Here is a 125693-nt window from a genome sequence, read left to right on the forward strand (position 1 = left end):
TGACTCACAACACCGGACACAGCGAGCAGATAAGACCCCGAGAAAAAAGAACCACGTCGCTTCCTTTTGGACCTACAATAACGACACAAAAATGGCGTGATTTCTTTCTTTATATATATATTTTATATAAAGACGGGACTTTTGTGTGTGTGTGTTAACTGGGGGAAAAGAAAAGCAGCTCTTGTGTGTGTTTCAGCTTTTCCACGACGGATACTAGCTTCTTTTTTTTTTTTTTTTTTTTTTTTAATGAGGATTTGCAAGTGGCTGATGACAGCTACCCCTAACAAGGACAGAAAAAAAGCGACGTCCCCTTTAAGATTAGCAGGGGCATATATATATTTTTGTATTTCTCTCTCTTCTTCTTCTTTTTTTTAGTTTAAACACATAAATATGTCTGCTTTTTAAAAAACCAAGAAAAAAAAACCCTTTTTTGTGTCGTCCCTTTTGTCGTTTATATATATATATATATTTAAAAAAATCAGCGTGTTTACCTGAAGCTATGCTAGAAAATGAGCTGACGTCTGAGGTAATTTATTTAATCGAGATAAGGAAGTAGAGGAGGAGAAAAAAAATGTTGTTAGCCAAAGGCTAAAGGCGACAATAGGTGATTAAAGGTGGCGTTATAAAAAAAAGGAGGTCATAGCTGGATGTGCTTAATAATAATCTTTATGTTGGGAGATATTTGATAGATGTGTCGAAAAAGGGGGGGGGGGGGCCAAAAGGCTCTGCAACAGCAGCCAACATTCCTGCGGATCCTAAAACCCTTTGTTTTGTGCGCAGGGAGCTGGACTCGACTATTAAAAACGATTAACTATGCAGTAAAATAGGCACGAAATGATGGCCCCGGTATGATTTTCTGTTTAATGAGATTATAAGGCCCTTTGTTGTTGTCGATAGAAAACTAGGTGAGAGGAGAGGAGGAGAAAAAAAGCCGAGGCCTTGTGTACAGATATGCGAGCTGTGCCACATAGCAGGCGTTATTCATCAAATTTATCACATTAGAAATAAAAAAAAAGGGCTTCTGGAGGTAGCTGGGGTTTATAATCTGACCTGTAAGACAGCTTTTTTTTTCTCCTCTGTGTCTACTGCCAAAACCGTCGCTGCTTGTGTTGTATGTATAATTAAATTGCAGGTGGAGGCAGCTCGGATATACTTATTTATGATTCAGCGGACAAAAGCATTGCGCTGCTGCGTTGTGATTATTTGAAGAAGGGATTCAAGCGTCCTTGAGGTCCTGATAAAAACAGATTCAGGTTTGTGTGTGTGTGCGTGTATGTGTGTGTGTGAATCAGGGTGTGGACTGGAGCTGGTCCTTTCTCATGGTTTTTCATGGTCTAAATTGGTCCGACATTGAAGTGGAGGAAGCTCTCAAGGTATAAAAAAAAAAGAAGGAGAGAGAGAGTGAGAGGGGGGGTTAGGCCTGGCTGAGCAGGAGGTTTTTCATGTGCTATACAGAGATTGATTCACCTCCATGATCATGTGAGTTATTGTGCCTTGTTTGCATTTCATGGTTTACCTGTGGCTGACAGGCTTTTTTAAGCTTCCTGTAGGGCCTATAAACACACAGAAGCTATGTAAAAAGCTAGGCCGGCTGTATGTGTGTGAATTTAGAGGAAAGGAAAGCACCGTTTACTGTAATCTGTATAACGTCAGCCCCTGCTGTGTGTGTTGAAATCACCAAGGTGTTGTCATCCTCGCCTGAAGCCTTCTCTGGTCAATTTTCTGGAATTTGCCTTCATGCTGCAGCAGCAATAAGCAATACTCATCGTCTTGTCAGGGAGACTCGTCTAATTTGGTCACAAGGGTTTAGATATACAGGCTGATCTTTCAGGACGACGTCGGGGTCTGTTTTTATCTTTTTTCTTTTTTTTCTTTTTTTTGCTCCTCATCGTGAAAGTGTCAGGTTTCTTTGCGAGGACAGAGAGGCCTTGAGGTCTGGTTGGAAGTGGAAACTAGTTAGTGTATGCCTGCCCGCACCACTATGATGGCCTCTGACATGGCTGAGACGTGGAGGAACTGTTTTGAGGAGGAGCTCATCTGCCCCATCTGCCTGCACGTGTTCTCAGATCCCATCCAGCTGCCCTGCAAGCACAACTTCTGCCGGGGCTGCATCAGTGAGGCCTGGGCCAAAGACTCCTCGCTGGCCCGCTGCCCTGAATGCAATCATGCTTACACGCAGAAGCCCAGTCTGGAGAAGAACCACAAACTGTCCAACATAGTCGAGAAGTACAACGCCCTGAGCGTGGAGAAAGCCTCCACGCCAGCGCTGCAGTGCATCCTGTGCCGCCGAGGTCCACCACTCCCCGCAGTGAAAGTCTGCCTGCGTTGCAACGCCCCGTGTTGCCAGTCCCACGTCCAGACGCACCTGCAGCAGCCGTGCTCAGCCCTTGGGCACCTGTTGGTGGAGGCCGAGGCGGTGAAGGCTTGGACCTGCCTGCAGCACGACGAGTATAGGCTGTACCACTGCGAGGCCGAGCAGACGGCGGTGTGTCAGTACTGCTGCTTCGCCCGCTGCCATCCAAGCCACGGCCATGCGGTCACTGACGTGGAGCTGCGACGCAACGACATCAGAGTAAGGAGATTACAAACCGCACACATACATTAAACACTTCTTACCGTCTGCTCAGGGTGTTGTGACAGAAACTAGATTATAGTTCGACTTTAACAGTGGTTTGTCGTGGAACTAGATATATTCCAGATAGAGCTGCAACGATTGACACAAGATTAATCTGCAAGTATTCTAATGAGAGAAGAAAATTCACTGGTTCCAGCTTCTCAAATGTGAATAAGAATAATGCCTACTCAGGTACAAAATGTAGCTTTGTGCATTCATAATGACACTCATGACCAAAGCAAACATGACCAGAACAAAGGGCATATTTAAATGTCATCATTACATCAAATAAGATTAAGATTAAATGGACATTTTTGGGTACAAAGCCCTCAGTCGTTCACGTATTTACCCAATCACTTCACTCAATCAAAACCAGAATTCCCCATGTTAAGAAACAATCGCTTTTTTTTTAGCACCCTTGTGAGAGTCTTGTGCATTTTTCAGTTGTGATCCACTCCAGCCTCCGTTCTCATCTGTTGGAATGACAAACAATGCAGTCGAGGGTGGAACAATGAGGGGCCCTCAGAGGGCCTTATCTCCCCAGCACAGGTGCATCCTAGCTCAGGGATCGCCAGTTGTGTGAGAGAGGGTGGAGGGGGGTGGGGGAGTGGAGACAAGGGGAAGGGGGATTAAAGTGATTTGTCACTTGATTCTGCGGTCTACTTGGTTTTTTTTATTAACCTCTTCCCTTCCTGGGGGTTTGGTGCCCGCTGTCATCAGTCCGAGACGAGGTCGGGTTGGTTTTCTTTTCCTTTTTTTTTGTGACGGAGGGGGTGACGGAGCAGTTTAGTCATTAGGAGAACCATGAAGGCTTCACTGTCTTTCTGACTCATATAGTTCACCCTACACCCTGTTTAGGTGTCAACTGTTTGGGTGTATTTCCTGCTGGTAATGCTATGACTCAGCTTTATGTATAGTTAATCAGTCGCCTGGGGCGCAGGACGGGCCGTCCAGGGTGGGACTGGTTTCCAAAATCCTTCACATTTACAGCTTTGCCTGCATTATCCATAATGAGGCTGGGCGATAAGTAGAGCCAGGTTAATTCTGGTTTTGACCCAGATATCAGTATTTATCTTTTTCCTGAAAATAAATTCCTTTTTTTTTTAGCTTAAAGACATCAAAATAAACTAACATTTGTTCATAAAGATCCCTTTTAAATATAGAAATAAAAGAATCATAAGCAAGATGTGTTGAGTGGGATTTAAAAAATAAACTCCGGCTGCAGCAGGGATACATCAGCGGATATTAGCTTATTACATAAAAATGTTGGCTGATAAATACCATGAAGATGAACTACATAATTGCACAGATATGTTTGACGTGTAGGAATGGGGTCATCACTACAGGGTAGGGCTGCATGCTGACATGCTGATGTCAAACCCTCCTGTAGTGTAGTGTGGTGTAGTGTAGTGTAGTGTAGTGTAGTGTAGTGTAGTGTGTTAGCATGAAGCAGCAACATCTGTGGCTGTGAAGTGAAGCCAACAAACCTGCAGTTCCTCAAACGGCCACTCGTGGCTGGCTACAGAAGAGTCAGTCTCCATAAGCCTCCATGTTTAAATGATCAACTTCACAGCAGAAATAAACATGTTTACAGCCAGTTTTGGTTTCTATAACTATAGAGGGTGAATTTTTATATAACTCACCTGTACAAATTATATTAAGGTTTTAAAATGATGCATAATTAACAGCGTGGCCGCTTTGATTGACAGTTTGGCGACGTTACAAATGGTTTGTTTGAGCAACAAGGCATCATTCAGCTCGCCTCAGGTCCACTGATGATCCACGTCTCTGCTTAGATTTTAAACATACGCTGTCCGTTCATTATACAGTCATTGATGTTAACCCATCAATACATCTCAGAAGCTGGAATCAGCATATTGACACATTTTAACTAATCGTTGCAGCTCTAATCAAAGTCTTTGTGTTATGTTATGTGGTTTTATCTTTTAATCTGCAAATGGTCTTATTCTTATTTGTTCTATATTTACCGAAATAGTACATAGATATATCCTTTGGAGCTATGCTATAGTTGAGGCCATTGTCAACAAGATGTGTCAGGATAGCCGTTGCTGAATGACTTCCCGGAGGAGCCGCGTATGTAGAAATCAGAAACGACATTGATTTTAGCCACATCAACCCTAATCCATAATCAGTTGTTAAGCACGTGTCCTCACGGTAGTGGTTACAAAGACATCCTCCATGTTGAATGAAATCAAGGAATGCAGAGTAGACCCCCTCCCTCCCTCACACACACACACACCCTTGCTCTTCACGTCCGTCAGCCCCCCACTAAATCCACCTCACCCACACCAGCTACCAGCCACTCCAGGCGAGGGGCGACCTTCCCTCTGGTCCTGCTGTCCTGCTCTGGTGGCTCTGATGGAGAAGACACTGCGGTGAAATGACAGCTAAAGAGCAGCCCTCCCTCTCTTTCACCCCTCCTCTGTCCCCACTGTCTGTCTCCCCTCCCTCCACCTCAAAGGTATCCCATACATTTAGTTGTCCACCCCCCTCTTCCCTCTCTCCCTCCCTCTCTCTCTCTCTCTCTCTCTCTCTCTCTCTCTCTCTCTGGGAGGCTTCGGCTCCTTCGACCCTGTTTTCCCCCTGGCTTCTGCTCGGAGCCTAACTCAATCAATCAGCACAACCAGGTCACAGTCCTGGATCTAACCATGCCAACTGTGTGTGTGTGTGTGTGTGTGTGTGTGCAAGATATGTAGGGCAGTGGTTCCCAACCATGTGCCACAGAGGCCCAAGAGTATGCAGGTTTTCATTCCAAGCTCTACAGCAGCTGATCACTAATGATAAAATCAGCTGCTGTTTAGTTGGAATGATTGAATCGTGATGATGATGATGATGATGGTATGTGAACAGACCATCAGCATGTGAAAAACAAACAGATTATTGACTCGTGGGATTAATTACAGATTCAATCCTCTTTTGTAACCACGTCGGTTCAGAGAATGAAAATGAATTAAAACGTCTCGCGCTGCGGAAATGTGACGATTTGCTGCTTTTGTTTGTCATATGTGATGAAGAAGAAAATATCTTTGGACCGTTAGTGTGTCGAAAGAAACATTTGGAGCTCTGGGAAATTATAAGAGAGGCTTTTTTCAAATTTTTATAGACTAAAAAACAAAAAAAATAATCATTTAATTGAAAAATTAATTGACAGATTAATCTTTAATAAAAAATATTGGTTGTCACTAGCCTTGCATAGCGCCCAGCTGTCTTGCTACTTTGCTGTATGGCTAAATACTCAGCTCTACTTTGTTGTTTATTGAGCAGAATTATACTTCATACCACATACACAAAGATGAAGGATTGATACAATATTGATACTGATAAGGCATGACATGAAAAGATCAATTGTTTCCTGTTATTACATTAAGTTTTCATTAAATATCGTCTGTCAGCTGTTCATGTATCTTATATTCAGTCATTCAGCTGACACTTTTATCTAAAGCGACTTACAGAAAAGGGATACAATCATGTTACAGTGCAACGAGGGCATGTTAGTGCAGCAATAAGCGCTTTGACATTTGTAGAGGGGGGGTGGATTTAGCATGTCCACTGAAGAGCTGGAGGTCTTCAGGAGGTTTTTGAAGATAGACGGGGAGGCCCTCGATCAACCGGGAACAACAGACGAGAAAGGTTTGGATTGACCCGGGAGTACTGGTTGAAGAGCCAGGCGATGTTCATATCTACCGGTTTTATCGATATTTCAGCACTGCTCCATCAGTGATCAGTTTTAGTACCAGTTCTTGATATCCAGCATTTTGCTCAAAGCACTGCTGTTGTAAAACACAGTCCCACAAAGCTCCACCATAAACCCCAAGTTCTGTTTATCCGAGTCACATCGGCACCATCTTATCAACAAGCTTCTCATTCATTAAATGTTGATTGAGGATTATTCATATCCCTCATTAAATATTGATAACATGAAGGCAAATCTGTGTCAATGACATTCCAGGGAGCGACACAAAGGATCGTCGATCTCGTACAGAACTGTTCATTTTGCTCAGCCAGCGTCTGGGTCTGCTGTTGTTCACATGCAATCATCATCCTAGAAATAATAAGAAGTGTTGTTTGTTGCCACAACATTGCCATAACTCACCGAACAGCTTCGACTGCCTGAATGCATGTGCATCTTTTTAAAAGGTAAGCACCGAGTGGAGGTGCACCAAGGGGGGGAACAGAAAGAGGAGAGCTGCTGGAGCTTTTTCTGCCTCCCTGTGCCTGTGTATTAATCTCCGCTCACTGCCCCCAGCTCCCAGCTCCCCCAACATTAGTCCTCTCTCACTAATGCAAACACAAAATAGCTGTTGGTTGCTATGACAGCACACCCTCCCTCCTCCCCCACAGGGATTGTGTGTTGGATGGAGACTAAATTAGCCGGCTCCCGGATTCTAATATCTCAGGCATGGGGAGGGGATGCTAGCAGCTAACTGAGGTCACAACTTCCCAAAAGCTCAAGCTCTTTTCTGTGTCTCTTTCCTCGTCTCGCAGCAAAGCCTGTTGAGACAGCAGGAGCGCGTGGAGGAACGAGTGCAGGAGATCGAGGAGCAGCTCTGCAAACTCGACTCGGACAAGTGTGTGGTGGAGGTATGTTTTTTTTGTTTGTTTGTTTTATGCTCTGTTACGGGGGCGTAAACGCAGCTACACACATTTACAGAGCGTCTACACGGCGTTGTATAATTCCCTCAAAAAATGTGGATTGATGTTTGCTTCTCTACAGGACAGGGTGTGCGAGCTGAAAGAGGAGGTGCGCCTGCAGTATCAGCGGATGCACCAGCTCCTGGAGGAGGATCTAGGTCGGACACTGGAGGCTCTGGACCGAGCACAAGCTCGGTTCTGCCAGGAGAACGCTGCACAGGTTTTGGTTCTTGGAGAGCAGCGTCACGAGGCCCAGAAGCTGCTGAGCTCCATTCACACAGCCTTCAGTAAGGCAGAGGAGCTGAGCTTCATGAAAAACACCAAGCCTGTTAAAATCCTCACGGACAGGTGAGAGAAAAGTGTTCAAAGTTTGCTTCTTTTTTTTTTTTTTTTGCTCCGGGCATGACGTCTTATCTTTAAACCCGTCTCTTGGCACTTATTGCAGGTCTCAGGCATGTGTGGGCAGCAGTCTCCCTCCTTATAAAGTGGGGAATCTAAACTCTAAGCTGTTCCTCTCTGAAATCTCCAAAAGAGAGAAGAGCTTGAAGAGAACGCTGGAAGGTATGATCTCAAACACGTTTGTCATGTTTTAATCCAGACTGTCAGGAGAGTGTTATTATTTTAATTACCACTTTAATTCCCATATTTCTCACCTTTTTCTCCCTCTCTCGCTCTTCTCTCAGCTCCCCTCACCCCACCTTCGACCTTCCTGCAGTCTGTTCCTGCGTATCCCAGCGGTCAGAGCTCTGGCTCTGGAGCAGAGAAACGGAAACATTCCACTGCCTTCCCGGAGGGAAACAGCAACGTTGGAAAAAACGCTGCTCCGGGTTTCAAGGACTCCTCCTCCTCCTCGTCTTCTTCTTCATCTTCTTCTTCATCGTTAGCCAAACAGCCCTACCTGGGCTCAGGCTCTGCCTCCGGAGAAGGCCAGTCTACCAATCAGCAGCCTCTCGGTCCCTGTGGCCCGCCTCACATCAGCGAGAGCGGCGGGACGGGAAGCGGAAGCGGCTCTCTGACCAACCACCACTCGGGATCCGTGTTCGGATCCTCGCACTTTCCTCCTGGAGGCAGCAGCTCCTCACACTCCTCCCAGCAGGCCGTGCTGCCTCAATACGGCGGCCGTAAGATCCTGGTGTGTACGATGGATAACTGCTACTGCTCCGGAGTGCCCTCGGTGTCGGGCCATCGCAGCCATCCACCGTACCCACGCTCTGGCTCTTTCCCCTGGGTCAGCGCCCAAGACTACCCCCCTCCTCCCGGCCTGGCCTCTGGAGGTCCGTCCATGCAGGGCTTGGCAGTGAGGGACTGGATAGACGCCTCACAGACACACAGACATGCAGATTTTTACGGGCTGTATGGACAGCCCTCTACAAAGCACTATGTCACCAGTTAACAGAGTAGACACACACACACACACACACACACACTTCGATATAGAGACAGGCACCAAAATAGCACACCTTTCCCAGCTTATTAACAGGAAAAAAACACAATGCAGTTATACTATACACACATTCAAATATTAAAATTTATATACACACACACACACACACACATGCACACACAGATCTAGAAGATGTATACACATTCGGGGGCAGGGTTGATCTCTTTGTGTTTTTATGTTCTTATTTCTTTATTTTCAGTGTTTCATGTAGTGTATTATACGTAAACGGCCGCTCACTCTGGCACAACTTAGCTCAGCATTTTACACAAGAAACGAGAGAGAGAAAGAGAGAGAGAGAGAGGTCTAAGACGATGGTATGACGTGTATCTTTTTATTCATAAGGCAGGAGATGGATTGATTAGAATATGAACTTTTACTTAGGACATGCCTCTTCACGACTTCTCACCGACGCTAAAGGGAAAAGAGATAATACAGAGCAGTGTTGACCTTTCCAGTTTAGCGCCTCATGTTTCTCTATTATAATCACCCCTCCGGTTGTATTGAGGTCAATTTGCCTTACGTTATTAGCATCATATTTTTCTCTGCCCAGCTCACTTTGTTTGATACATCCTTTTTAAAGAGGGTCCCCCTCGTGTCTCTTGATTTTTTTATCGTCATGGCACCTCTTCCTTTCTTTGCCGAGTTCAGGGATGGATCGTACGGCTTGAACACACAAAATGCTCTTCCATGGAACACCCACAACGCACTTGTGGACGCCTTGTTACGCCTGGACTACAGACCCACAGAGGGACACTAGAGGTGCATCTGAAAGGGCCGGTAGACCCTGGAGTTTTGGGAATGTGGCTCTCGCACTCCCTTCCTGCTACCAGGCTTCCCAACAGGACAGAAAATCTTCTAACAAAGACTGTTTCCATTTAGTAATTACTGACTTTGTGTTATTTGGTACATCTGTAGGTTTCATGCTTGTCTAGAGAGACTCTTTGATTTTAGAGAAACAGGCAAGACTGGAAAGACCAAACCAATCAAGCATCTGGAGGATCTGATGATGCTGTAATTGTACTTCCTGCAGGGCAAAGATGTCACTTCCTCTCAATAAGCACACGAGCTCTTGGCTTCCTGTTTGCAGCTAAAAGCATGCAAGGAAGAGTTTTTTAAAGCACTCAAAAGAAGAACAATGGGGGGGAGAAAAAAAATGTATGCAGTTTTAAATTGAGTGTATGAAAGAAAAGAAGTGTGGGAGGAGTTTTTTTCATGAACTTTTTCTAAAGAACATGACTGGACTGCGAGATGTAAGCAATTGTCATCATCCTAAAAAGGATCTGTTTCGACAGTCAACATAAAGAGAGAAAAAAAAAGGAAAAAAAACAACAACATAAAAGTATCTTTTTTTGTAAATATTTTGTGAAATGGAAAAATTACAGACGTGATTTGGAGAAGGGTTCCAAATAAACGAACAAATTTAAACCGTCTCTGCTGTGAAATCTGTATCCTGTTTCCTTGTGTTCATTTAGGATTAAAAGGGTGATAATTTATATTTTTGTTACTGTCAATAAATCCCATAAAAAGGTAAAAACCATGAGAGTTATTATCTAATAGCTACTCTTTCCCAGTGTCCCACTGGTTCCTGTTCCTACTAAAGATGTGCTGAAAATCCTCAAATCTGGTGACGAATACTGTATTAGTGAGGGACTATTCTCAGCAGCGGATTCATACGCATTTAGTGTAAACTAGTGAGTTTTTAAGGCACCAGGACAGTGTTGATTCACACTGGTGTGAATGAACTGATGTGTTTTTAGCGCTGACAGTATAGAGAATGGACAGCATATGTGCGACGTCACCCACAGGTTTCTAAAGAGCCGCTTTGTGACCTCGTGCCTAATCCAAAAATTGGATAGATGTGCATCATTAGTGGACCTGAGACAGGCTAAATGACACTTGGGTGCTCAAACAAGCCACCTGTAATGGCACCCAGCTGTCAATCAAAAGGTCCAGTCTGTAAATTATGCATAACTTTAAGTCTTAATATAATTTGAACAGGTGAGTTAAAAAAAAAAATCACCTTCAGTACAGTTGTCATGAACGGGGAAATTAGCTATAGAGACCAAAACTCTCTTTTGGTACCAGGCTGTAAACATGTTTATTTCTGCTGTGAAGTTGGACATTTTAACACGGGGACTTATGGAGATTGACTCATTCTGTAGCCGGCCTCAAGTGGCTGTTTGAGGAACTGCAGTTTTTGGCATTTCAGCATTGGCTTGGTTGCTACTTGGGCTTCCCAGATGGCGGCGTTGGTCACCACTGGTCCAGACTGAAATATCTCAACTGTTGGCTGTTTTTTTCATGAGGTTTTGTACCCATCAGAATGAATTATAATAACACTGTTCATCCCTCAACTTTCATTTATTAAAGTTTGCACCGTTTAGCAAAGGTTAGTATGAACACCATTAACAGAAAATGGAAAATTAATTAATGTCCTTATGTGTTAGTATGTTATTTTTACTACATTACCACAGCACCAGTCAAGAAACTAGTGACATCACATCCTTTTTCTGGAATGAGTGTGAGACATAAATGCTTTTTTCAATGCATTTATGTTACATTAGAGTTTTGTAATTATGAGTTTCCAACTTGTAAATAGTTTTCATGTCAACATCAAACTCATCATTACATCTGGGGAGCTCTGTTAAAGCTCTATAATATCTAACTTAGAAACACGGGTACCACATGTCAACCCAAGTCCAGTGATATAGCGTTATATCGACAATATATAAATTAATAGAGTCTTATGCAACTTGTTACTTGAATCAATTAACTATTGGTCTTTTAATGGGATTTATTTAGCATGAAATATATAATCTCATGTCTTATGTCTCATGTCTAATATTTCTCAGCGTGGTGTCAAAACGAAATCTCAGCATTTGTTTTTGTCTTTGTTGTTTTCCGGTCCATACAGTCATCTGCTTACTCTCATATGAATTTAAAAAAATATATATCCTCCCACACGTCCCTAAACATCACACAATGTTCTTTTCTCTATCAGGCCAATAATCTGGCTGCCTTTGTTTCTGTTTGACAGTTCGTCTATTAATGTATTTATTGATCTTAAAAGACACATTAACAGAAGGACAAATCTATTCAAACAAAACTTTAAACACCTCTGCGCCCACCCAGCGCAAACAGAGCTCATGAGTATGTGTGGGTGGAGGCCTGCAGAGAGAAAACAGGATGGAGAGAACGAGTCTCGAGATCCCCTCAGCCTGATTAAGCTTTTGCATTACTGCTCTACCCTGCCCAGAGCTTTGAGCCTCAATCAACCCAGACCACATGGGTGATCCAATTGTGTGTATATTGAGTGAGTGAACAGGGAGTGTAACTAAAATTATATTTTAGGAGAAAAGGTTAATGTTTGTCGATGGAATATGCTGATAAAGTGAAGGTATTTAATTCACGAAGGCCATGTGTTACGATCAAAAGCTCCAGAACAGTCATTAAGGCAATAGGATTTTCGGAAATACGCTTATTTATTTATTTACCAAGAGTTAGATTAGATAACACTCTTGTGTCTGTCTGGACAATATTAAGTTACAGCCAGCAGCTTATTAGCTTAGCTTAGCACAATGACTGGAAACAGGGGGAAACACCTAGCCTGGAAACAAGTGCTGTGCTTCCATACTTACACTTGCTATTCTGACCACATATCTACATCACTGGACACTTCTTGACTTTAGTGGTCACCATTATAGCTATGCAGCAGAAGAGGTGGAACGACCGGCATTGTGAAAATGGCCGTAGAGGAAGCTGCCGTAGCTTAAGCGGTTGCAGTGAATACCTCATTATACAAATAGAAGTTGTATATGTTTTTTATATTTATAGTTTGGCTGTTGGATGTTAATGCTAATGCTATGCTGAGAAAGAAGAAGTGGAAAAATGTTGCAATCGTCATTTCCATTAAGTACACAACTACTCAAATTGAGATAACAACACCAGGAAGTACATAGTGTACACAGTGTACTACGTAGAAGTGTACAAACAGGAGTATCCGAAGTGAGACAAAGCAATGGAAACAAAATCCACTCAATAGCACCTCCAGCACATAACTTTTCACAAAACCAAAAGAAACAACGAAAGTTGTCCCCTTTAGATGAAATGCCAGTTTTTAACTCTAAATTTTTCCCCGGTGGTCTAGTGGTTAGGATTCGGCGCTCTCACCATCGCTGCTTGGTTCGAATCCCGGTCAGGGAACTCATCTTTACTATTACCATCATCCACTACATGCCACTGCACCTTATCTATTATCTTTTTTTCTACCTCAGTATTTTATTCTATTGTATTTTTATTGTATTTAAATATACCAGACTGCTATGACATCCTAATTTCCCTCCCGGGATTAATAAAGTCTATCTATTCTAAAGTCTATATCTATCTATCTATCTATCTATCTATCTATCTATCTATCTATCTAGACAGAGCTGGGCTAGCAACCCCCCCACCCCAACTTCAAGTCTTTATAAGTATTAAATACTAAGCTGAGCTAACATCATCATCAATTTATCAACTTTTGGCAAGACAGCGAATATTTCCCAAAAAGTCAAACTATTAATGAGACTTTTAATGAGGTTTGTAGTGAGATTGTGTGTGTGTGTTTTTTTTTTTTTTTTAATTAACTTTCGGACTCAACCATAAAGACTTAGTGGATGAAAAGTCCTTTAAGTGCTCAGAAAAACAGAACATCTGCTACTCTATTACAACTCCATCTGCTGAAGAACATCATGCGATACAACTTATAGCTCCAGAACAGTTGCTTAATGAACCTCGTGGTGCAAGATTCTTTTGTGAGCTACTGTTTCCAAAGTCATGGGTGAACTTTAAAACATAAAGTCTCAGTGTCAGTTTGAGTTTCTGAACGCCATGTGTTTCCTCCTGACACCAATCAGTGGTTAATGTACACGTAAAAACAAACATTTTAATCATAATGCTTCTTCTTGCTCCACCCTCGTCCTACTCCCACCTCTTTCCTCTCTCGAGTTGGTGGAAGCAGAGGTCTGATGTGTTTTTTTCTCACGTCAGCAAACCTCAGCAGAGACACAGTCAGCCAAGAACTGTGGGGTCGGAGGTGCAGCATAAATTACAGTGTTGCTTTTCTATCTTTCACTCTGACACACACACACACACTAACAAACACTCCCCCTCTCACTCTCTTTCTCTTGACACACACTTTTTCTCACCCTTGCACACAGCTGCTGCACAGCTGTCTGATTCATGAGTAGAGAGAAAGGCAGTAATTTGGTCGCCTACATCTCTGATATGTATCTTTGACACACACACACACACGTCTGACTCCTTTAAATTGCCCTTCAAGGGGAAAAGCTTTTATTCACTAATGAAACGACCACAGAACTTTCTGTACTCTCATTTACAAGTAAAAGAAACTACTAAAAAGAAAATTGACTCTTTGGAGACACAAAAAATCATTATAGGAACAGTTAAATTGGGGGGAAATATGCTCTTTACTGCTGAGAGTGTGATGATAAAGTTGATACCACTCTCATGTCGGCACAGTAAATATAAGGCTGCAGCAGCCTGGCTGAGTTTACCCCTTAAAAGAGCAAATTGACAGTTTTAAACTTTTTGAATTTATTAAACAAACACGCTATAATGAGTCAATTAGTGAGTTTTAGAGGTGCTGGTAGGAGTTAAATGAGAGGATTGACAGTAAATATAAAGCTACAGCAGCTGGTTAAGTTGTAACCTTTGGGCAGAGCTAGGCTAGCTGTTTCCCCCAGTTTTCAGTCTTTATGCTAAGCTAACTGGCTGTAGCCTTGTATTTAATGGACAGATATGAGAATGGTGTCTTCTTTAATGATGCTCATAGTGAGATTGTAAGGGTAGAGCAGCTGGTTAGTTTTGCTTAGCTTAGTTTAGCTTAACATAAAGACTGGAAACAGTGGTAAACAGCTAGCCTTGTTGTGCCTACAAAATCTGCCTGAAAGCACCTCTAAAGATGTCATCTTTAATCTGTAAAAACAACAACAACAGAAATAAAAACACCCCCTAAAGGTGACTAATTAAGTGATAGCGTTAGCCAATTTGCCAGGCAACCAGTGAAGACTCCAGGACGTAACTGCTCCCAGTCCGATGCTGTAAAACAGCAAACTGAAGCTTTTAAACTTTGTTTTTTGATGTATGTATTGTGTCAATTAGGGACTCTTAGAGGTGCTGGTAGGAGTTACATGAGAGGTTTGACAGTAAATATAAGGCTACAGCAGCTGGTTAGCTTAGTTTAGCTTAATTTAGCTTAGTTCTGCCTATAAAATCTGCCTAAAAGCACCTCTAAAGATTAGAATTTTGTGTTCATATGTACAAAAACACCTCTTAATATTACTTATTAAGTGATAGTTTATTAATCTGTAAAGAAAAAAAGTTTACAATTGTCAGTTAGCCATTTTATGTGGGACTGTGCAGTTGCCAGGCAACTAGTGGAGACTCTAGGAAGTAACTGCTCCCAGACAGAAAATAGTCCACACAACCCCATAAAACAGCAAATACAGTAGCTATATCATGTCAATTAGGGAGTCTTAGAGGTGCTGGTAGGAGTTAGATGAGAGGTTTGACAGTAAATATAAGGCTACAGCAGCTGGTTAGCTTAATTTAGCTTAGTTTAGCTTTACTTGGTTCTGCCTACAAAATCTGCCTAAAAGCACCCCTAAAGATGACAATTTTTTGTTCATATGTACAAAAACTTAAACCTCTTAAGATGACTAATTAAGTGATAGCTTGTTTATCTGTAAAGAAAAAAAGTTTACAATCGTCAGTTAGCCATTTCATGAGGGACTGTGCAGTTGCCAGGCAACCAGTGAAGACTCCAGGACCTAACTGCTCCAGGTTATGAAATAGTCCGACACTGTAAAACAGCAAACTGACGCTTTTAAACTTTGTTTTTTGATGTATGTATTGTGTCAATTAGGGAGTCTTAGAGGTGCTGGTAGGAATTAGATGAGAGGTTTGACAGTAAATATAAGGCTACAGCAGCTGGTTAGCTTAGTTTAGCTTAATTTAGCTTAACTTAGTTTAGCTTAACTTAGTTCTGCCTACAAAATCTGCCTAAAAGCACCTCTAAAGATTACAATTTTGTGTTCATATGTACAAAAACACCTTTTAAGATTACTAATTAAGTGATAGTTTATTCATCTGTAAAAAAAAAAAAAAAAGGTTTACAATCCATTTTATGTGGGACTGTGCAGTTGCCAGGCAACTAGTGGAGACTCTAGGAAGTAACTGCTCCCAGCCAGAAAATAGTTCGCACAACCCCATAAAACAACAAATACAGTAGCTATATCGTGTCAATTAGGGAGTCTTAGAGGTGCTGGTAGGAGTTAGATGAGATGATTGATGCCACTCTTATGTTTGTACATTAAATATAAGGCTACAGCAGCTGGTTAGCTTAGCTTAGCTTAGCATAGAGACTGGAAACGAGGGCGAACAATCTGCCTACCAGTACCTTTAAAGATGGCTAATTAAGTTATGGATTTAGATGTGCCTGTGGGAGTTAGATGAGAGGACTTTCATGTTGTGCACAGTAAATTTGAATCTACCCTAAATTAGCATACCTAGAAATGGGGCAGCACCTAGCCTGGCTCTGTCCAAAGCAAGGCAAACAAAAATCAGCCTATACCAGCAAATCTAAAGCTCACAAATTTACATGTTTTATCTTTTTCCACTCCATACCAGTAACCCAGTATCCTCACACTAGTAACTTGGCAACACGCCCCAGTCAGGCTCATAAAGACATCTGATAAAAGGTTTTGTTTTTAGTCAGATTAACAAGTTATAACATGTTATCAGTCAGCTTTAGAGATGGTAGCATTGAACAGAGAAAGACTAGCTGTTTCCAGTCTTTATCCTAAGCTATGCTAACTTCATATTTAGTGTACCAACATGAGAGTGGTATTTATCTTCTCATCAAACTCTCTGCCAGAAAGCAAACAAGCATATTTCCCAAAACGTCTTCCTCGTAGGGTGTATCATAATGTATTTTCCATGGAGCTTTGTGAGAATTTAAGAGCCAGAAATGAGAAACAATGCTAGTACATTCTGTCTGTGTGAGAGGAGAGGGAGACTGGACAATGAGAATCTTTGTGAGAGAAGAAGAAGAGGCTGTTTGCAAGTCTCTGAGGCCCTGAATCACATCACGTACAATATTACGCAAAGTAAAACACACAACGTACTGTTCCTACAGCAGGAACACACTGATAAACATATTACACAGGTCTTCTGGGTAATTATTGATGACCCGAATGTAGTTTGGAGGTAAGTCATAAGAATGACACTTATTTAAACATGCTGTTCTTCTTTCAGCCATAACACAAAGGAATACAGGACATAACAAATAACACTGAAAGGCCCAAGCCAATGGTTAATTTATTCAACTAACATGCATGGCCTGTACATTAACAGTCTGATGCAATATACTGTTGAGTCTACAGCTATGCAAGCTGCATGTGTGTTTGAGACATGATAGCAGCTTTGTGAAGCTCTGTGCTTTGAGCTATATGATGTTTAGGAGGTATGAATTTTATTTTAAAAAGACATTTCACTCAAATCCACCTCCTCATGGTGGCGCTTACAGGAAAAGTCAGAGGATCACCAAAGTCTTTAGGATTTATCCTCTGGGGACCATGAATGTTTCTACAGAATATTATGGTAATCCATATAATAATTGTTTGTTTGAGTATCGAAACAAATGAGTATTTTTTGCAATTTAGTGCAATACCACTGTCGTAAATATGGACAGTTGTACACGTGTATTTGTTCCACTGTCGTAAATATGGACAGTTGTACACGTGTATTTGTTATGATTATATTACTTACGACCAAAAACTAGTGAAACAACTTTGCTAACAGCCAACAACACAAGACATCAGAGGGAAAAGTAGAAAGAATTTTCTCCATAAAATATGATCCAATTTCACTAAAAGTGAAAGTCGTGAGTTGTCAGTTGTCAGTGAAATAGTTGGTGATTGTCGACTTAGTGTCATAAAGTGTTATTTACTTTTCATGGGTGATCGTACCCGGAGCATAAAGTTAACATACTGCAGAAACAGAGGTATGAATGAATGACAGAGACGCCATTCACCTGATTACAAGTCAGTGTATCATCAAAATAAATTAATTTAATTGAATTTTTATGGTAAAAGGATTACACAATGATGGATCAAAATGGTGGACTGAGACCAACACTGCCATCCTTAGAGCCACACTGCTAGCTTGGAAAGAAATCTTCTGAATCAGCTTCCTGATTCACAAAGACTGTTGTAGTTTTCCAGATTGAACCTGTACTTGCAGGAAGGATTGGAATGACTGCTCATGCTCTGGTTCAGAAGAAATAGCACAAAGCTCCTGTTCAGCACCTTTATGTAGAAAATGCAGGTCATGTGGTTCCTGTTGAACAAACAGAGAACAATAACTACAGAGATACATTTGGGTGAGTATTTCTATTTTTTTTAATTTTTGGCAAAAACCAGAGGAAAAAGGATAGGGGATGTGATCTGCTCCCAGCTTTGCCTGAATAAGCAATAAATGGATCCAAGCCAGCTCCTGACTGGGCAGGAAGGTGATCAGACCACTGCTCACGAGGGGCTCTCACTGTCCAACCACACGAACCTGTGATAAAAAGCCAAAAGCATTACAGATCTCAATCCAGGCAGAGCTGGATGCTGACCTGAATTAGTCAAACAATTAGACATTATATTTCAGGGAATGACTGTAAAGATACAAGTGAAGCATTGTTACATTATGGAGCTCACAAGGTCTTCAGGATCTCTCCTCTGTTGTTGCAAGACAAGTTACAACTTTAACATTAATATTGCTGAGCTCAAGTACCTACAAGAAGACGACCACAATCCCTCACACCCATCTAACATGCAGACAACACAAAGTTTCGCATGTACCTGCAGCCCTGGAGCTGAATTAGGTTTGTGCATTCCAGTTCAGTTGGGAGAGACAATCCAAGCTGCACAGCTTCTTCTGCTCAGCCTCAAGGCCATGAGGCACTTCTTACACAAGCAGGTGGATACAGCACCACCTGCCTGAAGCTCCAAACCAAATTTAATTTAACAGAATTAGTATTTTGCAGCTGTTATTCTGTTACAACCCACACAAAATACTATTCAGAATCAGAGTATGGTTTGTTGCCAAGTAGGTTTTTACACACAAGGAATTTATCTTGGTGTTTTTGGTACATAACAAACATTAATATAAGAAATGAAGTACTAAAAGATAGAAATATACCGGTATGTACCGTTTGTGAGAGTTCACAGTGTGCAGAATATTTAAAATGTGAAAGATATTTATCAAAACATAGTCATCCAAAAGGATGTTCAATAAAAGGTGGGTGTTAATGTAACGTGTAGGTCTTCGTGGGTGGAGGGTGAGAGTCCTGGGCCGTGTTCATGAGGCCAGTGGCAGTCAGGAAAAAGCAGTTTTTGTTTGTGGTGTGAGGTTTTGATCCTGATGCACCGCAGACTCCTGTCAGAGGGGAGTGACTCAAAAAGTTTGTGTCCGGGTTGGGAAAGGTCAGCTACAATAATTCCTGCACCCTCCAGGTCCTGGAGAGATGGAAGATTAAACCCAATCACCTTCTCAGCAGACCGAATGACACGCTGCAGTCTGCCCTTGTTCTTGGCAGTGGTAGCAGCGTATACCAGATGGTGATGGAAGAGGAGGATGGACCTAGCGATGGAGGTGTAGAAGTGCACCATCATTGTCTTTGGCAGGTTCTTCAGCTGCCACAGGAAGACCATCCTTTGTTTTGCTTTCTTGATGAGAAAGCTGATGTTCAGCTCCCACTTGAGTTGAGATCATTCCCAGGAAGGAGAAAGGCTGGCTCCTTTCTGAGGTCTACAACCATAACCATCATATTTAGGTGTAATGACTCAAAGGTAAACATGCTATCAATCATCGAGTTATCCATAATTTTGGAGGTTGTTCTGCAAAGAATAGAAAAAACACTTTTCGACTGCACAGGTCAGTGATTTCCAAACGTGGATCACAGCATCCTCCTGTCGCAGCCTAAAAAGTTATAAGCAATTTTCCCTTCTCTGTTTGAATCATTGTAAGTGCCTGAAGAGGGAAAACTGTACAGTATATCGAGTCTGAAGATTCATTATTGCCCTCAAAGACAGTAAAATTTAACTTAGAAGGTCACTATCACTAGAAAAAAAGCAAATATTGGAGTTTTGTCTCATTTATTAACCTGGAAACCACCTTACAACCCATTATATTCAACCACAGGTATAGGTGAATATTTCTGTCATTTATATGCAGAAAAAAGTCCTAAGTTAAGTTTTAGGAGTTTGTTAAGACAATGTGGTCTTCACTTTGGGCCTCTGTCACTGATTTAGAGAGAAATTATTTGGTAGAGTTGGTGTATTTGAGTTAATGTGTTGAAATATTCAGTCTACATGCCATACTGGTCCTTAGCTAGTCAGATATCAAGTTTCTTTTCCCATCACGGTACGATCTGATCATGAATTTAATGCTCAGTTTAATTCAATAGAGCTGCTGTCTCCCACAGAGGCCTCTCCACACAGACTCGGTTGTTGTCACGAACAGCTGACTCCACCTGCTACTGGGTGTGTGACCACTCGAGTCTGCTAAGATTGACAAAAACAAAATGTCCCCACATGAGCTGAGCAAAGTAAAGTCTATGGGCGCAGGAAGCAACTTAATTCAATCATTTTTCTGATCTTTTTATTCACATACAGTACCTTCAGTTCTGGACAGATTACATTCAAGAATATCAAAACAGAAAAAAGAAAAAAAAAGCCAAAAGAGTGAATTCCCTCACTAACCCAAAGAGCACAAAGAAATGCAGTGGGACGTACAGTTCATATACCTCTGTTAAAAATCTGCCAGCATATATTAGATATGCAAACATTATAGACTACAAAGTACAGCATCGTAACTTATACTCTATAACATGCACATAACGTAACATATGAACACAGGGCTATTTACATTTGATCAAAAAAATGCAGTTCCTCTTAACCATTTTAATTCTCTTTTTTAATTCTTTTTTTTATACATATTAACATGTACAGTATTATTCTTTAATGGGGAGAGAGTCAGAACGTTTTCTCTAACATCCTTGAAATCACACACGTCACACCGGTTGTTGTTTGAAAGCACTCTACACTCTACTTCACCATAAATAAAACAATTACAAAAATATACCTCACTTCAAACAGAGCCATAGCAGGAAAAGCGCTTACAGCCATCGTGGAATGATAAAAAACAAAACGAAAACAACATCACCACATATGAGATGGAGGAAAAGATGTAGTGAAAGAGCGTTTACGAACGCGCTGAGAGACGATGGTTTAATGGGAATGTTTGAGGTTGTGATGGTGGGTGACGTTGGTAGTCTGGGTGGAGATGGGGGTTGATTTCCTGGCATGGGTTCCTTTTGAAGTCAAGCCTCCGTCCTCCTTTGTAGAGGCTAACGTAGGAAGATGCGTTGAGATTAGTAAACGTCAGCGATACAGGGATGCAGCGGGTTAAAAACTCCAAGTCCAGGTTGGATTAGTAGTGTGTTTACATTCACAGGTATATCCCATCGTACTAAGGCTCAGGAGGGTGCAATGTGTGTCAGTGTATGTGTGTGTGCTGCTGCCATTCCTCCTGAGTAGTAGAAGACTAGAAGCGAAGCTATTTTTTCTTGGAGTTGACGCTCTTGCAGACCCAATTCATGCCCTCCTGAAAGTGAATTTAAGAGACACAGCAGCACGGTGAGAGGACAAGAAAAACAAGGTCAAAAAAAAGAAAACAAATGGCTCAGATCGTGCACTCACCTGAATCCCCTCACCAGTGAGGGCGGAGCAGGACTGGATCTGCCACATGCGATCCCGGATGGTGTGCAGATTGAGCCCCTCTGCGATTTCGGAGGCCGGGGCAGCTGTCAGCAGATCCTGCTTATTTGCAAAGAGCAGCACAGGAACGCCGCTCAACTTCTCTTCATCCAACAACTCAGCCAGCTCCTGCAACACACACAAACATCTGTTTATTATACTGAAACACACACACACACACACACACACACACACACACACACACACACACACACACACACACACACACTGTCACAGAAGAAGAAGAGACTCCAGAGATTCATGTTAATAAAAAACTGAGCTGTAGACTTGAAACTCTTCTGTTTTCTTTTCATTCCTGTGAGACGTGCTAAAACCATAACAAAGAACACAAAGGCAGTGACAGGCATTATCACAAATGTTTATTATATTATTATATATTTATTTAATTATTAGGCCTCTGCATTGAAAGGACTTTATCTTCATTATGTAAAATAAAACATTTAAAAAGCCTTTATATTCAAATGTTGTCCATCTCATTTAATAGTGAGTAACCTAGCGACAACCTCCGTGGCTGTGGAGTGAAGCCAACGCAGAAGTGCGAAAAACTGCAGTTCCTCAACCGTCCACTTGAGGCTGGCTACAGAACGAGTCAGTCTTCATAAGCCCCCATGTTAAAATGTCCAACTTGACAGCAGAAATAAACATGTTTACAGCCTGGTACAAAAAAAAACAGCTTTCCCCATGCATGAAAACTGTACTAAGGGTGATTTTTTATTTAACTAACCCATTCAAATCATATTAAAGCTTAAAGTTATGCATAATTAACAGTGTGGCTGCTTTAAATATTTTCAGTCAGTCAAACAAAACAGGAAATTCAAAAGGAAGTCTGACAAAATGTGATCACTATTTTGTGACATTTTGTAGACAAACTGATCAAATCAATTAATTAATGAGAAAATAACAGACAGTACATGCACAGAGCAGACACTGGCACAAACTAATACATATTGTACATACCTGACCCGTTTCCTCGAATCTCTTTCTGTCAGCGCTGTCGATGACATAAATCTGAAACAAAATCCTTGTCAGCATGTGCATGAGTTTAAATGATAATTTACAGATGAAAGCTGTATATTTTGGTGCACCAAGCTCCACTCACCAGCACATCTGTGTTTTCAAAGTAGTTTCTCCAGTAAGGCCTGATCTTCCTCTGGCCTCCGATGTCCCAAACATTCAGTTTAAAACCCTGAGACTGGACGCTCTTAATGTTGAATCCCTGGAGTGGCACACACAAAACCTCAAGTGAGTTAAATAGAGGGATGGCGATGCTTGTTGTATTATGTCTGTTTGGTGGTACGTGTATGAAACTTTCCTCCAGACCTGAGTGGGGGTGATGTGGCTGATGTCCTCAGATGCCAGCTGTTTTAGCAGGGTGGTCTTCCCGCCGTTGTCCAGACCCAGCAGCAGTATCCTCACCTCCTGGTCTGGTGTGCTCTTTAGCTTCCGCAGGATGGACAGCAATCCCTGCAATAATGAGCAACAACAGCCTGGTGGTGTTTACTTTGCCTTGCACTGTTGCAGCTAACCACCATGATGCATCCCTTCCTCTTCATCCAGCCTCCTCACTTACAGGCCGTGCACGATGAGGAAGACTGTCGGTACCCATACATGAGGACAATAACAACAACAGCGACTCCTGTGAGCAGTTTGCAACATCATGTTTGATTATCTTGAGCTTTTGCGGGTTAGTTTGTTTCAACGCGTGGGCTAGTTGACGGCACGCAAAATTGGAGCTAAACGCAGCTAACGTGCTAAGCTAATCTCCCTTGATAACGTTAAGTGAACGAAGAAGCAACAGGGCAGCTTTAGCATTTTAATGTTTTTTTTTAACGGAAACTCACGAACAGCGGCGGCAGTTAAACACAACTACAACCAAGCGAGAGCCACCCGAGGCGAAGAAACAGACATTTTCAGCTTTAACTTGGCAATTAAAGGGCTAATTATTGCGATAAATTAAACTCACCATCTTGTTGCCTTCTCTCCTGGAGACGCCGCCGAGGGTTACTAAGGGGCGTGACGTCAGACGCACGGCTTACGCACACCCGAGGGTTACTAGGGGGAGTGACGTCAGACGCACAGCTTACGCACACTCTGGAGCTCAGTTAGTTAGCGTTAGCCGCCTGCGAAATGTGTCAAACATAAGGCTGAGGATAGACGCGCATGTTTCATATTGTGCACGGCCCTCACTCAGAGATGTGTGCATAAGTCACTGCGTGCGCATGTGTTTGTTTTTACACGCTACACGCAGAGAAAACACGTTATTTTCGGCAGTTAGCTCGTTAGCATAGCTTAGTTAGGTTGAGTTATAAATGAGCTCTAAACTCAAATTCAGCTCACATCTTGACTGTTTTCATTGTTTAGTCTGTATTAAAGTAATAAAAACGCACAGTTTGATTTTCACCGGTTTTCACGTAGGGTGCTGCCCCAGCTTGTGATTGGATGACGACATGCCACGTGTCTTTACTATGCCACACGAGCACATTTGATTACCTGACAGGTTGCTCATTTGGGCGCTGGAGGAGTCTCACTAAGGTATGTTTTTCCTGTGTCTTTCTCTATAAATGTGTGTCGACCTGCTTCAGCTTTCACTGTGTGCGCTTGTTCCTTGTTTCTGCGGCTCTTTGCAGAAGTCAGACTCGAGCTGGTAACTCGAGTAATCAGTTGCATCACTCTTGAGCTCTGACATGTCTTCACTCTTTTATGGTCGGTAGACTGAGCACAAGACCTCACAGATCAAGATTCAGTTTCGTGTTAGAGCACCTGTCCATGTGATTAAAACACATGCTGTGCACGCACAAGCTTTACAACTTGATTGTTAACTGATTTTGGTGGTGCTTATCCAGATGCCTGCTGTGCTCAGGCCTGCAGATCCAGTTTGTCAAGCCTTTTGTGAAGCTTCTGCTAGTACCTCCAGTGTGCAGCATACAGCATATAGTTCATGTGTTTTAAAAACCAGTGTCAATTTACCTTCCCCTACAGCGTAGGGCTGCAACTCCTATTTTCATGATAAGTTAGTCGGGTCAAACATGTCACAAATTAATAAAAGCTGTTGTTGATTTGTTTCCTCCTGGAGCTCAGTTTGGTGTCTTTAAGTTGCTTGTTTTGTTTGACCAACAATCCACAACGTAAAGAGACTGAACTGACTATTAAGTGGAAGAAAACCAGAAAATCCACATATGTAAGAAGCAAGAATCAGAAAATCTGATAATCTAAATAGTTGCAGGTTAACTTCTTGTTGATCGACTGATCGTTGCAGCTTGAGATATTCAGTTTGCTGACATGGAAGAAGAAGAAATGCACATTTTGGAACCTGTAACGTTTTTATGGGATTTCATGCATTAATTATCAACATAGATGCAGGTTAATTTTCTCTTGGTTAATTGAATAATCATTTAATCTCTAGTGTGATGGCTCTCAGCTCAGACCTCATTCCTGTGTTTATGAATACATACATTTCTTCATACAATTTAAAAAAAACCCAAAAACATCAGTTTGTAGGATTTAGTGGCGTCTAGCGGTGTAGTTACTGATTGAAAGCACCTCGCGTAACATCTCCTTTATTAGGGGTCTTCTTGGGGGTGTGCTGTATGTAACTGCTGTGAAACAATCAGGAAATAACATTTTATTTCTCTGATTAACAGACTTTTTCGATGCCGGTGCTCGCTCACTCTCATTCACTGTCTACGTCTCTCGACCAATGCTCGCTTTCTCTCTCAAACCTTCAGACAAATTACACTTCTTTGTGTCACTATTTTGCAGCATAAATTGTGAGCCAGACAAAGATTTAGATGCAATAAACAGATTCAGAACACAACAGGTAGAGCATTAGAGGTTAGTCCATGAATCCACCTGGATACTTTTAGTTTCAGAGACGTGATTGGCGGCGGCAGTGTGACGTCAGGCTGTGTTTTTCCAAAAGTTGGATCCAGTTCGACTTCTCCTACGCAGGTTGCCACGTTTTTTTGGCGCACACTCCTGCGGCCCAGACAGCTGCAGCCAAAACACACTACCTGACTCAAATGAATGGAAAAACCTGCGTTTTTGCTGCAGTGCCGGATTCTGTCTGAGTGCACCTTTAGCGTGAAGGATGAACTACCTTGGCCGTGAAACGGGTGTGAAACACGAAAGGTTCTGTTCAGAGCTAGTGTTTAGTTTGTCCGTTTTGAGCCACTGTAGAAACATGGCAGACTTGGTTGAAGAGGACCTGCAGTGTCTGTAGGTGTAAGATTCTGTGGTAACAAAAACAAAACAATTCTTAATTCAGGTAATTATACGCTAATGAAACTATACTTATGAATATTATACTCCATTTCTGTCATATTCCTTAAATAGAGCCCTCTAAATCTGAAACAGCGGATCTTTAAATTGCAAATCTGTGAATCAGAAAGCATCTGCAAACTGTCAGTGAAGATACTTCAGCTGTGTTCATTTCAGTTTCCTCACCAGGAACAGCAGTTTCATCCTATAAAGCCAGCGCCAGTGTTTTTTTTTATTATACATTCTTACATGTGATTTATGACTCTATAAGTCATAAGTCACGTGTGCCCCATGAGGTTCAGCAGGCCTTCACCCTACTTTCTAATCAGACGGCTCCAGAAACAATCCAGTTCCAACCAGTCTGAGCCTACAGAGATTACTAATATATCCCTGTCCTCATATGCCCTTTATTTACAAAAGATTAAACCACATAGGGCAGGTTTATGTTGTGAGATTTCACAGAATGCCTACAGTAAATAATTACAAACATAATGATGAAGATGCACTGTGGGATGTTTGGATGGTTTGGGCTGTGGTCAGCAGGTTCTGGTTCCTCTGGTTGGGTAATAGGAAGCAGAGTGCTGAAGCTGCAGAAACCCAAAATGACAACCTGTGGAACCATTTACCAGGATGTGGTCAATGATTTCTAGAGGAAGTTTAGCCCTTGAGAATATATGGGGAGGAACAAGAGTTTGTGTTTGTTCAGGGTTGTGTTGGGTCTGAATCCAAGGGCACACATTAGCAAACAGCAAGTCCAGCAGCTGTGGAGAGAGCTGAACAGATACAACTCGGTGTGGTACATAGAACAGCAGTATGCCGAAGACCACTGGGTCACAGGGTTGAGTGAACTCATGCCCACCAGCCTCACCAAGGTTCAGTGTGAACATGGGTACTTTAGGGATAGAACTAGTGATTTTAGTCAAGTTTAGTCTACAGAACCCAGTACTCACTTTTAAGAGGCAGAAAAAAAGAGATTGTTTGGCATCTCTGCTTTAAAAATGCCTAAAACAATTAATATTCCATCCATCCATCCATTTTCTTCTGCTTATCCGGGGTCAGGTCATGGTAGCCTCCCAGTTGGTCATGACCTGAAGACCTCCAAAGGAAGGCATCCAGAGGGCATCCTAATTAGATGCCTGAACCACCTCATCCGTCTCCTTTCGACACAAAGGAGCAGCGGCTCTCCGAACCCTATCTCTTATTAATATTCTTATTGTTTTGATTGACTAATCGTTTAATCATACATGCACAATTAAAAATATGAAGAATAACATTAAAAAAGTCACTGGACTTGTTGAAGTTCGATCAGCTAAGCGATTCATTGACTGTTGCAGCTCTGGTTGCCTTTGCATATTACACAAACTACAAGTACTGTAGCCACCACAATTTTAGAAAAATAAACTTCTCATGGTTGGTTTAAAAAGCCCAAGATGACGAATTCAGATGTCTTTTTTTTGTCTGATCGACCATCTAAAACCCAAAGAAAGGTAGAAAATCCTGACATTTGAACAGCTGGGGGCATCTGACAAATACAAATGACAACTACTCAAACGATTAATCGACTATCAGGATAATTTGAGTTTCTGTTGAGTGATGATTAAAAACACACACACCTGTGGGGGTTCAAAGGTAAAGCCGTCTGACCTCTGTGACCCACAGAGAGTCTAAAAAATCTTTTAAACCTACATCAGCTCAAACCAGACCTGGCTGGTTTGACAACAAACATAAACCAGGTTGTGATAAACCGACAAGAAACATGCATGTAATTCATTAATTATTAGTATGTGTATCAGTACAGCCAGGTCAGTCTTTTAACATTTCTTTATTCTTTTATTATTTTTCTGTTTTCTCCAGGTTTCAGCTGCAGCTGCTGATTAACCTTTGACACTTTGAACTTTTTAATGCATCAAGTTGGGACGGCTTTTTAACAACAATGGCTTTGAGCTCGTTCGACATTGACGCACCACGATGGGATCAGTCCACGTTTATGGGCCGACTCAAACACTTCTTCAACATCACAGACTGGCGAACGGCGCTCTTACCTGACTCACGTCTGGATGAGGCCAAAGCTTTAGTAGAAAGCTGCAGGTAAGAAGACAGAAATACAGAGGCTGTAACTGTCTTGTGTAACTGTGGATAGTTTGGCAACCTAAAACATAATGTCATCTTCATTTCTGATAATATCAGAATCTATCAAATTCTAAAGGTTATAAAAGTCTTAAGTGTGTGAGATACATTTTTAGGTGCATTTTCCATTTTCTGCCTCATACCCTGGGGTCATCTGCAAGTTTCAACATGAAAAACTTATGCATGTAGTTGATGGTTTGAAAATACTGTGTGTTCAATATGAGTGTTTCTGCTGCTCTGTAGGGCCGGTACCACCCCTCCCGGCACCACAGAGGAGCAGCTCCACTATGCTAAAAAGCTGTACGACTCAGCCTTCCACCCAGACACGGGAGACCGTATGAACCTCATCGGCCGGATGTCATTCCAGGTGCCTGGAGGCATGGCCATCACCGGCTTCATGTTGCAGTTCTACAGGTAATGAAGGGGAGCAGGACAAGCTGCTTTATGACCATATCCTTCAGTTTCACAGAGGAAGCTTTTAGAGGTTTCATAACTTGTCTGTTTCTAGGACAGTTCCTGCTGTGGTGTTCTGGCAGTGGGTGAATCAGTCGTTCAACGCTCTGGTCAACTACACAAACCGTAATGCTGCCTCCCCCATCACTCCCAAGTAAGAATCCATAATGTCCATAATCCTGCTGTATTGTGACTCACCTCTTTAAGACCTGCACCTCACTGCGTAGATCTGACAGCAACATTTTGTCTGAATAAGTTCCAACACAAGTCTGAATGTAATATTAGATTAACATAAAGACAGTAGCACCAGGTTAAATACACAGAGAGAGGTTAAATATGCATATTGTTCGCCTATTAAGAACACTATAAATTTACACTTACTAGTCCAACAGCAGGAAGACCAGCACAGCGTCTGTTTTTCAGCCGTTTATTTCATAAAGCTCTCACCAACAACTAAAGGTCAGTCCCAGATTTACTCTTGTCTGGCAGCTTATAGCTCAGTCATTCCCTCTTTTTCTCTTCTTAGCTTCTTCCGTTGACGTCCCCTTCAGTCTTTTCACCATAGAGCCTGGTCACCTTGCCTGCTTGCCCAGCTCCAGTTCTGGCACCACACCGTCATTAACTAACATTAGCTAACAGCAGCTACAGTTTACAACAGTTTACTTTACTGTCCTTAAGGAAACTGTGCAAATCCCAGAGAGGTTCAGGTCAACCAGAAAACATTTTCTCCATAAAATATGATCCAGTTTTACCAAAATCAGCTAAATCGTTCGTGTTGTGTGACTTCTTGTGGGTGATCATACACCATTTACCTGTTTATAAACACAGTTAATAAGCCAGTTTTAAGAAATGTGGGACTAAACAAGGGTCACAATTTAACATCTTATCATTCACCATGAGAAAAAGAGTCCAAAATCCATCACTATTGCAGCCTGTGAGAGGAAGAAAACACTCTTCTTCATTCACGTCATTAAACTTTTTCACTTTCTGCTGAATGAAGCCATGAGGGTCATTCAAGTCTCCTCAGTCTGAATGACAGAAAGCCATCACTTTAACAGATCGAAGTCATCAATGTTGCACATTTCTTGTCTGAAAAAGGTTTTATTGTCTCTCTCAGCCAGATTGGAGTCGCCTACTTTACAGCAACCAGCACAGCATTGGCAACAGCGGTCGGACTCAACCTCTACACAAAGGTATAGACACGCACAGACTCTTATTCACACGACACTGACCGGTTACTGTACCTGCACAAGGTTTTTAATGAGTGCAAACTCATCTGGATAATTGGAGACACTGAATGACTCGGGTGTGTTTCCTGTCTCATGTTCGCAGCAGCAGTAGCGCTGCTTTTTAAAACATTTTTATTATTGTGGGTATTGACTACAATAGTTCTTTTTCTAGGGATGTTTACAGGGGTTGTAATCTACTAGATGATATAAACTGATGTAATGTATGCATGGTAATCTCATAATAAACTAGACCAGGATAAAACTAGTAAGTAGACCTTGAATTAAGTTTTGGTTCGTCAAAATACTGGGTCCTGATTCTGTCTCAGTGGGATGTAGCTGTTATTAAAGAGGTGCTGGACACTTAGACATGTTTTTTGAGCTGTAAACTAAATTAGATGACTGCACTGTGATAAAACACATCAGAGCTGGTGTTAATATTGACATCCATGACTGTTTTAAATCATCCTGAACCTTGCAAGGTCGGTGCTGACGTAGAGTCAGCTGTTTGGGTCTTGTTTACGTCATGACATTTCAGAAAAGAAAAGATTGTTAACACCCTTCGGAACAGAGGTGGAGGCCCTCCTCCCCCTGCCTCTGTCCTTGAGTGGGAATCTGTCAAACTGGTGGCATGGTGGTGTGGTAGTTAGCACTGTTGCCTCACATCAAGACGGTTCCTGGTTAAAACCAAGGCTGGGGCCTTTCTCTGTGGAGTTTGCATGTTCTCTCGGGGTACTCCGGCTTCCTCCCACAGTCCAAAGACATGCAGGTTGGAGTTGGTGTCTCTAAATGACCTGTAGGTGGGAATGTAAGCAGTTTATCTTTTTACTTAGAGATAAAGACACATTATTCACAAGAATTTACACTATTTTTCTGCAAATCCTCCACTGGGTTATAAAAACCACTGGGCTGCAGTCTTTCCCTTGATGATGATCTTGTGATAAACAGCAGGCCACGGCTACATACTAACACTCCCACACAGACACTGGAAAGCCTCTCAGCTTACAACACCGGGTACCACAATAAACTTTTACAAAGGGCGGTGAATGTGCTCTTAGTGCTGGCTAAATCACCAGCAGACAATGTTTCCAGCACAAAACGCGGAGGCTGATGACTGTTTGCTCTGACTACCAGCTGTCTCCTTACTACCTCTGTCACACAGTATGTAGCCATGAGGCCACACTTTGTGCAGAGGCTGTCCTGTTCATGCTGGAAAAAGTGTATTTGTAAATTAGAATGATGAAATTTAAATCAAGGATTGCATCTTTTAACACCTGATTTTTGTTTCTGTCTCAACGTTCTCCTGCAGAAAGCTCCTCCTCTCGTGGCTCGCTGGGTCCCTTTTGCAGCGGTGGCGGCAGCTAACTGTGTTAACATTCCTATGATGAGGCAACAGTGAGTCCTGCTGTGTTACTGTTTGAACTCCTAGGAAATGTATGTGAAGGCAGTGAGGTTGTATTGTGCATATTTATAATGGCGAGGAAGTGTCAGAGCCTGAAAGATCCTAATAGAGGGGTAAGACGTCTATTAGCAAGTCAAAACTGTCGGTCAGGGCTGTAATCATGTTGGTGGAGGCCAAATTTAAATATAATGTCTCAAAAAAGGAATTACAAAAAAATATATATACATCTAACTTTATTTTAGCTGTGCTAGCAGTACGGCACTAGAGATAACAATGTCAATATCTGAAATATCTCAATAGCTATTTGATAGATTGCCATAAAAATCTGTACATTCATGGTTCCCAGAGGATGAATCCTAACGTATCTACCTCTAGCGGCACCAAACATAACCAGTGTACAGACTGGTAGGATTGTAGGAGCTACCACAGCTGCCAAAAAAAACAAACACCTTACCTGACTGTACACCACAATTTGCTGCTATCCTCCAACCCTCCAGTACAAAGTCGGCACACAGCCAAACTGAGGAAATGGTCAGCAATATAGCACTATTAATATAGCAAATTAAGTTAACTAACTAATAACCTAAATCTTGTTTATTATCAGACTACAGCTGTTCTTTTTTTGACGGACACCGTGACCGGCTGCATCAAGCAGCAGAGATCAGATCGAGCTTAGCTGGCCAGAAGTGAGATACAGAAACGGCACAGAGAATGTGGTCGATTTTTCAAAATAAAACACCCCGTGCAAACTTGCAAAAACAAAAAAAAAAGGAAAACAATTTAACTACGTATCATGTTTACTCATGGTAGAAGGACATAAATCAAGGACAAATGACCAAATCTGAGCAAATGAATGAAGTCTTGCAGGCAAAATGCTCTAAAATGCTCCTGGTGGGATATGAAGCCATGTGGAGGACAGACCAAAACAGCGTCACAGAGTCTTGTTTAAATCTTGTTCTGTATGTTTTCTGTAACACTCTTCACAGTAATCGACCTCGTGGAGGTTTTACCAATGTCCTTTTTACTTTAATTAAAAGGTCCAGTGTGTAGGACCTAGTGGCAGCTAGCAGTGAAGTTGTGGATTGCAACCAACTGAATACTCTCCCACGCATCACCCTCGCCTTCCAAGCATGTAGAAAAAAAACCCTTGCTGCAAAATTCACATCAAAAGCAAAAGTCCATATCTAGATCAGTGTTTGGTTTGTCTGTTATGGGCTACTGTAGAAAAATGGTGGACCCGGAAGAGGACCCGCTCTCACTGTAGATATAAAGGTCTAATCGTGAGACAAAAACACAACGATTCATATATTCAGGTTATTATACACTTCAATTCCTGCAAAAAAAAATACACACTCAACCTTTAAACTTCTTTTAGTTTTGTGTTGAACACACCCTGGAGCCTCTGTGTACTTTTACAATGAAGTCAAACAGATTGTTTAGATTAGATTATACTTTATTTATCCCACTGGGAAATTCACTTGTTACAGCAGCAGAAAGTGTAATATACACTTTACAGCTAACTAAGAAAATTAAAAATAGAGTTATATACTGTAAAAGCGTATAACACAGTGTACTTACATACGTGGTTTCTTTTAATTTCAGGGAAATTTTGAATGGCATCGCTGTGACGGATGAAAATGGCAACAAGCTGGGTCACTCTACGGTCAGCACTTTCATTTATTTTTGAAACATGAGCACACTAATTTTCCTTTTACAGGTCATGAACTCTCTTTTAAATCTTGTTTTATCTGTCCTGTAGAAAGCTGCAGTAAAAGGCATCACCCAGGTGGTCGTCTCTCGGGTCACCATGGCCGCACCAGGAATGAGTATGTAAAAATTATAATGTATATATTATATTGTGTGCTTCCAATTTATCCTTTTAATTTCTTGACTTTAAAAAAAAAATCCTTTTCTGTCAGTTATCCTCCCCATCATCATGCAGAGGCTGGAAAAATACAAGTTCATGCAGGTCAGACCTTTACCTTCATTATCTGTTAAAGTCTCCGATGTGGCTCTGACATGAATCTTTGTCTTCACAGAGAATCACGTTTCTCCATGGACCAATTCAAGTGATGATGGTGGGAGTGTTGTAAGTACAGAGGGTCGCGGGGATTTCAGTGTTCTCAGGAGCTTCTCACGGTGGAATAAAAAAACTAACTTTTGTTCTTTTTTCTTTTTAAAGTTTGATCTTCATGGTGCCTGCTGCCTGCTCTCTGTTCCCTCAGAGATGGTAATGAACCTGTTTCTGTCCTTTCACCTGCTGACACATGCAGCTTGTAAGGGATAATGTACAGGGAGCGGAGGGGTCTTGAATCACCCCGTGTCACAACAATGACACACTTGCTGTACATTGTCTCACTTACTACACATTACTTACCAAAGATTTAAAGCAACATTGGGTAGAAATTGGCGTTTTTGCGATTAAGCGTCCCCAGTTTCAGAGTGTAATATCACCCGTATTTATGTATTTGTTATGATTATATTACTTATGATCAAAAACTAGTGAGTTGACAACTTTGCTAACAGCCAAACACCAAGCAAGTTTAACAATACAAGACATAGCAGCCAGATAATATTACTAGTACAGCAGCAAGAAACCCAGCTTGGTGTCTTTCAGCCTTTTATTTCATGAAGCTCTCGCCAACGACTAAAACCCGGTCCCATATTTTCTCTTGTCCGGCAGCTGCTTCCGTCACTTTCTCTTCTCAACTTCCTCCGTAAACATCCTCTTTGGTCTTTTCTCCTCTGTCATTGCGTCCATAGAGGCTGCTGATCACAGTTACATTACCCGCTTGCGCAGCTCCGCTCCCTGGCCGGAGCTAACATTAGCTAACAGCAGCTACAGTTGGCAGCAGTTTACTGTTCATCAGAAAACTCTGTAAATCACAGAGGGTTGAGGTGGAGCCATAAAATAAATATATAAACCATAAAACATGATCCAGTTTCACCAAAATCAAGGAAATAGTTGGTAGTGAGACACCATTCACCTGATTACATGTCAGTGTAGCAGGAAAATGATTTAATGATTCTGGTATTTTATGGTAGAAAAGTTACACAATGTTGCTTTAAATAAAATAATATTATGGCCTCTGCTGAACCATGTCCACTGTATGCTGTAACTGACCAATCAGAATGGAGTATTGAACAAAGCCTTATAATAAACACAGAGTTAGAATAGCATTGTTGACATGATGGACAGTTTAAAAAATATATCAAAATCGATGCAGCATAACCAGAGATAGTGTTTATTCCAAACCTTGTGCCTACATTACCCACAATGCAACTTTACCACTGACAAAAGTATATATTATATGAAAGATTGTAGGAAAGGTTAAGGACCACAGTATGTTGTGCATAATTAGTATCTTTCCTTCCCAGTTATATTTGTAGATTTAGTTGTTGTTTTACCGACACAGTTGTGGTCTCTGCGACTCATTAGTAAAGTTTCCCACAATTTGTTTAGTCTGAGTCTTTCAGCATGAGCAAACAAACCAGCAATTTGCTTGTTTAATCAAACAAAGTACATTCTAACCATGTTTCTCTTCTTGTCCTTCTCTTTCACTGTACCAGCTCGATGGCGGTGTCCAAGCTGGAGCCCGAGCTGAGAGACTCGATCAGGTCTCAGTATGGAGACGCTGTACAACATGTCTACTTCAACAAAGGCCTCTGAGGCTGAGAGGGATGATTAGCATTAACCGTTACGACACGCAAGACCGGATACATGCGTGTTTATGTCATTTGTCTTTATTTTCTGATCATAGTCGTCTTCTAATCAGTGTTTAATGGTGGGAATTTTTTTAGTCAATCATGTCACTTTTCCTGTTTTGCTGCATACACTATGTACTCCTGTTGAGAAACCAAATGATCTCCTCTCAGGAACAACACATTTCTTTGTCAGATTCTTGTTGGTTTGTCCTTCATGGTGTGACTCGTCTGTAGTTTTTAGTGTCTTAATATCGGAAAACGCTCTCAAACGGTGTCTGCCGAGCTTCCTTTCAAACGGTGCCTTCTACAAAGCAGCAGGAGCAACAACACTGCTGGATTTTCTTTTTCAAACCAATATCGAATTTACTGTGAAACCAGAGAAGTACTTCTATGCATGAGGTGAAACGGTCCTTCAGTGCAGTGTGGATGTTGTGAGATAAAGGTGGAGGACACTGCCCTCTTCTGCCAGAATGGAGGTAGATGTATTACGACTTATTGGCACAATTTATCTGAAATGTTTGCCGGTCGAATCACCTCACTGTGTAAACTCAGTTTTGTGCCACAATTCTCCATATAAGCTGGAATTAAACCACAAATATTTGAAATTCAATATCCTGTCATGTTGTTTAATGTGATAAAATGTAGGGAAAAGAGGTTGTTGGGTCGAGTTGAGCTTTGTTGGTGGAAGAAGTGATAATACAACAATGTAAAATACTACATTTAAACTAAAAGTGTGTAAAATAACATTTAAAATGTAAAATAAAAGATAACCTAAGATTATCAGCCAAATGTACTTAAAGTATGAAAGCTTAAACACTTGTTCTGCTTAGAAATGGCTGCTGTGAAGCAGCATTTTACTAGTTTTAACTACTATCTATCTATCTATCTATCTATCTATCTATCTATCTAGTTTGGACAATTTAGGGTAATGACAAAAAGACTTGTATGAAATGTTGGATTATTTTACCTCTTTAGGTTCTTGAACAGTTACTCATTAAACTCTAAGAAGTGTAGTTGGACAGACAAATGTAGTACAATATTATCTTCTGAAATGTAGTGTAGAGTCAAGTCTAGTGCTATGACAGTATTAAGAATGAACAGCATATGCACAGGTTTCTGAAGAGGCATGTTGAAGCTGCTCAACGCTCCTGAGAACACTGAAACCATCACTTGAATTGGTCCATGGAGAAACGTGATTCTCTGTGAAGAGAAAGATTCACCCACCTGTCAATCAAAGCAACCAAGCTGTTAATTCTGCATAATTGTAAGCCTTAATATCATTTGTACGGGTGAGTACAGTTGTCATGAACCAGGGAAATTAGCTATAGCTCCACTCTTTCTGCATTGGGTTTTTTTTTCCCAGCCACAGAGGTTACAGCTTGGTCAAGTGGTGTAGTGGCCATTTTACCACAACCTCCAAGTGCCTAGGCCACTTAGTCTGCTGTGGTGTATCTTATTTGTCCATGAACGTCTTGTGAAAGTACAATCCTAATGCAATGAGGAAGGAAAACTTGAACAATGATTAATTTCAATATTAACAACTTACAGCGTTATTAAAGGTGATCCAAAATTATTCATAAATCTCAAGCCGGTCCATTATTGACTTGATACTTCACTTTGTTCACAGGGTCAAAACATGTCAGTCCATAACTCAGCTGACTTAGCGTACTTCATCATCATGTGTAATGGAAATGTTCCTCATGAATTTACTCAATTATCATTTCTACTGTTCTCCTTTATCGTCTGTATCTAGGCGCCAATCATCTATGAGACATATCCTCTGTTCACTTTTGTGCTAGCTTTGCCACTATTTTTCTGTCAGGTCAACACTTTTTTAAACCACTTTTTTAGTTCCATGTAGACTGTGTGTCTCATACTCATCTGTACCTTACTTTGTCCTTTCACTCTGCAGACTGCTGACCTTCTTTACAAAGAACAAAACTATTCAAAGACAGCTTGGTTCTCAAGTCTTTATCTCACAACTGTATCACAATGATATCACCCACTATTCAACATATACACTGACTTTACACATAAATAATAGCAGAGCATAAGTAAGTCGTGTACCTAACTTAAGTGTCTCTTACAGGTAGGTTTTATTGTAATTTTAACCATATACACTAAGAAAATCTAGTTCTTGATAAGTGCGAGGAGAAGTTTCAGAACAAAGTAAGTTTAAGTCACTTCTTTTTCTACTTTTATAGGTTTTTTAGAGTACGGGATACAGGTTCTTTGCTGGTTCTGTGACCTGATTTAGGTAAAAACAACAACAAAGGGACAGTTTGAACAGTTTTCTGTGAACCTGAAGTACGTCTGGCTTCAACTCATGACTGCTATATGCCTAACTGACTGACTAACTTGTGTCTGTGTGTAGAAATTATTGTTGTGGTGCCATTTCTAATTGTAAAGAGTAATATTCCATAACTACTTTTAGAGAGAGAAATTAGTAATGTGATGATAAATAAAGTGTTTAGTATTTAGTATAACTCTACTGCATTACTGTTTTTAAAGTAAGTTGGTAAAAGGTTCCTTGCAGATCTAAAAGAGGTTTCCCTTTCACCATGAAGAACCGCTTTAGGTTCTGACTCAAACCTTTATTTTTAAGGGTTACAGTACACAGTGAAATGAGACAGCATTTCACTAAGACCATGGTGCATGAAACACAAAACATAGTGCAGACAGGACTACATTAAAATGTACACACATGACAACAGAAAATACAATAAGGGCTACATAAGGTGGTGTGACTTGGAGGTGTATGCACATATGCTACGTGCAAAGTCTGCGTGCATGTTATGTGCAGTGTCAGATTGTTTTTTATGTTTGCTACTGTTGTTAACAAGGAAGTATAAATCAGCATTAAGTGGAAATACTCAAATGAAACACACAATGAGGAAGAGCAAAGTTGATCATCAGTGACAGATTCACGAGTCAGACGAGACTGGATGTCTCAAAAAACAGAAATTTTCCAAGATGAAACTGACTTCCTGTTTCTACACACAGGTTGTTTGTGAACAAATGAACTGTTGCATTAGTCGAAAAACAATGGTTGAGGAAGTATTCTGATTTATTTATTTAAGTAAAAGTACTCCTGTATTCAGAAAAGTATGTAAGTACAATCAGCTAATTTTAGTAAACTTTTAAGTATCAAAAGTAAAAGAATTTGCAGTAAAATGAGTGTTTTAAGATTATATATGATGTTTTTGAATTTATATTACTGCTGCAGTAATATGTGTGCATTAAAGTTTTCTTTACTTTATTTACTGTTGGGTAGTTTAATCTACAACAATGCATCATATTCTGTTATCATTGTTGTCACTGTGCTGTGAGACTCACATATCTTTAAAAATAAATTCTGATTTCAGCTTTATGACTCTGCATTTTCCAGCTAATCCAAGAGGATTTTAAAATAGTTTATTTATTGTAAGAAGTAGGAGGATTTCCTTACCTAGATTTTTTTTTCATACAGATACATGAGTTTTCAATTGTCAGGAAGAATATGAATATGAATAGGATATGATAAGGATATGAGTAATCTGAAGAGTAACTAGTAACTAAAACTGTCAGACAAATGCAGTGGAGTAAAAAGGACCTTCTGAGATGTAGTGGACTGGAAGTGTACAGCATCAGTCATAATTAATAATTTAACAGACTGAATATTGAAGTCCCTAAATGGATAATAAGGATGTATGTTTATCAGTCTACGTTAGTATAGTTTTTAATCCAACCCTGTCATGATATTAGGCCCTGGTCATAATCATTATATCATTATTATGAAGTTGCATAAACTAGAGATACTCAAAAGTATTTAAGTAGAGTATTAGAGTAAATGTACTTGGTTACATCTTAGCGTTCATTGAGACCTCACTGTGGCGCAGCAGCTCCGGTTGATCCAGACGGACGCTGTAGCGCCTCCTGCCGGTCCAGCCGCTGCGGGGGGGAGGAGCCGCTCGGTCAGCTTTATAAAACCGCCTCGATCCTGGAAACGAAAACACTCCTTTAAAGACAGACACCAGCCGAGACACCTCCGAGGTGGAGGAGTCCACCGAGCGCGCACACGCACAGTGAATCCTCACCTTTCTACCGGAGCTCTGCGCTCAGTCCGCCCCGGGCTGTCGACGTCGTTGGTCGGTAAAAAAAAAAAAACAGCAAACCGCGGAGGAGGCTGGACGCTGCTGCTGCTGCTGCTGCTGCTGCTGGATCTACACTGCAACGCATCTGCGCAGCAAAACATCAACGAAGAGGGTTGAAATAAACACGCACGGTACCGCATCTGTGTTTTAATAAAAATGCCGTTTTCCGTTAACGGCATCCTTTGCACGCTTGCGCTGCTGGTCCTGTGGCGGGTGGAGGAGCTCGCGGAAGCATGCAGCTGCGCCCCGGTACATCCGCAACAGGCGTTCTGCAACGCCGATGTAGGTGAGTACAGCACCGGGTGGAGGGGACCACTGTTGTTGTTGTTGTTGTTGTTTACCTACCTCATGCTGCACCAGCCTGCTGGAGCTCACAGCGGGGGGGCTCCCAGCCGCTCTATCCGCCTCTGGTGCGTTCTTATTGGGGTCACAGAGGCTTCTGGAAAAGCCTGGAGGTGGAGGGTGTTGCTCCTCAAGGCCATGGCAAACACACGCAGATTCAATTGTGATATTTTTGTCACGTCATGGTGCCCCCCCCCCCTCTCTTTTTTTTTTTAAATTATTTTTTTTATTTATTTATAGGAAGCATAGCAATAAAAAATGGTGTTGTTTATGTGTCATGGAGGCATGCTTTGAAGGGACACACACACCCACAAACATACTCACTGTGAAGGAAAATTCATTCTAACATCACAACATGGAGGTTAAAGTGCACCTGATGGGTTAATAATGACCTTATTGAACTTTATCTCCTCTGATTTCATTGTAAGAGCCACAATAAGAGGACTATACTGTTTGTATGTGAGGGGTGTAAGTGCACGGGGAAGCAGTCTGGGATCATCACTGTACATAACGTCTCAGCTCTGGAGCAGAGTTGCGTGTGTTTACCAGGCTTCACCCCCTCAGCAGCTCCGGGACGAAGCAGCGTCGCCTGGCTTCTGCAGGGCAACGTGGCACAAAAAGAGGAAAAGAGACAAGAGGAGGGAAAAAGCAAAGAGGAGGACAAGGGATGGAGAATGTGAAGAGAAATTTTGGGGAGGGGTGGAGAGGGGGGTTAAATCTCAACCGCAGAATATGTCACACCACGAGCTTTCCTCTCCTTTTTTTTTTTAATTTCCATTCCTGCCCTGTTTCTTCCTGTGAGGGGTGGTGCTGGGAGGAATTACAGGAATGCTGCTGGGGTTTTCCCAACTTTTGCTCCGGTGTAATGCAGACACACACACACACACACACACACACACACAACTATAGGCCTGCTGCCATGCATGGTGGAGTCTCGCACACACTCACACACTCGTGCACACACATACTCTGGCTTCAGATGACATCTGGCTGTCAGTCCAGGGTGTGTTTTAGGGGAAAAAGCAATAAAAGTCACGGTCAAAGTTAAAATATGCATGGTATCCTTGAGAACAAGAAACTTCAAGACCGCACTACTTTGGCTCCATCTTTTCTTCCTTCTTTTGACTTTTTATTCACACACTTCCACATGCATGGGTATTTGGATAAGATGCACATGATTATAATACTTATGATCCAAAACTAGCAAGTTGACAACTTTGCTTAGCAAGTGCATCAACACAAGACATAGCAATCAGCTCATATGACTTATTAGTCCAACAGCAAGACATCTGTCTTTCAGCCTTTTATTTCACCAAGCTCTCGTTAATGACTAAAAGTCAGTCTTCTTGCTCAATCACTTTCTCTTCCTCTGTCAACGTTCTCTTCGTTACATAGAGGCTGCTGAGCACGGTTTCATCGCCCGCATACCCAGCTCCGGTTCTGGCACGACACTGAGACAGAGAGTTGATGCAGAGCAGCCAGAGACATCAGAGGGAAAGCAGAAAACATTTTCTCCATAAAATATGAGCGAGTTTCTTAAAATCTATTAATGCATGGTAGAAAAGTTACACAATGTTGCTTTAAAAAATATTTTATTGCGTCTGCTGTTGTCTTCCAGAGTCTACAATAGTCTATGATGAGAACTGCATCCATAACAAAAATGTTGTAATTAACCAACTGTATATTCAACAAAGCTGAATAATGAATACACTTAAAATAGTTAGAATATCATTTGGTTGTCAGTTCAGGGTTTGGTTACAAAATGACTGATCTATTTTCAGGTATGACTCTCATTCACTGAGCTGATCGTTCTTAGGAACAGGATGTCTTACAGGAGAGGTGTGTTTGGTGTGCTCATGTTGCTTTTTAAAGGCTATGTGAGTCAATCTAGCTTTTGTCTGCTGAAGGTCAGGGAGGACACTCGCAATGGTCAGTGTCATTGTCAGGGTGGACCAGAGGATGAAACTGTGGTTTTTGGCAGGCATGTGAAACACCCAGATAAGACACCGCACGATCAGATGTGAAGGCGGGAGCGTAGAGAAGAGTAGCTGGATTGAAATGGGGTTCGAATGAGAATAGAGTTGGTTGTCTGGTTGCCCAGAATGCGTATGTAGGCAACAACAAAGCGACATTGTCAACAGTTACGTGGTTTGACAATTGATTTTTGTTTTGTTTTTGGTGACATGGGATCCTATTTGCAAGTTTGAACACATACTGGACATGCAGAGACCAGCGTGTGTGTGTGTGTGTCACCTTCTGTTTTTCATGATAAATATTGCTTCGGGTCAGACCACAAGCCATAATGATCAAGCAGTGTTATGCACCTTACCACACAACTTACACACACACGGTATGCTCATGGGCAGAGAAAAACATCCTCATTTCGTATAAATCTGTTGGCCACAAAGGGGGAACTTCCCCAGCAGCCCGGCCCACTCTGACTGTCCTGAGTCTGGGCTGTCTGCAAGAGTGGACATGCAACAACAACACATGCACACTGACTGTGCACGTCTCCATTTGTTGTGTTGTTTTCATCATGAGACGCACGCATTGTGAGGAAAACTGTGTCTCTAAAACCAGAGTTCATCCGTTCATTTGTTGAAATTAAATCGGACATCCCTGGAGTTGTTTGAAAGAACAGGGTTTTTTTTTTAAGAGTAGAAACAACTGGATGACATTATATCAGCCACACATGTGGCTCAAAGAATTGTCACTGAGGCAATAATATTCGACGGTTTAATAGAGACCATAAATACAGACTTTGAACAGTAATCTTAACTGGTATTAAGGTGGACTAGTTGACATTTTTGTATAAACAACGGCTCAAATGATGTCATGTGAACAGAGTTGTGGTGATGAACCGACCAAACAGTAGTTCTTCATTTCTTTGAAGCCTTTAAGCATTTTTATGATTGTTTTGGTTCAGTTTCACTGCTCTCCAACAACACTAGCTGTGTTCAGTTGTACCAGACTCGTTCTGTAGCCAGCCTCAAGTGGCCGTTCGAGAAATTGCAGTTTTTGACACATTTGCATTGGCTTTCTTTCCCAACCATGGAGGTTGCCGCACACAGTAAACCACCTGCTCAGCACCAGAAGGGAAACGGATACAGTTAACAACTAGTTGGTGAATATAGTGGACTCCTTCAGGAGTTGGTTGGAGCTAAAAGAGCTTGAATACTGTATACGACTCCAAGTTTATGTAATGCTTGCATCATCTGTATCAGCTAGATGTAAAGAGGAACAAGTTCACTGCATAGTGTTGTGTTTATGTCCTGTTCAACCGCAAGGAGCCAAAAAATCAATTAGTGCCCACAATTTTACAACAATTGTGACAGTACATAAACCAAAAATGGCAAACATTCGCTGCTTCCAGCTTCTCAAATGTGCTGCTTTTCTTTGTTTTTACATCATTTCAGATTGAATATTGAGTGTTTGTTGGGGGACACAAGCAATTTGAAGATTTTATCTTCGGTCTGAGAGGTCCTTTTGACATTTTAGCGGCCAAACATGTAATCCATAATGAGCTGTAGCCCAGTAATATTACACAGAAAGTTAAGTGTATGTATATTTCCACCCAGATAGATCAGTTTAAACATTAAATTTCTAAAAATAGATCAAAAAGGATTTTCAAATCATTGTTCGCTGTTTTCATTCATGTTTTACACAGTGTAATCACAATCAGAGCTGCAAATAGTAGAGCTAAAAACACAAATGACATGATATTACACTTGAATTAAGAAAGCTGAGGAACGTGTATGCACATAGACACAAAAGCCAATACTGGTCAATAATATCTCTTAAATAAAGGCTCTTATCACCTTTGTGACACTGTAACACAGCAGATGCAGTCACTGTATCATGAAGACTCTCAAAAGAAACCAGAGCTTTCATCTTCGCTGCACAGGTCTTCGAACAGATGTTGTTTGAAAGGGCGTTTTGTCTCAGGTCAAATGACAGGTTAAACAGACGTCCCACATACGTCTGGGGCTGAACAAACCACATCAGGAAAGTCGGGGATGATTTGGTGGTCGCTAGAATATGAAAAAAAAAAAAAAGATAGTCATGCGGTGGGGCACTGTGTGTGTGTGTGTGTGTGTGTGTGTTTTCATATGGGGTTTGCATGGAAAACATTGCGTAGTGCAACTAGTTCGCATGTATAAGTCATTAGATGTCATCCTGGTTGGACGGGTAGGGGAGCTGTTTCGTAATGTGGGTCAGCTGGTGGTTTACTGCTGATTGACTGACTGCTGGTGACTTTAAGATTAACCTGCGGTGAAACTCGGCCGCCTGTGGACCCCCGGTTGTCTTGCTGTGTATCATCACGCTGTGTAGTCTGCTGCCTCCGCAACACGCTGTTTAGACTGCACAGGATCATCCGCTCTGTTTTTATTGCATGGGGGGGCGGAAACCAGAAGTAAACATGTCTGCAACACCAAGGTGAAGACAGATACTCTCCCATAATAGCAATGCAGTGTAATTTCCCCTCAGTATTGTGTCCTGCTGCTGATTCTTTGCTCATTAGTTTGTGGCTCGGAATGAGGTCAGGAAATGAGAGCGGAAAAACTGAGAGGAATGCAGCAGAGCGTGCCAGCCAGGTATACTGCTGTGTGTGTGTGTGTGTGTGTGTGTGTGTGTGTGTGTGTGTGTGTGTGTGTGTGTGTGTGTGTGTGTGTGTGTTGCGTATTTGCATAAGCATCCGAGTGGAACCAAAATGTAGAAGTTTGCTCGTGAGGAGCAAGGATTGGTTTCTCTAAAGCACCGATAGATGACTTTATAAAGACATTTATCAGCGCTGATAACCCAGATGTGTTCAGCTCTGAGTCAACAACTCTATTATTGAACCTTTTTTCTGCGATGAATCACCTCGAACAGCTGGCCAGTCACAATATGCCTGTGAAAGTAAGTGTCAGTTTTTGGAAAGTTATAAGACACATTGTCTGGTGTGTAGGGAAGGAGTTTTAGAAGCTGTTTGGCCATCCAACAAACAGCTGTGATGTAATAAACTTCTACCCTCACTCTCTTGGCCTCTTTTAGTCTCCACCTGTGTGTTATCTGGTGCTGGGCAGTGGATTTATTAACTCGATCTTACAAACAAAAGTGTGTTTTGGAAATGAAGGCTTATTCACATCCCTGCAGAGAGGTAGAAATCAAAAGAAAATCCACCTCTTAACCACTGACGTAGGTTAACTACGTGTGACGTAGGTTTCTTAGGAGCTTCTTGGCAGTCCTGCCTCTCTCGCTTCCTGTCTAATCTAAAGATCAGCAAAGATGTGGATCAGCATCACGCTTGAGGCGGTCTGAATGACACCTGGTTGCTCAAACAAGCCATCTATGTTGGCACCTACCTGTCATTCAGAATGGTTAATTATGCTTAATTTTGAGCCTGAATATAATTTGAACAGGTGGCTAAAAAATCAGCCTCAGTACGGTTGTCATAAACATGTTTATTTCTGCTGTCAAGTTGGACATTTTAACATGGAAGCCTTATGGAGATTGACTTGTCCTGTAACCATCCTCAAGTGGCCGTTTGAGGATTTGCACTTCTGCATTGGCTTCTACTCAACAGCCACTGAGGTTGCCACTTTTACCACAGAGAAACTTGCTTGAATGACTGTCATAGCTCCACCAGACAGAGTGTGATTTATTTAGTTTTTTTCACTTTAGTCTGACAACGTCTAATCAATAATAAGAATAATTGTTAGTTGCAGCACTAACGTGCAGAAAAACATCCATCTTCAGGATCAGGATCAGAGAGGAGAATGGAAAAGGAAGTGGTGAAGGAAGGAGGAAAAGAACGAGAGACGCTATTAACTCTGGGAGCCATGAACCTCCATATTTGTGTCTGCTCCAAGCCATAAACTGAACCCAAGGGTGTAAGAGCAACAGCAGTCAACTGAGTGTGTGTGTGTGTTTATCTATGTGTACGTGTCCTCTGTTCCTGCTTATTTTAATTTTTTTTTCTTCTATTGCTCATATTTTCCACTCTGAATAAATGCCCTAAGCATAGCTGAAGCTTGATGTAGCCTGTCAGGCCATTAAAACACATTACACACACACACACTACGCACAACATGCTCCTGGCTTACTATTTCTCTGTGTATCAACTTTCAAGTTTGTATTCTTATTCCTTAATTCTGGTCCTTTAACGGTTTCCTGGTCATGTTTGGAGGCAGGAAGGATTGTTCTGCAGGCCAAGTCAGTTTATGTGTCTGGCCCTCATGCAGCGTTGAACTCGATGGAAAGCTTCGGTTGGGTTTTCATTGACTGGGCTGCTGCAGAAGCCGAAGCTGGCTCATTTTATTATCAGTGCTGCGCCTCACTGTGGTATGTGCACATGAGACTTGAAGCGTCTGACCTCTTGTTAGCCTGAAATGTGGTGAACAAGAATCTGGAGCTTGGGTGATGATTTAATTAACGACTCTCAGGCGAATCAAGTCGTGATATCAAGATGACGTCTTTACACAGTTTAATCAAACAGAAAAATGATCTGCAAACTGTTTTGATAACCAATTTTCTGACTTTTTTTCAAGCCAAAATATTTACCAAATAGTCTACCACCATCATTACAAACATTAAAATACAGCAGCGACCTTATTTTAATCAGATTTTTTTTATTTTTGACTCTTTGTTCAAGAAGTGAATTTGATGGGAAAAGGTGTACTTCTAATTCGCACTACTTTTCCTAAGATTTCCCACTTGGACTCACGATTAAAGTGGGGTTTTTTTAAGCATTATTTTATTTCTGCTTCCACATCTTTCCATCACATTTTAGCTCATAATTGGTCATGGAGGTATGCGCAGAAAGCCAACTGTCGGTAAACGAGAATATCTGCCATATTGTGATATATATTTAAGCAAATATTACATGAGTGGGACGTTGTACTAAATATCGGCACGGCTGTGGTTATCTTCAATTGAATCCCAGCCGTGCTGTTATGCAGAATAACAGCACTCTGAATCCCTCAAGTGTGATGTTACATTTATACAACAGCTTTACAAGCGTTATTTATTATTAGTTGACAGCAACAAATTATATATTTCTTTGTTTATATCATATTTTTTTGGTTCCAAATGGTTCCACAACTAGACTGCCAAGCCACACATCAAAAATTTCCTGAACAGTAGCTTAAGAGCTTTGATCTATAAGTCCTCATATTACCACAGCTCAGTCAACGTTGATATTTTTGAGACTTGACCAAATCTGAAAGCAGTTCAAAGCTCATGTTGTTTGCCTTAAAGTCTTAGCTTGGTTTTTTATTGGTTTGTTATTCTCTGAATTGACTGATGTCATATGTACACACCTGGATGTTTGCGCTGAAGTATTCAGGCTTCTTTACTTTCCTTCATCCTCTTCAGATGACCATTCATGGTCTTAGTGCAGTGTTATTTACGCTACAATTTAAGAAAGATGACCGTTTCTTTACACAAACCACAACATAAACATTTTTGTTAAGGCTCCTTTTTAAATTAAGAGTTGTAATCAAGAAATGTACTGGGCACTACTACTCTTGTGATTCTTTCATTTTAGTGTAATTTATCAGCTGACCTATCGGCTGATACAAATACATCTTCAGTGAGCGAACATTGGCTTATACATCAGTCTGGTTTATTCATCGGTCAGACTGTAGTCTGACATGATTAGTCACGGGCGGCCCATTATTTTTTGAAAAGAACACCTTGTTCACATATCTCATTGCAGCAGCTCTCCTTTCTGCCTCTGTTTATTGGAAATGGTTTTATCTTTCCTCCATCTACTTTTCTGTCTTTTGATGTTGGGTTCATATAACACCATGCGACCTGACGCCATGTTCCTTCTGTTTCCCCTAACAGTGATTAGAGCAAAGGTGGTGGGAGAGACAGAGGTGGATTCTGGGAATGATATCTATGGGAACCCCATCAAGAGGATCCAATATGAGGTCAAACAGATCAAGGTAAGATCATTTGATTTCTTTGCCTCCTGGTATTTTTAGTCCAAATAGTTTGATACTCAGACTTTTGACCCCCGTGGCTGTGGTTTTGTTCCAGATGTTCAAGGGGCCTACCCAGGACATCGAGTCTGTCTTCACTGCTCCTGTGTCCGCTGTCTGTGGTGTTACCCTGGATGCCAATGGCAAGAAGGAGTACTTGATCTCAGGTGTGTATTACTAGATTTTATATCTGTTTTCTCTGAAAATGTGATTGCAGCACGTCATTGGTGATGCTTTGAGTTCAGTTTTGTTGGTACAAACTAAGTTTCAACATGCAAACACGAAGTGAAGGAATTCACAAACAGACAGATAATCAGATATCAACCTCCAGATGTCAACAGCCTGGCAGACAAACATTAGATCGGACACATACTAACAGGCCATTTTGTGTGTTGGAGGAGTAACTGTTTATGTTATTATGGATAATAATATGCTGCTGACTAAACCCTGTGGAGACTGGGAGTGACCTTGTCTGTGGTGGTACAGCATGAAATGTACATGCATATCTTGTTGTCCCTGCTCGAGATGAGATGACCATGAAATGAAAATATTTCTCTCCTTGAGATAAAACACTGAAGGGAGCATTTTTAATGTCTTTTCTTTCACTCCCTTCTTTAATCATTTAAGCAATTTTGTCATTTTTGTTGCCCGGTAAAGCTACTATAATTAATATTAGTATCAACAATGGATCAAAATGGAGATCATAGTGATAACTCCTTGACTCTCATCTCTACGGAGCTTTATAACAAATCTCAGCTAGTTTTCAGCCACAGCAGGCAGCTGTTTATGGGTGAAAAAGCCCCACTGTACACCCCCTGCTCAGCACCAGACAGAAAACAGACACAGTTAGAAACTAGCTGGTGAATATAGTGAAGGATTTTCCCTTAGGAGCTTGCAGAAACAAAGTGACCTGAAAACCTGATCTTATAAGCAAAAGTGTATTTTGGAAACAAAGGCTTATATGAGAGAGATAGACTGATATCATATCCAAAGGTAACAAAATCCACCTACCAGCACCTCTAAACCATAGACAGTATTATGAATGGACGTCGTATCCGTGACGTCACCCACAGGTTTCTGAAGAGCTGTTTTACAGGTAGTTGATTGTGTTAGTTAAGGTGTATTTTGTTACTGTGGGGCAGAGCCAGGCTAGCGGTTTCCCCCTCATCTCTAGTCTTCTATGCTAAGCTACCTGCCCTGTGTTTGTGGACAGATATGAGGGTGTGCTGTCTGCTGAATCTGGCTGGTATTGTTATTGAGAGCGGCACAGCGGCAGAATGAGACATAGTACAGCGAGGATCATGATGTCATGCATGCTCTGGTTTCCCCATCACAGACAGAGATGCACCCGCAAACACTCAACCTTAATTACATAGAGTTGTAAGAGGAGGAACTGCTGAAGCCAGCGTTTCCTCTCTCTCAGACTTCTTTTTTTTTCGAGCGGTGGGAAAGACGGTTAACTTTCTGCAGACTGGGGCATCTTTCAAAATGATTCATCCTTTTCTTTTTCTCAGTCCAGAGGGGTTAACAGTTGGAAGAGTCACAGTGAAATGTGAGTCAGTCCCGTCTGCGAGGACATATTGTAAAGGCTTCAACATGTTGAGAGTTGCTCTGCAGACAGAAAGTAATGAAGCGAAGACGACGCAGCCTCAGCAGATCTGTAAACTTGAAATATCATCTTGTTTTGACTGGTGCGACTCGTGCGTGTAACATAAACTCCAGTTTTCAAAAGGGCAGGTGGTCTGTGTTGGTACCTGCAAGCATTTCTAATAACTAGATTTTATCAGGTTTACCTTTTTTGTCCACTGAGAGCATTTATATTGATGTATCAGGAGCCAGATGTTGGTGTTCTCCTGCTTGTTTGATCTTGTTATGTCTCATTATGAAGCTTTTATCACCGTCTCATTCATCTCCAGGCAAGGCCGAGTCTGGCGGGCGCATGCATGTGACCTTGTGTGATTACATCATGCCCTGGGACTCCTTGACCAACACCCAGAAGAAGGGCCTGAGCCAGCGCTATCAGATGGGCTGTGAATGCAAGGTAAGGCTGAAGGACTGTCTGCATATGTATGGTTTATCTCTCAGAGTTTTCCCCCTCCCCCTCCCCCGTGGAGGACGAAACCAGACAAAACAGACCAAATGAGACGAGACATGAGCCACAACAACAGCTGCGACAATAAACATCAGAGTAATGAGACAGGAAACAGAGATATGGATTCGATGATTTGGGCTTATTGAGGGAAAAATTAATAGACAACAACTCAAAGTTGGTTCCAGCTTCTTTATATGGGAGGATTTCAGTTTTTGTACTCCCGGCTCAGCTCCCTCTTCCCCACAACTGTCCGGTGTGGCACCAACCGGTCAATCTCATGCTCCATTTTCACTTGTGAACAAGACACCAAGATACTTGAACTTCCTTTGCTTGGGGCAGCAACTCTCTCCCAACCTGGAGGGAGCATTATAAGATAAGATAAGACCAACCATTTTCTAGGAGAACCATGGCCATTTCAAACATACAATTAAATTATTATAAACAGCTAGTGAACTACAGTGTGACAATATTCACTGATTGCTGTGTGTCTGTAAATTTTTATTTTTACAAAGGTGTAATGATAAAGGCTTCCAGAGTCTGGAAATCTTTGGTTTAGGTACCTTGAAAGGGCTGGAAATGGATTGAGTTTTAGATCATATTGATCTTATCATTTTAACTCACAGCAAGACAGCAAATTGTTGTGTTGAAAACTATTCCTTTAAATCATAATCTTTCCTCATGTTCCACTACTCCCCTGCAAAAAAAACAAAACACACGATCCATTTTAATTAAAAAACTGAATTTAAAAACGTTCCAATGTGCCAAAACGGCTGACATTTTTGCTGAACAATCGCTGACAGCTAACAGATATATTGCATTTTCCCCGACTATTTCACAATAAAAGCCACCCTCAGCAACAGTAGGTTAAGTATTAACTTAAAGGTAAAATGATGACTAAAAATGATAACAAAAATGCTGTTTGATTTTAAGAAAATTCAGGATTACAACTTTTAAAGTGGCATTACAGCTTGACGTTCACATTATGCATACAGGATAGGGACATTGTTTTGTTTGTCTCTGCAGATTGTGCGCTGTCCCTCTTTGCCCTGCGAGATCTCGGCTCCTGAGGAGTGTCTGTGGACGGACCTGATGATCGAGAAGCAGGTGCACGGACGCCAGGCCAACCACTACGCCTGCATCAAGAGGGCGGACAACTCCTGCTCCTGGTACCGCGGCGTCGCATCGCCCAAGAAGGAGTTCCTGGACGGCGAGGAGCCTTAAAAATCACATGGCACCGTGACTGCCGTCAGTGCACAGCCTGGCTGAAAATAAATGTAAACGAATCCATTGAAATTTAAGATAACATCAGGCAAATTAGCGAATGTAACTGAAATTACGCGCTGGTCTGAAAACAATCTTTAGCCTCTCTTTGTGTTTGTCGTCCGTAAGAATTTCAGTCAGAGAGGGCAGCGTTGCTCAACTTTAACTGACTCTGAGGAGGCTCAGAGGTTGTTCTCAGACGCAGTGTCTGTAAAAACAAATAAAATAGCATCATGAGACATAGACTGGTCAAGTGATGATGTAACTTCCTCCTGAGGCTGGCGTCAGGAGGATATAAATCCTCGGGTGAGACAGAGCACTTCCTGCCCTGCAAAGCTCTTTAACAGCTCTGCTCTCCGCAACTTCCACCTATCAATCTACCCCGATCTACGGACGATCATTCGTTACCCATCGTGTTTCTACTTTTATTACCTCATTCTCCATTTTATTCCAAAGCTAAATTCCAAGTTGCCTTTTGTTAAATGATTGTCTCGCCCTCTCTCTCTCTCTCTCCCTCAACACTATTAGTTTACTTGCATCTCTCTTCTTCTCTGCTGGGAGCTGTTCGGCCACTGGTGACGTTGGACGCCCACAACGTGCTTAAACTCTTTAAAAAGAACATGAGTCATCTTTGCATGGCTGTTTTTTTTTGTTTGTTCTCTCCTTTTTTCTTTCTTTTTTTTTTTATTATTTCAAGTGGTTTTTAACTGAAGCCTGTGGTCGTCACAGGCCTCACTGGACCAGTCTATGCTGTGTAAAGATGAGCGCTCTAAATTTTAAACCTGTCTCGTGAGGTAAAACGACAGAAACAAATCAGAAATATCCCAAATTTCTCTCTCATCTCATCTTCATCCCTTCTCCCTTGTTATCCCCCACTATGTAGCTGTACAGTACCTATGCATATACTTTTGTTGTTACTTGATAATTATTATTATAATTTACTGCATTAGAACTAGATTTGCACTTTTTGAGGATGAGTTCCAGTAAAGACAAGAGCCTGAACACTCTGATGTGACAGTTATTAATCATTCGCCCAGACGACAGATCCACCTCAGGTGCAGATTTCATCTATTTTGAGTGCTTTTGGTGATCCATATTTACAAGCTTATCTTTGTCATAACAGATAAAATAGTACTTGCTATGAACGATTTAAAAAAACAAAAAACAAAGTGGCGTGTGAGAGGTTGCGGATTTTATGTGTGAAAGGGAAACAAAAAGAGCTTGTGGGATGTTATTTCAGTGTCTTTGTATTATCTGTTGATTGTAAATGCCAACAGCAGTTTCATGAATTGCCAATATATTCTCGCAGACGGTTCATTTCATGAGTAATAAGGTCTTTACATGCTTAACGTTAGCTTTGACTCGTCTTTCCTGCTCCTTCCAGTTATTAATGAAAGCTTTATCGCTGTCATAGAAAGCAAGTTACTCGATAATCGAAGTTTACAGTGCTGTTTTATACACCTCGAGCTACATTAACAAAAAAAATATATATATGATGGAGTATTAGAGGCATAATTTAAAAAGTAAACTCTTTCCATTTTCCATTACTTTGTATTTTTTCAGTGTTATTATTATACCTGTCATGATTTTTGTGTGTTTTTCGCTGTCTTTGTCTACGATGTCTTTAGCTGTAGTGTCGAGTTGAGAAGGTCCTCTTGCGCTGGAGTAACGTGAGAGTGAGAGAGATTAATGCTTTTTGGAGAGGTGTAGAGAAATGAGAAATGGATACCTTGTGTGAATAGAGGACTGTGCATGTGTTTGATGCTTTGTGTAAGTCCGGGCGAAGGACAAAATATTCAGTATTATCAAATAAAAAAACACACGTTTGAAAGAATAAAGTGCTGCCTGTGTAAGTCTTTTTGGCCGGTGGGATGTTTCACGGTGAAGTGATGTAGTGTTGGAGATTAGAAATCTGTGTCAAGGCCAGAACTGAAAAATCCGGACCTCTTATCTAACACGTAAGAGGAAAATCAACAAACAAAGCTGCTACAGCGATGATGAAAAATTACAGAAGTCCAAAAAGGGTTTAAAGAGCCGAAAAAATCTTCTGAGCAGTAACGGAGCTTATTCTTTCGCAAGAGATAAACTCGAGCTGAAGACAAAGCACCGGTTCATCCCTACGCCCACTCCTAAAAGTAATGGTGTCAGCCCTTTCTACTCTGGTTCCTCCATATTTGGATTTTCTAATCGGCATGTTTGCACATCCCAACGCCATAACTTACAATTTCATTGTCCACCCTCTGAGGGGAATTTCCCTCCACCTCTATGCCTGTATATCATCATCAGCGCCATGAGGCCTGATTCAGGACTTATTATAATCCTGCAACACTTCTTAGGTCCCAAGTTCAAGGTTGTGAGTCTGTGTTTGGAAGAATTTGCAGAGCTAACTTTTAACAGAGCTAACAGCAGCTACACACAGCAGTTTGCTTCATCAGGAAACTCTGTAAATCACAGAGAGTAATATTGGTATGTTAAGCAGTCAAACTTGGCCTTCATTTGGCTTCAGCTGTTAATTTCCCACTGAGGTTGTTGTCAGTGTGTTAGGGAGTGTTAGTGGAGTGGAGAGGCTGTGTTGGGAAAAGGGGCAGACCAATACGCTTAAATAGATGTGGTAATCGACTCAACTAGGAAAATATTTGAGAAATGTTCAAGCAGAGCCCAGACCAAGAGTGGTTTTGTCATCTCTGTTCATTCTCTCCTCAATAATGTCAAACAGGATTGTAATAACCATCCGGTGTCAGAGCGGATTTCTTCCTACAAGGAGCTTTTACCGGGACAATCAGAGGTCAGGTCAGTGTTTCAGGGGGAGGGTGTAAATTACAAAGCAGGTGAAGTGGGCAGATTCAGTGTGTACATGACATGTCCTCTGTCACTCCTCATGAAACTACAGTTGCTTATGACTTCTCCTTTTTGTGCTTGAAAACAGTTGAGCAACTCTTGATTACATGAGGGATGTGGATATTGCTGCGAGCGTTGCTTTGCAATCCTGGTTACCCAAGACAGAGAGGAAGAGGCAGGATTAACACATGTTCTTCTCCAAACAAGCACAAATAAATCTGAATACTTCACTACATATTGTTGACCTGAAGCAACACAAAGTCAATGAATCACTTGAGACCATGGTTTAGGAATATATACACATTTAAAGTCTTTAAACCATCAATTATGTGTCCTTAGAGACACATTGATATATTTTTCTCAACAAGTTACCTTGATTTAAAGGTATGAAGTTGTCAGATTCATCTCTAATGTGGCACGACCTTTCCTGAAAGTGTGTTTCCAACCAAAAATTCAACCTAATACTCACCTCAGCTCATCATTTATATCATGAATCTGTAAAAAGCGAAAATATTTTTAATATGTTTAGACAAAGACTCCAGTAGCTCCACATCAGCCAGCTGCAAAATTAACAGTAATTTTATAATAATAATAATAATATAGTAATAATCAGCGAATATAGTATATGATAAGGGACCATTCTGCTGCCTAACAAGTACTTTTTGTTGCTAATAGTTTTGTGCTGGGACTTGGTAACTGAGTATTTTTACAGTGTGATATTGCTATTTTTACTCAAGGAAATGAGCTGAAATAAAATAAATTTTAAGAAGTGTACTGTCAGGTACCAGTGTAAATAATTCACATATTTCCACAATAACACTGTCCCTTGTAGTTGTGATGCCACCCAGTGGCCACCAGAGGACACAGCAGCCCCTTCATACTTGACTCAATCACCGGTTCTCAGTTTTTCACATAAAGGACCCCTAAAGTGACACAGATTAGACCACAGACCCCAATTTTAGGAAAATATCATGTCCCCAATCTAATATGATTATTGTGTTTAGATGTTTTAACCCATGAAGCCAAGGACAGCAGTGTGAGAACCACTAAACTAAATACTTAAACAATTCAAATTTGCTTCCATGAATCTTGTGATTCACACAAAAAGGCAAGACAATTGTACTTATGTAGCTCATTGTGTTAGTACACATTGTGTTTAGCGTCATATTATACAGGAGAGTACAAGAAACGAAATACAAAACAAACATATACCCACATCACATCACATAGACAGACCTGCAGAAATACACTAATAATAAAAGTGTGAGATACAACTAAACATACTGATATTAGTAACATGATCGTCCATCTTAACACGCAAATCTTTGATGTCAGAGGACTGAATAAGAAGCAAGGTCATTCTTGTGAGATGCAACAGATATGAACTGTGATGGAAGCAGCTGTCAGAAGAAGAAACGCCCGAAATTGTCTGAGGTTTCCAGATAACTGTGACTGCTGGTGTGCAAAGACTTACACTGTAAAAATAACTCTGAATTTTACAGTAGTTTTCTGTTTTTTTAAAGTGTACACAAAAGTAAAATTACAGACATCTATAAATTAACAACCAAACTATTATTATAAATGTGGCTAGAGGCTCCCTGTGCCCAGTCAAAGTGTCCTTAAGCAACGTATTTAACCTTGATGACTGTGACATCAGTGTGTAAATGCCAGGCTGCAACCTTCTTGGCTGTGAAGTGAAGCCGATCCGAATGTGACAAAAACTGCAGTTACTCAAACGTCCACTTGAGGTTGGCTACAGAACGAGTCAGTCTCCATAAGTCCCCATGTTAAGATGTCCAACTTCACAGTAGAACTAAACATGTTTACAGCCTGGTACAAAAAACAGTTTTGGTCTCTACTCACCTGTTCAAATTATATTAAAACTTAAAGTTATGTGATAATTAACAGCGTGGCCGCTTTGACTGACAGGTGGATGCCATTACAGGTGGCTTGTTTGAGCACCGAGGCGTCATTCAGCCCACCTCAGCACCGATGATCCACATGTTTGCTGATATTTAGATTAACCGGGGGTGGAAGATGCAAGACTACTAAGATGGTGGCAGCCAGAACCACCACACTCGAGCTTCAAAACAGCTCAGACGTCACAGATACTACGTCCATTCTTCATCTTGTCGATGGTGAATGGATGACAAGTGTTGTAAAAGTGAGTGTTTGTTAAATAACAGTAGTATTAGCATTAGTATGTCACTTTTTTGAAGGGGTTTGATCAGCAAAAACAAACATTTTCCCTCCAAAACCTTGACTGAAAATTTCAACAGATTTATACTTTTACATATTTATTTGATTTATGATATTTTACTTTAATTTTATATTTTTTGTTTGGCATCTCCTGCCAGTTATTTAACTGTTATCTCACTCACATCACCTAAAATATTTGCACAATAAGGTTTAATAGTAAAAATATGAAGTCACACAAACTCAATCTTTTTGTTCTTTGATCTGCAGTAAATTCAAAGCACATCATGTACTTCACACTAATTGGTTACCGTGGAACTGAATTTTCCCCAAAATATGTTTCTCTCTGAACCATAAGAGTCCATCGTTCTTTTTCTTCTACAAGGTCCTCTGCCTCCAATCTTTTTCTTTAAAAGATTAAATGTGGCTGAACCTTTGCAGGAAACACTTTGGATGTTTCAAAGAACTGTTCAGCAATGATTTCTTTGCCTCTTTTGTTAAGTTGTCTGGAGTGTTTTACCTGCCAAAGGCCACTTTCCTCAGATGAATTCAGTTCTTGTCACTGCCACTTTCTCTAAAAGCACCTGGCATCTTTGAAGCCTAAGATGTGCTCCCTGAAATACTCATCTTCAAGTGTTTGTCGATTTAAAACAGCCCATTGAGCTCACATATCTGAAGCAAAATTATCTAAAATATATTAACATTAACAGAAATTGTCATAAATCTAACAATCATAATACCACACTGAGTCGGAGTAGAAACATGTTTTGAAAGATGTTTTTAAACCCTTTTGTCAGATTATAGATCATGTAATTGAACTCGGTACCCTTTTATGAAGACAAACTTAAACACAGCTAATCATAAAGCTCTGACCTTTTCCTCTTGTAGATTTGCAGTTGCAACCGAGGTATAACAAAGCCACGACTCCCACACACTTTCTCAAAGGCTTGAGGAAATAATATCTCATATCTCACTTCACTACATTTATTTCAATCAAATATGAAAAAAATGAAAAAATATGAATTGTGGGCAGCAGCTCTAAGGTCTGAAAACCAGACTGATATGTTACCTTAAACACAAGGAAGATTCAGATTGTGTTTAGCGTTCCTTTACTTCTGGCCTTGTCTTTACCTTTGTCTTTCACCAGACTGAATAGCAGACATCCTTTCTCCCTGTTATTGAATTCATTTTAGCAATGCTAGCAGCTAAAAATAACATTGACATTTGTGGTTTTGAGTGAGATGTTTCAAAAACTCTGCATGGAGTCCTCCAGACAAACTTTAACAGCTTTGGTAATCCTTTAACTTTTCATCTAGCACCATTATCAGGTCTCAAAATTACTTGATTAATATTACAGAAAACAAAAATTATATTTTTTTAAATTTTATTTATCTCATTTTCCAAATTTTTTTTTAGAAATAGAGTACCACTACAAGGAGGCCACATACCACAGTTTGAGAACCAGTACTTCACATTAAAACGTGAAGATCTGAAACAACAACAGTAAATACCAAATATACATTGATTTTCATCCCAAAATGAATGTTATATAAGTATTTTCTAAAAAAAATAAACAAACAAAAGACGTCCCAAAGAGCTTTTTAAAGAGCAAGAGCAGGGTAAATTATATATATTTTTTACCTGTATGAGGAGGAGGAAAGACGGTCCCTGCACTTTTACATGCTGGGCTTATTTGGTTGTTATGGCAACCTGATGCATTTAAGTGAGGAGTCAAGAGCAGCTGTGCAGAGAGGGGAAGTAGAAGTAAGGTAAGTATATCATACATATACTGTATGTAAAGACAAATACAATCTAAACAAGCATCTGAAAGTAAAATTTGAATCTTCTGAATATGTTTCATTTTTTGTTTGTTTTACTGTGAATTTGTCTTCCTGAGAGATCCCACTCATAGAGACAGAGATAACACATCATGAGATCAGGGTTGCCTCCAGCGTGTTAATTTTATATATCCTGTGGGGGGAAAAAAACATTAATCACCCTACATGTGAATAAAACAACAGGAAGCGTTGACAGTTGGTGGGTTTCACATCAACACTACTTTGCATTTTTACTGCTGGATTGTATATTTACTGAAATACTGAGACAATTTCAAGTATTTTCATCTAACTATGAACTCCACTACATTGTTGAGGAAATTATTGTACTCTTTACTCCACTATATTTAGTTCAAGCTTATTTTATGTTATATATATATACACATGAAGATTTAACAAAATATGCATTGTGATAGATAACTACCTCACAGTATACACAACATTAAAACAACGCTTACATGTTAATGAACTGTGATAAAATCAAAATAATATGATAACTATAATACTCTGAAATGGATACTCTGCATTATGAGTACTTATACTTTTGATAATTTGAGTTATGCTGGTAAAACTTCTCTTCTTATTGAGTTTGAGTTTGTGTTGTAGATTTTAGTTTAAATGATATGCAGTGACAGGCCGCGCAACACAAGGAAAAAAAATGCATATATTATCTAAATATAGAAAGCTCCATTTATATGCAATTCATCAGCATCACTTCCTGATGAAGCCTGATGCTGTGGAATCAGACTCTCTCTCCACTTTTCTTTATTTTATATGCAAATCACGTAAAAGTTCACTGTGCCTGCTGACTGTATGTCGCACCGCCTACTCTTTCTCTGGTTTTTCAGTCCCACCTGCCACCTGTGACGTCTGGTTTCCATGCACTACATGTGCGTATATAGAGTATGTATACTGTGAGTTTTGTGAATCTTATAAAGCCACAAAACAGACGAGATATTTCTGGAGTAACTGGATGAGGTCAAGTGCACAAGAAGGAGGTCGGCCCTCCAGAGACAGAGAGAGAGAGAGAGAGGGAGAGAGACGAGGAAAGGAGGAAAGGAGATTAAATGAGTGAAAGAGAAAAGTGGAGTGATTCAGATGTAGTGCAAGTGAAGGTGTGGGACCAGTGGAAAAAAATCAAAGAATGATGTTGGCTAATCTATATTGCTTACCAGTTGAATGTAAAATCAGTTTCCACCCTCTGTAAATGCCTTGCCCAAACACAGGAAGTATAAATCTAAAACTCTGAAAGTGTGGTGGCTCTGTCCACCACCCCTGCCCGCCACCCGGCTAATCTAACCTAGACCTGAGGTGGACTGAATGATGCCTGGGTGTTCAAACAAGTTATCTTTAACAACACCCACCTACCAATCAAAGCAGCCACACTGTTAATTATGCATAACTTTAAGCCTTAATATAAATTAAACAGTTGAGTTATATAAAGATTCAGACTCAGTACAGTTGTCATGAATGGAAAATTACCTACAGAGACCAAAACTGTTTTTTGTACCAGGCTGTGAACATGTTTATTTCTGATGTGAAGTTCAACATTTTAACATGGGGGCTTATGGAGATTAACTCATTCTGCAGCCAGCCTCAAGTGGCTGTTCAAGGAACTACAGTTTCTGGCACTTCCGCATTGGCTTCGCTTTACAGTCATGGAGGTTGCCGCTTGTCTCTGAATTATAAAAAGTAGTTTTAAGTTTTGCTAAAAACTCACCTGTTTCATTAACTCTTTGTCTTGTAATGTCTTTATATTGCTTACTGTTTATTGTTTTTATTTTAGTTTTATCTTTGTAATTTTTGCACTGTAGAGCACAAAAAGGTTTAGAAATAAAACTTTCTTACTTACCACCGTGCATCAAAAGAGCTAAATCAAACTCAAAGGCAGTCTTGAAGGTCAATGATATAAGGCTTTGTCTTCATCTAAACAGTAGTGCTGGTCCTTTATGGCAGATGCAGTATATAAATAGCTGTTGTAGGTCTATATAGAGAAGCTTCTTCAACATAACGGCTGCAACAACAACTGGTAGCATTTTTCACATATTTTTACAGTAAGTTTTTATACAGACTGAAGGCCTATGATTCATTCTGCCAACACTTTGACTTAAATGGTTACTTTTTGTATTATTATCGCTACCATCACTACGACCTTTGTACTGGTATTTAAATGATCTATTTAAATCAGGTTTCAGTGTCGACACTCAAACACTCTTCTCAAGGTGATCAGTGATAAAATCTTTGTTGTCTGAGCTCCAGGAATAACTCTGATCTAATTGAGTCACATGTGCTTGAACATTAACTCTGTTCAAAGGCAGAAAACATAATTTTTCATCTGTGCTCTTGATTTATTTACAGCACTACAATAAAGATTATTTACTACTTGTGCTCCAACATATATAGCTGTTTCCTGTAGTGTTATATCACTACAACTACAAGCATTGTTACATCTGTTATAACTGCTCCAACAAGCACGACTGAATTAAACCTCCACACAGTATTGATGATTTGTTTCTTTTTTATTCATCTAAACAGTTTGCTCTTCTGTACTGAACATTTAATGGTATTATTGAGACTGTAGCTGGTTTTGATTTTCTCAAGCGCTGTACTTAACTACAATGTTTTATGCTGCTTTATTGCAGGATTTCAGATGAATATATTTTATACTTTCATCTCCACTACATTATTACATTATTTTGACAATATTTAAAGCTACACTTTGACTCTACAACATTAAATGCCACTTACAACATGTAATTTAAACAGTCTACATATATATATATTTTTTTTTTTATAATAGATTTAAACAAGCAGATAAAATTCTGTGCCACAAAATTCACAAATAATTTGCCATTCGGACTAGTTGGAGATGAGACAGTCACTTCTGTAGGAGGAGTGAGTTATAGCACTTGAGTCCAGAAAAAATTAGAGCGCGGAGATGGTTTTAAACTGAAAGAAACACGACTGAACAACTTTTTGATATGTGTTCAGATGAAATTTAAATATTACACCTAAATTTCTGGCACTAGCAGAAAAGGGGCCAAGGCCATTTTGAATGGAGCTGATGTGGTTTGGAGGACTGGACAATATGAGTTATTGAGTTATTGAGTTGCAGAAAATGTTACAGCACAAAGTATATTAGTTAATCATATTAGTAATAAAACCCCTGAAATACTTATTTTATTCTACATTCATAAATTCGTAAAGGAGCATTTTTTTACACTTAATTGCTGCTTTTACTCAAAAAATAATATATCTTCTACCTCTAATATGCATCATAATGTACAGTATGTGTCCATGTGTGTTTACTCAGCTCTGACTAAACTAAACTGGGCTCTGATATATGTGTGTGGGGGTGTGAAACAGGAGGATACAGCGTTGTGTGTGTGTGTGTGTGTACATTTGTCATCACTTCCAAGAATACTTCAACAACTGTTCAAAGTGACACAGCAGTGGGTGTGTATCTGCATACAGTGTATGTACGTCCTTTTCATGTCAAGCTTAATCTCTAGCAGTTATTTTTTGTGAGTGTGTGTGTGTGTGTGTGTGTGTGTAGTAGGGCGAGCGTGGCATGTGTGATGCTGAATTCAGGAGTGAGGTCAAGTGTGTGAACAAGAGCGAGGAGGGAGGAGAGAGAGTGAGAGTAGAGAGTGTTTTCTCTCTGAGTCTGTCAGAGTCTGGTGGCAGTCGGGAGGGAAAACACACACAAAAAAATCACACGGCTTTTCCAAGGTCCAGAGCTTTAGCCTTCTGCTGATTTTTTGTTAAATATGACGCCGACCTTAAGGGGGAGTAAAGTGAAGAGATGCTGAGAGGACGCTGTGATCCCTGAACGCCGTTTTGTCACAAACTCCTGAGTACACACTGTGTTGTGATGGGGACTGTGAGTGAGCTGTGTGCCTCCAGTTTCCAGGCATTTCTATGTCCTTCTGTACGACCGGGGGCACCTGCTGCAGCCACAGGTGAGTGCTTTTAAAGAAAACATACTTTCTTTCCTGCTATCTTAGACAATAGGACTGTGCTTAATAATTCCTGTGTGCCTTAATAAGTAAACTACCTTCATTTTGAGCTGTGAAAACACGCTTTTTTCTGTTAGAAAATCACTTGTCGTCTGTGTTATTACAGGTTAAATGAGCCTTTTGTGTGACTCCTGATAGCCCAGAAAATAACCGACAAACACAGTGAGACATGGAGAGCAAGACTGGCACAAAGTGCTATTAGTGTTCAGTTGCCGTGGTGATTTTCTGTTAGGTTATCAAGACAGAGAGCGCTTTAGTGTATGTGTGTGTGTCTGCCATGCTGTGTTTTTGACATTTCTGTGCTCATGTACACACATATAAGGCAAACTGTGTGTGTGTGTGTGTGTGTTCGTGTGTTCGTGTGAGATGATGGTGGGCTTGATTTGTGAACATGACGCACACCCATCATCCTCTGGTCCAGGATCCTCCTCTCCAGTGGGTGCTGGAGTGACATAATCTCCATCGCTGCCCACTGTTCTCCTTCTGTGCAGGTGCATTCATACTGTATCATTCAAAAAGCCATTTTAATAAAATGAAAGTCACATTGGTTATTTCCAGTGTAGATGAAGCCTTTATGACCTTTCTATCTATAGCTGGACTTCCTCCTTGTAATTTCCTTTGCTTTCTTCTTCATCGTTTCTAAGCCTTCAGCCTTAAGGCCTCTTCAACAGTGATTATTCCACAGATAAACCCTTTAGCAGATTTACTCAATGGGCTCTTGTAGTTTGCTGTTAAAATTATCTGTATTTCTACATTTTCTGTTTCTAGTACTAAAGAGTTCATTGTTTCATTGGTCTCCAGTGGTCTCTAGTCATGCAGACAGTTTATGTTTTGAGATACATCATCATCTGGAGGTGAATAAGGTTGTATTTGTGTTTTCTTCCCATAAATAATGCTCATACTTTCCACAGACCTCACTATTTAGAGGAGAAGAAATATGTCTTTTGTAGACTGTTAAATTGCAGCAGTTCTTCCTCTACCCCTCCTCAGTATATCCTGTTTTTGGTGTGTCCAAACTCTGAATAAAGCACTGATTCAAGCGCACAGCTGCAATCCTTTCCCCTCCTTTCCTCTATCCTTCCCTACATCCTCTCCTCTCCCTTCCTCTATCCCTCACACACAAGACAACCCATCTCTGATATCAAACCTGCATCCTCTTGTCTTCATACCCATTTGGATAAATATGTTTCCCGTCTTCAACAGGTGGGAGGATATTACTTTAAAGAATTTTTAACTTCTTGTTGAGTGTTGTATCCTCTTCCTGCTTGGATGAAGAGAATGTTATGTCACTTTGCCAAGCCTTTCATTGCATTACACACACACACACACACACACACACGGCAGGGTGGAGTGCTACAATGTGGAATATTTACATATCCCCAGGTCAAAATGATTTTGTGAGAATGCAGCTACACCCATATACAGTATACAAGTATAGACACACACACAGATTTAAGCATGCAAACATGCTTGTGTTCATTTATCCTTTTCTCTCTGCTCATGGAGCAAAAGAAAGAATAAAAATAACTGTGTGTTAAGAATGACAAACATTCAGATGGAGGCAAAACTCAAAGTAGGTAGGTATATCTGTACAGATCAGAATCAGGTTTATTGTCCATTAGGTTTTCATATATAAGGAGTGTTCTGGTCCATAACAGACATATTAAGGAGAAAATATAAAGGAGATAATTAGCAACTATTAAATGTCAAGGTGTAAAAAATAGAAAAGTGAAAAGGATATTATAAACATAAAATATACTGCATGTCATTTAAATTAAAAGAGCTTTACAGTTTTGTGCAGGAATGTGCAAGTTTATATTATGCAGAATATTTTAATGTGACCGTATGCATGCAGACGACATATAAATATATATGTGTGAATATCTATGTGTGTATGTATAGAGGAATTTATAATTAAAGCTTGGTTCTGTTTCTTTTTGTTCGTATCACCTGGTGGATAGATAGTTATATATATTTTTATATAATTTTTTTCTCTATCCAACTATAGATAACAATTGTACACATTATAGTTAAATTATAAGAAAATAAACTGCAAATTAAGTATAAACAATTAAATATACATTTTCAAACATTCATATATACAGTATATACATACACACATGAGTAACCAAAATCCAGATCATAATTGTATATCATACCATAGTATGATATAGAAACAAACAACACTTATAAACTAATACTTGTTTATTTATTACAGTTTTTCTTCACTGGTTTGGCTCGTTTCTCGAAACAGAAATTACATTCTCAAAACGATCAAAGCGCATATCTCTCCCAAAACTGTTCACTCCTGTATCAAAACTACATTTCTTTCTCATAAATAGTCAGTACCTCCAAAATGCATCGTCCCTTTGGCATTGTGTGATTGTGTGATGAATTATATGTAGCCTACAGTGCTGTAAATAAATACAGTATAAGGTATTCATGGTATTATGTTGATATGATTATGATTATTATGTTTTGACAATTGAACATACTATTTTGCATGTGATGACTTATAGAATGAAATGATGCTGACATATTTTGGAGAGAACAACCATTAGACTGAGAATCAATCAGTCAGTTTAGATCAACAGGATCTATTCGCTTGGAAACTGTGCTAAATGTAGGCTAACTGTACTTTATCATTTGCAAAGATGTACTAAGACATTTGCAATGTGATGAAATCAATAAGAAATACAATTCTGTTGTGAACAATGGCCAAGTAGTTTGGAGGTTTGTCCATGTTGTTTTGAGAATATAAATTCTGTTTCAAGAAATGAGCCAAACCAATGGAGAAAAACAGTAGACATCCATGACATGAATTTTTAGCAATATATCATTTCTGAATGTCATAATTATGACTTAAAATATCATAAACGTTGCTTCAAACCTCAATTTTTTTATATGATTTGTAGATGACTTTATAGTTATATCTCGGTTCTCTTTTTTTGTGCTTATATCACCTGGTGCATTGAATACAATACCTGTTAGACATACCATCAGTATTCTTTGGACAGATAGATAGATAGATAGATAGATAGATAGATAGATAGATAGATAGATAGATAGATAGACAGCCAGACAGACAGACAGGCAGACAGACAGATAGATAGATAGATAGATAGATAGATAGATAGATAGATAGATAGACGTGTGTTTGTCCTTATCCGCTCTCTGATTGGCTGCTGCCCCTGAAGCCACGCCTACGTCACCCTGCACCGCCGGCTGTCTCCGCACAAACAGTTGTCATTAACTGCCAGTCTAACGGTCACACACGGAGGAGGCGCAGGCACCTCTCGACCTTTAAAGTGACTTCAAGGTGTACACACAGTTACCGCTGTTCACTGAGCCGGCGTTTGACCACAGCAGCACAGACATGGTTTTAAAGTCGGAGGACGGAGTTGGTAAGTTGTTTTAACCCGCTTTAACAGTTGCAGTGAGCCGCGCTAACCAAGAGGCTAACCAGGTTAGCTCGCTAACTAGCTGACTAACTAACTTTGAGCAGGTCGGTGTCTGAGTAACAAATAGTTTAACTAGTTTCTGACCAGCAGGCCGAAAGCAACAAGTCCTCATCTGAGTGACTTGTTAATGCTCTCTGGCTCTTTATTAACTGGCACAATGGATCCATTATTATTAATCTGGATTGAGGCCAGACCTCATGGGGGGTTCACACTTTTTTATTTATAAGTCGTGTGTCTATAAATACAATCAATGCAGCCTTTTACTGGCTGGAAATGAAGGGGTTGCCCTCAAAAAGTTGACTTGGATTGGTTGCATATCTCTGCCCAGTTTCCCCAACTTGTGGACCAAAGTGGGAAATATGACATTAAAAACATTAATAACTTAAATGTTCAACATAATAACAGCTTCTGAGTTTGTGCCACTTGTTATAGGATGACAAAACAGAATGAATTGTATTTTAAGTAAGTACACTTCAACATTTTGATTCAGTAGTTCACAGTTTAGACCTACCATGAGTATCTTTAATATATAAATAGAGTGATTGACGTTGTGTGTCTATTAATATAATCAAAGCAGCCTTTTAGTGGATGGAAATTAAAGGATTGCCCTTGAAAAAGTTGACTTGGATTGGTTGCAGTTTCTCCAACTTGTGGACCAAAGTGTTGGACTTGCCTGAATACACACAGGGAGTATTTGATATAACAAACATAAAAACCTGGATTATAAACCAAGTTATTCTCGTAGGTTTCAGAGGTTTTCTGTCATAGCAGATGACCAAATGTGCTCTGAAAGGAGGAAGAACTGTCAAAATGAACTCCCAATTAAGACAGCAGCCGCTGTCAAGTAGGGACTACCTCTCGCACAGGTACTTTTCATCGCTTTTCTTTCCCACTTGACTTGAGTGCTGCCTTATTTGAAGCGTAGTTATAATACTGGCAGTCCATTTTGGTTTCCCCCACCTGACAGATACTTCACTTTAAAAGACTTTTTCCTTCCCCGAGAGAGCAGCCAGATTGTCAGAAATCTTCTCACTTCCTCTCTCTGACACTCGAGGATGTTTTTACTTTTTAGTCTGTGTCACGGCACATTTTGTTCCTCGCCTGCTCTTTGGATTTGTTGGACTTTTGAGCCTTAAGGCTTTGTGAATGCGTTCAGTCACCAGGGAGTTTACCATAACCGCAGGATTATATCACTATGTTGAGCTTGTTATCCTCGAGGCCTGAAACGGACAATTATTGCCTTGTGAACAGCGAAAACGGACAATTATTGCCTTGTGAACAGGGCCAGACGCTGAAACTCTCAATCCCAAAAACACAGATCATTTTTGTAGTCATAACCAAACTGCTTTGCCTCGGGTGCTGGGTCAGCTGTTGGGTGAAATAATGTCACGAACCGATGAGGGAGCTGCAGAAGAATGAAGACAAACACAGCACTGTTGTTCAGTAATTTGTTATTTGGCATTCTAGGAAAGGTGCGTCACTCATGTCACATCTCTTTACCATACATCCACACCTTGTTTCTCTCTCGGACACCGGTGTCCACGTGGGGGAGCCGGTTGTTTGATGCGCCGCTCAGTGAAAGAGGGAAGGGAGGGAGGGAGGAGTCAAGATGGACAGACGGGAGGAGGGGATGATAAGAGTTTAAGGGTTTCCCCCTCACACACACTCATGAACACACTCATGAACACACTCATGAACGTCCTCCTCATTTAGCTCCAGGCCTGCTCCCCTCCTCTCTCCCCTCTGATTAAGGATTAGGAAGCAGGAAGGCTGGACTAGAGGACCACAGGATTGGGATTGGGATTGCAGGGCTTGGGCAGGACTGGATTATTGCTGTGCTCTTGGAAACATCAAACTGGACTGAAGGAAAGTGGTGACTAAGTCAGACTTGTGTAGCTGGAGCTATAAAAAATAACTGGAGTAAGACTCAGACTGTTAAATACTAAAGAAGTGTTTTTTTTGGGCTGCACTACTGGGACCATCGAGACAGGTGGTGAAGTCAGTGAGCACACAGCTGATTTCTTTCTCTGGTAAGAACCTCAGGATTATGACACAAGTGTGTAGGTGTTCAGTGCGTCATCATAACTTCTGCATTAGTGATGTTTTTGCAGAAATTTATCTGAATGAGCGTGCATGTGTGTGTCGTCAAGTGTTCCTCGGGGCCCGGAAGCCAAACCACAATGTACGTTTGGTTTCTTTTGAAGTGTGTCACTCAGAGGATGTGATGTGTTGCATAACTTCCAAACCAGAGAGGTGTAGGAAGGAGAATAGAGAGAACTTCAGGCCTCGATATGTTGGTTTATCCATAGCAGCTGGTCATCAGCAGCATTGCTATGACGAGGTGTCCCATTACTTGCCAACACAAACAAACACTTGGTGACCTCCAGACTATGCAGAGCAGCTGGTTGAGGAGCCCTGTATTTATTTATGTGTTTGTTCTTAGCTTCAAAGAAGGCTGACATGAGCCGAATCCACTTTTTTATTTCCTCTGTTGATGCAAAAGCCAGAGAGAGGAAGTGAGTGTTAATGTCAGTTTCACTGCTGCTCTGCTCACAATGGTGCGTTATTCTCGTCCTCAGGTTTATAATAGGAGCTGATCCGGCCCACATAAACCTTTCTCTGTGGGCGAGGGGTGTGTTTGTGTGTGTGTGGTTGCAGGATGTAAATGATATCAGTATCCAAGGCTGTGTCACCTGTCACACCACCTTTTGCCTTTTACATATTCATATCCTATTGAGGGAACAACTCGACTCAAATTGGATGGACTTTAAGAGCTGATACGGTTAGTTAGTTGATTTATGAGTTGATTGACAGATTATTAATTATCATCAATTATCATCGGGTTTTTCGTGTCCTATATGTATTGACATTATACGATTAGTGGACAAATCGTCTGGGTCTGTGAGGTGAAGCCAACGTGGAAGTCTCTTGCTTTCCTTCTAATGGACAGCAGGGGGCGGCATCGCGATTATATTGAGCCTTATGACAAAAAAAACTTGATTTATTACATTAGTAAATGGCTGCCTCATGAATTTATTGATCTCACTCGCTAGTTTCAACCAAGCGCCGACCTCAGTGACTGTAAAGCGAAGCCAATGTGGAAGTGCCAGAAATTGCAGTTCCTCAAACGACCACTTGAGGCTGGCTACAGAACGAGTCAGTCTCCATAAGCCCCCATGTTAAAATGTCTTCACAGCAGAAATAAACATTAACAGCCTGGTACAAAAAGACAGTTTTGGTCTCTATAGGTAATTTCCCCGTTCATGACAACTGTACTGAGGGTGAATTTTTATATAACTCACCTGTTCAAATGATCTTAAGACTTAAAATTATGCATAATTAACAGCGTGACCGATTTTATTGACGTTTGGTACCGTTACAGATACCAAAGGTGTCATTCAGCCCGCCTCAGGTTCACCGACAATCCACATCTTTGCTGATTTTTAGATTAGCCTGGATGGAAGATGGTGGCAGCCATTAATATGATTAAAAAGACTTCTTGCAGTTTGTTTTTAATAGTTATGAATCAGTGATACTTGACCAATGGAAAGCTATTTTTTAAATGAATTATTTATCGGTTGCTCCTGAGGTTGACGCTGAGTAAACTTCTTGTGAATCATCTGTAATGAGGCAGACAAACTGCAGCAACAGCACAGCATGATACGTCCTCCGAGGCTCCTTGTTACTCGACATAAATAGTGCCTTGTGCCTTCACCTCTGTCACCGGTTAGAGCATTTTATATTCCTCAGAAAGTAACCACAGCAGAAGCTTTACCCAGAACAGAGACAGTGCAGAGGTTTGAAAAGCTTTACTGGTGAAGCATACGGATAGGCACAATAACTGTTCTGGTCTTACCGGAATTGAATCTTTCACTTTACTTTTTTTTTTCCCGCCCAAATTTTCTCAAGAAAAACCACAAGCGAGTGACTGGCAGATCCACGTTTCCCTCCTTAGCTTATCGTTCCTCTGCAGAGTGTCTGCGAGCACATGAACGTCTGTTCTATCACGACAAACACTTGTTATTAACAGTTAAGGGCGAGTGTTAAATTTAAGGCGGGATGGACTTTGGCGCTTCACAGACACAGTAAGAAATCAAGTCTAAAGCTCTGTTTTTATTTTGTAGATAAGTGACATTGTAATATTTCAGTTTTTTGCAGTATTTATTTAAATAAAATCACCAGATATAAAGATTTAGAAACTCCACCTGGAAAGAGAGAGAACCTGTTCTTCCTGTTTTTCTTGTTTTAAAACAGCAGTACTCCGACATAGTTGATCATTTGTCTGACAATTCTTCTCTTAACAGCTTTGTTAGTCGTCTTCATTCATTTAAAGTCCGATGGAAAAATCCACAAAACACTCACACTGACAGAGAAATTTTTCTGAGGTGGTACGTGGCAAAACTTTAATTTGCTGTAACGCAGTGTGTATAGTTTATAACTGCCTCAATATGTTGCATCCTTTGCAGCTCACGTGTAAATTATGAAGAAACAATGTGCTGTGTTTAGTCCCTGTTAACACAGTTATGTGCACATTTTATTTATTCCATACCAGCCTTGTCAACATGAAAGATTTCTCCCGTTCTTCTCTGTAGATTTCAGTCTCTCTGACACCTACAGGTTTTTTTTCTGTCATTAATCCAACATGACTAACAGACAGAGAAACATTTCCACTGAAATGTCACCAATGAAAAACAGTGAAAACATTCTTGATTTGTATAGTTATAGACGAAGCTTTACTTTGTGGTGTCTGTTCAACCTTTTTGATGTTTAAACGGTTTAGGTGTGGTCTTTTTCACGCAATTGTTGCCAGTGATGATATGAAAAACAATCATCACGTTTCAGCTTGTTTGTGTGTGTGTGTGTGTGTGTGTGTGTGTGTGTGTGTGTGTGTGTGTGTGTGTGTGTGTGTGTGTGTAAGACAAAGGGGGTTGATTTCATCCTCCACTCTGGGGTTTGGATGTTGGGGGTAATTTGATGGATGAAAGATTGTGTTGCCATAGTGACCCAGAGCAGTGGGACTCTCAGGTCTCTTTTGTGTGTGCGTGTGTGTGTGTGTGTAATATCTGAGTCCATATGTACTTTCTCTCCTCAGTGCCTGATGACCTCAGTCCAGAGGAGAGACAGGAGCTGGAGAGCATCCGCCGCAGAAAACAAGAACTGCTGCATGACATACAAGTAAAAAAAACACACACACACACACGTGTCACACCTTTACTCCTCTAATCAACGTGTGTTCAACTTTGAACAAGTTGAATTCATGTGGAGTTCCATCTTCTTGGCCTGTTTTTGATTGCTGCTCGGGCAAAATGCCTTCTCAAGAGAGCGGCCACGAAAGACCGAAGTTTGTTTTTGTTCGTGCTCTGAACTCCGCTGTGGCTTTCTGGTCTCTTCTCTTTAACATTTCTTAAATTATAGGATAACATCTTTTACAATGTAAGTCATGGCCGACAAAATCCACAATCCGCGTTCTGTTTAAAAAAAAAAACGAAAAGTTTGTCTGAAGTTTCAGCTTTCCGAGTTCAAATGAAGTGGATAACTTCCAAAGTTACTGTGTTTTTAGTCAAAGAAAAATCCCTTCTTGTGTCTCACTGGTTTCTCTGTTCAGCTGCAATGGAAGAAAAACAACTTAAAGTGAAGACTCGTGGAAGCTCTCCACTTGATTTGTCTAACTCGGATATTCAGGTAGCCTAAAACTGAACAGGAGGAATGATTTATAACAAGCAGAACCTGTTTCAGCATACATTTGGACACCTGACTGTTGATTTAAAAACACTCATGAACCTTTAAATTATTCGAATTATTTCAGGGAATTGCAGGAATGATAAAACCGCACAGCGCATTGTTTGCATTTTCTCTTCTTTGTTAAGGTTCTTTCTTCTCTCTGTGTCCTTCAGTGGATTTGTAGCTCCATGTCTAGACCGGCCTGCCCAGGGAGGTGTAGATATGTGTGGGTGGGGGGCTATAGGCATATGACTACCGGAGCGTTACTGTACGCATTAACGATAGATGATCCTCTTTGTGTGGGGTGCACGTGGACGAGGGGGGTTGAACCTCGTCTGTACAGTCCATACGTTCAGGCGTGTGTCCTCTAGCTCTCTCTGCCCGGGGGGACGGGTTCACCTCCGCCTCAGTTCACCCAACATCCTTAAATAAATTAGCGGGACTGTCTGTGTCAGCTGTTTTTTCAGGGCAAATTTGTTTTTGCAGGATGGAGAGAAATGCTGGGGAAAAAAAGATGAAACAAAAGCACAGTGGAGCTGGACTCATTCCTCCAGTGAACAGGCCATGTGTTGTACATGACACGATTTTAATGGCGAAATATTACAAACCATCAAAATGATCTATATTCGATTGTTCAGTATTCATTGTTGTGGACTGGGTTTCTGTCAATCATCTAATCGACCGATAATCATGTCAGCACTAGTGGAGTTTCCCGTCTGACCACTAACACAGAACAACAAAGGGTTGCTTGAAGTTTTCATCCTTCAGTCAAACTGTACTTTACTTCCATTGTCTCTAAAACAGACGCCAACACCAACACATAATTCTGACTATAACAGTAATATGTATCGTTAATGCAACAAATATTATAGTTTTTGGGGGGGTTGTTTTGCTGTCCATATTTTTTTTTATGTTGAAACTTGAAAACGCCAAGAATTGGTTGCCAATTCCACAAACTGGTTGCCAATGGCAACCTGGCAGCCGTTACTGTGGAGTCCCGTGTCCATATGTACACTGAGAGTTGTTGGACACTGTACTCGTTTCTTCTGTTCATATTGGCTGTGAAGAGATGCTCTTTAACATGAGTCTAATGTGAGTGATGGGGAACAGAGTCTAGTACTTTGCAGAGATAGAAAATAATAATAAAAACAAAATCAAAGGAAGACAAAGGCAAACAAATGAAGAACACTGAGAAGAAAAAAAATAAATGAAGAAGAACACAAATAAACAAATGAACAAGAACATAAACAAACAAATAAGACAAACAAACAAAGATGAAGACAAACAAAGATGAAGACAAACAAACAAACAAAGAAGAAGACAAACACACAAAGAAGAAAACAAAAAAACAAAGAAGAACACAAACAAACAAAGAAGAAGACAAACGTGGCCTCTGGGCAGCGATGCTGTGCGACTGGATTGATGGAGTTTATTACCGAGGTCGACTCTCGCTCAGCGCTTCTCTCCTCTAAGCCCCGCCCTCTCGCCCCTGGGGGGCTGATGGGTAATGAGCCATGAAATATTCCAGTAATGGAGACAGAAGATGCTGTTGGTTTGTGAAAGGGTGTAACCATGGAAACGCACATGGAGGAATCCAGAAAAGTGAAGTTATTCATCTGGTTTTCACACATACACACAGACTCACTGGGAGTTATGGATGATTATAGCTGTAATCTGAGGCCGCGGCCTCGTCTGCTTCTCTTTCTCTTCTATAATTATCTTAGCTCGTTATCTTTTCTGCGGGTCTCGGCATTTCTCCATCTGTTTCTCTCCTCTGTCCTTTCCCCCCTATAATCTCTGAGCTCTCTGGAGCAACTCCGCTAAGCCAGTCAAAGTCTTTTATCCGGCATATTCCCGTCTCCCCCACCAGTGTGACTCTCTCTCTCTCCGGGAGGGAGTCCAGGGGGGTGGAGGGAGAGAGAGAGGGGGGCTGATAAATCTGGGTCAGCACAGGGGAGAGGGAAGCAGGGGAACGGTCGTCAGGTCTGACCATAAAACAGGTGCTACAGCTCCCAGAGAGGATTTTCTGCAGAGGGCGGCTGTTCTGCATAACTCCTGCCGAGAGGAAGAATGAGTCCGTCTGAGAGAGAGTGACTCACGCCTGTACTTTTAGGGGTTTTTTTCTGGGTCAGCTCTTCAGTCTGATGTAGTGCATTGTGCTTTTTGGTGAGATCAAAGCATCTCCAAAAGTGTCAGACGTCACACAAGCATCACATGTGTATATATGTGCTGTTGTTTCATCACTCCGCTCCTCTCTCTCTCTCTGTCTGTCTGCTCTCAGAGGCTGAAGGATGAGATAGCAGAGGTGACCAATGAGATTGAAAACCTGGGGCTGACTGAAGAGAGGTAAAGTATCTCTTAACAACTGTTTCTGAGCTCATGCGTGGGCAGCTATGGTCCTCTCAGCCTTTGTATTTAAATGAAACGCATTCATGGAGAAAGACACCAGAAAAACAGCCCACTCTGTCGAATATTTTATCTAAAGATCGTAGTCTATAATATCTATGTCTGACCAACAGTTAAAAAGAAAGATATTCAGTGGTAATTATTAGAAACAAAAAGTCCCACTACTCTGTGAGCCTTCAACTGCATCGAAAGCTTCACCTTGATGGTATGTGTCCTTCAGGTCGAGAACGAACCTCCACATTCAAACATTTGATAAGCTGAAACTACTGGATGTTTGGCATTTTTGCTTGATACATAACTTTCTGTTCTGTCTATCTACAAATCGTACACGTTTGTAATTAATCAACAAGCTTAGGTTGTTGTTTGTGGGTTAGTTGTTTATTTAACACACATTGAGTTTCTGTTCTGTGTCATCTGTTTTTAAATTAGGAAAAGCATGCAGAGGAATAAACAGATGGCCATGGGCCGAAAGAAGTTCAACATGGACCCAAAGAAGGTGAGAACAAATCAGGATCTTACTCATGTAACAGATCAGCATACGGCTGCGACTACCAATTATTTTCATTGTGGTTTCATCTGTTTCTTATTTTCTCTGTGAATCAAGTTATCATTTCGTCTATAAAACCTCAGAAAATAGTGAAAAGGTCCAAGGTGTGATGTCTAACAACAGCCACAAACCCAGAAATATTCAGTTTACAATGATGATAAAACGAAACAAAGAAGCTTCAACCAGAGAGGTTTAGTTCTTCACTCAAATTGATGAATTGAACGAGGCTGCTGCTTCCTGCGGTGAACACTTTGTCTTGGACTGATACAACAAATGATACTCAAGAAGAGGTTTATGTTGAGTGTATTTGTATTTTTAGAGTTGTGCATTTTGATTTTTCTCCTTCAGGGGATTCGCTTCTTGATCGACAGTTCCCTCCTGAAAAACACCAGCGACGACATCGCCAAGTTTCTCTACAAGGGCGAGGGGCTCAATAAGACGGCTATCGGCGACTACCTCGGGGAGAGGTGAGGTGATACTAACGATGCTTCTTCCAACACCCAGACAAAAGGTTTATTCCTCATTCTTTAAAAAGATAATCCTGATGTTTTCCAAGCCAAACTGAGCATAAATCACACTTTAGTGAGTAGTATTCGTGTAGTATAGTATCCGTCGCATCTCATCCAGCTCAGAGAGAGCGGAGTACATTCAGTTCTTGATCGTGTTTCCATCATGTTTGACCCCTCCATGTGTCGTGCAGAGATGACTTCAACATCGAGGTTCTGCACGCCTTCCTGGACTTACATGAGTTCACGGACTTGAACCTGGTTCAGGCTCTCCGGCAGTTCCTGTGGAGTTTCAGGCTGCCCGGTGAGGCTCAGAAGATCGACCGCATGATGGAGGCGTTCGCCCAGAGATACTGTCGCTGTAACCCCGGAGTGTTTCAGAGCACAGGTACATACATGTGACACAAGTTAGAGGAAACGTCCTCTGAGCTTATCAGACGATAGCGGAGAAACTCAGGAAGATTCGTCCTGATTGATGTTATATAACTTGTTGTATGTATCACACACACATGGACACACTTTGTCTTGTTTTACAGATACCTGTTATGTGTTGTCATTCGCTGTGATCATGTTGAACACCAGTCTACACAACCCAAACGTGAAGGACAAACCAACCGTTCAGAGATTCACTGCAATGAACAGAGGCATCAACGATGGAGGAGATCTGCCGGAGGAGCTACTCAGGGTAGGAGAAGTTTATTATTTTTAAACAGGACTACCCAAACCAAATACCCTGCCTTTATGTACGCTCATATTCCAACATGTCAACATCTTTATCTCTCCGTCTCTGCAGAACCTGTACGACAGCATCAAGAACGAACCCTTCAAGATCCCAGAGGATGATGGGAACGACCTCACACACACCTTCTTCAACCCCGACAGAGAAGGATGGCTGCTAAAACTCGGTATGTGCGTCCACGTGGCGTGAAATTGACTTTTAATTTAATGTATTCAGTCTGATCAGTCCATTCTGGTGTTAGTCACTGTGAGCTGGAGGGCCCTCTAATGGACCGGATCTGTAATAGCATCTTGAAACATGAGGAAGACAAAACTTTAAACTATTTTTTGTGTAATATTCTTTGTTGACATTTTTCTTGTTTGTTTGTGTTTCATGGGTTTTGACTCCAGGAGGTATGTACCCACCTCTCCCTCCTCAGCTTGATGCTTTGCTTCTGAGCTGCCTCCCTCCTCCTCGTCCCTCCCTCGCCCTTTTATTCCCACTGGCTGTGTGCTCTCACCTTCACATGACACATTTGATTCAGAATAAAGAATGTGTTTATTTCACTCCACGCTATTTGCTCTTCAGCCCCAATGTGAAAACAATAAAGTTTCACATCTGTTTCTAACTGCTGGTCCAGCTTTAACCTCGGCTTTTGGCTTTATTTACCCTGCTGATCTGTGCCATCAGTGTGCTGTCGTCACATGAAGCTGTCTGTCTGATGTCGTAGCTCACCTGTGTTTTCTCCTCAGGTGGACGCGTTAAGACCTGGAAGAGACGCTGGTTTATTCTCACAGATAACTGCCTCTACTACTTTGAATACACAACTGTAAGTACTTAACATACTATTAGAGTAGTCAGTACTCTGATCTGTCATTGTAATTTATGTTCTTTCTTTACCGTTTACCAGGATAAAGAACCCAGAGGAATTATTCCACTGGAAAATCTGAGCATCAGAGAAGTTGATGACTCCAAGAAACCGGTAAACTTTTTTTTCTGCCAAGTTTTGTCAAAGAATTGACTAATTTCTGCTGTTTTTCCTGACTTTAGCTCCTTGTCATGACAGAAAATATGACAGAGATGTTGTTGAATATCCCAAATTTCTAACACTGCTGTAAAAACAATGAAGTTGCTGGATTGAAAAAAATAAAACTAAATATAATCATAACTTTACAAAATTACCATAAAACAAGTTATTAGAAGACCCAGAACCTACCATAAAAGAAGTTATTACCAGATAAATATAATCAAACTTTCAAAAATTACCATCAAACAAACACAAAACAGCAAAAACACCTGAAACTTTCCAACATAAAACCATAACCAGACCATAAAACAAAGAAGTTGCTGAATACAAAAACAACAAATAACCAAAACTTTCCAAAACCACCATAAAACAAGAAGTTACTGGATGAAACAAAAAAAAGTATAAAGAATTACTGCATAGGGGGAAAAAACAAAACAAAAGAGCCCACCAAAAATTTTCCAGCAGTACCGTAAAACAGGAATTTACTGGATTATAAGAAAACTAAAAACCCAGCATAAACATCCAAAACTTTACAACAGTACCATAAAACAAAAAGTTTGTGGAAGAAAAACAAAATGAAACCCCCAAAACCTACAAAAGTTGCCATAAATGAGGTTATCATCAGATTAAAAACAAAGAGAACAATGGATGAAAAAAACAAAACCAGCATAAACTTCCAAAACTTTCCATCAAACAAATCAAAGAAGCATAAATATAGCCAAAAGTTTTCTGAACTATTGAAATTGCAGGATTAAAAAAACATAAAAACTTTCCAAAACAAGACGTTACTGGAATAAATGAAGCAGCATTGATATAATGTTCAAATGAAAATAAAAGAATTGGTGGTCTGGTTGTTGTTAATGTGTCTACTGCAGTTGGACATCAATGAGTCGCTTTAATAAAACCACACTGTTGACATAAATCTCCTGATTCATCTTCCAGAACTGCTTTGAGCTCTTCATCCCGGACCACAAAGATCAGGTGATCAAGGCCTGCAAGACGGAGGCAGACGGCCGTGTCGTCGAGGGGAACCACACTTTTTACAGGATCTCAGCCCCGACCGCAGAGGAGAAGGACGAATGGATCAACAGCATCAAGTGAGTCACATTTAAACTCTCTCCTGCACTGTGATGACAATGATGATTTCCATGTTTTCTAACCGTCCTTCGTCTTCCACCTGCAGAGCTGCCATCAGTAAAGACCCGTTCTATGAGATGCTGGCTGCTCGGAAGAAGAAGGTGTCGACTCTGAAGGGGCTGTAGACGATTGAACCTTGAGACAGGCTTTGACTAAATATGGACCTGATACTCCTGCTGCTGCAGTGACACTTGGACCCGCCTCAGAGGATTCAGCATTTAAAGAAGCTCTTCACTAACGTTGAAAGCTTCATTTCCCATTTTCCTCCTTTTGAACACTGCACTCCTGCGGCACTGTGTCGATGCCGTGCCCTCTGGTTCGGACTCCCACTTCTTCTGAAAATCTGCTGTTGAAATGTTTCTGATTCGGTGACTCAGTGTTTGGTCTGCTGTGGTACAACGAGTTACAGCTGGTGAATGAATCACATCATACATTCATGTGATTCACATCGATTTCAGGAGAGCCTAAAAAAACACTTAAAGGACTAGTGTGTAGGATTTAGAGCATACTGCTGGGTGAACTGAATACCCCTCACCTCACTCTCCCTTTCAAAGTGTGCAGGAGAACCTGTGACTGAAAAAAAAAAAGGTCCTATCTAGAGCCAGTGTTTGGTTTGTCCATGGAAGAAGAACCACAGCGTCTGTTGATATAAAAGGCTCAAACATAACAATTCTCATTTTCAGGTGATTAAACACTAATAAAACATCATTATATTCCATATTCTGCCAATAGATGTCTCTAAATCTTACACTCTGGACCTTTTAAAGGTTTACAGCTGATCTCTAGTTCGATCGGTTGAGGTCTGTCTCTACTAAAACACTTCAGGAAGAGCAAATTGAGTTGCAGGACTTTTTTCTGGGATGATGGACTTCATTTGTTTAGATTTTCCCTAAAATTGCTTTTTTTGTTGTTTTTCTAAGCCTGTTTTCTTACTGCTGTTGGTGTTTCGTCAAAGCACTGTCAATGAAAATGAAGGTAATGCATAAATAGCTAAATATTTATTTATCCAGATTTGTTGTAATTTATTGTTTTAAAGTTTGTCTCATTAAAAGTTTGCAAACCGGTATTTAACTGTTTATTTGACTGAGAAGACGTCAGTTGAATTGTTAATTTAGATCAAATTCAATAAATAAGCTTGAAGGTTCATTCTTCTCCTTAAATAGGGGATGAAGATTTTTTTTTAAGAAGGGTTAAATCTGGAGTAACTGGACTTTGTTGTAGATCCCTACAATTATATTTTCACCATGTTTAGAGAGTTAAGAGCACAAGGGGAGAAGGCTCTGAGATGCATGTTTTGTAGTCCATCTTCTGAACTTTGTAGTTTTACCACAGAAAACGTCAACAACATTCGCCCTCGCATAATGACGGGTCTGGTGTGGACAACAGTTGTTAAGGTCACCTGAGCTCCGTTGTGGACGACGGTCATTGGAATCACATGAGGCCAAATATGAACTGTTGTTCAGTCCACCGGGAAGGAATGGGAAAAAACAGCATAGGTGGAGGATAAGTGGTGTCCGAGGCCTCCTTCTCTGTTGAGGGTTGGTTTCTCTACTCCGTCAATCCTCTTTCAAACCACCTACCCAAAATGTTGACAGTCACCATGTTTTTTAAGATGTAAGAAGCCTGCAGAGTCTAGCCTTGATGAGTAAACCCTCCTGTGCTGAGACATGCATTTAAGTGGCTGCTTGGTTTCACCAATGTTTAGGTCTGTGCACTCCTCACTGGATTGGACCACATACACCAGATTGTTGTTCTGAATGTGGGAAGTTCAGCCTTTCTGCCGTAGTGTGTTGCTGGGTATGAAGAACGACGGGATTCTACGCTTGAGTTTTTCAGCTACGCCAGGACAATGTTCTTCCATCTATCCTTCTTTTCTTCATCACCCGTTGTGTTAGTGTCCTTCCTGGATCTCGTGACCAACTCCATTTAAACTAAAGCTTTGCTTTACTGTACATTCCTCAAATATCGGTGGTTCTTTTCTTGAGCTTGGACTCGTAATCAGTCAGAACTAAAGAAGCATCTTCGACGAGATGTGAAACGTCTTCATGGATCTAGTTGCCCCAGTTTTAACCCTCGAAGAAAGATGACCTGGATGATTGAGAACTGTCACAGACTTGGATGATTTATGATGTTTCTGTTTTATTCTGCTTGATTTTATGCTACTTGAACCAAATCTAATCAAATTTCACTTCGCTCGAAATACTGGCACACAAATAAAAAACAAGTTTGACCTCAAAGGGCTCTGCTAGTGTAACCGTGCAGCTACGACAGCTCAAGCATTCAAGCAATCTTCTGACACTGTGAATTAAACCATCTGTGCTAAATCAGTTAGAGCACATCAGATTTTTTCCCCACACAGTTATTTCCTGCTCCTCTTTATCTGATCATTTCACATGTAGGGTGAAACAACCACACATCTGTTGCATTTACTTTAGATAAAAGCTTCAATGATGCAGCAGAGTAGGGAGATTCCCTAGAACTGAAAAAGACAGTTTGAGTCACGACTTCTGAGGAACACGGACATATTTGTCAAGCCGACGTGTCGCAATTTATATTTACAAGATCAAAGAAGCATTTTGCAAAAGACTGAAGGTCTAAAAAGACTCAAAGTTCAGGAGTTGGTAGAGACCAAAGACAGAGCTAATATTAGTTTTACATTGATCAGGTGGACAAAACACAACTTGAGATAAAAAATGATGTTGCTGCTGAATGTGTAAATTAATAACTGTTTGCTAACAAGTTACAAGCAAACAAGCAAAGTAGTTCAGGAATGGTTTGAGGAACACAAGAACGAGTTCAAGGTGTTTACTCGGCCTCCAAATTCACCAGATCTCAATCCATCAGTCGAGCATCTGTGGGACATGCTGGACAGGCAAGTTCGATCCATGGAGGCCCACAGCCTCACAACTTACGGGAGTTACAGGATCTGCTGCAAAGGTCTTAGTGCCAGATACCACAGAACACTTTCAGAGGTCTAATGGAGTCCATGCCTCGACAGATCAGGGCAGTTTTGGCAGCAAAAAAGGGGAACCTACACAATATTAGTCAAGCGGTTATGGCTGATCTGTGTATTTCACTTGTGTTTCATAAATACATGTTAGTATCGAAAGTGTTTATTTCACACATCCAGCAGTTAGGTAAATAAATCTTTCATATGGACGTGTATTTTATTAACTCTTTTAGCTTCGTTTTTGGTCTCCAAACAGAAATATCTGGCTCTTTAGCTGCTAAAAGCTCCACTATGTTCACCAGCCAGTCGGCAGCTGTGTCTGTCTTTTGTGTATTTTTGTTGACATGACGTCTAAACATTTGCGCCGTCCTGTTACATTTATAATAAAATGTTGTCTTTTATTTTTTTCTACGATTACAAGGCAATTTTAGGCAAACTTTTACAAAGAGGTCACACATTTAAAGTCACTTTAAAAACTCTCCACATCATCCTTTAATTTACAAAGATAATAACACAAAGACACTGTACAGTTTAGCTTTGATTACTGCTGTGGGCAGAACTGTAAACTCACAGTAAGAGCTCTTAAAAACTGTTATTAAGGCTCATCAAGGGATTGTAACTCTTCACCACGCCCGTCTGTTTACATCAGTCTTCTTTACATCGGCAACGTTGACTGATGAAGTCTTTATTGCTGTCTTAGACATGCAACATGTACCTGTAGCTATGTACAGTGTGTACTGTAGCAGAAGTTTTTGAAATGCTTGTAATTAGTAAAACTAAACAAAAAGAAATCCACAGTGTGAGGACATCAGGTGTTAATACAGCATATAAATAATCTAACAGAGTAACGTATGCAGGTAAACCACAGGATCTGGAGTTGATTTGAAAAATAAAAATAGAAATAGGATTTGGCTCCACCACATACGTCTGCTCCAGTGTGAGAGTCACTTCACGGGACAAAGCCGAGGTGAAGCTGAAAACTCCCAGCATGCCAGTGATCCTAGATTGTGTCCGACTGTCCCGTCTGCAGGAGTGCGCCGACAATTCACAGAGATCTTCAACCTCAGGACTCAAGAAAACTGAAGCCACCGGCCTCCTGCCTAAAAAACAAAACAAAACAGAGAGAAACATTCAGAGATTTGTTGAGTTTTTATTGATGTTGGTTTGAGTGAATCATTTGTAGAAAGGGTTTCATGTGAAGCTTCAGTTTGTCCCTCACAAAGGTCAGAACATCGTTAAATATCACTACCACAAGATTTTTCCAGAATCATTCATTACCATCAACAACAATAATTTAGACAAATGTGACTGATAATACAATATTTTTGGAGCAGGTATGTAGCAGGTCACTTCCTGCTGTCATCTTTGAAGTTAAGTGAAATAATAATACATTTTCCTGACGAAAATCCGTCTGAGATCAAAATGTCTACTTAACTAAATTGGTGGTTTGGCGTCATCAGTGCTGTTTTCCAACAGCCAACATGAAACATATGTACATATAATCTGTTTTATTTATGTAGCCCAATATCACACAATTCAAGAGGGCCCTCTGTCCTTACAGAAAATCTATCCCACATGCAACGCATGGATGCAGAAGGTCTGCGATCTCAATCAGATGGAGCACATTACGTATTTATTAAGGCTGCACAAACACACCTTGACCAAACAGTGAAGTTCATGCTTTATTAATACACTGATGTTTATCAGCCCTCCTACTCACTTTGATACTCCTTCTTTATACTTCACACAAACACACCATCGTTTTTTTTTTAGAGTAAGTATTGTTTGTTTGGTTTTCATACAGTATTATACACAGGAGTCTGAGCTTGGTTACTCGCTCGTATGAATGCATGAATATATGTATACTATAATTACTATAATGTGAACAAGTTCCTCTTTTTTATTGCCAATCACCAACTTTGACCTAAGTAAGTAAAATATCATTTTTAAGTTGACCTTTAAATATCCAGTTTAGGTTTAAAAGAGTTCTTCACTTGAAGTACAGTAAGTATAACAAGTTTAGGAGAAATAAAGAAGAGCAGCTCTGAGACTGCATCCCACTGACACCCACAACTGTTGCCAGTTCAATTTGTGGGGAGATCCCAGTTTCACCACTAGAGGGCAGACGGGTCCATCACAACGTCCTCTTAAACCAGGATTCATCCTGATGCTGTGTGGACAACAGCTGAATATTTGAACCCTGTTGACCCTCAGAAGACACTGCTCAGCATGATGCAGAATAGAGTTTGGAGGGGCTCCAACCTGATGTCTGACCTGACTAGTTCATAACAATAGATGTGTGCTGCGCTGCAGATAAGCTGTTTCTTTTTTTTTTAGCGTTTTCGCCGGTAAAGCTATTATTAGGCGCCTTGTGTTTTGTTTTTTCCTTTCTCAGGAACAAACTGAAGAGAGATAAGCAGTAAAGTACGCAGATGAAACCACGAGACAACAAACAGCTCTACAAACCCGACAAGCCAACAGACTGTCTGTGGTTACGATGTTACTGTTTTTCTCAATTGCTAAAACACTAAAACCCATTGGCTGAACAAACTCATTTAGCTCACAGTGCAGTCTGTTGTCAATACCTTAAACCATTTCACATGGTGAAACACAATTTGCAGATCTCACTTACACTTTTCAGCCAAACTCTAAAACACATTCTGCACTCTAATGCGCGTGTCATCCAAATTTGTAAATCGAAATAGAGCAAGACATGTCATTGATTAACCACAACCGCTCAACATTGATTTCACTTGTGTCAAATGATGTGACACAACCGATATAAACCAGATCAGAGAACAAACAGGTTGTTGAAGGTGGGAATGAGGAAGTCTGAGAATAGATAGAAGAAACTATGTGAGAGAGACAAAGGACGAGACTGTGAGATGCAGGATACAGTACTGTAAAAATAGAAGTACAAGGAGAAGGAAAGAGCAAAGCAGAGACGTAATTTCTGATAAATTTTTAGCTATTATGATAGAACATGTTTTTGTTCATCAAAAGACAATGATGGAAAAATATGAAATTTGTTTTGAGATTAAAAAATGTACTTCTCCCTGAGAACTACACATTTTGAACAATGTGTTTTTTAATTTGTTGGTGTATTGTTTACTGACCGCTTGATAGTGTATATCATTTTGTTCGCTTAGTTTATGATTTGAGAGCAGTGTTTGGTTTTGAGCGCAGGTAAAATTGTTTTGAGGCGAAAGTTCGATTTCGCAAGAGGAGTCAGAGGTTTTGTAAATGGTGCTTGAAGATGAGGTTTTGTGTTTAATGTTTTCAAAAAATAAACTGTAAATAGGCTGCAGTAAGTGTGTATTTAGTTCTTCAAACTTAAAATTTAAAAGCCTGAGAAGGAACCGGCTGCTCAGCTTCTGCATTATCTGTATTTTGCCTGATAAATAAACAATTAAAGCGATATACAAAAGTAACAAACATGCCGCAGAGGCTCAAGCAAAGCTGTAAGATCAGCATGTAAGCTCAACTGTTTAGACGTGAAATGACTCAGTATGTTAAAGGTTATAAAACAATAGATTCTGATCCATGGAGGATAAAGCTGGCATTATTCTGCATTTTTTTTCTCTTATTGTCAATAAATCCCTTCAACAGACCAAAAACAAACAATGTCCGTCTGTTTCTCGATACGACTTCACAACCCGTCTGTGGTTTTCAGCTTTAATCCCACCGGTTCCTACTGAAGATGGGAATCTTTATCTAAATCCTTTTCTAAAGAAGATTTTAACAAATATTTCTCAAACAGATTACTTAAAATAAATGATTTAAGGCGGTTTATGTAGTTTATTATGACAAGAACAGATCTGGGAAGTGAAGTGAAGTTTGCAAACTGGATCATTATATTACAGACTAGCCCTTTACTTGTTTTATCCATGTTTTCTTTCATTTAATTTGAATTCAAACCTTTTTATGCGTTAAATGTTTGTCTGATTGATATATAATCATCTAAAAAAATGTTGCAGTTATTGCTTTCCTGTGGACACAGAGTCTTGTGAAGCTATTTAACCATCCGACAAGCAGCTTAAATCAGTAAAAACTAAATATTTTAAAAATATGCAGTCCAGAACTTCACATCAGTTTGCACATCTTTCTTTTACATAGTTTCTTTTAACCAAAACTATGAATATAATAGATATACAAGAATTCAATGGTGAATGAATCTGTTTCCTCTGGTGCCATATAAATAATAGAAATGATTAAACTAAACAATATTCATCCTTAAAATAAAAACCACTACTTTAGACTTTAGATTTTGACAAACTTTCATAGATTAATGTCAGAGTACAAGCTGGTGAAGATTATCATGACACTGTGCAGTCTTTTCTGTCGTTACTTAAATATGTTCAATGTGACCTTAAGCCTGAGGCCACTGAGGAATCTGACAGACAAACCGCTCTGTGTTTGCGTCATCGTGCCGGTAACACGAGGATTTCCACTCAGTCTTTTCAACGTTTCCAAACAAAAGGCCTGAGCGTCCTCTCGTTCACATAATTGTCCAAGAGGTGGTTTCGTGCATATTTGTTAATAATAGCGCTGAAAGATGAGCTATTTACGAGCATTTCCTCCTGGCAGGAGATCACTCAAGCTCTTTCTTCCTTGAATTTGCCCAGGTAGCGATAAGACACCACCCATTTACCGTCATTTATCCAGCCTGTAACACTTCCTGCTCCGAGAAACAAGAAACAAAAAACAAAAAACAAAAATATCTTCTGTTGTGTTCTTGACAAGTTTCCCCTTGGCTAGAGTTTGATATATCTTCCTTTCTGACTGGTACACATTGTTTTTATGTGTACTTTAACTGTCATGCCTCTTTTTATTTATAACCTATAATGAACCTTAAAACTTCACCGGTAACTCTTGTTTCATGGTTGATGAACCCTCTGACTCCACCTCACCAAGTCCTGACAGGACTCGGTAATACAGACCACACTGTCAAATCATCACCATAACACCGCGCTGACTCACTTCTTGACAGAGGTGAATCAGCCGACACGCTGTCCCTGCTCTCACTTTGGTGATTTAGGCTGCTGGGAAGACGAGGACGGGACCTGCGATTTGGGACTCGCCACAATGACTACAGGCATTTCTAAGAAGCCACAGCCTGTTTTACTGAATGTGTGCGTGTGTGTGTGTGTGTGTGTCAGTAGATTATGTTCAAGGCTGTATTTTGTCTACTCTGCAAAAATCACAGACAAAATCTGAATAGAAAAATGGAAACAATGCATAAATACAGGGAGATGTATTACAACTTCAGTCTTCTTATACTTAGTATAACTTTAGGACCCAGTTAAGCACAGATTTGTATTTATTGTTCATGTTATCGAGTAAGTTTGGACACAAATTGTTCAATTGTTTTTCTTTGTCATTATTTTAACATTGTAGAAGAACACTGACGAATAAAACCTATGAAATAACCACTGATCCATGACGTCACCCACAGACTTCTGAAGAACTGTTATGAAGCTCAGAGTTTGCTAGCACTGGCCACTGGCATCTTGGCAGTCCTGCCTCTGACAAAATTTGCTAAAAAATTGGCAAAGATGTGGCTCATTGGTGGATCTGAGGTAGGCTCAATGAAGCCTGGGAGCTCAAACAAGCCATCTATAATGGCACTCACCTGTCAATCAAAGCAGCAATGCTGTTAATTATGCATAACTTTAAGCCTTAATATAATTTGAATGGGTGAGTTCTACAGAAATTCAGGCTAAGTACAGTTGTCATGAATGAGGACATCAGCTATAGAGAGCAAAACTGTTTTTTTGTACCAGGCTGTAAACATGTTTATTTCTGCTGTGAAGTTGGACATTTTAACATGGGGGCTTATGGTGATTGACTCGTTCTGTAGCCAGCCTCTAGTGGACGTTTGAGGAACTGCAGTAAATGCTCTCACAACATAGAAGGCATTTGTCACCATCTGACATTTTATTGATCGAGAAATTAATGAAAATAATGAATGGTTGCAGCTCTAGTATATTGACTATGCTAAAAGTATGTTTATCTTTGGTGTTTATCTTCCCATGCATGTGACTGATGGTAATCTCATGCATGTTTGTGTAATGCAAAGTAGGATAGAAAGTGCGTAATATATTCATTTTTGTTTGGATAAGTAATCTGTAACTCTTCAAATAAACCAACATTAAACAAAGAGTCTAAACTAACCTAACAATGACAACATACTGTAACCGGCAAGTTGAAATCTAGGAAATCAGCCTCTACAGTAAATATTGTACTTCCCAAAAAGGGCCAGGCAGACAGGTTGTAAATATGCTAACAGATTAGATTGTCTAAACATCTTTATTTGGAGAGGGGTAAAATGTGCACGCCTGACTTGTTGGTAGTCTTCCCTAAAGGCAGAGAAACTAATAGCTGTAGGTTAAAGATGAAGCACAAAGTCAATAAGCTGTTTTTCTTCTCTATCTAACCTTTAACTAAGCTTGAAGTTTGTTTAAAGCAGTAATAATTATTCTTCTTCAGGCACTTGGGGGACAGACAGACAAGCTGCAAACACAATAATAACTATAACTGATATTTGGTTTCCCTGCTTCTTCACCACTGCTGTTTAATTTGTATATTCTCCCAAATTAGTCACAACACCCATATGCTGATGACACACAGTTATACATATCTGACTGCCCCCAGCCAATGCTTTGCTGATATTAAATTTGGGATAGTTAAAAACTTCCCACAGCTAAATGAAGACAAACCAGAGATTGTTTTCGTGGATCGAAACACTCGTTGGTGCCAGACTTACTCTTTGTTAACGTCTCTAAAACCTTATGAGCGTGCCAAAAACAACTTGTGCGTGTGTGATTTTAGATATTAATCTTAACTTCCAGAAACACATATCTAATATCTCCAAGGCTGTCTCAGAAATATACCTAAAGTTAGATACTTCCTGTCTTCCAGTAAAACTCTAAAAAAAAAGCTGCATTTATTTCCGGTAGACTACTGCGATGTAAAGCAAGCGTTGAATAAACTTATTCAGAAAACCAAAAGATTTCACTCTTATTTTATCTTCTCTTTACTGGCTTCCAAAGAATTGATTTTAAAACGCGTATTATTGTTTTGAATGGCTTAGCTCACCGAACACACACCAGACAGACCTCTTAGATCATCACGTAAAGGTCTCCTAACTATACCTACAATAAATAGTCAGCTTAAGGTGCCTGCAGTCATCATGGTCCTACTCTCTGGAGTAGGAACTAAGGTCTGCTACAACAATGTCTTAGGGTTAAGGTTTTAAGTTAACCTGTAAAACTTAGATTTTAGAATCAGTATTATTATTATTATTCCCTTTTTAATAATAACATCGTATCTGTTCTTATCTCATTCATTTTTTAATCTACACCTCATATGAAACGTGCAATATGAACAAAGTTGACTTGACTATGTAAATATCAGGCAGACACAAAGCAATATGTTTTTTTTGCTTTGTGTCTGATTAAGAGAGGGAGAGAGCAAGCAGTGGGCGAACATCATAGACAGTGAATGAGAGTGAGGGAGCTCCTGTATCAAAAAAGCCGGTTAATCGGCAAAGTAAAAAGATATTTTCCACCAACCCCCACACAACCCCGTAGTGATTCATAGCACCACCTGATTTGGCCTTTGAGGTTTTTTTTTTTTTTTTTCACTAAAAACAGCTGCATCAGGGAACAAGTTTGACGATTGCGGTGAGACTGAACCAAAACAGTAAAGTTGCAGCTATGCAGTTATGTGTGTTAGTAAGAGTCAGGTGATAACTTTGATTGGGTTTGTAACTAAACTACACTAAAATTATTAATTTAAGCAGCTTTGATCGCCTGACTGCTTGTTTCTTCCTTAATCTGACTACTTTTTGTGCTCCCCAAAAACAAAAAAATAACCTGAAATAAGTGTTATGTGTAGTGATTGTGTACTTGCGTGTAACCACCTGGTGGCATCTCAGAAGAAATTCTTGATGAGGGGAGTGACTAGTTTCACCCACAGCTGGACGTGGCGGTCCGGCTGCTCAAATGTAGAGCTCGACACCTCCGTGGACCGCTGGTATAGCATCTCCTGCTCCTGAGGGTTTAAACACAGGTGTGTATTATTCAGTTACACAGTCATTCATCATCAATTCTCGCTGCGGTTAAAGAAAAAAAAAGGAGCCAACCTCCTGCAGCTGGCTCTGCAGTTCCTCATTCTCTGTTACTATAGCAATTTGGGCCTCCAGGTCACGATGAACCGAGCGGTAACCAAAATTAGGGGAGCCAATTAGAGTGAGGCAAGGCCGATCCTGCCCCTGGAGGTAATACCACAGACCTGTAGGAGAGGAAAAGTAGAGTGAGCCAGTGAGGAGGTAATGCTTTGGAGAGCAGCTTCCAGCAGGGATTTCTGTCGGCCTAGACCACAACTAAAAGGAAGCACATGCAGAAATCCCCAGCGTCGATCCAAAACCCCAAAGTATGAGAGAGAGTGAGTGTACATCCTTGTCCTGAGGGTACGACAGGATGACTGTACAAGCCTTCATCTCGCACGCTAAATACCAATGTGACCACAAGAAGAACAGCATGGGGAAGAACAGTGAGAGTAATGTGTTGATCAAACAAAACTAGTCTGGACGGTGAGCCTAGGCTTAGACCGTAATCTTGTGTCGAAACAATTAGTCGAACAATTGTTCCAAATTAAGTTAAAGTTGAAAAGAAAATTTGGAGTCTGTCACTTTTTGTTTAAGAGAATTAAAAACTACAATCATACCGCGGCTGTTGTGCGAACGTTTCTGTTTACAGGAAGTCTCTGAGCGGGCGTTTTCTTATTTGTTGACTTACATCCGAGAGGCTGCGTTGCTAGGAGACATGCGGTCAACCTGCATGGCGCAATACTGACTGCAGCATGCAACACTGAGTATTATACAAATGTTTTTACAAGGAAGCGCCAAACTCTGTGAGCTGTGAAGTGAAGCCAATGCAGAAGTGCGAAAAACTGCAGTTCCTCAAACGGCCACTTGAGGCTGGCTACAGAACGAGTCAATCTCCATAAGCCCCCAAGTTAAAATGTCTAACTTCAAAGCAGAAATAAACATGTTTACAGCCTGGTACAAAAAAATGTTTTTAGGGGTACCAAGAATTCACGATCGCTTTCTTTCTGGTAATTACAATTCTGACTAAATAACATAAAAGTCAAAAACAAGTTAAAAGATAAACCTGTTTATTGACTTCATTTAGTGTGTTGCTGTTATTTAGGGTAGTTCAAGACCTCTTTGTGGCATGGTAGCTCTAACAAACATGCATGTCATCACTTTTCTGTCCTTGGTTTCCATATGTTTGGGTTACATGTGCTACATTGACATTATATTTTGAAGACACATTTTCAAAGCTCATTTTGTTGAAGTCATTCTGTTTTTAGTTGTTTTCATGGAAGATTAAGCTAGTTAACAGCTGACAGGGTGTGAAAAATAACAGTGCTTGAAAATATTTGCTTTGTCAATGTTTGCATTAGCAGTAGTAGTAATATAGCGCAGAGTACTGTAAACATTTAAATGTTTTTGTGCAACATTCGTCCAACTGTATTTCTCCATTTCAGTTTTACAGTTAGTTCAATTAGACCAGAGGAAATCGAGTAAAGATTAAAAACCTTTCCAGTTTCCTTCTGGTCTTGTTGTTCTAAATGACCTGTCAGAGAAACTATTAACTGATCAGTTTTTTATTGTTTTTTTTAGAAACAATAAGACAATTTAGACATGTATGTGTCATAAATAAAAATATCTTAAGGTTTTGGACATTTGTGGTTTGAAAATAAGCTATTTGAAGACACATATTTAAGATATTTTAAACAGTAAACAGTTAACTGAAAAAGTGGAAGCTATGATCATTAGTTGCAGCTCTAGTGGAAACAGAAAGTGTTGACACAGACATCTAAGTGTGCTTTTTTTAAAAAAATCTACCTTTGGCATGAAACGTCCACTGTGATCTGTGGTACTCATGCAGGTGCACCCTCTCCTGCTGGCCCAGCCGGCACACCTGGTTGTAAAACTGTCTGGCAATGTGAATGTAAGCTGCAGGGATCGCGCCGGCGAGGCCCTTGGCTCCAAAGAACCCGTTGACCTCGGGGGAGGCTGTAAGGATGCGGTAGCTGGCTCCGGCCCCGAGCACCAGCCGCATGTACGCCCGGGTCAGGTTGAAGTAACCCGATGTTAGAAACATAGTGGATTCTGGCCCGGCGTCTGTCAGCAGGCGCTGGAGGTAAAAGAAGAAACAGCCAGTGAAGAAAGACGTGTTACAGCTGGGTTTAAACATCCCTGACGCTGTGAAAAATAAAACAGGCTATGCTATAAATTGAGCTGGTTATCAGCGCTTTACTTTTACGCAATATAACCTGAAATCTATCAGAATGATTCGTCACATTCATAATAATAACAATAATAATAATAAATGTATATTTCCTGTTTGATCAGGTGCCCTGCATTAACCTGGCAACTTGTCCAGGGTGTGCCATACCTCTCGCCCAAAGTCAGCTGGGATAGGCTCTAGCCCCGCAGTGACCCAGATGAGGACAAACACTTACAGATAATTGATTAATTGCTCAGGTGTGTTTTACTTGTCCTTATTACTAAATGACTCTCTCATTATTAACTAAAATCCAGTCCAAGATTTATGCTTGTCCGACCTCTTGCTTACTTTACCCCTTCTTAGCTTCCTCAGTCATCATACTCTCCGATCTCTCAGCATAATGCACTTCTTCTCACAGGAGACTGAACCAGCTCAACCCGAGTTACGCAGTGCAAGAACAGGTTTTGGGGTTCAGAGTTGGAACTAATCCCAGCTGACATTGGGCGAGAGGCGGGGTACACCCTGGACAAAGGGCCAGTTCATCACAGGGCTCACATTCACACCTTAGAGTCACCAGCTACCCTGAATGTCTTTGGACTGTGGGAGGAAACCTGAGTATCTGGAAAGAACATGCAAACCCAAAGTTCAGACTAGGAACCTTCTTGCTGTGAGGCGACAGTGTTTGATGATTAAATTAAGAATTATTTAAAGATAAAACAGTTGCATAACTCTTGACTTAAGTTTTTCTGTTTTTTTGGGTGAACTTCTGGTTACACATCACTCATTGTTGTAGCTGGTCTCAGTTTAATTATATGAGATTTAATTATTGCAAATTGATTAAATTAAACATTCATAACGTCAGGACTTTACTACATTTTGTTTGTCCAGCCACAGCTCATTATTTTTAGTTTAATACTTTAAAAATCTGAAATATATCAGTGTTTATTCTCGTGATTAAAAACAGGTCAACTTCAAACATCCACGTCATGTATTTTCTGGTGCATAACGAACAGCTCGTTTTCTTCTTCTCTTTACTGTTTTACTGGAAACGTTTCTGACGTTTGCAGCAAGAAGAACTACTTTGTGCGTGAGGACAAAAAAATCTGGAATAAAATCTGTTCTGCTCTTTCAAAGAAGGGCGGATATCTCTCTTTATGCGCACAGTGGTTGAGTTTGTGAACAGCTGCATCAAAGCAACCAACAGTCCTGCAACAAGTCCTCGCTTTGTGAAGCTTAAATGAATGCCAAGATCGTGTTGATTCAACTTTTTATGGCCTTTGCACTGAACTACAGTGTGTTAATCTGATGATCATTGTATTGCGTTCATTTCCAGAAAGTAATAAAGCACAAGTAAATATTTGAACATTTATTAGTCACACATTTAAAACAATACCATCCAACAATATTTGTTATGTTACCAAGGAGCTAAAGGTCAACAAGCCAGTGAAGTAAATAAATAAAAAAAGACAATGAAAATATTTAACAACGTGGTCAAGTTTTTTTCAAATATTAGCACGAGCATTTTGGGGTTTATATGTGACTCAGCCAATCATAAGAGGCCATTGTTACTACAGGGTCAGGTGTGGAGCCTCACCTGTGTGATCTGCTCGTCCACCTGGATCCCGAGAGGTTTCATCTGGACCAGAGGAAACACCCAGGTGTCTTCCTCTCCCTCGCTCATCCCCTCGTCCTCAGAGTCTTCCGACTGGTTCAACAGCCGCTGCCTCATGTGGGCCGTGTCCACCACCTCCATGATCCGCTTCCTCGCCACTGCCGAGAAATCCTCCCTGTTGCCTGGTTGTTGCCGTGGAGACACAAAATGTCAGTGTACACACAGATGAAGTGGGCGCAGCGGGGATAGACAGGTCAGTCTGATCTCTGGGTCACTGTGTTCTGGGCTTTGAGTGTGTTTAAAAGAATTTACAGCCACTTAGGAACATGAAGCAGAGAGGATGTCAGAAAAAATGCTTGGTTCTGATTGGCTGGCAAATGGCAATTAAAAATAGTACATTAGGGCAGCTCGTGAATCAGTTGTGTGTATCGATGTGTTCAGACAGAAATCGAAGCAAATATTGAAGAAGAGACACTGGAAGTAAACAAATCAATCAGAGAGGAGCTTGTTCATTAGCAAACACTGTAAATAATCAACCTGCACTTTATCTAACAAATGTGTGATGTTGTGCCAAGCAGCTCTTTGTTTGGGTTTGTATCTGTGACCCTAGAGGGCAGAAAGAGTGATTCACTCTTGTCAGTTCATCACAGAGACCGACAACCATTCACACTCACTTTCACACCTACGGGTAATTTAGAGCCTTGCCTTTGGACCGTGGGAGGAAGCTGGAGTACCCAGAGAGGACATGCAAACTTCACACAGAAAGGCACAAGCCAGGGTTTGAAACAGGGTTTATCATGTTGTGCCAAGCAGCACTTTGTTTTGTGACAGGATTTGTATGCTGCACTGTTTGACGACATGCAACAAAGAAGGTCCCCATCAGCGACCAGGAAGCTTAAACCAACATATTTATTTGATAAATGTGAGAAAACTGACTGTTCAGCTGCTTCTAGTGACCGCAGCTTCCACTTGAATCAAAAATGACATCAGTGGGATGGATCTGACACTCTACCTGTTGTGTTCTGCCTTTGTTTATTTCATGTGCCCAGCTTCTAAATCTGAGTCTGGCAATTCATGCTGCAAAACAGTGACATGAAAAAGTTTCCTTTGGTTTTAGAGGGATAGAGCGAGTGCCTGATCCTGTCTGAATGTGGCCTCAAACTGCAAAGCAACATGTTATCAGTTAAGTCTCACTGACTAACTACAGTCGAACGTTGCTATTTTTGTACATCAGGAACCCTCATTAGATATAATCATTTACAAATCTTGATTCGTCATCATCCTCACTAATGTCTTTCATTAAAATTTCACCAGTCATAGTGTGAGTGTGTGTGTGTGTGTGTTAGGTCCCACTCCATATCATCTTCCAGCAACACTGTGACATCACAACTCTATTCCTGGTGTTCGTTACCACGGCGGTCCAGTCCTGCAGACATGATGTCATTCACCCCTCAAACTAACATCCTGGCAGCCTGTGCTCCAGTTACGGACACACAGTACGAGTGTGTGTGCCTGTGTGTCTGTGTGTGGAGAGAGAAAATCCTGACAATTTCACATCCGGCTGCATGGCTAGCCAACCGCAAGAGCTCTCTCTCCATCTTTCTCACTGTACTTTCTCACACACACACACACACACACACTCTAACCATCATCTATTCGCCTGTCTAAGCTTTCAAGCTCCATTAGCGAAATCCATCGGCTCCTCTTGCTGAAAACGGGGCCGGTGCCACCGTAACTGAGCATGGAGTGTCAAACAGTGTCAAAACATGTTGGAGGGTAAACATGCGTCTGTGTACACACACGCTCGCGTTTGGTTTCTACCTTTGTACGGGTGCACCATGCCCTCCAGCATGGTGATGGAGTCGTTGGGCTGCAGCTGAAGGGAAATGTCCCCGACGGCTTCCACCAGGTCGGAGAAGAAGTCGGCGACCTCCCTGCAGTTCTCCAGCAGCACGTAACGGTCCTGTCTGTTGGTGAAGTACGAGTCGCTTAGGTTGGCCCTGGAAATATAAAGACAGACATTTTTAAATAAACTGGGGAGCAGAGATAACACAGGAGGGTCATACTGTGTTTTAGATGGGCTCCAACACACGGTGCCATGTTGGCTCAAATTTATTATCAGACTTCATTGCTCCTCACTCTCTTTATTAGCAAAGAATGACGGAAAACATACTGATAGGTAGCAGGCTACTAATTTTCCAATTAGACCAGCTGCAACTCATTAAAGTTAATTCTGTAACGGCTCGAATGAAAAGATTGTTCTCTGATTAACTGCTCTCTTGATTGAATCTGATCAACTTAATAGCTGCGAGAGGTGATTAGACATCTTGGAGTTACTTATTTTAGCCTTCAGCTGAAATAAGACTTGATAAGACATTTGGGTTCTATGAAACACTATCAGATCTCTTCCAGAGAAATTAATCGTGTGTGTTTGTCAGCATTCACTGATGAAAATACTATTCAAGCTCAATGCAATGCAATGGGGTGTTCTTCCTGGGAAGGCACCTGTTCCAGGTGCATTTGTTGCTGGTTTTACAGTCATTCACGCTGCCTTCAGTCTTGCAAGCGTGGTTCCACCTGCCTGCATACACTGTGAGTGAACCTCCTAGTATGTAATGGAGGATAACGACAGCAACAGAGTATAGATAGCATGTTAGGCAACAGGTTTGACCTTGAATCTTTGTCAGCTGATCAAAACAGCAGCAGGGAGCATAGATGCTGTTAACACATTTTGTTAGTTTGTTTGTAAATTGTAATGGGCAAAATTATTCATGTTAAAACATTGTCTGTTAGGCCACGTTTCAAATAAGATCAGGTGCTGAGGCGAATCGCTTCAGGATAGTCTGGCAGCGTGTAGGAGTGTGTCTGTTTGTGCTGAGGAAATAACTTTTTATTTCGCTGATTAACTAGCTTTATCGATGCCGGTGCTCCATCACTGTCATTCACTGTCTATGTCTCTGTCTCAGATCCTAAAAAACAAAACTTTTGCATGTCACTTTTTTGCAGCATAATTCGAGAGTCAGAATCAGATTTAGAAGCTGGGTACGTGAAATAAACAAAGCCAGAACACAATGGGTAGAGTTTCAGAGTTTAGTCCATGAATCATTTTCAGAGACATTTCTGGCTGACTGTGGAGGTTTGACAGTCTGATTGACTTCTCCGCCGCAGGTCACCCCTGACAGCCACAGAAAATCATCAGAGTGTTTTCCAAGAGTGTGCAATATGTGACTGATCAACAAGCTACACTCATGTGGGATACACATTCTGCTTTAATAGTATTATATCGTGGATGAAGGCAACTTCGGTCAAAATGAGATACATGTTTTTACTAGTCTCTATCATTTGGACACGTGGTATTTTTCCCTCGAAATCCTGTGAGCAGTTTGTGCCATTTCATGTGGTGAACTGAAATTAACTGGAAACCACACTGACCCTGGCACTGTTCCCATCAGTCCTGGAGCACACCAAATGATTTACACCAAGGACAATGTTGGCAAATACCTGAACATAACATGGACCAAAAACAAGATTAAACAAGATTAAAAACAAGGAGGAGTGAGGAGGAGGGAGGCTACAGCCACGCTAAACTCTCTGTCAAGGAGCCAGCATACCCGCTGATGATAATGCTGTCGTCAAACAGGTAGACTTTAATGTGCTGGACTCCGATGGTCTCGTTGAAGCGCTGAGGGACCAGCAGCCTCAGCAGCCCCCTCAGGTCCGGAGTGTGGTACAGAGAGACCCTCATCTGAGAAGTGAAGCGCTGCAACAACGGCAGCAGCATGGTCCTCGAGTTAACCTGTCCTGTAAGTAAAACATAAAGATACAATGAGGAAGATGAGTGCGGTGCTGAATAGCGACAAATCGCTCTCGCCGTCAAGGACAACAACCTCGTGAGCCGCGTGTGTAGTCCAGCAAAATGGAGACTTTTAGGTCGGGAGCGTGACTATTATCTTGTGAGCGTTGTAGAGCTTCCTCCATACAGTCCACCTTTGAAAAAAGCAAAGGAAAGACAAACATCAAAACATGATTAAAATGAATTTAGCATTTTAGTCCTGTACCACAGGTGGACTCATGATGACACAGCTTTAAAAACGAAAAAAAAACTAATCAAAATGCAGCAGAACCAGAGATATCATTGTCTACTTCCTCATCAAAACCACAGACCATGTCATGACGTCACCCACAAGTTTTCAAAGAGCTGTTCTGAAGCTTAGTTGGCTGCCTCCTGGCTAATCTAAAATTGCAAAAATGTGGATAATCGTTGGACCTGAGCCGAGCTGAATGACACCTCAGTTTCTCAAAACAAGCCATGTGTAATGGTGCCTACCTGTCAAATCAAAGCATAACTTTAAGGCTTAGTATAATAACAGGTGAGAAAAAATAAATTCACCCTCAGTACAGTTGTCATGAACGGGGTAATTAGCTTTAGAGACCAAAACTGTTTTTCGTACCAGGCTGTAAACATGTTTATTTTTTTATTATTTTTATTTTTATGTTCGTGTTCAAGGAACTGCAGTTTTTGGGAGCCACGGAGGTTGTCATTTGGTCAAAATTCAGCGCCTACATTACCCACAATACAACTCATACAGTTAGTTCAGATGTTTGAGCTTGTAGCCTCAAGCAGAGATGAGGAGTAGGCTGCAGAAACAACATTTCTACATTTTTAAACTATTAGTCATCAGACCCAACTGACACTGAGTCAAGAGAGACTACTTGAGGTAATTTTAGCAGACTCTCATTGGAGCAACAAAAAACTGTTGAAGGCAGATTCTGATGTGTAGAATTGTCTCACTTACATGAAACTAACTTTGCATAACGAGTTGTTAAGATAAAAATAGACATGTTAAAATGTCCAACTACACAGCAGAAGTAAACATGTTTACAGCCTGGTACAAAAACTGTTTTGGTCTCCATAGATAATGTCCCTGTTCATTCAACTGTACTGAGTCTTAATTTGTATATAACTCACTAGTTCAAATTATATTGAGGCTTAAAGTTATGCATAATTAACAGTGAGTACCCATGCCTCAGGTCCGCTGATTTTAGATTAGCCAGTAGGCAAAAATGGCAGGGCTACCAACATGGCAGTAGCCAGCTGCACCACACTCAGAAATTTTACTTAATCTGCTGAACAAAGGTCTTTTAAAATAAACAAAAGGATCAAATTCGATGTAGCAGAACCAGAGATATCGTCTTTTTCATTCCACAAATTCTTCTTTCTTGTCCAGACCTGGTGTCTACATCACCCACAACGCTCACTTATAAAAACACTTTGAATTTACTTTAATTTACTTCTCGTGTTTAAGTTAAACATGTCTTTCTTTAAAAAAAAAAAAACTCTGGTTATTGCCTGCACCTGCATCTAAGTAAATTCATCGCACAGGTGTGACTGTCGGTACCTTTTGTGCTGAGCCCAGTATCGGGGTCGTGTCAGTACATTCAGGCTTTACCTGAAGTTTGCATTCTTCAGTTTAAACCACAAACCAAACTCACATTTTTGTACTGTTCAGCTCGTTGTGTCCAATTACAAGCAAACACAGGTTTGAAAATAAAACTCACTGCACCTTATTGACTCAACGTTTCTAGTAATCCATCATCCTGTGAGGTTACAGAGTTTGGCAGCAATCACAGCTGATTCAAATGCTTTCAACTGTAATTACGCATGTTTGACTTGTCTTTGCCTTTTTCTGTAATTCTGCTGCTCGGAGCGGGAAGAAAACATGAAAAACAGCTGAATATGAGCGTCAGTCCAGACTGTGGTTTGTTCTGGGTTAATGTTGTTATGCTAGGCTTTCCAAGCATGAAGAACAGCGGGCTATCACATGCCAACATTGGTCTGCTTATTCCCATAAACCCTTACATTTCAGGGTTAGTCCTTGTAGTTGGCCTGGAGTACTCTTTCATTCTGTAGAAACCACACTGTGGTTCTCCTGGAAGACAACACTCACATTTTCTGGCATCTCTTACCAGTTATTTGGCAGTGTTTGCATGGCATTGTTTTCACCTGCCCAAAAAACTAAAGATGTAAATTCTCAAAGGTGTTCAGGAATCTGCTTTTTACACATGCAAACATCACTTTTCTCACCAGTTCTTGCTCCAGCTGACCTGTTCCCAGATACAGCGAGGCCATCACCACTCGCCTTTTCGCGGTCTTGATACGTGCCTGAAATGAAAAGGGAAGCAAACACACCACAACAGGAGGATTATGTGTGAGTGTATGTGGGCGTTGGGCATCTGTCTGATACTAAGAAATGATAAACTGTAAACAGGGAGCACATTTCCTGCCAGTCACATGCTCAGTCTGCACAAGGAAACCAACCAGATTCCAGCAGAGCTGCCACAAACTAGCAAATAACAAAAGACCGTTTTCAGGAAAAACTAAACTTTTCAAGTAAATAAGTATGTTTTTCTGTTAAATGACAGCTATTTATTTGGCATTCATGGATGCACAGAGACCGATACATTAAGAAAAAGAAACAAATAATCTAAAAAAACAAGAGTTAAAGACGTAGAAAAGTACTATTTAATATGAGCCGTTTTATTCTCCCACATTTTGATATTCTTCTGACATTTCTCCCTCCTGGACTTAATTTAAAAATATATAATTTGACAAAAAAGTCCTTTTTATGCCAGATAATCCACAGAACAGTTTTAATAGGGACTTTGATAGAAAGTAGTTCCAATGAAAACTGTTAGCACAGAGGTCTGTGAATTATAAAGAGCAACCAGGATATTATTTCTACTGTGGCTGCGCTTATTAAATAAGGACTATTATTATCATAAGTATTATTAATAGGCAAGGCAAGGCACATTTATTTATATAGCACATATCATACCCAGAGGCAAGCTGGCAAAACCATCACAACTGCAAAGTTTAAGCTAGGTAATGTTTGATCATTTCACTTTAAATGGACTTAATTTACTGACCATGAACTGATCTAGTTTCTAGAAAGATGTTATTTAATTAAAGAAGCATTTTTTGATACTGTGAGCACCACAAACAAAAAACTCTATTCACCTCCCTCACATTGAAAAAGGCAGAAGTCTCAGAGAGAGATGTTTCGAAACATGGAACTAAACTATCTGGCGTCTGTCTCTATGAATAATCTCTAAATCTCTCTGCAGATGGAAGTGTTCTGCTCACGCATAGGGAGGCTGTGGTTGTGTGCCTGTAAACAGTCAGTGTGTAGAGCAAAAGAGGCGAAAGATATTCGCCTAAATGTAGTCCCGGAATCCATCGGCTATTGTCTGATGATGATTTAGCTTTTTAAAGGCTGTTACTATCTGTATCTGCATCTGTACTGATACGCAGAAATTTGTTTATAAAGATGTAAATGTGTCTTTCTCATCATACGTAGTTTCTGATCCGACTGCAGAGGAAATGTCTGGCTGGATATCCGCTGGCTACACTGGAAGCCCTGAAACACTGAACTTTGCCCCCAGAAGCTAAGCTGTTGCCAGCTGTGGTGTTTTCGAGATTGGAAGTACAACGTCGTTCACATCATTGGAAAAAATGAAAATCCTCAAAATCAAAAATAAATCTCTCTCTTCACAAAATCTTATTTAATTAAAAAATGTTCCCATTTATTTTTCGCCATTTTTTCCAGTGACATAATTATTTTGAGATCTTGAGAAAACAAAAGAATAGTCTAATATATAAACACAACATTTAGTAGCAATGTCAGACGAGCAGGGCAATGTTACATTTGTTATTATTTAATATACTACACTATCCTTTTGTTTTCTCAACATATTGAATTGAACGAATTACGTCGTTGTTTTGAGAAAACACAGTTTTGTTATCTTGAGATCTCGAGGAAATCATCCCGTTATCTCAGGATAACAATAATTGTTATTTCAAGATAATGACATAAATAACTTGATATCTCAAGAAAACAGATTAAATTAACTCATTATCACAGGGAAAAGGAGGAAATAAAATGTATGACCGTTTGGGGCTTCCATACTCGGTACCAAAAGTAAAAGTACTAATTGTTTGGGGCTTCCATACTCGGTACCAAAAGTAAAAGTACTAATTATTCTGAATGGCCTATTTTAGAATAATATACATAAAATAATGATACAAATGTTTTGTCCGGCTCATACAAGTGTCATCACTCCAAACAAGCCTGGTGACAAAGCATCTGTGCCAAAAATGATAATTGATCTATAAACTCAACATTCTCTACATTTTCATGAAACACTCGTCAGTGTTATGGGAGTGTCAACGAAAAAAATGTTTGTTGAATCGCACCCATTCACACACTCTGGTAACGTGTTTTTTTATTTGTTTTTTTTAACACATCATTACTCACGTAAGCTGTTGGCTGAGATATTTTTAGAGCACGAGGTGTCAAAAAGCAAGCTGTGCATTTCTTGTATAAATACAAAACTTTTATTCTTCCTGCTTCCTGTTTCTTGGTTGAAGATTTGTTGAAGTCACTTTAAAACTGAACAATGAGCAGTGTGATTGTCTGCCAACTCAGGTGTTACAGAGTAAACAATCAGAGCCTGCTGGGAAAATATGTCCACCTTTGCGTCATTAATTATCTGTCATAATACATGCTACATCAGCGTAAAGTCAATATTGACTTTACATTTGTTTTCCCTTCATTCCTTTGCAACCGAAACTGAATTTTCTCAGTAACACTGACCTTCATTGCCTGGTAGAACTGGTCAGGCGAGGTGAGAATGTGGATGTGAGTGCCTGGCACCCGGAAGGCGGGTACATGCTCTGCCATCCATCGAAACTGGGCGTAGAGGCCATCTGTGCCCTGAGCTCCGGCCGACCCGGTAGGCCTGGCAATACGTCGTGGGGCGGGGTCGGTTTCAGCCAGGAGGGGAGCCAGCAGCAGTACCGAGGACCTGGAGGAGACATGCAAGTCTGTTTTCAGAACAAGGAGCTTGGGGCTGACACAAGATGGTAAAAATGGCAAATTTCTTTGCAGGTTGAACAAAATAGATTGCCTTATCTTGAAATAGAGGCAATAATCTGTACACACAAAGACATGGCATAGCCCATACCCCTAAAACACAATCACCCACAGGAAGTACATAACGCTTTGCAGCACTAACTTACACACCACCAACTATTTCACTGATTTTGGTGAAAGTGGAATATATTTTATGGAGAAAATGTTTTCTGCTTTTCCTCCCTGATGTCCTCCGGCTGTGAAACTGCAGTTGCTGTTAGCTCAGTTTGTTAGCCGGGCTAGCAAAGCTCAGAGAGACGGGGGAGCGTTAGTGTTTTGGACCACCGGGAAGACGAGGTTTTCAGGCCCTTGGGAATACTGATGGGGAGCAGAGTCAGTGTAGTGCTAGAACTGAAGCTGGGCAATGTAACTGAGCTCAGCAGCCTTTATGGCTGTAATGACAGAGGCAAAAAGACTGAAGATGTTGACGGAGGAAGCTAAGAAGAGAAAAGTAGAAAGTCACTACGCAAAAAAGCTGCTGCACAAGAGTAAATCTAGGACTGACTTTTGGTTGTTGGCGAGAGCTTTGTGAAATTAAAGACAACAAGATGTAATAACCCACTTTTATGCCTTCTAGGGAGTTTAAGTTCAGTTTCTCTTCAGGTCGGCTCAAACAGGCTACCCTGCGTCTGTTGGTTTGTTAGTGAAAGCGATAAGTGAGTCTTATCTTTTTGAAAATCAAAATCAATTTAAAAATAAAACACAGAAAATTGTTGTTGTGTCGGTTCAGCTTCAAATTTCCACTAATTTAAATAAACTTTTGTATTTTCAGACATTGCCGAATACTAATTATCTAACTAGTGGTCCAAATTAATTAGTCTATTAATGTAGTACTGTCAAAACTCCTCATTTTTGTTCAGAGATTTTAGATACTTCTGCTTTATCAGGTTAAACAAAGCCCAAAACCAGATGTGAGAGAATATACTAAGGTAGAAAATGGATTAGATAGAATGGATTTGTTCCCAATCAAACAGATGTTTTTACAATTTCTGTTTATTTCTTTCCTTCGAAAGTCTGCATGGAGATTCCGCTGAACGTGTGGGCTGACTGTAACGTTTCCAAAATCATGAGCGCACACTTTTTGCCTGAGGAAACTATGTCAGACAAGACGGGTCAGTTGTGTCATATATCACAGGAAAACAATAGTTTCTTAAGTATTGTGTTATGTGTGCCGGCTTACAGACGCCTGTGGATTTTCAAGTGAAATACGTCAGAGCTTCCAGACAGTACATGAACACACCGCAATATAGCATTATCATGGTGACTCCTGCAATAAAACTAGAGTTGTAACATATTATGATCTAGTAATCTACATATTATAAGCTTCTTATGGCTGATAGCAATATTTAAAAAAACAAATCCATAACCTGTAGTTTATAAACACATCAGAACAGTTCTAACTCTCAGAAGTACATAAAGAAATCTTCACAAACACATTTTTGCTAACACGAAATCTATCAAACATTTTGCAAAAGAATATATCTTATCATTATTGATTTTAAGTAGCATATTAAGTATCATTGTTATAATTGAGTGACAATTTATCGATTTTAAATCAATTCTTTGGCCTGATACAGATTGTGCATCCTTACTGGGGCAGCTGTGGCTCAGGAGGTAGAGCGGGTCATGTTTGGTCCATCAAACATCCAAGTATCTTTGGGTAAGATAATATACCCCAAACTGCTCCTAAAACCATCATTGTGTGTGAATTGGCTCCCGAACTGATGAGCAGCTGGCACCTTGCATGGTAACCAAAGCCATCAGTATATTGGTGAATGTGATTTTTTTAGCTTCTTCAGGAACCTGTGGGTGACATCACGGATATGTGGTCATTCTTTATACTGTCAGTGTCCAAAACCCAAAGATATTCAGCTCCCAATCATAGACAGGAACTAATCATTTTCTGTAGATCAATTAATAGCTGCCTTTAATCTAAAACAGATTCATGAGAAGATTTAACAGCATGCCTGATTTTTGTTTCCTGGCCATTACCCCAACACCACAGCCCTCTTTTGTCTCATTTGCCATACAATCTCACCATTCGGTCTGACAATGCAGCCACATTACATAAAGACAGGGTGGAGTGTTAACCTCAGACGTGACTGTGACCCTCACAGGCTGATTGTCAGAAGCCATTCTTCTATTACTCCTTTATATTCAGTCAAACCAGATTTTTCATCCAGAAGACACACTGTGGTTTTTACATTTTGGTTTGGGTGTGACCCACAAAAACCGTCATAAAAGAAGTCGGAGGAAACAAAAGTCACAATAAAAACAGAAAACACGTCTCAGGGCTTCTTTCCAAAGTCACAGTGCTGAGCTAGACGTTCTGCAGCACACACAAAAAGGGGATTTCCTCTGTTGTTGTCATAAACATGTAGCATTAAAGACAACTTCCTCATACAGATTGTGCTGAGGTTTATAGCAGTGCAAATTACAAAGGTTATCTAAATGAGCACACCCAGACTGGAAACAGGCTTTTGCAATATGATGAACCTCTCACCTGACCCCCTTTATAATTTTCTGTAAGGGTGTGACAGGAGATAAGGAACTTAAAATGATAAAATCACTTTAAGCTACAGTGAAACAAAGCAAAGTTAAAGTTGTTAATCCAGAAGAACAAGTGGAGATAGAACAAAGAAATTCAAACATACTGTAATCTGGCCTCTGTGGATTAAATAAAGATCATCAACAGCGTAGTGCATTACGAGAACAGCGATTTCATGACTGTAGCTGTGATGAAGTTAACTTCCTTACATTTAATGAGATTAGAGGCTAATTTAATAAAGCGAGGTAGTAACTGTAATGAATGGAGGAGCTGTTTACTCTGGTATGTGACTGCACAACATCCCTCCTGATTTGAAGCATGCAATAGGAAAAAATGTTCCGTCCATCTGTCTTTCTCAGACTTCAAAATTCCCCAACTGGGAACTTGTGTGATCTCATTACATCCTTAAAGGCTTTAGATCTTCATTTGTGTTAACGCATCCAGGTTCATTTAGGTCTTAAGATTCAATATTAGTACAATCATATAGCAATCGCTGTATATTTTAACATAGGGATGAGTCAAGTGAAAACACTACATGGCCAAAAGTATGTGGTGTGTGTTTGCAAAGCTGACATCCATCATGAACAACTCCTCACCTCCTGCATGAGACTGTGAAGGCGTTTACCAGCTTCTTCAGCAACACACTGCTGCACCCACCATGTAAGAAGGAGCTCTACCACAGGGCCTTCATTCCCACAGCTGTCAGACTCTTTAACAGCAGCATGACTTCATGACTTTCTTCTATCATTAATAAGCAATTTCATACAAAGCCTGTTTATATGACAGGATAATTTCCCAGATGTGGGAGCTTTAAAGTCCATCCTATCTTATCTTATCTTACCTCCAATAACAGTTTCACTGCTTCTAGGAATCCTTTCCACAAGATCCTGGAACCTGGCTGCTGGGTTTGTGGGACTGATGTTAGATTATAAAGACTGGGTCACAGTCTATGATCTAGTTAGGGCTGGAACTATTTTCATTTTCCATTAATTGATTGATTGGTCCATAATATGACAGAATATTACGTCCACAAATGTCCTGATTTGTGCAAACCAAAATATATTCAGTTCATTGTCATAGAGGACTAAATGAACTGGAAAATGTTCATGTTTGGGAAGCTGAAAATATTCTTTTTCTCAAAAATATTACTCAAAACCAGTCATTTTTATCAAAACAGATGATGATTAATTTAATAGATGACACCTAAACAACTAGTCATTGCAGCTCTTGTTCCAGTCCACCCTAAAGGTGTAGAATAGAGTTGAGGTCAGAGCTCTGTCAAGTTTTTCCACATTAAACTAAAAAAAAAACCATTTCTTTATGGATGTGGCTCCATGCACGAAGGCATTGTCTTGTTATAACAGGAAAGGCTTGTCCCCAAACTGTTCCACAAAGGTGGAAGTTGAAAGTACACTCCTGTAAGAGTTTAAGATTAATTAGAATCAGACCTATGAACCTAAACAATGAAAAACAGCCCCAGACACGAAGGTATGCGCATACATTTGGCCTTATACTTTACCATACTGTGCAATTATTGATATGACTTACACACACTTTGTATCTTTGCCTCGTACCATTTTAGATTTGTGCAGAAAGCTAAATAGAGGATATGATGCAAGACAATTACAGTATGTGAAAGATAAGAAAGATGTGTCGATAACTGATTCTTATTTCAGGCGAAATGCCCAAGCTCTGCTATGCTTTTCATAAACAGAGATCTGATCTGGGAATTGCACGCGTATCTACAGACTCTTAGGCGTTATCTTAGAGTCTGGTGATTAAAACAGTTGGCTCTCAGTAGACCTTCCTCACAGAGGACATGTCACTGGTGTAAATAAATAAAATTAATGTTGGCCGTATCCCATTTAGCTACTCCTTTTGTTTGCTTGTACTGTAGTCACACTGTCAGGGCTCACTGGGGCACTTGAGTGGAACGAAGCCCTCGTGAGTGTCTTTGGTTAAACATGTGCTGAGCCATGATAAGTCAAATAGTCTGCTGTTACCATGGGGGAAAGGTGTTTACACTAAGCAGTCACACCCAATGCGTGAGCAACAATATGGCTTTGAGGGCTCACCTAAAAGACTCTGCAACTGCCTGCTTGCTTTATGTTGTCAACATGTGATATATAATAATGCAACCATCACAATGTAATGTGGTCGATTCAAACAGTGTAGAGAGATGTAGGCCACCTATATATTTCAGTTTATCGGCATGGATAAGACACTGCAAACACAGATATGTAAGGGCATTAAATCAAAAACAGAGCACATCAGGTTACCTGTAAGGGGTCCAATCCTCATCATAGACAGTATAAATATGGCCATCATATCCGTGATGGCACTCAGTTTCTGAAGTGCGGTTGGCATTCCTGACTCTGGCGACTCCCACCTAAACATAGGCAACTATGTAGATTATGGGTGGAGCTGAGCTGGGCTGAATGACTGGTTGCTCAACCAAGCTACCTTCACCTACCTGTCAATCAAAATGGCCACACTAGTAAATATGCATAACTTTAAGCCTTAATATAATGTCTTGTTCTGTTCTGACTTCTTGTGTAGTCAGCCTCAAGTGGCCTTGAGGAACTTCACTGCACTTCACATACAGATGTGAACAATAATGAGACAATTAAAATCAAATGTGAGGGTCACATATCAATCCTAACCTATTTAACCCTTTGAGTTAAAGTAAGTAGATGATATTGCATTATAGCAATAACATGAAACGGTATACATTTGTACACTTGTCATCGTCGTGTAGATAAGTTTTAGTTCAGTTATTATAGGTCATCTTTGGGGAAACCAGACCTCTAAGGCCACTAGAGGCTGGCTACAGAATAAGTCAGTCTCCATAAGCCCCCATGTTGAAATGTCCAACTTCACCGCAGAAATAAACATGTTTACAGCCTGGTACAAACAATGGTTTTAGTCTATATAGCTAATTCCCGCAGTTCATGACAACTGAATTTGTAGATAACATAGCTGTTTAACTATATTAAGGCTTAAGGTTATGTTTAATTAACAGCGTGGCCGCTTTAATTGACAGGTTGGTGCCATTACAGATGGATTGTTTGATCACACAGGCTTCATTCAGTCTGCCTCAGCTCGACCGATGATCCATGTCTTTGCTGATTTTTAGATATCACGGATACTACGTCCATATTTATACTGTCTATGTCTGTCACTAGCCGTGAGGCTAAGTTAAGCGAGCTGAATTTGTGGGTTTAAGTTAGTGAATTAGCCTAATTCTGAGCAGACTCCATGATGATGAAGATACAAAACAAATAGAAAAGCATGTCAAAAATAGCAAACTGTTAATATTTTAGCCTCAGTGCTATATTACCTGTGAAGTAAACCCTGTAAACCAGGGATGTCCAAAGTACGGCCCGGGGGCCAATCACGACCCGCAGTCAGATTTCATGCGGCCCGAAGTTTTGTTTTTATAATATATCATTTATGGCCTGCTAGGATTGTTAGATACTGTATGGCTGGAAGATTCAGCTTTTTTAGTTGACACAATGAAGCATTTGAACCTTTAAGGACAATTGCTGGTGTTACAAAATATCACTTTCTGAATGATTTTGTTAAAGACAAGAGCAAGAGTGATACATTTTAAACTTAAAGGTAAACAGACTATGCATTGCTCATACTAAGTCATGTATAGAATGAACAAAAGGAGTCATATTATACCCCTTTTTCCACAAGTTAACACAATTCTCAGGTGTGTTGATGACATATGTGTGAAATTCTTTGGTCAAAATTACTCACGGATTAAGCACAGCGGCTCTCTTTGTAAGGCTCAGTGCTCAGACGGCAGGTTTCAGCGTCCGTTCGCCCGGAACCTGAGTGTGGCATCAGGCTACCATGACAACAGGTAGGCTTGAGCACTGGAATATGTTCATGAGCCTGCTAGTGACGTCACTAGGGGCCTCAAAATCCGAACAGCATGTTTTAAAGACAAAATTATTATTATTTTTATTAATATTAATATGTTAGTATAGACCCCCGGGGCATCTTTACATTTTAAAATCTGTCCCTCTTTAAAAGAAGTTTGAACTAACCGGAGGTGTCAGGTTACAACGGCTGTTACGTAACAGACGTCATAGAGAACATTATGTGCAGCCATGGAAACCTCTCCTGTCCATGAAGGTTAGCTGCTACCTGCTATAACACGGGCTGACAGCCATGGGAGGTGAATTAACGACTTAAATCCGATCATAACTGCATTTAACCTAAGCTCTGACCATAATATAAGTATTTTTGTACTGTTCTTTAAATCAATAGAAGCCCAACATGAGGGCGAAACAACAGCATTAGCAGTGACAACATTAGCTTCATGATGGAGGAGAGGTTGGAGGCTAAACTGCGACGCAAACACGCTGCGTGAATGAGACGTGTGTATTACCCTCCTCTCCTGTCCCGTGCACGGAAGAGCCGGTCGGATATTCGGGTAAAAACCCCGGCGATGGCCGGTGTGTACATGGAGTACACCAGCCTCCTCCAGGACATGGGAGCCGCCATTGCTGCTGCAGCAGCAGAGAGACTTTGAATAAACTTTATCGACACAAGCTCGAGTCCAAAGACACACTGTACTTTAGTCTGTGGTTTGTAAATGACAACCTGGACTGCCCTGAGTGTTGCTTATACATGCAACAACAAGCAGTTATGTCAGAAAATATATATATTACTGTTTGTCTATGAGTGTTTATGTTTTTTTAGAGGATTTAAATCCATTTAAATGACCTCTAGTGGTCAAGCTGTAAACTACCATATGATTTCAGCTATGTTATGCTACATAATTTAACCTTAAAGTTACTGCACAGCTCTTCAGAGGCACAAAGCACCACCCCCTGATATACATGCCTTTATAATAACACATGCTTGATCTTTGCCTATCGAAAGTGGGACCTCAACTTGCAGCACAGGTTTGCAGTGTGTTTAGTCTGTTCCAGCCAACAGGTGATTTTTAAGACATGAGAAGACCTTAAACCTATTACACCCATTATCATCCTTAAAGACACAGTTGGAAGGGTGGTAATAATAGTCATTAGCATGGTTTGAGCATTAATTACTATTGTTATTAAGCACTCATGTTGTTATTGTGATCTGTATGTTGCTATGTTGTCTTTGTTTTTGTCTGAGGATAAGAAGACAATAGGAGCATACAACTATATGCACATTACAAGAATATAAAGTATTTCAGCCAAAAGGTCAGGGATCCTCACACATGCACGATGGTTCAGGGTCAGTTCAGGTAATAAAACATACACTTATACAGTTCCTGTCCTGAATCTGACCTTTAACCTTCTTGACCACATCAACATAATTGATCACCCTGACAAGTGAATCTTCCTGTAATGGGAATGTGGTCCTTATCTTTTAGCCTCAAAGTTTATCGTAAAAAAAAAAACTATTCATAGTCTGTTGTTTGTTATCCAACATCTCAGCGTGAACGTGTAGCAAGTTACAGCTATGAGTCAGAAAGTTGAAAACTGTAGTCATGTTTAGCCACAAGCAGAGCAAATACAGAATACTACTGTACTACATCTCAGAAGGAAATACTGTAGTTTTTACTGCACTTCATTCACTTTATTTGACAGCCACACTGTAAAAAACGGTAATAGGATAGTTTTATAGTTAAGGTTAGTTTTTTTATTTCATATTTTACTGTATAAATACAAGTTCATGAAAGTTTAATTTTATGAAAAGAAACACTGTTTTGTCATATAACTGACATGAAAATGTCATATAAAATAAAGGTTTTGCAGTTAAATGTGACAGTGTTTTACTGTAAAACTCAGATTGGGTATATAAATGTTTTGTGTTGAATCTGCTATATCAAACTATCCTACAGTATACAAAGTATTTAATAATACTCACACAACATAATATAAGAGAATATAACACTGGCCATTCTTTATAATAAATACTATTGTTTTTGATACCTTCAGTGCATGTTGGTGATGATACACACACTTTCAATTAGATTTCAAATGCAGGACTTGGCCTTGTAATGCATCAGGAGCAGTGTGACGGGTTGTTGCTCAAGAGCACTTACAGTAAGTGAAATGCTTCCTGACACGACATGAGGACCTGAGGGGTTGTATCTTTAAACATTAGACAGCTTTGTAAATGTTAATCGCCTGTCATGTTGCGAGGAATGCAAGAAGAAAATGAAAGACCTGCTCAAAGTGGGACTCTCTTAAAATAGGGTAAGGCTTCTTTTTCTCTTTTATTGCTCCTCTGTGGGGAAAATAAACATGTTATAGCAGCACAAGAGCGACTGCAGGAAACTGATTAACTATTTAAATGAAATAACTAATTAAATATTGCTGCATTCAAAAGCTATATACAGTACATTATATACATTACAACATACTGCATTATTGCTGTGGTGGAATGTAACATTTACTTAGCAACGAGTACTATGCTTAAATACAAAAGTGCTTGTGCATTACTTAAGTATTTTATGCTACTAATATATTTATTTGACACATAAAAAATATGGTAGAGGAACATTTATTTCACTGATCCCTCAAAGTCCCAAAATACAACTACACTCACACAAAAATGGCTAATAGACAGCAAATGTAGAGAGAAGGTGAAGTTATGTGGAGCAGTTAGAGGTTCAGGACCTTGCTCAAGGGCATCTCAGCAATGCCCAAGAGGGCCATACTGTGGTCCATGGACCTGAACCTGGCCCTCTGGTTCCTATCGAAGCTAGTGCGTGATGCTACCTAACTAACTAACTAGCAAAAACAATAATTCCTGCTTAGTATTAGGAGTTAAATACATACTTTAACTTTGTAACAACGTGCATTTAGTAGCTGTAGGCTATAGAGTACACTTTTTTGGCGGGTGTGTGCACACACGCAAGGAATTTGACTCTGGTTACATGTTGCTGTCAATGTACGTACAATTATAGACATAAATACAGCCAGAAAAACAAGGAGCTTGACAGGTACATATAAACATTGACATAAAAACTATGTAGTAAACAACAATAACATTTGGTGAAAGTGCAATGGTGAATTGCTACTTAGTATAAAGAATTAAATGCATACTTTTACTTGATACAAATGTGCATATTTAAGTATAATTGTACTTGTGCATTGTGTATTTGTATTTTATGCTACTTCTATGTTTATTTGACATACAAAACATGTGATCGCCTCATAAAATACAATGCCACTCAACAGTATAGCAACAAAAATAACTATATCTCCACTTAGACCAGCAAAAACACAGATTGCAACGCTTACTTTTGCTTCATACAAAAGTGATTTTTTTATGCACCTTTTCTATTTTATGCAACTTCTATGTTTATTTGACATACAAAACATATGCTCTCGTTATAAAACATGATGCTACCCAACAGTAACTTTAAATAACTAGAATTACGAATTGAATGCATACTTTAATAGATACAAATGTGCTTTTTTACTGATACTGATGCTACCTAACAGTGTATAAAGCAGGTAAAATTTATATAGATCCACTTTGGCGAGCAAAAACATGATTTTGGCAAGTAGTATCAGGATACAAATGTACAAAAGTATAATTTTGGATGTAGGTTTTATATCTGATTATTCAGATTATCAAATATTCTATATCCTTGAACATTTGTGGGAAATATAAGTACAGTGTAAGACATATACAGTCCTACAGATATAATAGGAAACCTCTATGTTTGTGTCTGTATCTGCACATAAACTCTAACATTCACGCGATAATTGAACAGATTATATTTGTTCCATATGTCGAGCCTTTAACTGTTTCACCTTGTCAAAAAGGGAACCCACCAGTACCAGGAAACAGCCCGGCAAAGGTCACGCTGATTATTTATTGGCAATCTGCCAAGGGAGAGCGCGAGCCCGTGCGTCTGTTCTTTTTTTTTTTTTTTTTTTTTTTGCGTGAGTGGAGTGTGTGCGCGCGAGAGAGCGTGCGTGGCGTGGCGTGCGTGTGTTTACTGGAAGAACCTCTGAACGGAGGAGGCGGAGCCTTACGAACATCGGCTTTACTCATTGGAAACAACCTCCAGTAACCTTCTTCCACACACGGACGGGATCTCTCCCTCTCTCTCTCTATCTCTCTCTCTCTCTCTCCGGCAACATATCGCCACCACCACCGCGGCCACATTCCTCCGCTCGGGAAAGAGAGAAGAAGAAGAAGAAAGAAAAAAAAAACACACACACACACAAACTCACACTTTCTGGATACTTTTTTTTTTTTTTTTTTAGGATTTTAATGCCTGAGTTAATAATTCATCTAGCACTACTCTCGGGTAGTTTGCATATCTTTTTCTTTGGCGACGAGCGGCTGCGGTGCGGGGCTGAACATATCTGCAAGGTAAGTTTGAAATAATAATAATAATAATAATAATAATAATAATAATAATAATAATAAAGACATCCAACATCATTCAAGTTGATGGAATGATGCAGATGGTTGTTGGTGCAGTGCAGCCGTGCGGGATGCAAGTGTAATATTATCATTATAAATAGTGGACTTCTACATCAGCGGCTCTGTTGCGGCTCTAAACCCGTTATGGCGCCTCTCCTGTCCGGTGAAGCCGTCTTTAATCCCCCCCCTCTGTTCGCTCCAAAGCCAGAGCAAAAAGATAGAGCAGACGGGACACCTTTTTCAGTCACAGTGAAACCGGAGAATGGGGCCTCTGTATCGCTGTCCGCACAGGGAATAAGGAGTTATTTAGTGAAAGAGAAGGTGGGGGAGAGAGAGAGGGGAGAGGGAAAAAAGCGCGCCGGACTCTTTCACAGTGACCCCCTTTCTGAAATCCCTTGTTGCGGTACGCCCGATCGAAGACAATTGAAAGCAATCAGGATCCAGTTGCTGTCTGGCTGCACGGTGCAGCAGCAGCAGCAGCAGCATGAGCAAGCTCAGCCCGAGTAAACGCGAGGATTCATTTAAACTAAATATAACCTGCCTGCTCCATGCCCAGTCTTGCCTTATGCATTTGTCACAGTCGCTGTAACTGCATTTTCTGGGGGTAAACCGAGAGCACCAGTGTGGCAAAGTGGTCATTTATTTATGTCCATGTTTATGAATGACTAAGGTTCACAGGAGGCTGTGTTACCTCGCTTGCTTTTGGATGTGTGCATTACTCTATATATAGATGCTTCATCTCTACTCCATCCTCTTTTCCCAGCTGTGTTTAGGTGCTCTCTCCCAGCCCCTCTCTGGATGCATCAGACTCCTCTGCCCCGGGGCCCTGGACCCGGTGTGTGACCCCGCCGCCCTCACCCCATTCCCCTTCTCTTTCCTCTCCCTTGACCCCAAACTCCTTCCTACCTGTTCACCTCGACGCTCCTGTTCTGGGCCCCCTGCCTCTCGACCAGCGTGCAGAGGCAGGGGGCCATGGCGCCATGGTAACCTTCAGCGGACGCAACCCCCTCGCCATGAGCAGCGTGACCCCTCCAGAGGGCAGGGTTCAGGGGTCAAACTTCACCCCGCATCACTTCAAGCCCTTCAGCTCGCATGCACACTACCAGCAGGTCAGTTCATAGAGGAATATCTGACTGTTATTGAAGTCCAGCTGATGACACGTAATAATGTGTGTTTTTCTACCTATTTCAGGTGATGCATGCATTGCGTAAGCTACAGGAGAGTGGGTTTTACTGGGGGCCCGTTGGGGGTCGGGAGGCCAGCTCCATGCTGCGCTCTGAACCGCCTGGCACCTTCTTGATCCGCGACTCCTCGGACCACCACCACTTCTTCACCCTCTCTGTCCAGACGGCACGAGGAACCAAGAACCTGCGCATCCACAGCGAGGGAGGCGGCTTCTTCCTACAGCCAGACCCCCAAAATACCCAAGAGCCCCCACAATTCGATTGTGTGCTGAAACTCATAGCGCACTACATGGGCAAAGGGCCCGATGCTGGAAGGAGCAGAGACGGGGCATGTGGGGGCAATTCAGGAGAGGCTGAACTGAAGGGACGCAGCGTATATCTGATCCACAGCGGTGGAGAGAGGATTCCCCTGGAATTGCGCCGACCCCTCTCAACATCTCTCTCGTCCCTGCAGCACATGTGCAGGAGGACCCTGAACAACCGAGGCCTGGGGGGGTCAGAGCGAGCTGAGCAGCTCCCGCACACTCTTAGAGACTTCTTGGAGGAGTACGATGCTCCGATATGACTGACAGGAACCGCAGAGGTTCCACAACATGGACCAGGTGATTGGAGGACGGCGCAGACCAGTTCTAAGTGCATATGAGGATATGCGCACCTTCAGATACTGACCAGAGTTAGCCTTAGACGCCAGTGTGAGGTCAGTTTTTTTCATTGAGACCAGAATCAGCTCTGTTTCAACACTGACGGACACCAGAGTCTCCGGAGTCTCGGATGAGGAGGAGTGTGATCTGGGTAACCAACCAGTACCTCATCCGTCCTGCCTTGCAAAAAACAAAACAACAAAAACTGACCACTAGTGTGAGTGGCAGATGAAGCCAGAGGTTAAAGATCAATGTTTCCTATGACTGACTCAGACGCAGAGCAGAGCCTCGTAGAAGATTAACCTGATCGGTAGATATTAACAATGTGACAGTGGTGACGCGATCAATGCGACGTCGGTGATCCCCTGTGGGTTTGATGTGCTTAAGAAGAAACAGTCTCCTCTGTCAGCCTTGACATTTACAACACTTTGGATCACTGGACAGAAAGAAAGAAGGCAAAGAACAGAATGGCTTAGAGGGGGCGAACGAAGGAGGAGTTACAGAGAAAAGGCAAAGTCCAAACGAGGGGCCCAATGCAGAGAACCTACAGTATTTGTTTGTCTGAGTGTGTGTCTGTGTGTATTTGTGTGTTGCGGTGGTGCACACATTTCCATTGCTGCTTCCCGCAAATGTTGCCTCATAGAGGGGAGTGGGGCGGTCATGCACGCTTGCTCCACACATACACACACACTCACACACACACACACACACACACACACACACACACACACAGGTACAGACCCACATGTAGGTTTTGTTAGCGTGGGAACAAGAGGAAAACAAAAAAAGCATTACAAAGCATCTTCTCCTTCTCCTGTTTGTTTCTCCGTTCTCCTCCATTACACCCCCACTCCCCCCCCCCAAGAACTACCACCACCTTTTTGTTGCGGAGTTGCATGTGCGCTTTGACAGTGACAGAAAACAGACTACTGTTGCCGAGACAAAAGCTTGTTACTGAGACAAAAGGCTTGGCACAGGACCAAAGAAAACAGCAGAACTTATTTTTATCCAGCAGACTGGCTGGAAAAATGTCAGCGACACTGTAAAGCTCCTTGGGGAAAGACGACCACGACTGAAGCCGACGAAAGACTTGGGGGTGGGGGGGTGGGGGGGGGGGGGGGGGGGTGGGGAGGGAGAGAGGGAAGGAGGGAGGGAGGGTGAGAAGAAGGATTGAACGAAGAGAGGAGAAGAGCGGGAAATGGGATTAAGGGAAAAGGAAACTGAAGAGGACAGGGAACTGAGGAGGGGGGGAGAAAGGGGGAGGAGACATACTGGTATAGAGCTAAACAAAAACATTGACGTGATTGATGTCCCAGACTTAGAGGAAATGATCGAGTCTAACAGGACGCAGCTCCTTTGAAATATATAAAGCCAGGTATGCTAAGAAACCCCAACGGGAAAAAGAGAAACGTATGGTCTTAAATCTTTTCTTTACATTATCATCTCAAACTTATATTTGTGTTGGTGTGTTTGCTCTCTCCCTCCTGGTATTCATCAAGGACATAAGAGAGGAGGTGAACTTGTTATGTGGACTGTTTAATCCCTGTAACTTTAGAAAGGTTTCTCGCCCCCGCCGACCTTCCATCATTACCTCTTGAAGCCAGAGTTTGTCTAAATGAATGTCAAGGGATCACAAGACTTCCTTAAAGTGATTCTTTACAATGGAAAAAAAAAAAACGCCTTTTGTAAAACAAGACTCGGATTTGATCAGAATTGTTTTTTTTTCGTCTGTGTTCGACCAGTGCTCATACTTACCTGTGATCCATATTGGAGTGGTAACCCTTCTCACATCCTTAAACATTTTGTGATCTCATGTGGAGACAAGAGCACTGAAATATACCATAATGATACGCCTCTTTTTTTTTTTTCTTGTCAAATCTCAGTCTTATTTTCTCACATAAAAACATAAAGTTGTTTTTTTTTGTTTTTTTACATGTGTTGCACCAGTGGACCACACGTGTACGTGAATCATTTGTCTTTTATAAAGACTCTCTCGCAAAAAGGCTGGCCACTAGTCTGGCAAAATACAAGCTGTAATACCTGAAATGACAAAGCATTACAAAAAAAAAAAATAAATGAAAAGGAACGTTGCACATATTTATATTTCTAAAATATTTCAATAATTTATATTAAAGAGCACTATTTTTACAAAAGTCAATGCATTTGCCCTGTGTGTTACTTCATTGTCTCCTCTTTTTTCTCTCTCTCTCTCTCTCTCTCTCTCTCTCTTGCTTCACTGAGTCAATATTGACTTGATAAGCACTAACTTACCGTAATATATTGTAAGGCAAGTCTCTATTTCAGCAAAGCCTGGCCTCACAACCAGATTATTAACTGACAAATGGGATTTCCTAGTCAAACAAAGCAGTGTTTATTCAGTCGCCAGGCTTTCTTTTTTTTTTTAAAGAGCTGGACGGAGAGTGCTAGCAATGCAAGGACAATACACATTAATCATAGGGTTAAAATTACTGCAATCATCACTTCTTGTTTTCTCTGCAAGAGCATTGTGGGTAAATTCCATAGGCTTTGCAGAGAGAACGTATAGAGCAGAGCAGAGAGAGGGCGGGGATGTGTTTTTGTCAGACATGTCAGGCCTGTAGATCTACACACAACACACAGTAACAAAGGGATTCCCAGAAACACTCGGTTATGTTAACACCATCACACGCACACACACACACACACACACACACTTTGACACAGCAGTTACTGTGTAGAAAGCTCACTTTGGGCTGGACCTAACTGGAAAGGAATGCAGCGGGGTTTTATACATCCTGCCTGAGGGTCTGAGTGAGGATGGTGTCCTCTAGAGAGAGTGTGTGTGTATATAATAGATATAGATATATATATATATATAGATATTATATATATATATATATATATATAGATATATATATATATATATATAGTATATGTGTGTGTGTGTGTGTGTGTGTGTGTGTGTGTGTGTGTGTGTGTGTGTGTGTGTGTGTGTGTGTGTGTGTGAGGTCAAATAGGTGAAAGGGTCCACGTGGAGGAGATTTATGGCGGTCTGTGGTCTGTTTTAGTGTGCAGCCAATGCAGAGTGTGTGTGCATAGATTGCTGTTGGTAAAATTAAGCAGGAGGTAAGTCTCTCTCTCCCTCTCTCTCTCTCTTTCTCTCTCTCTCTCTCACACACACACACACACACACACAGTTCCCATTCCCTGCATACCTACTGTTCTGTCTGAGGCTGGCTTCCAGGAAATGAGGCACTTTAATTGAGTTGACTTTTTACGGCTTGACTGGTGATAGTGTGCGTATGAGAAAGAGCGAATGAGGTGTCTGTGTGTGTGTGTGTGTGTGTGTGTGTGTGTGTGTGTGTGTGTGTGTGTGTGTTTGTCTGTGAGAGAGGAACAGATATGGGAAGAAGAGATCTGAATATAAAAAAAAGCTAAATAATGCAGAAAGAGCACCGAGTTCATACTTGAAAAAAACAAGCAGAAATGTGATGTGAAACTGACTTACTGAAACTGATGTAATAGTACATATAATACTTTACATTTATAACACAGACACAGACACACATCTGGATAAAAGCCACCCTCAGATTTCTGTTGGTGACAAGTGAGGATAATGTTTTACAGCTTACCTTGGTACAGGTAATTACAATGATTTAAAAACTCAGGTACACCGTTCCTTATTTTACTATGACACTTACAGGAAAAAATGTGTGTGTGACGAATGTTGCTGTTAGTACGCTTTTGTGTGTGTGTGTGAACGTAGGTGGGTGACTCTATTTGTTTATGAGAGGAAGACTGAGCAATGGGCAATTATAGACAAAACTGACGTAGTTCAAGAGACAAACAGAAATGAGTGAGCCTTCTTCCCAAAATCCAACCAGAATAATCCAGTTTTACACACAAACACACACACACATTGTCTAAATAAGCCAGCTCAGCTCACTATGACTCATTTTATGTTCCCCATAGTTGCCTGGTTAGCGGGGCTGGAATATTTTGCCTGTATCCTTCACTCCTCTCGTGAATCTCACACACTCATAGAAAGTCTTTCCACCATGATTCATTTTTTCGGGTAATGACTTGCTGTGTCCAGCTCAACAGTTGTCAACAGTGTCCCGGGCCAAGCACAACACCCGGCTCTCAAACAACTGAGCTCGGTTTTGGAGTTTTAGTTTTTTTTTTTTTTTTTTTCAACAATCAAAACATTCACACCAAGGTTTTGGGCACTGCCCCTCGTGCCTTCAACAACGTGTTTTAATGTAACACAAGGAAGCAAAGTTGAGCAACAGAGAGCCTGTTTTAAAAGTGTGATGGTTTGACTGATAACATTCTTGCTGTCTGATTAAATCTAAAATGTTATTAACAGTTGTTTCTTTCGTGCATTTCATTTTTGAGCTCCTGCCAATGTCAACGCTTGTCAAGTGAAGGTGGAAAGAATATTAAAGGGCTAGGAATATGCCCTGCAACGAGCAATCCACAGTGGTCTTCCAGGAAGGGCCTCCGGTTTGCTGATTATTTCTTCCAGGAAGGCTTTTTGTTGGCTGATCGGCGCTTATAGGAAAGACGTTTGGTTGGCCCATCAGCTCGAGTATTGTCACAGCCGCTTCTGATAAAGCCAGACCAGCTTCCAGGAAACCAGAGATTTACCCTCCAGTATTCCATCATTCCTTCACCATCAGCGCACAGAGAGAGACAGAGCGAACGAAGAGGGAGCAGGAGGGGTATAACAGGGACATGGATCAAAAAAAACCATATGGGAAGCATACAGAAAGACAAATGCACTCAAAAACGTACACATGTGTGCACACAGTCTTGACCTGCCCTCACTGACTGGCTAATTGTGACACGCACATATTCAAACCACAATATTTTTCTAAGCTGACTACACCACCATCCCCCCCTTACAGCATTTGAAATCCATTGTGACTAACCTCATTTTCACTTAAATCATCACTGAAATGGTTTTCCCGTAACACCTGGACAGTTTAACAGATGGGTGTGCCCGTGCTGTTACTGGCTGGAAGAACAAAGAAAACTATCTTGGGTGACCTGAAAAGTACAGAACAGGTTGTAAAAGCCTGTTAAGAAGCATTTTGTAGTCGACACGGTTGCATTGTTTCATCTAAAGAAGGTGGAGTTTTTTCTTTTTCTTTTTTTTTTTTTTGTTGTTGTTGTGCTCGCCATTCACAGCTGTGTCAGTGTAGCGGCAGAGACACTCAGATGCCAAATGGCTTACTGTAACGCCATGGACTCGGACCAAACCCTCTAACACTCTCAGGTGTCACTGTGTCCCCTCAGCCAGCAAAACAGGACTGCATAATATTTGAGCTTGAGACTGCAGCAGACAAGCACACATGCATGTGAGCACTAGCATATGCACATACATATGTGGTGAGTAAGGTTTTTTTGTGCCTTGAATTAATGGTAACACCCATGAGTTACCTTCAGCGATGGAAGAAATACTCTTTTGAATGCAGCAGGGCTACAATGGAAAGATACGCCTGCATTCATAATTTAGCTGTGGTAATAATAGAGTATTAACTTTTAGTAGTAGTACAATTAACTTATTCCAAGGTTCAGTGTTTAACCTTTAGCCGAAACTGAATTTAACACGCAAACCTTTGCTTTCATTAATATTTAATCACCTTTAAAACAACACCATCTTGTGCCGCCATTAACTGTAATGTGTTTTGTTAGAGGTTTAGCAGAAGATAAGAACAATAACAATGACGCTTGCTATGACCTATAGTTTTGCAGAATATCTGGCTAAATACAATTTCTAAATATATGTATCTAAAGGAACCTCAATAGCCTCAACAGGCTATCTGTGTGGTTGTAACGTTGACCTCTTTTGGCACATGAAGGCTTGCTTCTCCTACAATGGGTGGGGAAAGTGGGAAAAGGTTGAGTTAACTGTAATCTCACCACGAGATGCCAGTAAATCTTATACGCTGTTCAAGTACACATTGTAACTTCCAAGTTCAGTTTTGGAGTCAAATGAAAATCGTGCATTTCCAGTTTTGGGGATATTTGTCTTTAAGATTAGCTGATGAAAGACAGACAGTAAAATAAATAAACAATAGGAAGGAAATAAGCAAAACAAATGAGGAAAGAAGGAAAGGTAGCATGCAAGAAATTACTTAACATGGATGGAAGGAATTTAAAATAACTATATTTGTGACTGAGTTTAGAAGTTTGGACCCAAAAGCTTGACAAAAAGGCTTTACTCAGGGTCCACTTAATGGAGTTTCCACTTACTAGAGCTTTTAACTGTATTTCCAGGTCCTCCTCAGCAGACAGAGTAGTTAAAGTTTAGTCAGGTCTCATGGTCTTCTTCAGTGGATGACCTTATTAATGTTTTATGATGGGTTTATTGAATGTTGAATTGCTGAAATGTGTTCATTTGCTTTATTGCCCAGAGTTAGATGAGAAGATCAATACCACTCTCCAATTTGTACACTAAATATGCAACTACCACCAGAAGCCAACTAGCTTAGCATAGCATAAAGACTGGAAACTGTGGGAAACTGCATTCATCCTCTGGGGACAATAAATGTATGTACTGGGTGTGACTATATCTTAGTATTGATGATTAAAAATTAAATATTGATATCATGTTCATAATACACATATGATAATACTGTGACTCTCTCTCTCCACATCCTTACATTTTAATTTTGAGTTTACTTTATTTGTGAAAAAAGTGATAAATGAAGCCATTGCTGAAGTGCCAAAAAACTGCAGTTTCTCAAATGTCCCCTTGAGGCTGGCTCCAGAACAAATCCCATCTCCATAAGCCCCCGTGGTAAAATTAACATTTTTACAGCCTGACAGGTTGGTGCTTTTACAGATGGCTTGTTTGAGCAGCCAGGCATCATTCAGCCTCAGGTTCACCGATGATCCATGTCTTTGCCCATTTTTAGATTACCCAGGAGACGAAGAGGCAGGACAAACCCTTATATACCGTGGACGTTATACAATACAATACATGCAGTCTAAATAAACAATAGTATAAGTCAGTGTAAGATAGGGACAGAAGAAAAGAGAGGCCCCTCTCCCAGGAAGCCCCAACAATTTGCTCTTAACCTTTGACCTGAAATCTCCCCCTAACCACGTCAAAGGAAACACACAGGAAAAAAAACACTGTATGGGACTTGAGATAACCTTTCTTACATGACTCTTTTAACATATATTACAACACAATCATCAACACCCCTGACAGCTCTTTGGTTCTTTGGTACCCCTATCCAAATATCCTTAAAGTCAGGATGGACCAAGATAACACCTAGCAGGCCAAACAATTATCCTGATATGTATATCATAGTACTAGCATTAGTATGAAACTATGCATCTATGTGCAGACACCTTACCTGTGAGTCCATATTTATACTGTCTATGGACAAAACACGCAATAACATTGAATATAAATTTGACTTATAATCTTCTTTCTATAATCTTAAATTTCAATTGCAAATGTTGGGGCAATACAAATTCTTTTAGCCACGATATCATATAATGACAGCCCTAGTGTGCATATCATTTCATGGCAATCTATTGGATAAGTGATGAGATATTTCAGTCTAAACTAAAGTGGTGAACCAACCTACAGACCGGCAGAGTGACTAACACTGTTATCCTAAGAGTGACACTGTTAGTGTGGCTAAAAGATTCCATCTAAAACAATTAAACAATTGAATATAAATATAAAGAATTATAAATGGCTTTCAGTGCTCCGAGGACCAGAGTGGTAACTCTCACTTCTGTTTACCTTATAGCACAAACACTGTCTATCTAAGTCAACATTCATAGTGAGTGTATGAACTGACACCAGTAGGTGAAGTGTGTGGGACGGTGTCGGTCTTTGGCTGTCAGTCAGTTACATAATAAAGAGGCGACTAACATCAAAGAGGCTCCACTGCACTGGGCATTTCTTTATCAATACTCTTCCACTGTGGTTTCCATAAAACACTAACCGGCTCTTCCTGAACATGCGTCACTACCAGCTGTAATATCAGTGTCAGATAAAAAACCCTGTGATCACCAAAACAAAGTTAAACCCAAAACAGCTTTCTGGGATTAGCTTCAAATTACACACTCAATTTTACAAGTTTATTTCACTGCAAATCAAAAACATCAGAGGCCTTCAATCCAAACTGGACGTTTTGAATAGCAACAGTGGCACTTTTCTGCCAATAACTGACAGGCTGCTCTGTTTCGTCTCAACGTGGATCCAGTTGGCTTAAACAAGTCTCAATGCTGAGTCCTTCTGCTGAGCCCGAGTCCATTCAGCTATTGATCCGCAATAGCAATATAAACACAGCACAATATAAAACAAATGGCACTTCTCAGGCTCGGTGTGTATGTGTGTGTGTGTGTGTGTGTGTGTGTGTGTGTGGTTTCACCTTGTGAGAACAGCCCACTCATTAAAGTCTAATCATTACCCTGTTTAAATACTCCTCTTCCTGAAAAAGGTGGCACATAAACACAAGCCCTTTTAATGTGACGGATCACATTTGTTCCTGAAAGAAGAAAACAGGGGGTCCGCTATGTTTGTGTGTGTGTGTGTGTGCGTGTGTGCACCAAGCAGCAGTGAAGCAGCATCTGAATGTAAGAGCCAATCAGTGAGCTGTATAGACAGAGCCCCCCAAGTACTGCTGGTTTATAGGGCTCAGCTTCAGAGAAGTCACATGACTTCCCAGAGAGAGAGAGTGAGAGAGAGGTAGCGAGAGAGGGGGGAGAGAGAGGACTGAGCATTGTGGGAAAAGAGGATGAAGTGGAGGAGGAGTGAAAAGAGGGTCAGGAGGGTGACAGGATCGCTGCGAGGGGTGACTTGAAGGTCTGGTAAATGAATGGAGCGGAGAGGAGAGGAGGTATAAAAAAGAGAGAGATGCCAGTGTTCTCGGAAGTGAAATTGTACAGGCTGGTCACGGTCTATAATTACAGCTGAATGAACAAAATGAGAAATGACTGAGAGGAGAAGTCCGTGAGTGGATGAATGAAGGATGAAATGAATGAGTACACATAGGCGATAGCGGTTGCAGTTCATTACTACAGTGGGTAATCTTGATGGTCTGGTTAACCCTGCCTCATACTGTCACACAACAACTATCTTCACCACAATGCTTAAAGGGAAAGTTCACCCGATTTCTTGGCATCAAGACACGCAGATTCATATGAGATATTAGTCTCTGGCTATAATGGAAGTGAATTAAATTGTGAAATCCTCTGTGTCGTTCCAGAAGCAATTTTCTGGTTACTATAATCCACAGTCCAGGTCTAGAGTTTTCACTAGGACTATTAATTTGTTGGAAAGTGGTTCCAGTGAAAACTGCTCACACAATGTTCTGTGGAAACAAGTGATGCAATTTGTCAAAGCTCTAAGCACAACAGAGATAAATCCCTTTGCTGCCATAGGTGTTTCCTTCCATGAGCTGCTGACAGAAGAATGTCTAAATTCATTCATGTCCAATGACGGGAAGTCTTAATACCACAGCATTTAATGATACTTTAAATCAAACTTAGAGTTGCCAATTGGCAGAGTAAAATGCAATATATTAATTCATTCTCCTAATTACAATAGAAGAAGAACGATCGTCTTCTATTTTAATTAGGAAAATTTAATTAGAGGGCTACCCACATATATATATAGATCTGTGTTAACGTTTCGCACAGCAAATATGATTATTGCTATAATGTGCTTTTATGATGAAAGAAATATATTTCAATATTCATTTTAAATCAACTTTTCTTACATAAAATAACAAATTTTGATGCTATGCTGTGTCTCTGTCATACATACATCTGTTCTGACACTATGTAACTTCCGGCTACGATGAGCCACAAGAAATATGTAATGCTTTATGGAACACACCACCAACTACCAACGATTTTGGTGAATCTGGATCATATTTTATGGACAAAATGTTTTCTAGTTTTCCCCTCTGATGTCTTTGAATTTCCTGATGGACAGTAATGTAAACTCCTGCCAACTGTAGCTGCTGTTAGCTAGTATTAGCTCAGTTTGTTAGCCATGCTGCCTGGACTGTGAGCTCAGAGCACCGGAGCAGTGTTATTGTTTGTACCACCGGGTGTTCTGGGAAAGGAGGTAGCCAGAACCGGAGCTGGGTAAGCCGACAATGTAACGTCAGCCTCTATGGACATAATGTCAGAGCCGAATAGACTGAAGAGGACGTTGACAGAGAAAGCTAAGAAGAGATAAGGAGAGAGTGACCAACCAAGAGGCCACCAGACAAGGGTAACTTTTGGACTGACTTTTAGTCTTTGGCGAAAGCTTGGTTAAATAAAGGCTTAAAGACAGACAAGGCCAAACTGGACTTTTTGCTGTTGGACTAGTGAGTAATATTAGCTGGCTGCTATGTCTTGTGTTGCTGCACTTGCCTGTTGTATGCCTGCATGTTTGGCTGTTAGCAAAGTTGTCAACTCATTAGTTTTTTGGTTATAAGTAATGTAATCATAACAAATACATGTGTACAGCTGACAGTGGTATTGCACTCTGAAACCAGGGGCGCTAAATCGCAAAAATACAAATTTTTATGCAACGTTGCTTTAACTTGATGTTTGTTGAGTTCTTTATCAGTAGTTCATGATGCACATTCACCAGCTGCTTCATTGGGTACACTTGTACAATCTAATGTGAGCCAATACGACAGCTCTGCTCTAAATTCTGCCTCTACAAAGATAATAATGTTCAGCTTTGATTGACACTGTCAGCAAGGTATTAGTTTAACTACATGTTTATTATTAAGGTTATAGCTTGCAATGGTGTTGAGCTGGACTGCATTATATTGAGAGGTATTTCTAATGTTTTGGCCAGTTTTTCTCTCTCGGATCTCAAGCTGAACAAGTTTGGGAACTCCAGCTTTAGTCAACAGTGTGCTTACAGCTTTGAGGCAATAGTTTGGGGAAGGCATTTTTCAACACAACAATGCCCACATTGTACAAGAAAGGACCATGAAGAAATGGTTTTCTGAGGTTGGTGTGGGAGAACTTGGCAGAATCCTGACCTCAAACCCATCGAACACCTTTGAGATGAACTGGAGCGTTGTCCGAGATCCAGACCTTATCGTCCAAAACATCAGTGCCCGAAACTCATTAAAGCTTTTGAGGCTCAATGAGGAGAAAATCCTTACAACCAACATCTTATGAAAAGCCTGTTTCCCAGAAGAGAGTGGAGGCTGCACAGCATCAAATTATCACCCACGGTTTAGAAATGAGATGATCAGCAATCATGTATAGGTCACATTTTCAGCACTTTTGGTGCTTTGAAGAACCTTTAATGTTTAATAATCTTTGTTCCTTTTGAAGTGTTCGATGTTATACTGATTACTGGCTCTTTAAGTTGGCCTTGTAGCAACTGGTTCTTTGAAGATCCTTGCATGAAGAACCGTTTTAGGTTCAAACTCTTTATTTTAAAGGCTGTTCACTCAAAAAAATGGTTTTTGATAAGTTCTCTGGAGAACCTTTTTATCCTTTAGAATTTTTTATTGCTGTTTAAGGTTTTTTGGAAAACTGAATGCCAAAAGTCAAAGGTTCCTTGCAGAACTGAAAAGGTTCCCTTATGGCATCACCACTTTAGGTTCAAACTTTTAGTTTTTAGGGTGTTCACATAACCTTGATAAAGGCACTTTCTCTGGAGAACATTTTTATATCCCTGTTTAAGGTTCTCTAGGAACTGAATGCAATAAAGTTTTTTAAGTCACATTTGCAACATTTTTGGTACTTTGAAGACCCTTTTTATATTTACTGATTTCTTTTCCCCTTTAAAGGGTTCTTTGTTATACTCATTACTGGTTCTTTAAGTTGGCCTTGTATGTAACTGGTTCTTTGAAGAAGCAATAGGTGAAATGTTCCTTGAAGAACCAAAAAAAGTTCCTTTATGGCATCACTGTGACCAACTTGAACCTAAAAAGTTCCTTTATGGCATCACTGTGACCAACTTGAACCTTTATTTTGAACTTTTTTTAACTTAAAGTTGTAAAGTTGATGCCAATGACAGACTTTTTTTAACTTAAAGTTGTAAAGTTGATGCCAATGACAGTGACACTCCATAATATGTAAGGATTCGAATATTTGTTTATATGTTTAAATGCAACATTGAGTAAATTGGACA

The 125693-nt window shown here is 40.6% G+C and overlaps 7 protein-coding genes across 12 annotated transcripts; 5 read left to right on the forward strand and 2 right to left on the reverse strand.

Annotated features, from left to right (window-relative positions):
* The first annotated feature begins 437 nt into the window (after positions 1-437).
* Positions 438-10139, forward strand: trim8b (tripartite motif containing 8b). Its single transcript, XM_010749442.3, has 5 exons — positions 438-2572; positions 7121-7216; positions 7350-7615; positions 7713-7828; positions 7951-10139. The coding sequence occupies exons 1-5, from the start codon at positions 1964-1966 to the stop codon at positions 8658-8660; spliced, it is 1797 nt and encodes a 598-aa protein (XP_010747744.1). The 5' UTR covers positions 438-1963; the 3' UTR covers positions 8661-10139.
* Positions 10140-20713: 10574 nt separating this feature from the next.
* On the reverse strand, positions 20714-23702 carry arl3b (ADP ribosylation factor like GTPase 3b). The gene is made up of 6 exons (XM_010749441.3): positions 23562-23702; positions 22919-23062; positions 22698-22814; positions 22556-22606; positions 21521-21706; positions 20714-21425 (listed from the first exon to the last, which is right to left on the reverse strand). Exons 1-6 carry the CDS (start codon positions 23562-23564, stop codon positions 21378-21380), a joined length of 549 nt encoding a protein of 182 aa, XP_010747743.1. The 5' UTR covers positions 23565-23702; the 3' UTR covers positions 20714-21377.
* Positions 23703-23732: 30 nt separating this feature from the next.
* Positions 23733-35378, forward strand: sfxn2 (sideroflexin 2). The gene is made up of 12 exons (XM_019263809.2): positions 23733-24130; positions 27710-27943; positions 28226-28396; positions 28491-28589; positions 29553-29628; positions 30971-31056; positions 32666-32726; positions 32823-32889; positions 32983-33032; positions 33103-33152; positions 33246-33293; positions 34634-35378. Exons 2-12 carry the CDS (start codon positions 27789-27791, stop codon positions 34731-34733), a joined length of 963 nt encoding a protein of 320 aa, XP_019119354.1. The 5' UTR covers positions 23733-24130; positions 27710-27788; the 3' UTR covers positions 34734-35378.
* A 3679-nt stretch (positions 35379-39057) lies between these two features.
* On the forward strand, positions 39058-52400 carry timp2a (TIMP metallopeptidase inhibitor 2a). The gene is made up of 5 exons (XM_010749439.3): positions 39058-39187; positions 47074-47174; positions 47269-47377; positions 49127-49251; positions 50326-52400. Exons 1-5 carry the CDS (start codon positions 39058-39060, stop codon positions 50521-50523), a joined length of 663 nt encoding a protein of 220 aa, XP_010747741.1. The 3' UTR covers positions 50524-52400.
* Positions 52401-61116: 8716 nt separating this feature from the next.
* LOC104933894 (cytohesin-1) lies at positions 61117-78039 on the forward strand. Of its 4 annotated transcripts, none has more exons than XM_019263813.2 (12): positions 61117-61393; positions 70004-70086; positions 72914-72978; positions 73468-73534; positions 73934-74052; positions 74286-74479; positions 74628-74776; positions 74885-74996; positions 75562-75638; positions 75720-75791; positions 76779-76933; positions 77020-78039. In XM_019263813.2, the coding sequence occupies exons 1-12, from the start codon at positions 61306-61308 to the stop codon at positions 77096-77098; spliced, it is 1260 nt and encodes a 419-aa protein (XP_019119358.1). In that variant the 5' UTR covers positions 61117-61305; the 3' UTR covers positions 77099-78039. The 4 variants fall into 4 exon arrangements, with proteins under 4 accessions (XP_019119358.1, XP_019119359.1, XP_019119361.1 ...); XM_019263814.2 differs by lacking the exon at positions 61117-61393 and adding an exon at positions 64684-64854; XM_019263816.2 differs by lacking the exon at positions 61117-61393 and adding an exon at positions 66614-66941 and having other exon boundaries at positions 74885-74997; positions 75560-75638.
* Positions 78040-80386: 2347 nt separating this feature from the next.
* Positions 80387-107941, reverse strand: pgs1 (phosphatidylglycerophosphate synthase 1). Of its 2 annotated transcripts, none has more exons than XM_010749434.3 (11): positions 107759-107941; positions 100491-100701; positions 97922-97999; positions 95724-95823; positions 95448-95637; positions 93658-93836; positions 91819-92018; positions 89840-90131; positions 88070-88218; positions 87848-87978; positions 80387-81023 (listed from the first exon to the last, which is right to left on the reverse strand). In XM_010749434.3, the coding sequence occupies exons 1-10, from the start codon at positions 107872-107874 to the stop codon at positions 87859-87861; spliced, it is 1635 nt and encodes a 544-aa protein (XP_010747736.2). In that variant the 5' UTR covers positions 107875-107941; the 3' UTR covers positions 80387-81023; positions 87848-87858. The 2 variants fall into 2 exon arrangements, with proteins under 2 accessions (XP_010747736.2, XP_027145077.1); XM_027289276.1 differs by lacking the exon at positions 107759-107941 and adding an exon at positions 107122-107232.
* Positions 107942-109444: 1503 nt separating this feature from the next.
* socs3b (suppressor of cytokine signaling 3b) lies at positions 109445-114443 on the forward strand. 2 transcript variants are annotated; one of them, XM_010749433.3, is made up of 3 exons: positions 109445-109565; positions 112520-112865; positions 112948-114443. In XM_010749433.3, exons 2-3 carry the CDS (start codon positions 112737-112739, stop codon positions 113503-113505), a joined length of 687 nt encoding a protein of 228 aa, XP_010747735.1. In that variant the 5' UTR covers positions 109445-109565; positions 112520-112736; the 3' UTR covers positions 113506-114443. The 2 variants fall into 2 exon arrangements, with proteins under 2 accessions (XP_010747735.1, XP_027145289.1); XM_027289488.1 differs by lacking the exon at positions 109445-109565 and adding an exon at positions 109593-111702.
* The last annotated feature ends 11250 nt before the right edge of the window (positions 114444-125693 follow it).

This window comes from Larimichthys crocea, chromosome XVI (genome assembly GCF_000972845.2).
Source record: "Larimichthys crocea isolate SSNF chromosome XVI, L_crocea_2.0, whole genome shotgun sequence".
Lineage (NCBI taxonomy): Eukaryota > Metazoa > Chordata > Actinopteri > Sciaenidae > Larimichthys > Larimichthys crocea.

What these genes read in the sequence shown, in the direction of transcription:
- trim8b (XM_010749442.3), top strand. Translation starts at nt 1,964, where the DNA reads ATGCCTGCCCGCACCACTATGATGGCCTCTGACATGGCTGAGACGTGG. An exon ending in CGGACAAGTGTGTGGTGGAG is followed by an intron (nt 7,217 to 7,349) that starts GTATGTTTTTTT and finishes GCTTCTCTACAG; the next exon opens with GACAGGGTGTGCGAGCTGAA. An exon ending in GTTAAAATCCTCACGGACAG is followed by an intron (nt 7,616 to 7,712) that starts GTGAGAGAAAAG and finishes CACTTATTGCAG; the next exon opens with GTCTCAGGCATGTGTGGGCA.
- arl3b (XM_010749441.3), bottom strand. An exon ending in GCCACATCACCCCCACTCAG is followed by an intron (nt 22,815 to 22,918) that starts GTCTGGAGGAAA and finishes GTGCCACTCCAG; the next exon opens with GGATTCAACATTAAGAGCGT. An exon ending in TCACTGGTGAGGGGATTCAG is followed by an intron (nt 21,426 to 21,520) that starts GTGAGTGCACGA and finishes ATTCACTTTCAG; the next exon opens with GAGGGCATGAATTGGGTCTG.
- sfxn2 (XM_019263809.2), top strand. Translation starts at nt 27,789, where the DNA reads ATGGCTTTGAGCTCGTTCGACATTGACGCACCACGATGGGATCAGTCC. An exon ending in TTCATGTTGCAGTTCTACAG is followed by an intron (nt 28,397 to 28,490) that starts GTAATGAAGGGG and finishes GTCTGTTTCTAG; the next exon opens with GACAGTTCCTGCTGTGGTGT. An exon ending in TCTCTGTTCCCTCAGAGATG is followed by an intron (nt 33,294 to 34,633) that starts GTAATGAACCTG and finishes TCACTGTACCAG; the next exon opens with CTCGATGGCGGTGTCCAAGC.
- timp2a (XM_010749439.3), top strand. Translation starts at nt 39,058, where the DNA reads ATGCCGTTTTCCGTTAACGGCATCCTTTGCACGCTTGCGCTGCTGGTC. An exon ending in ATGAGGTCAAACAGATCAAG is followed by an intron (nt 47,175 to 47,268) that starts GTAAGATCATTT and finishes GTTTTGTTCCAG; the next exon opens with ATGTTCAAGGGGCCTACCCA. An exon ending in GAAGGAGTACTTGATCTCAG is followed by an intron (nt 47,378 to 49,126) that starts GTGTGTATTACT and finishes ATTCATCTCCAG; the next exon opens with GCAAGGCCGAGTCTGGCGGG.
- LOC104933894 (XM_019263813.2), top strand. Translation starts at nt 61,306, where the DNA reads ATGGGGACTGTGAGTGAGCTGTGTGCCTCCAGTTTCCAGGCATTTCTA. An exon ending in GGCACCTGCTGCAGCCACAG is followed by an intron (nt 61,394 to 70,003) that starts GTGAGTGCTTTT and finishes TTCTCTCCTCAG; the next exon opens with TGCCTGATGACCTCAGTCCA. An exon ending in TGCCGGAGGAGCTACTCAGG is followed by an intron (nt 74,777 to 74,884) that starts GTAGGAGAAGTT and finishes CCGTCTCTGCAG; the next exon opens with AACCTGTACGACAGCATCAA.
- pgs1 (XM_010749434.3), bottom strand. Translation starts at nt 107,874, where the DNA reads ATGGCGGCTCCCATGTCCTGGAGGAGGCTGGTGTACTCCATGTACACA. An exon ending in TGGACGAGCAGATCACACAG is followed by an intron (nt 90,132 to 91,818) that starts GTGAGGCTCCAC and finishes TTTTACCTCCAG; the next exon opens with CGCCTGCTGACAGACGCCGG. An exon ending in GTGGACGTTTCATGCCAAAG is followed by an intron (nt 88,219 to 89,839) that starts GTAGATTTTTTT and finishes CCTCTCCTACAG; the next exon opens with GTCTGTGGTATTACCTCCAG.
- socs3b (XM_010749433.3), top strand. Translation starts at nt 112,737, where the DNA reads ATGGTAACCTTCAGCGGACGCAACCCCCTCGCCATGAGCAGCGTGACC. An exon ending in CGCATGCACACTACCAGCAG is followed by an intron (nt 112,866 to 112,947) that starts GTCAGTTCATAG and finishes TACCTATTTCAG; the next exon opens with GTGATGCATGCATTGCGTAA.